We start from the raw sequence: 100,984 nt of genomic DNA on the forward strand, positions 1-100,984 counted from the left end.
TTAAGCCAGTACATGTCCAGGCCCGTCTGAAGTTTGCCAGAGAGCATATGGATGATCCAGAAGAGGATTGGGAGAATGTCAGGTGGTCAGATGAAACCAAAATAGAAGTTTTTGGTACAAACTCAACTTGTTTGAAAGAAGAAGAATGCTGAGTTGCATCCCAAGAACACCATACCTACTGTGAAGCATGGGGGTGGAAACATCATGCTTTGGGGCTGTTTTTCTGCAAAGGGGACAGGACAACTGATCCATGTTAGGGAAAGTGAGATTTTGAGCCAAAACCTCCTTCCATCAGGGAGAGCATTGAAGATGAAACGTGGCTGGGTCTTCCAGCATGACAATGACCCCAAACACACCGCCCGGGCAACGAAGGAGTGGCTCTGTCAGAAGCATTTCAAAGATCTGGAGTGGCCTAGCCAGTCTCCAGACCTCTACCCCATAGAAAATCTGTGGAGGGAGTTGAAAGTCTGTGTTGCCCGGCGACAGCCCCAAAACATCACTGCTCTAAAGGAGATCTGCATGGAGGAATGGGCCAAAATACCAGCTACAGTGTGTGCAAACCTGGTGAAGACCTACATTACATGTTTTTGACCTCATCATTTTAAGTGGGAGAACTTGCACAATCGGTGGCTGACTAAATCATTTTTTTCCCCACTGTATATGTATATATATATAAATAAATATACTGTGTATATATAATACATATATATTATATTAACTTTACCCAATACATTTAATACACACAGCAAAATGAAATGTGTATACAATGCTATATAGAGCTGTTTCTTTTGTCAAGTAGAGCCAAGTCAAAGTCAGATTTGAACTCGCTCTTTCGGTCATTTACTTGTCCTTCTTTTATACATTTTCATACTTTGATACATAAGATCATGAATAAAACATTTCACCATTATTTCAGTTTTCCAAATCCCATCCACCCGTCAACACTCTGCCCTCAAATAATGAACACATGCAAAGATGTGTTTCAGTTTATTTCAGACATTTTCTTTTAGTTTAATGCTGTAAAAGAATACATTACACATAGGTATGTTTTTATAAGTGTATAATCACTTCAAAATGAACATGGTTTGCTTTTTGTAGCATTAAAACATGTTTCTACAACAACCCAAACAGACAAAGCAGCTGGAGTGTGTATTTTGCATTTGGGAGTAAAAGCTTATTATGCAAACCAAGTCGAATGACATCCTTTCTGGTACTGATGCACTTTAAAGAGGGAGGGGGATGCAGAGGAGTCCTAAATTTATTCCAGTCCACAGTCTCACTTACAGATGTTACTACTTCTTACACACTGGAGCTTCAAAGTAAAAGTAATAATAACAAGAATGTGTGAATGTGATTGCATTTCAACATCATGAAGATCAACCAGGGACTTTAGTATTTTTTTCTCCTTGTTATTTTTGTTTGTTTTGGTTTCATTGTGTTTGTGGCTCTAACTTTTCCCTTTCCTCCACATCAGCTCCCCCTCCTCTGCAAACCATCACATGTCTTTCACTCTTTCAGCCATCGTCAGTATCTACGTGAGGAATATGTTTTGGTGTCAGACCTGCATGCTGATCTTCGCCATCCCTTACTTTTATGCCTCTACCTTGTATGTTGATCTTTTTCCCCACTGACTCTTTCAAAATAGTGATTTTTTTGTGCCAATCCTCCTTTGTGTCGCTTTGACTCATTTGTTCCATCCAAACATGGATGAAACATTTTTCTTTTTCTTTCTTTTTTTTTCATTTACTATTGACGCAACTGAAGACAATGGGAAATAACACAATGGAGGAAAACGCATATTGGCCACAGGAGTTAGTCTGCTGGCCATTTTTCTCCACTGGGAGAGAGATAAGTCAGAACTCAAAGGACCAAAACCTTAACCACAGTGCCTGAGCTTTTGTAGACTCTCCCCCCCGGCTGTGACTTTGAGCAACAAAGAGCCCAACACTAGTGTCACAGCATGCCCTACATTAAAGTCATGCAAGCATGCTGCTGTATCCTTTAAGCTAAAAAAAGAATCTATTATTCGTTGCTGTTGAGGAACCAGGGCTGTAACCCCCCAAACTGGGAGAGTGGCTCCAACAGCTTCCAGGAACACCATCTGAGTTCAGTCCTGGGAGCAGCCAAGGTGCTGCGCTGAACCTTCAGGCCACCATTAGATAAGATGTTTTAGCAATGCTATAATAACCATACAGTATAATCATTTATCAATCACTTTTTTGAAAAACAATATTTGCCATTAAAAAAGATCTATTCCACCAGGTTTATTCAAGACATGCGTGAGCATCGCATACATGTTGTATGAGTTAAAGTCATTGACAGCCTGCTGATATATAACACCGACTTTTAGTCGTATCATTCCAATCCAAATTCCAACGATCACAGTATCTGACAGACATAAAAACAACAAAGTTGGTGGTCCTTTTTATGAGCAACCTTTGGTACGTTTCGAAATGTTTGTAATGTATGAAACAAAACAACTTTATGCTGCACAAAACAGCAGTTTTAGGATAACGAGCCTAACCTTCAACCGTCATCATCCCGCTGCCTCTTCCCTTGTGTCATCCAGTTTTAAAAAGACTATAGGAAAAGTAGAGGTTGATTCGTGGCTTACACATGGTTGGGGTAATTATTACCAGTCCCTCGCTCAACGCAAAAAAAAAAGAGAAAGCCTTCAGGGGCAGAGTTGTTGCAAGAACAAAGCAAAATATATTCAATATTTGGAGACAGCTCTTGTATTAACAGCAGGAATTTGGGACCCAAGGCTCACATTTGTTCTTGCTTAAAGCTTTAAGACAGAAACAGCCACCTCACATAACACTAAGATGACAGTCAAACTGTTCCCAAGGAGGCCATGTTAGTAACAGTGAATAATAGCATCAGGCACTTTTAGTTTTTTTGTTTTCACATTTTATAATTGTATTCATCAGCAGTGGCCAAGCCTGTCAGGGCAGGCAGTAGAACAGACTTCATTATAGATACTTGAGCCTGCTGTGGTGTAATGTTGTTCACTCATTTAACCAGAGGCCCGGTTGAATCACAGAGTCTCACCACGGATATGAACTTCTAACTCACACAATTAAAATGAAAGTCATATTCACAAAAATAAATAACAGCTGTGGGTGGAGGGAGAGAATATAACATCTAATGAATCATAGTTATGAAGCTGTTTTTATTTCAGCTCGACTGTGTTTGCCAAAAGAAATGTGACTGCGACTCTACCAAGTATCACAAATAAGCCTGTATCTCAGCACTATTCTCTTTGTTTTCTTGTTTGATTTGGCCAAGTGGTCAGAGTTATCCTGGTGAACTGTTTCCACTGAAGCCGTGAATATGCAAAGACGCCGTTGCCAATCAGTTTGTTTCAGATAGAACAGAGATACTCTAAGAAGCCATTATTTCCACCGGAGCGTGCATGCAAAATTGAACAAAATTGGGGGCTCAGCTCAAACCTACAAAATAACCAAAGTGGAACCTGCAGCTTGATGTGAGATTCAAACATGTTTTGTAAAATGTAACCAATTCACATTGCTGCTGGAAGAGTATAACCTTCTCTAAATATAAAGCAAGCAAGGGAGCAAATGTTGCAAGCGCTCTGTGGAAAACGTAGCCATGAATGTGCTACTGTATGTTTGTAAAGCTGTTTAATAATACCAAAATTAGTGTTGAATGCAAGGTCTACGCAGCACTTGGGGGAAGAATATTACATTTTTAACATTTAGTACTTTCTAGTAGAGGAAAAGTAAAAGCAGATGTAATTGGAAGAATGTACAGGCTCAAGATAGACCCTGAAGCCAGAATAAAAGTGGCACCCGGCACAAACGCAGCTGAGGAAAATCAAGTGAAAGGCACATTTTTACTGTAACACTGTCTGCCAGTGGTAGAAGTCGCGTGGCAATTTGGATCATGCAAAGCCTTCTAAATCGAAAACAAACCTTGGAAAGGAGCCAGTGTTGTTCTTTAAAATCACAAAGTTGTAAAGTTCACTTATCAAAATGTCTCATCCAAGAAAGAAACTCATTCAGATGTGCATTAATGCAAATTGGATGAGGATGTTATTATTGACTGGTGCAAATGAGTTTGATGCTGTAAAATGTTATTGTCATTCTCTTTGCTGTTCTGAATTAGCAATGTCCTAATTTAGTTTCAGTGAAATATTCCATCTGGTCTGAACATTAAAATAAGCCTCACACTGTGTTCCCTATTGATGACGCGAGTGCAAGTTAAGTGCAATTAAAAATACTTTTTATTTCCTTGTCACGTCTCCAAACTTACAGGGCCAAATGTGCAACCACGACCAGCCATGATCAAAGTGTGTTCATTGGTGCACACGACAGAGTCAAAATAGAATGTTGATATTTATCAACAAAGATCTGGGTAGGGCAAGTAAGCTCTAAGTGTCAAGTTTGTGGAATCTATTAGCAGTGACATGCAGTCACGACCAAAAGTACCATGTAACCGATGCCCAGAAGGCTTCCCTGCCACACTTCACATGTGTGTGACCTTTTCATCAGTGTGTGTGCATGTGCATGTGCATGTGCATGTGCATGTGCATGTGCAGGTGCATGTGCAGGTGCGTGTGCATGTGCGTGTGTGTGTGTGACTCAGCACAGGACATGTGGGCTACCGAGCACAGCTCAGACATCAGTAGCACAAGTGCACACTAACACTATCGACGCTATCGCTTTATTGATGAACAATAAGCAAAAAGCTGTGGAAGGCTCCATCTGTTTCTCTCTCTTTCAGAACACCACCCACATGCATGCACACGCACACACACACACACACACAAGAACAATGAATCCCTCTGGTTTCAGTCTAAAAATACTCTCGAGTGCAGTCATAAATCAACGTGAGAGAGAAAATAAAACCTGCACATATGAGTGTGTGTGTGTGTGTGTGTGTGTGTGTGCATACACATATACTGTATATATAGTGTGATGGGACTGTGGTCATGTGACCAGGACGTCAGAATGTAGGACAAATGCATCACAGCTCGGAAGGTGTGAGCAGCAAAGGGATATAAATGCCTCCATGACTGTGACGTTTGAGTCATTTTATGGTGGGAGAACCAACCCTCCTGTGCATCTCCGCTGAGTGTCCGTCACACACATGTGACGCCTGTACTTCCCATCTTTTGCACTTGTCCCCATGTCCCACCCCCGTGAACCCACAAGACTGTCCGGCGCGCCACACACAATAAATCCAGGCATCTAATACAGAAGCATCTAAGACGACACACAAATGCCCAAGCGAAAGCTCACAACTGTAAGTTGGAGAAGTGCTTAAAAGCAGGAATAGTGTTAGATGATATTTCACCAGGGCAGAGTACAGTAAGAGATATTTCAGTTTGTCATTTTTGCCATTTTGCACTTATTTCCATGCACGTTAATTAACAGTGCAGCTCCAACGTGAGCTGACACAGGGATTTGCAGCTATCAAAAGGCATTACAGCTTTTGCAACCAAAGAGAGTATTGTATTAGCCAAGTCAAAATTGCAGCTTTACTGCGTGTAGGGGTGATAATGAAGGAATCCCACTCTTTATCTGCAGGCGAGCTCCTTGGTCAAGGGCAATGACAGGAGTATTCCCAATACCTTACATGTACAACAGTGACATGTCACATTCCATCATGCCGCATAAGCCTCAGGTCAACGATTCCAAGTCAAGTATTTGAAGAGGAAGACAAATGTGACGATGTGTATTACAGCTGGCAGCTGCCTGTGTTAATAATTAAATAGACAACTGGCCACTGGTCAGCGCTGAGTGTGCAGAGGAAATGTAGGGCAGGGTTTGTCTTGTGCATGCATGTGAGCATGGCTGACTACACGTATGACAGCACTCTGGCAGTCACACTATAGGGTAGTAGGGCACGGAGAGATATTTGGAGTGGATCTTGGGTTAGGGTAATCAGTGAGGCAGGAAAGGCCTAAACTACATGAGGAGAAGGTGCACATTAAATGATTTCCAGGAAGTGGCTGGCAAATCGAATGAGTTATTTCCTCATGTGGTCTGCATCCTATCCACCCCCCACCTCCATCCCCACCCCCACTCCTCACTGCACCACAACACCTGAAATAGTTCTGCATATGCTGGCAGTAAATTTCTCCTGCCCATGCAATAGTGTTTATTTCTGACACAGTCGTCCTAATGTTCTTTTGCAGTGGGGTTGCAACATTTCTTTACAGTGGCTGGACATTTCATTTTCTCATTACAGTCAAAGCAGTTTGTAGTATAAATGTCAGCTGCCGATAAGAGAGAGAGAGAGAGACATCACTTGGACACTTGATCTTTTAGCAACATTAACTATAAACAAAAATTATAGTGGGTGTATATGTGTGAGTTTGTGATGACCCTGTGTTTTGGGTTTGTTTGGCATTTTTATTTGCAGTTCTCTCCTCTGTTGAGTGTGTGTCTGTGTGAGTGTGGTGTGGGTGTGTCTTTGTGACTGTCAGTCTCTCAGGTGGCTCACTGTGAGTGGCTCATTTGAAGAAGATTGGCTCACCGTGAGTGGATGAAGTGATGGGGGCCTGGGCTATATAAACCCTCCTCAACCTGCACTCTGGGCTTCCTCTTCACTCTTTCCAAGTGAATCGTTTGTCTGAGTCATTGAAACTGTTGTTGATAGTAGTTAGTTATAGGTAGGTTTCATGTGTTAAGCTCAGTGAGTTGTTTTCGTGTGAGGTTTTAAAGGGAACTTTGAAGCATAAGTTGTTTTTGCTCTTGTGAGAGATGTTTTTTTTGTTCATTATTAGTCAAAGGTAAATAATACTTGCTGTTGTGTAACTACATTGTAAATGTTTGCATTTATTTTAAAGGTATCAGTAGCAGGAGTTTTCAAGTTAGGAGCTTATTTTGTCATTTATTTACTGGAGGTAAGATTAGCTTTATTAGAGAAGTTTGTGTTTGTTATGCTGGCATTGCTCTTCTCTGAAGTGAATAAAACTGCTTCACTTTGTCAAACAGACTTTTGGATTCCTTTGGAAAGAGGAGTTGGAAGTCACACACACATGCTTCCCACTGGTTTCCCAAGGCCAGGGACATAACAGTGTATAATAATAATAATAATAATAATAATAATACATCATGAAACGTCCTGTGCAAAAGGCAGAAAAAAAGAGGGGCAAAGTCACTGAAATACATGACTGAATAAAAACTATTTTTTTTATATCAACACAGCTTGCATGTCTATATTATAGCTGAACAAGGTGTCCAACAATTTTGGTGCATAGAAGCTAAAAGAGACTTTGGGCTAATTTGGGTGGAAAAAAAAAATACCCAGCATCTGCAGACCTGAGCAGTGCTGAGTTCTTGCTGAGTAATAAGGTATAAAAAGACCTGGGCTGTAAGAAGGTATAATAATGCAGGATTGTATTTAAAGCACAGTCGCTTCACAACATATACGCTGACTTGTTAGTGTGCATGTTCTCCCCATGTGCACGATGAACCCTGCCTCTCACCTTAACTCACCTGGGATTGACTCAAGCTCACAGACTGTTATGTAACCATGTCTGTTGTTCTCTTTCCTCAGATATTTTCAATCATCCCATAACACATTTAGCTTGTTATCTTGATACTGTACAGTAAGAGTGTGCAAAATGCATGAGTGCGAATGCAAGCGGGCTGTGGAAGGCACACATACTGAAATACTCAAAACAGGATGGACGCCTGGACAAGAACCAATACAATATACACTCTGTTGCACAATCGTGAGGGCCACAGCTGTACAGCAGATATTTACATGTATCCACTACAGAGGGGAACGACGTGGAGGAAGCTTGATCGGAATTATACAGAAAAGGGGAAACATATTTGAGAATTTAAAGCATTGTATGAACTGAACTGAGGACTGATCGTGAGTGTATATATAACTTTACGTCACCTGTGGGGAAGCTGTGAGCTTGAGCTCAGGGAGATGGGCCCAGGACCAAAGGTTTGCTGGTTCAAGTCCCAGGACTGGCTGGATGACCTGGCAAGAAGGAAGATGGGATTAAATTAACAGTTCTTTTCCCTCCCTCAACTTCCTCAGCACTGCAGCACAGCTGTCCACTGCTTCAGGTGTCTGGACTTGCTGATCCCACTGTGTGTATGTGTGCATAATATATTTAACACAATAAATGTGATGCAGAGGACATTCAATATGCAATATAAGACTTTCTTCCTCCTCATCTTCTCTTCTCATATCGTGGCCAAGCTCGCTGGATCTGTCACACTTTTCCTGCCACATGTAGCATTCAGCAATGCCTTGGCTGTGTTAGTCACTCCAGTGCTGGAAGCCACACTCTGTTGGATTAAAGATGATACCCCAAAGGAAAAGCAGTCATGCCAGACACATGGCTGGGGAGGACCATAAACAGCAAGCAGCAGCTGGACTGACACCACACTCGTGCACTTACTTTGTATGAAAAGCAAAGAATTAACCATTGTGTTCAGACTGACACCAAATCATGTCTTCCGTCAAGAATTATCACAATGTAGCCTACAATTAACAACAAACTGAAGGATACAAAACAGAATAGGGTGTGGGGAATGTCTCACTCAGATTTTTATTCCTTTCTTGTAATTATTTCCTGATTGGTTTGAGCAGTTTATATGAATATGGTAAGCGAAGCGAAGATATTCAGAATATTTGTTTCTGAAATATTAGTCTAAAGGCATATTGTAAAGAGGGTCACATGTTTCCTACTCTTTTCAGACACTAAGCAATGGAGTTCTTATGTTATTTGTTTCTGTTTAGTTGCGAGGCTGCAAATGCTTAACATTCCTTTACGCTTGTTTTTATTTATTCTTTATTTATACTGTTTCCATTGGTTTCATGTTCATGTGTCCAAATAAATGCATTCAGTCACTGATGAAGCTTATAAGGGTATCATTTAAATTCAAGAGTATAATTTACAACATGTACTCACACATTCTCGTATTTCTGTCCATAAGACTTGCACTGACTTCCATTCATTTGGACAGCCTACCCAAGGCCATATCCTTAACCTTAACCTTAACCATAACCAGTTAATGCCTAACCTTAACCTTTACTTAATCACAATTAAACCTCAGAAATGAGGTTCTGCAATATTAGGACCAGGTTTTGGTCTCCATTAGGACTACTGATCCTGATCCAGGTTCTCAGACCGAAGCTGTTTTATGGCACATCATGAATGTTGGGAGATCATAAAAGAAAAAAGGAAAGTTTATTGTGATTGTAAACAAAGACCACATGCATGTGCAGCTCGTGTGAAATCAAACCATAAAAATAATCAATGCAGGATTTATGCTATGAGGACAACTGTGTTATGCATCTGTATGTGGACATCTAAAAATGTATATCATATCTGTGGTATTAAACATATGAAGAGGTATTGTTTTATTCTTCTGTATAAATGTGTAGTATTGGCCAACTCCCCTGTTTACTCAGTATACTCAGTTTACTCAGTAGATTGTGTTGCCAGCTGTCATTCAACTTCAAAGTCATTTATTTTAAGCAATTCAAACAGGAATGAGGTGATCAGACAAGTTTACAGATGAATCAATGAATTTGAAACAAATGGACCGGACTACAACATGATCAAAGCACTTTTCCAAATGCACAGCTGTGTTTTCCAAGTGTTTGAAGTGACTGGCTCATTGTCAAGGTGCAGCGCGGGCTCTCACATAGCCACGAGGAACGGATGGAGGGCATATTACTGATACTATCTGGATCTTCCACTCATCCACGTGGCCTGGACGTGCACCAGCTTCCAGTTGAATACTTCCGAGTAGGCTGAAGGTGGACTGACTGGATGTGTGTGAAGCACATCCAAAGGCGCTGCTTCCCACCAGATGTGAGTCCAAACACTCGCTATGAATCCTGTAGTAAGCGAGTCTATCGCTCCCTTTATTATATTAGCACCGGGTCCAGCCAGTATTCTTTCTTTAATTTGAGTGTAACAGAGCTGGAGAGCAGCTTGTTTGTGAATGGAGACTGATCGAGGGAATGCAGAGTGAGTTTGGGTGAGTGAGCAAAGCCCTTACAGAGATAATAATAACTGTAATGGTTCATCAAAGGGTTATGAACGCACATCTCTATGCTGCTACACTGGAGAATGAAATATGCAAAAGCATTTATTTGTGATGTGACATTAACAGTAAGGTGATGTAATGTTTTCACAATACATTATCTTAATCCATCTGTATATTGCCAACTGTGAGGACTGTGATAAACCAACGACAATCAAATTAAATATGAGAGTGTAAGCTGTTGACATGAATGCACTGATGGTGTAACACAGAGATCTTATTTGGGACCAAAGAAGATTAGCTCAAGCTTTTTGAAGCAAGACAGCGATGGCACCTGGGTGAATGGCACCTTGTCTGCATGTCCACAAAAAGAGCAACAACATTCTATTTTACAGCGTACTGTAAGACAAGCTGTAAGACAAGCAGAACAATGGGAATATGTCTTGGACAAACTAAACTACATGTCTTTAGTCATTACAAGTTGGAAATAAGTTTGAAAATAAATATTTCCTATTGACTTGTCTTTTGTTGTCACCAAAACTGAACTGCTCCACTTACAATAAGAGTCTGGAGCTCTACAGATACTCAGCCGCACTGTGGTGAACACGTTTTAAAACTGCCTGAAACGCCTGAATCCCCTCCAAAATCTGCCATAAATAATCACTCAAAACTTCATCACTTTCTTTTCACTGGAAGGTTTTTACAACCAAAACCAGGTACAGTTATATCAGTTTTTGATTACACAGCCTGCAAACACTTTTCTCTGGTTTGACTTGTTCAACAGTGTTTTTTTGTTTTGTTTTTTTATTGTGGTGATTGTGCAAGACGGAAAACCATGAATGTCCAGCTGCAACAAGATGTTCTTTCACTAAAGACCTATCATTTGGACAGTTAATACAACTTTTGTGCTAAATACGAAATATGGGTGTTGGGAACCACACAGCTCATGAAGCTAGGCCCCGGATCAGGCAAGAGATAACCTAAGGCAAAGGCTGCACAGCACCAAAATGGATGTGTGTGTAGACACTGCACATGTCTATGTTAGAAAAGTTAGAAAGGAAATGATTTATAAAGCATACGGGAGATGGTTGGCAGAGTTCTTAGGAACAATAAGTCCCTGAAGGATGTGAGGATTTGGCAGATGGACTGAGATGTGAGGGAAAAAAACCTCTTTTAAGACAGAGCACAGAGCGAATTCAGTCACACGTAGAGAGAAAATTAAGAGAGAGGAAAAGAGCAGGATTGAGAAAAGAGAAAAAAGATAAAGGGCAGGAAGTTGAAGAGACAGACAAACAGAGAGATGGATTGAGGCAGGCTGGATACAGACAACATCCAAGAGAAACAAGCATAAAACCAAACACAACTGCAGTGAAGTGGAATTCAGGCCTATGTAAGAAAATGTAGGAGAGCGTGGGGTACAACGTGGCCCATCTGTGATCTAAGTGGTATAAATTAGAGCCGAAATGGGGGAGTTTGTAACATACATCAGAGGAAGGGAGTAGAAGATGGCTTGGATACTGATAAACAGGAGAATGGATGCACAAACAAGGTTGCTGCCTTGCACTCTACCTTATTTGGACATTGGTACATTTGTGAGATCAGCAAACAGAGAACACTGTGTCCGTGATAAAACTGATCCAGCTGAGAATGGAAAGCAAAAATGTCCCAAAAAAAAACTAAATACAGTACAGGTTGTCCTTTGATGTCAAATGAGAGTCTCTGAGTCTGTCATGGAGATTAGGCAAATGCTCCAGCAGCAGTTATTTTGTTTTAAAAAATCATCACTAATGTAGAATTGTATTAATGGGCTTCCCACATTTTATTGCTGTCCTTACTCATGTGTGCACCTGATTCAGGCCTCACTATAAAAAGAAAGGTGTCCATGCCACCTGCAGTTTCTCCTACTCGCACAATCTCTGCCACGACACACTGGTAGCACACTGGTCTGTGGTTCAAAATCATAGGCTTTTTTTTCCAAAACTGCAGTGGGAGAAAGAGGGAAACAGGAGAGGGAACTGGTTTACTTGACTTCATATGCAATCATATTAGATTTCAAAGTGCTTCACATCAACAGATAACAAGACAAGTCAAAAACAGGTTTAAAATATTTTTGGTGGTACTTAAAACAATATTACGTGTTCAAGGGTAGAGATGGAGAAGTGACAGTTCAGGGGAGGCTTTTTGATAAAAGAATGTCTTTAAAAAAGAAATCAAAAATGTAAAACTTTGGAAAGTGAAACTCTTCAACGAGTGATACATCTGTGCCTACAATCCATATACGTATCCAAACGTGACTAAATCACTTCTTCTCTATGAGTAATCTTGCCAAACATCTACTGTATAACCAGGAACATCTGTGAGGATTTTTATTGGATGGACTAACTAATGTGTAAGATGACTAAATACTCTGAAGCTCTGATCCCTACATCACCTTTATAAATGTGCTTGTACTGCAATGAGAATAAAATTACAGAGTGGATGTCCATTATTTTCCTCCATAATGTCTTTTTTTCCCCTTGCATTGTTTGTTTTCTCCACAGTTTGGGATGTTTTCATTCACAGCAGCAAACTCCACTGTTGCCAGTTGCAACAGAGGAACTCTTAATGTCCTCAAGATTTGTGCTGCATAATGTAGGTAACACATTAAAGTCAGCCTTAGGTGGAGAAGTCAACATATATATGATTTCATTATATCATTTATGTTTGATGTAGTATTTGTAAAGTAGCATCATCAATAAATAATGGATAGAACTCTCATCACAGGCTCCATCTGCCCTCTGTGGTCCAGTGGACCATGTCCAACTCAAAGAGAGAAATGTTTCACTTGGATGGATATACAAATATTATGAAGGCACATTAAATATGGGAAGATCAATGTGTTAGCATCGCTATGTGGAACAAATAACAGGAGGTCAAGCCAGACATTCACAAGCATCAACCGTTACCAACAGCACAGCCAAATAATTGATGCTACAGCCACGTCTAAGGTAGAGAAATTGGATTAGCCTCAAAATGTCCCAGCAACACAATGCAGCCATTCATGCTCTCCTTTCCCTGCATCAATAAAAATGAATGAGTCAAACACTCGGGTGCACAGCTAATGGTCCCAATTGTTATAATGCTCACATTTGACATGAGCACACCTCATTTACGCAACAAGTCTCTGTCTAACTCTGTTGGTCTAAATCACACTGCACTCAGTATACATGTGAACACTTAGACACACACACACACACCCATAGGTTGGTGCAGCTATTCTTCTTAAAACACTGCATTGTCTTCCATCAGCCTAAACAAAGCATTATTCATAAACTTAAACATAACCAATTAGGTCAGTTACCAGGCAAGGTCAGTGTTTATGCCAGAAAAGGAATTAAGAGGTAGAAAAATAGTGCACACACACACACATACACACTGTCTTTGGAGTAGAGGAATATTCACATCTGGATACAATTCCCTTTCTTTTCCCCACAAAGACCCCGAAACCTAGAGAAAGGGCTTGGAGCACTTTTCACCAACATGAAGAACAAAAAAAATGGTTGAAACTGGAGGAAGAATAATAAGAGCAACTGAAAGTTCAAGCCTGAATATTAAAAAAGAGAATCAGTCTCCCCTGTTCTCTAAGTGAAATGGAGAACATCCTCTTTCCCTTTCAAAGACAAGCCCCATAGAGTTGAAGGAAGCTGAACTGTGCTGACTGTAGAGGGCTGACCCAGCAAGGCCTTTGATACCTCAGACACCTGGACACCCAAGGGAAGACACACATGTGACCACGTACATGTCCAACAGTGTGAGAGAGCAAAGCCTAAAGTGTAGTCCCAAAAACCTGCGGGCAACATCAAACTATAGTGTGATTCATCAAGTGTAATAAAATGTGATATGCATGTAATCAGCCTAGACAAACTTTGTTGTGATTAATCACAACAAACAATAACAACACAGAGTTTATAGGACCAAACACCATGATGAAAGTAATGAAGTTAAAATTATAGTGTGGAACTTTTAATCCTAAACAAATGTCTGTTATATTCAAACCATCATCCAATGAGTTCACACGATGCTGATTCATTAATCAGCTCCACACAACTCAGTATTGCAGTATTTAAATTTCATGTCACACGGCCCGGCCAAGAGTCAACACATTGCATTAGTACAAGGGAGACGGCTGTAAACAAGGTGGAGTATGACTAAAAACATGTAGCACACCAGAAATGTTGTCACCAAAAGATATGCACTGCAGCTTTAAGGATTGAAAAGGTGAGGAAAAGGTAAGTGCGGTCAAGAATGTGTAGTGTACTGCATATACACAAACAACAACACTAGACACACAACAAATGCCAGCTCGTCGACATGCATGTCATCAACGTTAGCGTGAGTGAGTAATTGCTTCTACCTGTGGTGATCTGGCGTGAGTGTTTGATGAGGGCTGGAGTTTCATGCTTGGCAGCATATGAGAGAGCTAATGGCCGAGAGCTAATGGCCGCCGATTGTGCTTGCGTGGCTTTCTCTCTCATGCTCATGGAGTTTCGGGCTGGAGGGGTTCAGATGAAGTTGATAAAATGTCACATCAGGCTACTTGATGCCGTTTGGCATCGCAGTACAAGACGGAGTTCTCTTTGCTTTCAAGGATAACCATTTGCTGCTTCCTGTAACAAAAAAGCTCCAAACTGCAGAATCAATACCGGGTGCTGATTTTGCAGTACGATATCAAAAACAAATGAATATTGCTGCATTTAAAGCGTCATTATTTTGAGATGCGTGAGTCCTGTTATTACTAGTTTCTAGTTTTTAAATGATCCCTGCAATAATAAGAGCTGCTGAGATCAATAGTTCTGATCAGAGGGAGATTATCAGAAAGAGAAAGAGAAAGATCTTCTCTAAATGTATCAATGTCAAATGAAAGGACAGTCACATACAAGCTGTGTGGCTACAGTTACTGTACTGACCTACTAACCAGCTGCAGAAGGCATTAGCTCCAGCACACAGCAGCACACAGCCTCACCTTGGCTATATACAGTATGCGCTGTGTTGCACTGATAGATGGCACAAGTACAACCCTGCAATAACGCAGTTCCACTCCACACTTAACATCTAATATGACGTCACTAAAAAACAAACGGGAACTTAAGCAGCTCCTTTTCTTTTTTTTTTACCACTGCTCCATTCCCTAAGGTTGGACTGTTCAGCACATTTCTTGTGCCACAATCTGCTGGCCCAGCACCTTTTCTTTCACCATGGGCTATTTTTATCATGCTGCACATTTGCATCACAAAGGGAGGCAGGCCCTATAACTTAAAGAAGGGGGAGTGGCTTGGACAGAAGTTACACAAATACACTTCAAAGCTGGATTTAACAGTTCAAAGCTGCAATCGGCATGATGTTTGATATTTTGGCTGTATTAGCAGCTTTGGCATGAGTTCGCTGGGCAGTATGTGGCTCAGAGGGGGTGTAAGAAAGGGGCCTGAACTTGAATTTTTATTTTCGAGCCTTTGAAGATGAAGATATGATGGAGCTTCCCTGGATTTCTTTCTGACTCTCTACTAAGATCAACAGGATGCACTCACACCTGGATGCCACTACAGGAAGACACATATCCATACACTGTCTTCAAATCCTTGAAGAGCACACACGCACACACACACACACCGACACACTGCCCTCTGTCCTTCAACCCCACAGGATTATTTATTATCGCACGTGCTGCAGCTTCTCCAAACACACACGGTCAGATTGCTATTTGTCATTTGTGCAGCTGCATGAGTCCTGGTGTGGCACACAAGAAGGGGGTGTCCTGGGGGTACTATCCACCTGAATCCTCAGAAACACTTAAAAGACAAATCATCTGCTAATAATCATAGCATCATATGAGAGGGAGGATGGACACATGCAAGGAGGTTTGCCTGAGGAGATTTAGTCTAGTAGGAACACGGTGAAGGTGCTTGTATGTCATAAGTTCAAGTGTGCAGGTTTTATTTTTGGTTTGTTTCATGTGGTGACTTACCTGGTGGAAAGTATTATGTGACGAGAGAATTGCAATTACGCAGTAGGCTCACATAAGAAACCTTTCTATCCTCCTCGGGGGACATCTCGGTTGCCACCTGCACAGTAAACTTAAGTATTAATAGCTACAGGCACACACATGCACACAAAAATAGACACACATACAGCTATTCTTCTCCAAGCACTGCAGACTTCCTTTAATAAGAACAGCCTAAACCCCAGCATTATCCCTAACCTTGACCATCCATCCATCCACTTTCTACCACTTTATCCTCAGTGAGGGTCGCAGGGGGTGCTGTGCCAATCTCAGCTGACATAGGGCGACAGGCGGGGTACACCCTGGACAATTCGCCAGTCCGTCGCGGGGCCACATAGAGACAAACAACCATTCACTGTCACGTTTACACCTACGGTCTATTTAGGGTGTCCAATTTGCCTAAACCCCAGCATTATCCCTAACCTTAACCATAACCAGTCAATGCCTAACCTTGACCTTAACCAAGTCACACTTCAATTCCTAGCTATAAACCCAATCTAAGGACCAGGTGTTAGTCTCCATGAGGTCCTGACAAGGTCCGTATTTATGCCAGAAAAGGTCCTTAAGAGGTAGCAAATACGAATATGTATACATGTGTATATATACGTATATGTGTGTATATCACATATATGTACACACATACATATACAGTATGTATACACATACGTATACATAACTGTCTTCAAATACACACGTGCAAAATATGGGTACAGGGCCAAAAAACACATGAGCCTTTCTTGGAGATAAGTTCATTTTTGCATCTTCATGAAAAAAAAAAAAAATGAAAAAACTGCCTCCATGCACTTAAGAAGTGCACTTATAAAAACAATTTTAAAAACAGGACATTAGATTGTCCTAATCTCACTTCCCATGTCCCTACTACAACCCCCTGCAGGTCCATTAATGCATTAAACCTCCTTTATGTGGGTCATCTCGCCTTCTTCACAAAACAGCAATTTACAGTCCTAAGCACCCCCACCACTCATTGTCCGTACACACACATGCACACGGAGATGGGACACTAACCCCTTTCTGTCACTAGGATTTAATCAAAGCATACAGAGAAGAGGAATAGCAACAACATCTAAAGGCAACTCAACAGGGGAGTGCTGCGAGCTTCTTAATGTCTCTTTTGCTCACTTCAGCTTTGAAATACAAAACAAGTTCAACTTTTAACACAGAAAACAATCGAAATAAATCAGGAATAAAAGTTTTTGGCTGAATCTCACTTGTATCCCTGTAAGGTCAGTTAAAATCTGTTGCATGGTACACCAATGGACAAAACCACACTACAGTTGAGGAAGCAAATAATACATTAATGTTATTAATACTAATTTAAGACATCATATACTGTGTTCATATTTGTCTCAGGCATACGATGACATTCTGGTTCAACTCCAACACTTCTGTCGTGCAGCGTAACGTCATATTGTCCCTAGATCTACGTGACCTCAGAGAAGGACAAACTCTCTGGTTGAGAGATGCAGGGCATCACTGGGGTAGAATCTTTAATTAAGTGAAGCTTTTTCTCCCAGGCTGACAGACAGTACCGACAGCAAACACCCTCATCAACCATTCAAATAAAGGAGAGGGCAATGGGGCTAAGATGTAGTTTTGCATGGCGAAAAGCATTCAAAGGCCTATATACCACCTGGTCCATAAATGAAAAAAAGAAGAAGAAAGCATGCTGGTTACTGGATGCTGTTTACTAACATGACGAGCATATGCTGTTCATGAACATATACATCAATGAAGGGAGAATGTAACTAGGCTGTAAAGCACCATGAGCCCAGTCTAACTGCTCTGTCTCCCTCGGGCTCCAGCCTGCTCTGCTGCTTAAAGCTTCCCCATAAAAGCTTTACTGATCATGTAAACAGACTGGAAGAGCAGCAGTTTGACAACACAGAGCCGACCCATTTACATTTAGGATTTGTTTTTTAAAACTATGTCAACCATGTTTTATGCCAATCAGTTTGTATTAATGTAGGTTTTACAATCAATCAACAGATCTTTAATAGACAAACTTCACTCATGTCATTTTGATTGTACTGAGGAACTATGAAAATTTGTATTCAAATATATATATATATATATATATATACATATATATTTATTTATGTGAATACAAATATATATATATATATATATATATATATATACATATTAGTACAAACTCGTTTTTCCAAGGGATTTTCTGCAATTTTTGTATGACAATACACCTTTCAAATCGGGCAAGTGGCTATAAATGGTAATGATATTCAACATCACTATGTTCCAGTAAGGTTGGAAAATCACATGACCTCTCTCAGCCAATCAGAGAAGGTAAGGCTACATGACAAATAGCTGTCCGCCCAATCAGAAGTGGGGTAGAGGACTAAAAATAAATACATTTTCCTTTAAGTTTATATGTGTTTTTCTTAACTTCATTGATCTTGATATTCCATTTTACATGAAAATTTAATATTTTTTAAAAAAATCACAAAAGTAAATAAAAGTCTTGTAGTACCCTGCAAAGACACTCTGCAAATAGTATTTTATTGACTGCCCGATAAAGGGTTAAGCAACATAACATTTTAAATACTTGACATCAGTTATGGGGTACAAAACACTAACAGACAAAGTTCAAATTCAAATACCTCAAAAATACAGTTTTTTCAATTTTAAAATTCAATACATCATCTACTGTCCATATGAAATATTTAAAAAAAAAATCCTTACACAGTACGCTGCGTGTCTTCTATGAATTTTAACTGCAGCCTATAACAGCCATCCACACTTTGCCAATACAACCCTAATATGTTAAGCCCATATTAGGATCACAGAAAACAGATGGCATGAGCCTGATAGCTGATGTGTCACAAACAAACTAAAACAAGCAGCTGCTCTCTTGCCCAACAGAGAACGGAACACAGGGCAGAGCAGTAAGGATACTTACAATAACAAAGGGTACAAAACACTATGTGACCAACCTGGAAGCAGGAATTGTTGAGTAAACAGGAGCAAATTGAGGCTCATTTTCTCTCTGTCTAGTGTTCCCCCTCTGGACCTGAGGGGAATAACAACAAGATCTCATTCATCTGCTCTGTGATCTACTCAAAAATCATTTAGTCTCAAATGAAAGAGATAAGTATCTTTTTTGTCTCATGTTTTTCCTCTTACTCCAGCAGATTTCAATTGGCACTTGTGAGATTTTGAGAGGTGTGATCTTACTGCTGCAAGAAAACACCTGACATGTAATGTAATGATCATCACTGGTATCATCATGAGTAAAACTGCTATTTGGCCTTAGTGCTGCTCACTTATTAATGTCTATTAAACAACTATTAAAGTATCTCAAAAAGTACGTGCAACAGACAAACAATAGGCAATAAAAAGGTGGGAAAATGAACAATTGTGAGATGATACATTGTTTATGCTCTCATGCTGTTACGTTACACAGAAATAACTGAAATATCCAACATCATCAATATCTTATCACCACACAAAACAAGCCAACAACAAAGACACTTGAACTGTTATCCTTCAATTTAAATCACAAAAAGCCCCAATAAACTTACAAAAGAACATGACTATTATTGAAGCTTTTGTGTGTGTTACAGTAAATGACTGTAATGTGGGCAGGTTATGCTACATTTATTCTGAGGCCACAGATATTGTTGGCGCTCCACTTGGGTGATTACATCCACATTTCGCAGCTCGCAAATAAACACTGCCTGCCTGGAAGCACATTTAACGAGAATCAGAATACTTTGTAAGGTTCCACATGACTGGCTGCACACTTCAGGCAGCTCACAGTGTGCTGTCACAGGCGCGCACACACACACACACACACACACACACACATTCACATACAGTGTACAGCTATAATAATCACTGTCGTTATTGTACTGTGAAAAGTCTATTTTGTCTGAATGCTTGATTACTGCTATCCAGAAATGAACATGCTTACAGTTCCTTTTGACTGTGTTCCATCACTCTGTGCATTAATAATAATATGAAAAAAATAAAGAAGTAGCAGAAACATCAAATTGATATAAATAATAAAAACATAACAACTTAACATTAAATTAAGTGATTTTTTTATGCTTTTCTGTTACAGGAGTTAGATTTGTGTAGTCCTCTTAATTTAAAGCACAATAAATGTATGAATTTAGACGTCGACAACAATATAATCCATCCATATCTGCCTTCGTTCTCTTGTTCTCTGGTTCCTGTTTATTGCCACAGCAACGAGTAAACGCTTGGGTGACGTCTTTATGCTGCGACGCGTGATTGCCACGTCACCTTTGAGAGACTCGTGTGTTTGTTTTGTTGGAGGTGCTAGTCTGATGTTGACTTGTCTTTGACGTTTTCGTAGCATTTAAGCAAACGCCGCTCACTGACAACATGCTGACGACGGAGGACTTCACTCGCTTCCCGCTCCTAATGTGGGGAAAAGTGTTGTCTAAGGTAAAGAAAGCTGTTGTTTTTATGGATGACAGTTGCGCGGAAGCTCTGCACTGGAGCGGAGGAGCTGCTGCTTTACTGGAGGCAGGAGCGAGAAATATGAAGCAGTTCTCAAGCTTCGAAGCCTGTGGCGTGAATGAGCCCAAAGCTGTGTTCGTTGTGAGCACTTTGCTAAAGGGGAGAACAGTCGACATCATCAAGGACATCATTTCCCTCAGTCACTTCCAGTATTGTGTCGTCTTCACCACAGTTGCTCACTCTGTCCACCTGCTCGCCAATAGTGTCACAGCAGAAATGGACGGAAAGCCCGTGTTTGAGCAGTTTGAAGAAAAGCTCTGCGAGTGGATGGGGAACATGAACTACACGGCGGAAGTCATGCACGTCCCCGTGGTTTTCACCCAAGTGTCACAACAGTTACTTGTCACACCCACATTTGCTCACCTGTTTCCCCTTCTGCCCACTGACCTGGAGGCGATAAATGCAAAACGACCAGAGAAGAAGAGATTTGGAAGCCTGACAGATGTAGACATGCACTCTCTCCCTCTCGAACTGCAGCTTGAAATCAAATCCTTGACCTCAGCTTTGAATGCAATGTTTGAAGCCACAGGTACCAGGGAGGAGAGCTTTGCTGTAGGGCCCATGAGTCGAATCTTAGCAGGTGAACTGTCCAGCCACCCTCAGGCTAAAAACAGAAGAAAAACAGCCACTAATAAAGCATCGATCATCTTTGTGGACCGGACAATGGATCTTACAGGTAAAGTCTTCTCACATCATTCTGCATTATGCTGAAAACTTTTATAATTACACATTACAATCAAAACTCTGTCTGGGCTTTAAATCACAGACTGCACAAAAGTTGTTTATATTTATGTAGGCACAGAACCTGAATGAAGTGAGTGACGGGGAAAAGAAAAATGGATTAGCACATAAGAAGCCTTACTACATGTTTGGTTTATGTAGTGAGCGTTCCCTTCAAAACAAAAACAACTCCATAAAGCAGTTATATAAAGTTAATTATAAGCCTCCTAAAACTCAAATTGTTTTTATTTCAATGTAATTAAACACAATTACATGTGTATTATGTTCAGTGCAATGAACACAATATTTTCCATACTCGTCTTGCAGAAGATATACAAGTTCTTCCTCTTCCAATAATAATGTATGTCAGGCTGTTTACTGAGAGGTGTAATGCTGCCCTTCACAGCTCTAACTTCTTTATCACAGTTCTTCTCGTTCTCATTTTTTTCCTTGTGCAAAATAAATAAAGATTAAAAAAGGGGTGTGTTTGCTGATATCTAATAATACATTTGAATCAATCATGTCATGCATCCCTACAACTGAGGTCTGTATTTACTACTTTCAACACAGTTTATATGGTCTTTGAAATTCCCCTTCTTATCAGGAGCTGTTGGACACCATGGTGACAACCTGGCAGAGAAGATTCTGACTGTGCTCAAACCCTTACCTGGTCATGTGACAGATGTACAGGTGGACATGCTGGAGCTCACCAGTCTACAGCGCACCACTCACTCCCAGAACACCCTAGCTCCCGGCTGCCTTGCACAAAACCAGTGAGTGAATCTAATCCAACTACAGTTTCAGCATATTCAGTCACAGCAATAGCCACCATTATGATTTGAAATATGCACACACTGTAGCTAGATTGATGTATGTTATACATGTGCTATATGATTCAAAATGTTATTAAATTTATTGTCATCACAGCATGAAAAATTAAGTTTATGATCAGTGATTTTAATGTCAACTGCAACATTTGTCTCTCTTACAACCCGACTGATAATTACAATCATGACTACACATTTTAAGTCTCATCCGCTAGCTTATTAAAACTACTGCAGTCTCTGCTACAGATAAGTATATTGTAAGAAAGTCTGTCTTGCAAAAGCGGTTTGTATGTGTAGTAGACATTTTAGTGGGATAATGTGTGCAGCAGTTCCTTATTACCAAATAAGCAGATGGTTAAAGTCAAAAGGAAAAAAACAATTATCAAGAAGGTCCTAGGTTTAAATGTACCACCTTGTTTGTGTTATCACTGCATGTTCTCCCAAAAACTTCCTAGAAGATTGCCTGGCAGACAAGTTTAATAACTAGAGAATTCCCTTTAGGTGTGCAAGTCAGTTTATACTGTAGTAGGGAAGGGTATTTCAACAAAAATGCTAATCTGCAGTTGCTGGGTATGATCCAACGATTATTCGTAGTCAATTTGCCATGCATTATGAATCTGGTAAAAGAGCTGTGTCTGCAGCGCTGAAATGCTGCTGAATCACTGCACGTCCTGGTGTTTTAATGCAAATGTCACTTGGACCTGTCTGAGCCGTCACAGAGGAAATCCTAAGCAAAGCTACACTGTGTGACGAGGAGGATAAGGAGATAGTAAATGTTGTTACTAAATGTTTTTTTTTGTTTGTTTGTTTTTTTAAATACTTGTGGTCACGTTAACAAATTAGTGAATATATTTATGCCCAGTCCTATTGTTGTTTGTATGAGTTATGGTTAAAGCTATGCATAATGATGATAATTCTGGAATATTTATCCAATCCACATGGGGTTGATTATTTTTCATTGATTAGCAATGAGACCAAATATGACTCCAGTCTTGTTACATCCAAATCATTTCTTGTATTTACAATATTTCTCTTTAAAACATGTACTTTTATCTTTTTTCCCCACACAAGTCAATTTATGTTCAGGCCCATAATAAAACAGAACTTTTTAACCGATCACAACATAATATAATTTTTTTACTTTTGCCATACAGCCAAATAAATTCATGAGCAAGGACACACCAGCAGTAGGTGCCAGTGGTTGGGTAAAGCGCGCCTCTAGTCCTGTCTGTGCAGATGCAAGATGCACATGTTAAGCGCCTGTGGTGGGGCTGCTGTACAAGGCAGGGATTAGTTCTTCATCATATGTTTCATTGCTGCTCTGCTGCTACATGTGGTTGCAGGAGGAAGAGACTTTGACTGAGAAGTAGAGTTTTGTGGCTGGAGCTGTCATGCTGCATGTCTGACCACTGTGAGTGTAATTATCAGGCCTATACTGTACATGCAGTGAATGCAGAAGGGATGTGGAAGGTTTGTTTCTAATAAATCCAGGCTTAACTCTTTCTAGTCGGTGTGCGATTGCAGATGTGGGCACAGCAGGTGGTAGATTATACTGGCCTTGGGATACAGGGCTCAAGTATGGGGAACATCAACCAAATCTACTGTATATCTCAGCATAGGTGAATATCTTGGTTTGTCTCTTCATGGAGTATTTCAGCAGCCATGTTTGCAATCTCTGATCCAGAGCTTTTCACCAAATACAACATATAAACCACGTCAGCTAAAAAACATCAAGAATTTGACCGCTTTAGATATTGCACATAGGTTCTATCAGCAGCTAGGATACAAACACATAGATGGAGAAGTATAACAAATAATGCAGTGGGTGCTGCTTTTGTATGGAGTACATGTCTAATCAGGGCCAGCGGGATCAGTAGGAGTGTTATTGCCTGTGCTATCTCTGAGCAGATGGCCAAGCTGAGCCTTATCACAGATGTTTTGGAGATTGAAGTGCTGCTGAGGCACAGCAAGAAAGGAACCAAGGGTTCCCACTTCATTTAAATGCCTTCAGATGAGTTTATGTCAGTCACACCAATGTGTCCGAGACAGCGCTCTGTAAGTGCATATTGTAAGAGGTGTACTTTTCGAATGCATAAATCTCTCATTTATTCTACCAACTATACTGAAGCACATGTTTCCAAAAAGGACCGTTTTTCCTGCATGATGTGAACTGTACAAAACATCAGGCTCCATGTGGTTTGACTGTTCATGTAATAACTCCCCTCCTACTAAATGTTTATACACCTATGATTTGTTGAGCTATTTTTAGCGCAAACCCACACTGTGTTTTCATAGGTCTCGTTCTGTAGAGCAGCTCAAGCCTTTAAATATTACCTACAGACCTAATTTGGCCCTTTTGTATGATATTTCCTTAAGTAATTCCAGGATATTTTTATAGATTACTGTGTTACTTAAACATTCTGTGGGTGGTTGTTGATTCTAGCTCTCCCGGCAAGACCTCACACTTACTTTGCAATTACTGTCGTATTGTCTTTCATAACCTGGTGTGAATTTTCCTTATCCTACAACCTGAATGTGACTCTGTGGTTTTGGAAATTGTTCCAGACAGAAAGAATTTCTCCACACACACACACACACACACTTTGTCTTGTAGCATCTTTTTTACAATCAGCCAGAATGCACAGTACCTATATGTAGGATGTTGAGTGAAAGTGGCAGCGGCAGTGTTGTTTTGTGTGCCTATGTGTTTGTGGTCAGGTTCTTTCCCGCTCAGACTGGGTAATTTGCTGTGCTTGGCTGCACAGCCCTTTTGATCCCGAGTAGAACTTGTGGACCCCATTGGCAGATGCCATGAAGTTTCCCTCAGTCTCAGACTGACACCACCCTCCTGCCCCACCATCGTCTGGCTGCCTTGGATCGTGATCCTGTGGCCTGGAGTGTATGCATGTGGGCAGAACTGAGTACGGGTGGCCAAGGTGCCCTGGGTCTGCCTCAGGAGCTGCCGAGCTTGAGCCAGGCAGAGTAACTCACCGCACCCTGCCATGAGAAAACACTGCAAGGCTGCCATCTCCTCAGATCTGGCCAGCTGATCCTGCATATGTACCACCAGGGAGGGACAACGCCTATTTCGGTCCCAACTGGGAAACATGAGCCTGAATAAAAAGCAATGCACACTTGAATTTGAGTTCAGGCCTTAAAGCAACAAAGAAAGGCAGAGATAGCATAGTGTGGAAAGGAGAAAGAAAATGACAGACAGCTGTAAACCACTAACCCTGGGAATGAAAACTGTCTGTGGTGGTTCTTGATAGGGTAGAGATTGTTTTGCAGCTTTATGCTTGGTGAGAAGAAGAAGCATAAACAGTTGAATGAATACAGTATTTAAATGATTTATTGGCTAAAACAAAATTCAGCATTGCTATTGTTGTACTCGCGCTTCTGCGTCGTGTTAAGTGAATGACAAGTGTTTCCTTTGACGTCTCCACCGCATACGTGTGAGTCCAGTGAAACAGTATAGTATGATCTTCCATACAGGTCGATCTGTAATTCAGGAGTGGAGGGTTTGTTTGAACAGGGGCACACAGGATATTAGTTCTAGTCAAACACTGTGTTTCTGACATAATATGCTGCTAAAAATACATTCTTACTATAACTGAGGGTCATATTTCCCTATCACTACAGTTGAAGCTGCAGCTGATGATACATCAGTATGTGTTTCTGTCTGTCTTAGGCTTTGAGGACAAATTTCACAGTAAAGAAAACAAAAAGAAGAAAGATTGTGTCCCTAGTTGAGGGAAAAGGTTGGGTCAGGATAAGTGTGTGTGTGTGTGTGTGTGTGTAAATAAATTGTGGTTGTCATGCTTTTTCATTTTAAGAACAAAGCCCCGTCTTGCCTTTACTGAAGAATCAATGTGTTTTTTTTTATTGCAGTACAGAGTGAAGATACGAATGCCACAAAATGTTTCCAGTTAAGTGCGACTATTTCAGCCCAAACTTTCATCTTATAATTTGTCACAGTAATTTCTATCAGCCTCCCCTAAAAGGTCAGTGGAAGCTTAAGTTGTTTGCAAAGGGGTGGTTGTTATTATCAGTTAGTTTCTCAAAGAAAGTGCAGGACAGCCGGGGATTTAGCCACAAATGTTTTAGATTTCCCTTGAGTCCCCTGGTCCATCTCTGATATTCTCTCCCTTTCTTTCTCAGCCTAATTCTTTTTTCTCCTCAAACTTATCTCTTGAAGCCTCAAGTACATCAATCATTCAGACTATACACTCGCGCCTGTACTCCATGTCCCACTGGGACATTTGACCAGAATGCTGTCTTCTGATCTGATTTTTTACAACATGACTAGACAGACTTGCTCCCGAGTTTGTCAGTAGTTATATGCACTGATGAAACACCCCTAATGACTGCACTTTACACCTCAAAGCCGGACTCCTTTAAAAGAACCCCTGCTTGGAATTCATTTGAAATTGCAGATATTCCAGAAGGATGCATGGAGACATCACTAAATAAAGTTGGCCCAGGAAAGTTCCTGTTATATCTGTGTTGTGCGTTTGATTTCTCCCCTCTGCTCTTCACTTCCTGCAGAACTCCTCTCCCATTTTTTTCTCCATAAATCCATTGGGTCATTTGTCCCTCCTGCCAGGACATAACAGACACTCAAGGCCAGGTCTGGTTTTAGTCCACTCTTCTCCTTCCCTCTCCTGTCATGTCCTGTGCAAGATTGGGATGTTTACAGGAAACCAACTGTGTTTTTCCCCCCATTAAACACACTCCATAAATTAAGTTGCAGAGGAATGGGGCCGACCTAAAGTTGTCTTTATCTGTTGCATGTACTGTATGCCTGTTGGAAAAAGGCTCATGTGAATCATCTCCACTGGGAAGTAAATTACAGGCTGGATTTTCAATTAGCTGAATGTGACGCTTTGACACTCACAAACGTCCACTGGAGAGTTGTGTCGTTTGAGGATGTTCTACAGATGCTGACAAACCCCCAAGAAGTGGTGTCAAATAATAATGAGCTCTGATCTGTAGTAATTGTCTATAAGTATTTGGATATGTAAAGATGACAGCAACCAGATAAGATGGGTGTCGACTTGGTTTCAGATTGAAGACATAAATAAAATATAGATGTGAGATAAAAAGCCAAAGCCAATTAAACGTTGGAATTTTTAATGCACTAAACACTTAAATCATGTCCTGACTATTCTATTGTAGATCATGCTCTAAATATTTAATACAAAAAGAAATGTGAAGCTGTAAAAGTTAAGGGTACAATAATAAGATTGTTAAAAGTGTCTGTAAAGTGTGAATTTGGATGATACCGGCTAACCAGTGTTCCACTCTCTACTCTTTATTTTTGAAATTTCTTCATACAGTATAATAATACCCAGTTGCCACACCAGTGTTTTGCTCCTTCAGGAAAATTTATATTGAAGTTTTACAATATTAAGAATATACTATGATCTATGATCCACCATCTCATGGTAATGAATCCTTTGTGTTTAGCCTCAGTGCAGTTTCATATTTCATATTATTTGCTTTGAGTTCAAAGATTTCATATATCACTTTAAAAAATCTAAACGGCAACATACATCCTCTGTGTCATCTTAAAGTTTTATTGTAGCTACTTTCCTTCAGCAGACATATTCCCCAGGACAGCTGTTGACAGCGTGTTAAGTGGATTATATAGACAAACTGGGACACTTTCTGGATAGAGATGCTGTTGCTGCTGCTCTTGTTACAAAATTACAATACAATTCATCCCAAAACTTATATATATATATATATATATATATATATACACATATATATATATATACACATATATATATACACATATATATATATACATATATATATATATATATATATATATATACATATATATATATATATATCAAAATCTGTGCATAGGTAGACACAGGCAGAGGTAACTAAAAAGTGAGTTAAAAGATGTGAGCCCTTAAAGTCTTTTTCCACTCTTCTTGGGGGCTTCAACAGTCATACATATTTATCATGACTCCGATGTGAATCATGTCATGAATGGTGACTTTTGCAGTGGGAGTTGGGCTAAAAAAATAAATACTAAAATGTGTGTGTACGCGTGAAGGGAGTGAGGAAGGGGCCACAAAATACAGAGTAAATGTTCAAACTCCTGAGTCACAACAGTCTGTTTCATTCTTGTATGCTGCATCATACACTTCCAGGAACACTGCCCCCCTCCTCAAACCTTCATCCATTAATGACCCGGCCAGAGTTATTTCATTACTTAATCGGGCACATATGTGTGCATTCTTTCATGTAGTACTTTAAGTACATCTTTATGTGTAAGTCACATTATTTGATGCTGAGCTGTCTTTTAATGGTACAACACTCATTACATATCTTGTAAAGTTTAATTTGTCTACAAATGGCGGAAATGTCCAAACATCAGGCTGTCCAAGCGTGACAGAGAGGACGCTGACTTTGGTGCAACAGTGCCCCCTTCAGGCTGCAGTTGAGAAGCCTTTCCAACAGAGCGCCACACTGCACTTAACACTTGCAGATGGCTAAGTACATGTACCCCACAATCCTGGCCCCTCCCCCTGTCATAGCAGGAAAGTTACTCAGCAAGGTTCCTGACTGGTTATGGACCCTGTCTCACACCCTGCCAGTATAAACCTCAGCCCTCACCCCCCCAACCCCCACTTTTGTCTGACCAAATGGCCCGGGAAAGCATCAGGGGAATGGGCCGTCAGGGAGGCTGTGTGGGCAAAGAGCCAAATGAGATCCATATTTCATCTGCACTCTGCTGTGGGCCTCCGTCTTCCAAGAACACACACGGATGCCCAGGGTCGTGTGCAAACATAGTTATAAGTATATACACATCCTCAGTCACAAACACACGCACATGGCTGCTCTAATATGAGCTGATCAGCGCACGCCATTGGTATTTCAGCCATGACAACAATGTGGGGACTTTATAATTTTGCATAATTACCGAACCATTTCAAGTGCATGGGAGGTGATGTTATGAAGGATTTTCCAAAACTGACACCCATGTTTCAGCTCTTGAGCAATAGCTGCAGCACATGTTCATGTCCTAATCACAGTTAAAATAAACAGACAGATTGTCAAGTAACAGATTTATTTTCTTGTTTCTTCAAAAAAAAAATTAAAAAAAGAAAGAAAAAGGACTGTACCATTCTTTACATTAGACTCTTGTGTAGTGGTGTTTGTCGGTCTTTGTGTCTGGTTCTAGTGCAAAGATGGCGGGCGTCCCAGTGTGAGCCCCTCTCCTCCCCATCTAGCCCCAGACCAAGGTCTGGAACTGATTACATCTGATATTAAACACATGGCAGCAGTTAGAAAGCAGAAAAGGCGAGAGAAGAAAAAAGTTTAAACGAAAGAAAGAAAAACAAAGTGGATTTGTCAACGATCTCTTTCTTACCCTCCCTCTGTCCCTAACCCTTTTTCTCTCTTTGTGTCCTTCTCTTTTTAGTTTCTGGTCACTCCTGTGTGTGTGATTTAATATCATGCCCACTGGTCAGTGCAACTGTCAAAACCAGAGACACACATCTTGCCTGCTGATGCCCTTTTTATCCAAACCAATAAAGTGTCAATGTCTTCAACAGGACCAACATTTCAAGATTAGACCAAAAGGGACATAAATGTAATCCAATCATAGTTTGAATTCACACATTTTATAACAAAAAACCTCTGTTACATTAATGAGGGTGAAGAAAGGTCCTCAATGACACTTGATTCTATCATGAAAAGACTTGGAGGACTTGGCAATATTCTCACACACATGCCTTGTCTTCAGTCACCCTTTAGAGATGGGGATCACAAGTGTTTCATAACGTAGTGGATAATGAGACAAGGGACTGCGATGGTATCAGGAGGAGCCCTGGTCTGCAGACTGTCTTTACGTGTCACTGATGTAAGGACAGCTTTGAGCAGCCCAGAGGAATGTTGGCAGTGGCACACAAACGTTTAAGGTGGATTGAGAACATTCCTAATTTTCCCTCCACTAATTTCAGCTTTTTCCTGTTAGGGGTCCCATAGGGGAGTCGCCACTCCCTGGCCAGCACGCTCTCAATCACTGAGATGAGCGCTCGATCACGTCCGTGTTGTCCTTTTGTGTTAATTACATTTAGAGGCCTACATGCCTGAAGCAAAGACCAAGAATAGCAGTATTTATTTTGCTTGGCAGAGCTGAAAAATAAATCACAGAAGTTTTACTGATCATTTTTGCAGTTTTCCCTCATACTGACCATTTTTATTGTTCTACCTATCAGGTCACTAGTGGCACAGTCACTGTGGGAAGCCATGCTGACCAGTAAACATAAAGAGGGGGTGATGGAGGTCCGACGGCAGTTGGTGGAAGCTGCCAGTAAGGAGAAGCTGCCAATCAAGATGAGCATGGGTGAGATGCAGAAAAGTGCACATATGACTTCTCGAACAAGCTTCAAGTATTCACAACAAGTGAAAGTATCATGAGTGTTGTTTTTGGAGAGAAGTGTGTGAGATTGCTGAAGTGTTTTCGAGGATACCCATAGCGCCTCCTACTGAGATCCACAGGCTCTGCTGTGTATTTGCCCATGTGGCCACAGAGGAAATCTGAACCACATGTTGGCTCTTTGACACACTCCCATACACACGCACATATACACATGCTCCTCGTGCACACATGCTGCTTATGAAAACTTTTGTTGTCTGTTAATGAGGCAGGGGGCTGCAGCGAGGGATAAAGATATGTGTAGGCACGCAAAAATAAAGTCATTACATGCACGAGTATACAGTGCCCTCATGCACGCACCTCTGTGATACCCAATGACTCAGTAATGAAGTAATGAACGTATTACACTTGCATAAGTGCGCACACACTCATACACGCACGCACACACACGGCTAATGTGCAGGTTAGCGTCTGCCAGAAAGGCGATGTTATAAGGGAGGGGCCTTTTGGTCCCATAGCTCCTATAATCTAAAAGAGGTAAAGAAGGTCTTGCTTCTCTTAACAAGCAGGTTGTAATATGTTGGTGGTCACATACACACACCACACACTCTACCAAGCAGCTGTCTGAAATCTGGATGACATGGGACAAAATGCACAACCAGAGGTCACAGACACAGAGAAAAATGAAGAGACAGTCAAAGTGAAAAAGTATATACAAGGTGTTGCATTAAAGCTGCTCCCCACCTGAGGACTGACAGTCTGCTGAGAGAGAGAAAAAGAGAAAGGTGTGTGTGTGTGTGTGTGTTCTCACACTGAACCATTATACCCCCACTGGCAGTGGCCCAGACTCCACAAAGTCTTCTGAGTTTTCAATGCACCCCCCGCACACTCCCATCCTACCCACCAGTACCACCAGCCGAGTTGTCAATGCATCACGCCCTGCTCATTTGAAACTGAGCTAAACCCAGCAACACAAAACGCTTAGTAATAATAAGGCTTGCCTGATTTTGGTGCCCCTTCAGGGCACTCTTAGAGAGTAATATTTTCCACAGCGCACTCTCTCTGTGGTAAGTTTATTCAGATCGGAGGCCGTTGCATTTTCACATACACACTGATCCAACTTGGCTCCTTTTCATCTCAACAGGATAAAATCATCCAGGGAGAGACAGAAAAATAATCATTTTCTCAGAGCCTGAGAGTGACCTGTTAGGTTTCTATTAGCACAATGATGAAATCCCCTTTGCTGTGTGTGCATATACTGTATGAGTGTGTGTACTTATGTGAGAGAGTGTGCGATTACTAGTGTGACTTGACTTGACTTGACTTGACTTGAATGTGTTTGTCCATAAATATGCATTTATCTGTCCCAACTGTGCATGTGCATATTATGTACGTATACATATGTGTGTATCACAACGTTATATACGATATATGTATGTATATATATATATATATATATATATATATATATATATATATATATATACTTTTTTCCTGTGGTTTTCTTTAAACAGCAGTGAGACTCAAGCATAATTTTATTATTTCACAGTGACATTTAGAACAATAAAGTCATTTTACGATATGTTAAATTATGCATGCATACACGTGTATGTTGTGTATGTGAAAATGATGTTTTTGCAATTTATCGTCTACTTGATTTGTAATCTTTTTCCGTCAACATAAAAGAGTTTAAATGTGTCATTGATGGCACATTTTATCACATTTTTTATCTGAAACATTTAGTCATAGCCATCAGTCAGTAAAATATTATGAAATGTTTTGGTAGGAAATTTCATACTCTAAATTTGCTATACAAATCATATGAAGTATGAATAAACAAACAGCTCTCTGATTACTTCAGACATCATGTGGGATCCTCAAAGGATTTGCTGTTGTTTCATTATGAATTGTATCATTGTATCGTTAGAATATAGAATGGTAAAGTTGTTTTGTTCCAGACTGAAATACCAGGACAGCTATTAGACAGATTACCATAAATATGGTAGAAACATCCTTGTTTCACAGAGGATGTATCCTTGTGACTTTGGTGAGCCCATGACTTTTCCTCCAGCTTCACCATGAGATTTGCATTTGGGGATTTGACTAAAAGGTCTCAAGGACTTTTGGATATGTTACCATGAAATATGGCAACATGTTGTCCTTAGGGTGAAGTTAAATAAGTTTTGCTGAACTTCTGACTCTTCATTAAATGTCGTCATTATCAAGTTTCCAGCCTGTACTCTGCCTAAAATGCCATCATGAATATGTTAACTATTGTACATGTTTTGTTGTGAACATGTTAGCATGGTGGCATTGTCATTTACGTGTTGTACAAAACTGTATGTAGGACATTACTGACTGCATGGCTGTAGACACAGATGTAAACATTTAAATAGCATGAAAACAAGAACAGTTGTGATCATCAAAACTTCGTGTAGTGAGTGACTGAAGACAAAATCCTCAATAGTATAGTCATTGCAGGTCTTTTACATAACTTCAGAGGACCTGCAGGTAAAAATATTTCGACATGATCTAGAGTTTCTCCCAGCTCCACAGTTTACTCTTGAAAGAGGCCCCAACATGCGTCCACAAATAAAAAGTTCCAGGAGTTTCCTCCTTGGACTGCATAAATAAGTCTGTCAGCCTTCCTGTGTCCCCCATCCATGTAGATTTACTTATGAGGTTGTCCAGCTGCTGAGCCAGGCCACCACTCAGCTCTACTCTACTGACGGCAGACATCACTTAGCCTCTGAGTAACCCTGTGCACCTAGAATGCAAGACATCTTCCAGTAACAAGACTAAATCATTTTTGGCCCCTGCACTTTCTTGCATTGTTCAACACTTTGATCACGACCATACCCTCAATTGCCACTTATGCACATCAGGCTGAAATGGGCAGAAGGCTCTCACTGTTAATACGTATTATCACTGGTCTTGGCAGTAAACACACTCAGAAAAGCATTAACATGGCCGAATAGTTCATGTTTCTTCACCATTTCAGATGGCAAGAGAAGACAGACTCAAACTGTAGTTAGTACTAATGTATTCTTAGTAGTAGACAGTATACCTGGAACATTAAAATCAACCATTTTTGAGTCAAGTCACAATAAATTGACATGTAGAAATATATAGTTGAAGTGCAGGTTCCCATTACATGTGTTCTCATATTTATTAGAGTTTGAGAGTTACAGCCTTTCAGTCCTGCTTTTTTCCTCCAGTTTGAAACCAGAGCTCAGTCGACAGATCTTCTGTCTGAGATTCATTTTGCATCTGGCACCAAGATGCTTGAGGAATCACAGAGCGTTTTTGAGAGAAGTTTTGTGACATAGATAAGAGCTAAGGCTTGACCAGGGCTGTTTGATTGTGTAATGGAAAACAGGTTTTGTGTGGCTTTCTTGTCCTAAATGTTCCCCCTTTTTATCCTTGCTTTTTCTCGCTCACTGTTGTCCAGCCTGGCTGAACTATAAGGTCTGATTATAGTTGGCCTCTGCTCCACCATTCTCATTGCCTTTTCTCGGGCAAACTTATGCTTGGCCCTTGCTTTGGACGTATTTCCTTGTTCTGTGCTAAATTATGGTTGGCAAATCAAGCTCGGTGAACCATGGTTATACTGCCTGGAGCTTTTATGGCTGGATATGTTCGCAATAAAGCTGAAGCTTTTTCTTAAAAATACATTCATTTTAGTAAGAAACCTGATTCCCCTTTGTAGAAATCTTTCTTCTGTTTTGTCCAAAAATTCCACAAGACACACTGATTCTTTCAGTTCACTTTGGAAAGTATTTTTCCCAACAGGCGGGACTCGCAGGAATCAGTGTTGCTGTCAGGTTTACTTATCAGCGGCTGTGAGTGCTGTTACGAGTTTCCTTGGATGATTCCCTCGCAAAATATTTCACATATGTAGATTTTGTCAACCACTTAACAAAGTGTGTTGTTTTAACGTTTGAAGTGTCTCGCTTTCCTATTAATACTCTGAAGCTCTGCCTCATTTTTGTATCCTGCCCGTCTGTTTCTCTTGTAGTCATATGTTTGGCCTCACTAAAGAAAACACTGGCCATGTAGTCCAACAGGAAATACTCCCACATCTGGTGCTGGTTCAGAACATCAACATGAAGAAGTAGTCTTTATGAGGAGTTAATGTGCCCCCTCTCTATCCTAACCCCTGACACAGCCCCATGTACCCCCAGGCTGCCATGCACACACCCCCCAGGTCTTATGCTCTTGACTCTGCTTTTCCTGTGTCTCTGTGAATGTTCATGGAAGGGGCGGGGCCAGGTGGCGGGTTTCCTAATCGGTGGGAGTGGACCAGTATCTTTCTAATGCATCTATAAGTAATAAGTGTTTCTGATTTCCGCTCAGTCTTCATCACACTTCAGACTCTCATGAACAGTTATCCATGTTGCTGCATCTCTGTCACATGTTGTAGCCCTATAATAACACACACAAATGTATACATTTCACTGTTGACGGTAACTCTCCTCCTGATTGGGTCAACAGCACATGCATCGCATACACTGTCAACCTGTGGAGTTTTTGCCTGTTATGAAATAAACTATTTCTTTATTGGAATAAATTAATTTGCTGTAATGCTTGGAAAAGGTTGTTCATCATCCCCATCAGGAGAAATAATATGCATTGGGCCTGTGTGTGTGTGTGCAAAGTTGTAGCTAATGTATTATGTGCTTTGACTGATACTGATTAATGACTATTTGTTGAATTTCAAAATATCCAAAGTGTCTTATTCTCTCCTCATAGGCCGTGTGACTCCTGAGCAGCTGTGCTCCTACATGCAGTTGTTCCGGAGCAGTTGGGGGGCAATAGAGAGTCACTGTGGGGTGCTCCAGCTGGGACTGGCCACAGCCCAGACACTCCGCCATCCCAGCCTGCCCCACTGGGATTGCTGCCTGGCCTTTGAGCGGCTCCTGCTGCAGGTCTGTACACATTTCATGCAAACCTATTATCCATATAAAAAAATGTATACGTCTCCACGACTTGAAAGTGATGACTATTTTTGAACTAGAAAATAATATTTCACATGCATGCACATACCTATTCTACTTTTAAAATACATATAAAATGCTTGTTCTAAGGCTGGAGAAGCAAGTATTTTTCATTTTAAAGCAATTATACACTTATAAAAACATACTGAATCTCTGCTAATCAACCTTCCTAAATGTTGCACAGTGGACCTTGAAGGTATGAAGTTCAAATATTGAGAAGAAAGCACTGCTTCTTCAAACTATATCTCAAACAGTGACACACTGACAACCGTCAACCAGGTAAACAGTACAGTTACTGGCAACTTTCAGGTAACTTGAGTATTATTTCACATCTTTTCCTTCGGTAAATATTTTATTGCCAATGCTCTGCAGGTAATTGAGCTCTTGCGGTGGACTAAATGGTCGTCAGAATGTTGTGTTAAACTGACACAGACAGGAAAAAATGCAGATTCCTCTCCTTCAAAAACAAGGTCAGTTGTGTTTGTAAGGAAAACATTCAGATCCAGTAAACACTGCAGAACATGCCAAATTTCCATCCTGATATTTGGAGTAAGAAGGGGTCTAGGTTACGGGGGTAGATAGGCGGATGTACACGTGTGTTTGACTTTTGGGAGGTTAAAGACAGGACTGCTGGGAGAGTCAGAGAAGATAATCAAGAAGATTATTCAAGAAGATTATTTTGTGTTCTAAAAACCATACCACCACATTACCAAGCTATGAGCTATGCTATTCTCTATGAGCTAGCAAAAACACATTTTCTCTTGTCTCTTTCCTTTTGTTTTCATTAAGTATTTTCATACTCCCGAAGCTGTAAAGCAAGCAGTAGGACAGCAGAGTATTTAGGAGCTTATTAAGCTAAAACACAGAGAAACGAAACAAGCTTGCAGCAGTGCCCCGTGCTTAATTGGAATTTGAAAACAACTCCATAAACCTTGGACCTCAGCTGGGGCCATTGCTGGTTTATTAAATAAAGGAAGAAGACTTTGGGGCTTAAAGTTTCAGTGTGTCATTTCTTCATGACTAAACCTACATTCACTCTGCCTTGATTGTACACTATACTATATCTGGATAAATCAATGTAGAACTTGTTTTTTTTTAGTTTTAGTCTCAGAACGACATGGTGTTAAGCTTTTATCATCTTGCAAGGCGCTGCTGCACGGATCTCCACAGACAGCACAAAGTCAATAGGAGCAGCCACAGAGGTGTTTATGGTTGGCCCATGACTTTGGTCAATATGCTCCGGACAGCAAGGTGGCATACAAAGAAAGTAGTCTGGATAAACAGGAAGTCAACAAGAAAACATCTGCTGGTGTATATAGTGGTTAAAAACAAATTCTGCAGACTTACCTGAGGTGTGGGGTAACTCTGAGGGGGTAATGAGACTAGCAGTGTTCTAGTGACAGAAGTTACACACTGAGGCTTTAAAATACATTAAAGCAGTAAAAGTGGTAGACAAAAGAAGTCTCAGTGTTTTATGCAGCTTACATGCCTCCCTGTGTTGCTCTGTTAATTACGCCATAACAACTCCTCTCCACAACCATGTGATTGTCTCCCTTGCCTTAGAGCTGCTTATAAAGACAAATGTGCTTGTCCAGTTTTCCTTTGAAAGCCTCCACTGCATGTGCAGTGCATGCAGAGATTTAAGAATTCAGATGTGGGGACATTGTGCCGCAAAACTGTTTTGAACATGCTAGCAGTTATGCCGTAGATTCTGGTGTGAGCAGCCTCACACTGGATGCTCACACTGGATGTATAGTTGCAAGTGTAGGATCGCATATATTACACTTGGCCTGGATTCAAAGTGGCATTATTCAAGAATCAAATCTCATAATCAGGCCTTGAGCGCAATGTGAGAGCTGGTGTTTACAGTCATAACAGTCCTGAGTTTTATTGAGGTATCATAGGAAATGAGTTGTCTGTCCTCTGTACCCCCCTGTGTTTATTTAATCTCAATGTGAGGTTTGTTTTGGGTTTATTTTTTTTGCTTAAGGACAACATGGACAGAGAGAAGTTAATTACATTACAAAATGGTGGGGTAAAATTCCTTTCAGCTTTGCCTGGTGGTCAAGGCTGTGTTTGCTCTGCCTGAGTGTGTGAGGGCTGCTGTGGGTATGACTGGCCAGAGCTGGACACTCCATCATTGGGTTCACATTGGGCAGAGGCTCTACTGAGGCAAAGGGCCATTTAGTTCAGGGGCCGGCCTAGTCTGTGACATTTCCAGTGCTTTGTCTGTATAAAATAGTGCCTATTAGCATTGTGACCTACAACAACTTTTCACTGAGCTGTAATGTAGTGTCTTACTCATGAGGTAATGCTTTATTATGCTGCAACCCTTGAAAACTGTCAGTAAATGTGCTGTGCTTTTGCAGAATTGTAACCCTTGGCATTCAGGCGATATACCTGGGAGGTTAGTAAGGGATCAGAGCACAGATGTGGTAAATGCAGATTGACATATTAATTTGATTATGATATAAGTGTGTATAGTGGGAAACTGCAGTTAGATTTATTGCTACTTCAGTATACTACTTGCACTTGTCTGAAATGGCTACATATCTTCTTGGCTGGCGCTACCACCCTGACTGGCATGTAATAGGGTCTTGGTCTGAAAGGGACAGATTGAGTAGTTTGGTCCAGCTCCAGCCCGCAGTTACAGAGTGTTTGTGCTAGACATGGTCAGTGTGGCCGAGGCAATACTCAACAGACTCTCTCTTTCACCACTTCCCAGAACATCACAGGCACACTGCACTACCCTCTCATCAATGGCCCAGCCAGAGTCTCTACCTCACCAAAGCAAGCATGTGCACTACTACTAAACATCCCTGACGGGACAAGTCGCAGCTTCATTTTTACAAATGAGACTGATGTAAAAAAAAAAAAGACCAGTATTCTCTTTTTCATGTCACATCACTAAATAGGGAAGTGATGACAGCCGTGCAGTAGAGAGGAGCTAACCTCTCTCACCCCGGCATGTTGCTTTTCTCCACTGGGATTACCAGGGCATGCCTCTGCAAACATTCTAGCTTCAAGTTATTACTGGTCACAGCACAACTCAGACAAGAAATTGCACTATAGTCTGTTCGTCACTGCCTCCTATATGGGTCTCACTGATCACGTTTCTTTAAGCCTGAATAACTCTACACTACTGTATATTAGTAGAATTCTCTGTATAGTTTATAAGTTAAAATACAGCATACTGTATACTATACGTGTGTATACACATACGTATAGTATACAGCATATATATCTGGGTTGGCTTCATATCTATACATATATATGTATGTATAGATATGTGTGTATATATATATATATATATATGTATATGTATGGGTTTATCAGACCTTTATTTAGTGTTTGGTTTGTTGACCCCTTGGATAATGACTCATGACCTTTCACCTCTGTCCTTCACCCCCCTCCTTGACATAAACTGACCTGTAAAGGTTCAAACATGCTGATCTGTAGTATGTCAGGATCTTGATGATAAAACCCATGTCATGGCGACAGAGAGGGAAATGTTGATATTCATCCCATGTAGCCTCATCTTATCTGAGCTGCATGCCACAGACAGACAGGGGGCTTTAAGCCTGTAATTGGTCTTTCCCCAGGGTATTTGGTCTGTCCCCACTTCCCATACATTCCCCCTTATTCTTCATCTCTACTGTGTCCCTGTTGCTCCCACAGGGGGGGATTGTGCTGTGTTTTGCCAATTGTAACAAAGGGGTGTGAATGACTCTGGGGCACTGCCCTTAGATGTCCAGCACTGACCTCCTACACTTCCCCACTGTTTAACAGCCTCACATCTGGACTGACCTGGACTGACTGTCTCCTCATCCATCCGCTTTCTGAGCCCCACTCTCTCTCATGCTGCCACTGTGATTCCTCTCTGTAGTCTCCTTAAGCCTGGGGCGACACAGATACACTCATAGAATGAACTGGTTCAGGATCAACTTCTGTCTATCTCTTGACAAAGCAGCCTCTCAGTCTCGCTCTCATCTTTTATCTGTATTGTACTTCCTTTTTAAATATGCCACGTTTGACTATATCGCTGTTTAGCATTCTCTGTTCAACATATGCCTTGTTATAATGTACTGTATATGTGCATTCTGTACAACATAAACTCAACATGAATTCCATGTCTTTGTACTTGGAAGCATAACAAGCCTTCTAAAACTAAAGGAATATGCAAAGTTAGAAAACAGATGGGTTTATCAGAGAAGCGAGTTATTTACCTATCTTTTCCTTCCTGTGTTTAGTTGAAGAAGGATTACAGTGGGAGGGAAGAGCAGTGATGGAGTTCACTCCCAGGACGACACAGGAATAGAACCCCCCCCCCCATCCTTTCTCTGTGTCTGAGATGGCTGTGTTTATATTGTTCTACGCAGCTGAGGCCTAATGTACTATCTGTTTAATAGGCAGAGAGAGGCTTGTTTATTGAGAGGGACCTTTTTAACAGAGGTGATGGGTTAGTGGGCCAGAGGGCAACGCCAACTCATTTTACTTCCTGTTATCATTACCTCTCTTCTCTCAGACAGATAGGCACTTGACTCGCTCTGTTTTCTGCAGTACTTTACCTTAATCACCTCACCCTCCTGTCGGCAATGATTGTTCTCGACCTGTTTCCTTTGCAAAACCAAGGAATACAAGAAGGCTCTATCAAATTGACTCATATTAACATATTGACTTCACTTCTGAGCTCAATAGTAATTTGCATGTGCTGCATTTCAAATGTTCTATTAAGCATTTTTCTACTACCTCTATGTCTCAGTCCACTGAGCTGAGACTTTAATGGAATTGCTTTGGTGTTAATAGCTGTGGAGTTATATAGCTGCAGCTCTTTGAATCCTAAGGCCAAATGAGTAGGGTATGTATATAAATGTGTGATACACAAAGTGTTTTCTGTTTTATTTAATGCCTTTTTTATTTTGTTATGTCAAAGTTGCATTTGTCACATATGTGCATCTGCAGATTTTTTTTTTCTTCTGGTCTCTATTGTTTTCTGTGGCTGTTTAACTGCGGAGTTATAACCCCTCACATCAAGAGATGTTTTCATGTGGCCTGGAGATTTTTTTTCTGATGAATGTGTGCTTTTGAGGGTTTTGCGGGATATAAAGTGAATGTTTTTCTCAGCTCCAGCCAAATGTCTTTCTCACACTTTCTCAGGCTAAAGTTGCAGAATGCATTGGCTGATCTATCTTGGAGATCATCCACACTGCTCTGTCCACTTGAGCACACGTTTGGCACATCAGATGTCTGTTGTAATGAGCTGCATTGTCATCCTGCCACATTTGTTGAGGTGATCAGGGGGGCTATGGAGCTTCCATTGACACTGGTGAGTCAGGTCAGTGTGGTCTGCTGACTTGGCCTTGTGGCGTCAGACTTCATTTGAGCATACTCCAGTAAGACACCACAGACTGGGGAAAATCCCACAATGCCCAGCATTCACTTTTGGGACTGTTAACAAGGAAAGACCGTAGAAAAAGCTGACCATTTGGAAAGATGGCGGGGGTTTGCAAGAGACGCAACAATGACCCAGTGTCCCTACACAGATTTGGCCAACAAACTACTTCATACCTTAATATTCCTCTGACTGGCACATGAGTTTGACATGTCACTGCTCACTGTATATTTTCCATTTTTCCAAGATGGTGTCCTTCTGAAACCATGGCCAGATGTTCTTGCTAATGAGTGTGTCCAATCATGTGTGCATGCATTCATGCATGTGCATCCTGTCATTCTAGTCACAGTGTCTCAACTTTCTGTTGTCACAAACAGGCCCTCTGTTCCCCCGTAGAAAAGCTCCACTTCACTATAGATTAACTATCAGGTCATTTGTTACTACCTGCTGAACACAGGCCAGAGAAGGTCACTGCCCACAGGACATGAGGCTTTGTGTCTATGTGTCTGATCTTAAATAGAGAAGGACATATTCCTTGGCCTTTAAGTATCCAATTGAATAATGACGGTCCCTTTAGAGCAAGATTAAATACTTTTCATCATCATCTAACAATTAAGTGATGACAACTGCTCAAGCAAGCAGTAATGTGAGAGCAAATCTGCTCTGTTGTAGATTTAGTATGTTTATTATGAGTATTGATGAGCTTATATGATATTCAGTATCGGTCTGATACTAGTCAAAATCACTGGATAGGATATCAGGGAAAAGAAGACAAAATCTGTTACAATCCGAATCCCAGTTTCACAAAAATGTTGATATCAGTATTAGTATATATACTCAGGTTGGTGATATCGCTGTCAGTATCGGACAAGGAAAAGCGCTATCGAGCCATCCCTTTTCTTGCTGGCCTTTACAATTAGGGACCGAGTAGACTGGTAGTGCCCCCTACAGCCAAGGATAAGAATGGATTTATTCTGTAGAGATGAATGGGATTAGGTGGGGGGGGAAGTAGGAGTGACCCCCTTAGGTCGTGAACATGAAGCAAAGGTAAGACAAGGACTTCTCTTTGCTGTAATTGTACCCATCTGAAATCCCCAGTCTGCAGCTCCTTCTCCACCCCCTGTTCACTCATGCCCACCCTTCAGACCACCTCGTTGCCTGAGGGATTCAACCAGTCATCCATAGGGAACAAGACTGACCAATCACTATGGCAACTAAGCAGCGAGGGGTCAAACTGGGTCAATCTGAGACAGACGTTTGCCACCCTTGCTCTGTCATTAATTACCCATACTTCCCTGGGGCACTGCTCCATGTGCAACTGCATAGCTCAACAACCCGGATCCAGACGAATAGATTGTATGATCAGGTGAAACACACCAACTGTCGCATATGTGTATCTGTGACAGGGTCAGTGTTGTCTCTATTGCCAGATAAGTGAGTGTGCCACCTCTGAAACTGGTGTGTCAAATGGATATGTCATGTTTGCAATAATAACTCAAAGCTGTCCTCTGACCTGTATGGTGTTGTAAAGACCTTTGACTCTAAAAGGGCAGCTTCATTTGATTAAATCAAAGGTTCATGGCAGAGCAGCCGTTACCATCTCGGTTTTAGATGTGTGCAACCAGAGCACCCACCGTTTTTATCAATGTTTCTATGTTGTGACAGCATTCGTCGTATCTGGTTTTGAGCTCAGCTTTCAATTTGAGTTTGGATTTGCATTTGTTTGGAGCAACATGGATGAAAGAAAATAGTTACAGCTTTCCTTCTCCTTTGTGTTTGGCAGGGTTTTTAACTTTTGTTGTTCTTGGAATCATCTTGTATGGGCTACAAATGAAAATCATCTGTGGTGTTTTTTGGGGGGTGGAGTTGGATTACCCTGCCCCTATATGACTTGACTGACACCAGGCTGTAAAGAATATGGAAAGAGAGATTGACCCCCACCACTACTCCATTATTCCTGCATCCTCTCTGCTTGGGTCTGGAGGTATTTAGATATAATTCTCCCTCTAGCTCTATAATTTTAGTTTGCTCTCAATCCTTTTCCACATAACTTTTCCCTATCTAAGTGTTAAATGAGTTACCTCATTATATCTGTATTGTTTTTATTTGGTACTGAAGGGTGTATCTGGTACAGCAGCGTGAAGGGGTACGACCCACATGCAGAAACATGGGAGAGGCTGAAACCGGAGCAGCTGATGTGAATATGTACACATTGATTAAATAATTTGTAAATGGATTCGTTACAATGCCTCAGAACAGTTGCCAAAATACTGGATTGGTTTAGTGCAGTTATGACAAATAGCGATCCATTGCCCACATGTTTGATAGATTCAGCACACAGAGAATTGTTTTTTAGTGAGCTCAGTGGAAATGCATAGAATGTGTCAATGTCACTAGAACATACTAGATTATTAGACAACAGTGTATTTTCTTACGTATTATAGGTTTTTTTTGTTGAAAAGTTTCCACTGCCTGTCATAGTTAATACTAGTATAAGCCAGAATTGAGCCGTTCCAGCCCTCAATGTTACACTATAAACATCGGAACGCTTGATTTTTCAGACATGTTAGGGAAAACTTCACCAATTTCTGTATTTTTTCTCGCTCTAGCTTTTGTCTGGAGTGAACTCATATGCCCCACTTCTCTTCTATTGTTCTAAGCATGGCATGTGAGGAGACACATGTGGGTCTGTTTGTCCCGCTGCTGTTTTCATGGAAATGGGAAAAGGAATGAAAGTAACCCAAAACAAGCACCAAAACTGAACCGCTAATTATGAGCTAGGGGAGGTATGGGGGTGTGTGGGGGGGGGGTCTTCTCTAACCCTCTTTTAAAGGTTATTTAAGATGCTGTGTGTTCTTTCTTTCATGTTTGCAGCTCTGTATTCAGAGTGCCATGTGTCTAAACATCACACCATCTCAAAACTCCAGACACTATTAACGATGATAAGGTTTACGGCCCCTCACATGTTGTGTATTGTGTCTTTGAGAGGCTTAATAAATCATGCCGCAGTTATGGCTTCATGAGTATATGTTCATTTTGGGTGGCCATAGTTGTGTTGAAGTTGTCATAATCTTTCAACAAATTGTCAGTCGCTCATTGTGATTATTGAGAGCTTATAGAAATGTATTATACAAAAAATGAACCAGTGACTCAAACAATGCAATACAAACATATGGTGTGTGCACATCTGGGTGAGAGGATCAAAAGTTCAGATGTCCTCATTCACACTGCACCAGCCACTGCTCCACATCCTGTCGAAAAACATAACAAATTCAGAGGTTAAACTGCAGGATCACATTTTTTTTTTTTGCAAGTTTGCCTTTTAGTCTGCAGTTGGCTGACTCTGCTCAGAACGCTTCTCTTTTTATTTCTTAGACAAAACCTCTTCTAGAAGCATTTCATTAAATGTGTAATGCATATCACTCAACCCCCTCATTTACAGTGGGTACGGAAAGTATTCAGACCCCTTTAAATTTTTCACTCATTGTTTCGTTGCAGCCATTTGCTAAAATCAAAAAAGTTCATTTTATTTCTCATTAATGTGCACTCAGCACCGCGTCTTGACAGGAAAAAAAATAGAAATTTAGAAATTTTTGCAAATTTATTAAAAAAGAAAAACTGAAATATCACATGGTCATAAGTATTCAGACCCTTTGCTCAGTATTGAGTAGAAGCACCCTTTTCAGCTAGTACAGCCATGAGTCTTCTTGGGAATGATGCAACAAGTTTCAAGGGATCCTCTTCTTCCTTGCGGATCCTCTCCAGTTCTGTCAGGTTGGATGGTGAACGTTGGTGGACAGCCATTTTCAGGTCTCTCCAGAGATGCTCAATTGGTTTAGGTCAGGGCTCTGGCTGGGCCAGTCAAGAATGGTCACAGAGTTGTTCCGAAGCCACTCCTTCGTTATTTTAGCTGTGTGCTTAGGGTCATTGTCTTGTTGGAAGGTGAACCTTCGGCACAGTCTGAGGTCCTGAGCACTCTGGAAGAGGTTTTCTACCAGGATATCTCTGTACTTGGCCGCATTCATCTTTCCTTCAATTGTAACCAGTCGTCCTGTCCCTGCAGCTGAAAAACACCCCCATAGCATGATGCTGCCACCACCATGTTTCACTGTTGGGATTGTATTGGGCAGGTGATGAGCAGTGCCTGGTTTTCTCCACACATACCGCTTAGAATTAACGCCAAAAAGTTCAATCTTGGTCTCATCAGACCAGAGAATCTTATTTCTCATATTCTGGGAGTCCTTATGTGTTTTTTGGCAAACTCTATGCGGACTTTCATATGTCTTGCACTGAGGAGAGGCTTCCGTCTAGTTGACTTTGTGGAACTTTCTCCCATCTCCCTACTGCATCTCTGGAGCTCAGCCACAGTGATATTTGGGTTCTTCTTTACCTCTCTCACCAAGGCTCTTCTCCCTCGATTGCTCAGTTTAGCTGGACGGCCAGTTCTAGGAAGAGTTCTGGTCGTCCCAAACGTCTTCCATTTAAGGATTATGGAGGCCACTGTGCTCTCAGGAACCTTGAGTGCTGCAGAAATTCTTTTGTAACCTTGGCCAGATCTGTGCCTTGCCACAATTCTGTCTCTGAGCTCCTTGGGCAGTTTCCTCGACCTTATGATTCTTATTTGCTCTGACATGCACTGTGAGCTTTAAGGTCTCATAAAGACAGGTGTGTGCCTTTCCTAATCAAGTCCAATCAGTTTAATTAAACACAGCTGGACTCCAATGAAGGAGCAGAACCATCTCAAGGAGAATCAGAAGAAATGGACAGCATGTGAGTTAAATATGAGTGTCACAGCAAAGGGTCTGAATACTTATGACCATGTGATATTTCAGTTTTTCTTTTTTAATACATTTGTAAAAATGTCTACATTTCTGTTTTTTTTCTGTCAAGATGGGGTGCTGAGTGTACATTAATGAGAAATAAAATGAACTTTTTTGATTTTAGCAAATGGCTGCAATGAAACAAAGAGTGAAAAATGAATACATTCCGTACCCACTGTATAAAGCGCATCATATTCAGTTTGTGTTGAGACAGGTCATGCCAGTTTTACTGTTTTTACTCTTACATGTATAATTTCACATTGAAAACTTTAAGCCACTCAGCCAATATTAACCATCTCTAACATATCTACCAAACCAGGGGCCACACAGTTGGTGTAGTGGTTAGCACTGTTGCCTTTGCAACAAAAAGACCCCGTGTTCACAACCTGTTCGGAACAACTTTCTGCATGGAGTTTGCATGTTCTTCCCAGGTTCTCTGGCTTCCTCCCACAGTCCAAAAACTCTAAATGAACCGTAGGTATGAGTGTGAGAGTGAATGGGATTGGCACCAGTGGCCACGCGACCCTCATGTGGAGGATAAAGCGGTAGACGATGGAATGAAACCACTGTTATGCCAGACCACTCTGGACTTATGTTTACAACAGCTGCATGCAAGTTACATCTTAAACAATAACAACAATAATAATAAAAAAAAAATGAATTATATTAGCTAAGTGGTGTACTTTGGACACAAGTGAAGTGCCATTGTAATTCTCACAGTCTCACGCAGTTGTGTTTGAAAAGCGTGGGACCCCTCTGCCACTGTGATGTGTTTAGTCCTTGTGTAGCAGTGAGGCTCTGCGCTGCATCACAGGATAGACAAACAGACAGACAAGGCATTAGCGATGTGTTTACCATATGTTCAGGAAGGAGAGACATGTTGGGAGACGATGAGGAAAAGAGACATTTTCATGGTGTACAAAGAGACGAGTGGGGGTGCGTCTGGAGATTTACTACCCGACATGAACCATCACAAAACGGACAGACCAGTCAAACATTGCTTTACCCTGTGGCACATTGTCACCCTTACATTTGAATAATGGTGAGGACGTGTCAGTGATGTTGTCTTCTTTATAATATAAGACCCACCTGGGTGAGAGGGAAATAATTACATTGGTAACAGCTGCCAAACTTTAAGAGACTCCCTGCAGACTGAAAGTATCACATTAGGTGCCCTTGTATAGAAATGATCCATGCAAATAGTCACATAGTGAGAGAAACCTTGTCAAGCTGTTGCTGTCAGTGTTGAGGAGGAGGCTTAATGTTCAAGGATTCACAGTTTATGACCCAGGAATTCTGGGAAGTGCAGGTGATCCATGAGACCCCAAAGAGATGAAGTTAGGATTGAAATTGGATTGGTGAAGCAATCCATCAGTCCCTTCACTTCGTCCATCACTATTTCACTATTTCTTTGATGCTGTCATTTTTTTACTTGATTTGTTTTTTTTATTTCATTCCCTGCTATTTAAAGCAGTTTTATTTGATTTATGTCCGATGTAAATTCGGATTTTTCTAAGTTGTGATACTCTCATTAAGGAATTGTCTCATCAAAAACGCTGAACTGTGATTTGGCTAGAGGGATGGGAATAAGAGAGATAAATAAACAGAGGAATAGGTTAAAAAGTTTAAGGAAAATGGTAACAGTAATACAATGAATGCTACATTGTGTCCAAGAAAAAAAAAATACACATATACATATATATGTATGTACACATATATAGTAATGGTTTGAGTTAATCTAATCACCCCACTTGGTAGTGTTTTTAGCTGAGCTGTGGGCTTTAGGCTCTGGGAATGTTTGTGCAGTAGAAACCCTGGGTGATGTTGTTTGTATTGTTCTGTTTCAGCCTGTGTGTTGAACCAGTGTCAGCAGAACATAGCTGTGTTTTCTTTTCTCTCTCTCTCTCTCACACACACACACACACACACACACACACAAAAACATTCACCCTGTCTGTCTCCATCCTGACCCCCTAACTCTGTTACTGCATGTTTTGGTCTTTGACCCTATCATCAAATGTGGGTCAATGCCCATATAAATTGCCAAAAAGAGATCCTGTTAAAATCCTCTGATATTCAGAGTGTTATAACAGATGGATCTACACAGGGCAATGGGTGTTAGTGTGTGCAGACATGTAGACTACAAAAGGATCACTGCATTTCTGTGCTCACTTTCTCTCTAGGCTGCATGTTGTCTGCTATGACATTTCAGTAAACACAAGTATAACACATATACCTTATGTTACCTGAGAGAGTGTGTGTGTGTGTGTGTGTCTGAGTGCATTGACTGTGTTAGCAGCAGCACGGGAGTATAACTGTGTGACAGAGGAGCGCTGTGTGTGCAGAATGCCACGCTGTCTCAGGTCTTGGATTGCTCACATAAATAGTGTTCTCTTCACAGTTGAACGCTCCTGATACATTAAGCAAAGTGGAAGTCACCACGTTGAAATAAAACCATTAACCAATGTAACCAACATCACTGTATTTATGAGACTAGACTCAGCAAGTTTTTTTCAGGTCTAATCTGCAATAATGCAATTTATGAAATAGTGGAAGAGTTGCAAATAAACTTATTTTTTTTTCCAATCTTAACCTTTATTTTGAAGGTTCAATCCCCTTGCCATCCTGCTCCTGTATGTCTGAACCATGGTCATCTCGTAAAAGACGCAGGACAAATATGCTAATAAATGTTTATTATATTGGTTTTACCCAGTAATGGCTTTATTTTTCTGTGTGTGTGTGTGTGTGTGTGCGTGCGTGCAAGCATGATGGATGTGTCAGTGTTACAGATCTTTTATGATTGTTATTGACCTATAGCTGTTTTGTATATTCGCCTCCTTGCTCAGACAACAAACATGGGTGTTGATCAACTGGTGAAGTGAGTTATGTTCTGAGTCACATCATAAGTGCGGTCATCAGAGGGCATCGTGGGAATTATGTAGCACTGTCCTACCACTATCACTTCACTGACAAGATCTCTTCATGGAGGTCTAACTACATTCTCTTCCGAAATGTATTCCCATGTTTCCTCCTCTCTCGTTTTTGTATTGTTTGTCTTTTGGGATGTTTTCCAGTCATTAACATGTTCCAGAACATTCTTATTTTCCCCATAATTCATCTCTACAACCTCGCAGGTGTGTGTACACGGGGAACTGAAGGGAGATTAGTTGTTTTCCATTTCTCAAATCTGTAATGAGTGCTTTTATAAATGTTTGGGGATGAGCAGCCGTGTGTGGGTGTGTTTGTCTGTGTCTCAGATAGAGAAGTACGTTATCGTGACAGGGAAAAACACACGCAACATGCTGCTTTCCCATCCACGTTAATGCATGACTAACCCCTTTGCTTTCAAATAGATGTATACTTAACTCTTTTTTCATTTACTCATAAATGCAGTGTTAAGTCAGTCTGTGACCTCTGTGCTAATGTAGGGTTCATCAAAGAAGCCTCTTTCCATATGTGGCTCAAGAGGTCTAACACACACACAGGTTTGCACAGCTATTCTTCTTAGGACACTGCATTGACTTCCATTCCACCTTAACCATAACCAGTTAATACCTAACCCTAACCTTAATCTAACCACAATTCTTAACTTAGCCCTAAACTTAACCCATTTCTCCAAAATTAGGTTTTGCCTCATTTGGTCTTTGTTATGGTCTCCATGAAGTACACACACTATATACACATGTACATGTATGTGTGTGTGTGTATATATATGTATATATACATATGTATATATATATATATATATATATATATAAATATATATATATATATACACATATGTAGGTGTATGTGTACATATATATATATATAGCAGCTGTACCCGGGAGTGATGACTCAGAGTACACTCATCAGTGATACATGCCGTTCTCAGTATATTCATGAGGAATTTGCCTGTTTTATTAAAAATAGATGACAGAAACACTCTCCTAGCTCTGCATCCACTACAGCTGTCTGTGATGACACCTCATCAGGTTAAAAACTACGTCATGGGCAGTTCAAAAAATATCCAAGATTTCAACATCATCCCAATATCCTGTCTATTGTGGCTTTCTCCAGAATGGAGGGATAGAGTTTTGGAGGGAAAGAGACTGAAGCGGTTAGGTCTGGTACATGCACAGATGAAGTGGTCCTCGGTAGTGCAACAGTGCCCCCTAATGATCAAAAGACATCACAGGCCTTGGAACTGAATACAAAATTTTAATCTCCCTCTTAAGAAAATATGGTGTTGTAAACTTATAATATAAAAGTATGAATGTGTTTTCTCTCAAATAAATCTAACTCAAAAAGGGAACAGGGTCTTTATAGCACTGGTAAACTTGTGTGCAGGTTTCTCCAGTCCACCGTTCAAGTCAAACTCTTATTTTGAAATCTCCTACTTTGTGATGGTTAAACTTAATCACCCCCTACCCCACCTCTGCGCCCTCTCCTCCATGTGTAAGACAGAAACTAGAATCAGATGGGCTGCTTGACTCCTTCACGTTACAAGTTTCTTCATTAACAACAACAAAAAAGGAACAAGAAAAGAAAAGTGATCTGTGTAATCGAGTTCATGCCACATGACTTCAGTGAAAAACTAAACTGTAAAGTGTCGCAGACTGTTGTTTTGCTTTGACTGCCAGCAGAGAACTTGCGGTTGTTGCATTCTGCTTTGTCTAGAGACCGTCTGTTTACCTCAGGATGTTTTCTCCCTGCTGGAGCCTCCTGAGTCAATTAGTCGTGGATGTAATGTACTGTCCTTGGCAGTATTAGAGGGGTGTGTGTGTGTGTATATGTGTGTGTGTGTGTGTGTGTGTGTGTGTTCCAGTGTGCAAACGTGTCTCCTCATGAATGCGTATGATTCAGTTTCTCTCGGTGTGAGAAAAGTGCAGGAGATTTTACATGGCCCTGGGGTTTGTGGCTGCACAGAAACTCTCATCTGGTGAATTAAACCATAATCTGTTGCAGCCTATGTGGCAAAAATAAAGGCTCATTAATTCCCTTATGTTTCTAAACACTTGGCGTGTACTGCATCAATGCAGTGTTTTACATTAAAACTTCAGTTTCTATCAGCAGCTGCAGCATCTTAGGCCGAGTGTGATAAGGAGGCAGGTTGTCGTGTGCCGAGCAGACACAGTCCAGCCACAGTGACCAGCATGTGGCTGACTGGCGGTGACAGGGAGGAGTGCACGGACCGTATGTTTGTGTCTGTGATTGGGTCCCACGTCTCCTCTAAATTATAGCCCTCAAGGTCTGTGCCAGGCCAACCTTTGACACACAGTGCAGTAGAGAAAAAACGCAGATAAGTCGGAGAGATTCATGTTGAGACAGTTGCCGACAGAGGAAAAAAAAGGAAAAAGAAGTGAAGTGATTTGATGTGAAAGCAATTGAGAGCTTTTGCATGTACCGACAGAGCAGCAGCTGCCTGTTCATCTGTCCTCCAGTCAAACTGACCTTCAGCTACACCTCCTTGTGCAGGAAACCATAGATTTGACTCCCTGCAATCCAGCATGCAGATCTATGACCATGGCGGCACTGCTGGGCAGAAACAAAACAGACCCACCTCAGACTCAGACTGTGTGGTAATTCAGGCCTCATTTGAAACTAAAGATTTATGTCTTGGTGTTTCCACATATAATATCAGGATCAGGCTGGTGGAGCAACACCAGGAGGTCTTTTTTAACTTAAAGAGCTTTTCTATCTATATACAAGTTAGCAGACTGGTGAGTTATGTCAATTCATGACATCATATTGAGTATTAATAGATTTGTTGTAACGAAAACTCAGTGTTTTGCTGAGTCATCAGGTCACCTGAAAATGACCAGTGATTGACATTACAGATGCAAACAAAGCTTTTGATGTAAAAATGGGACATAGGTCAGGGCACAGATGAATGTTTTGCTGTAATGTGATGTCTCTAGTTTAATTCTGCTCAAAGTTTCTCAATTTGTATTTCAGCCTTTGTCAAGAACCAGTCAAGAATTGTATTTCATCAAATCCAAATGTGATTCTTCTTCCAAAATCATCAACTTTTCTGGTTTTCAAAATGGGGGAAGAAAAAGTAATAGACACAGAGAGAAAGGTGCTGATATATGAGAATAAACATAGTGATTTGATTAACTGGTCTTCTCCCACCATATGACACCCTGTGCAGACTTGCTCTTTTTTGTGTTTAAAGTCACATTTCCGCTCTCCTTGTTAAAAACCTGAAGCATTGTCCACACCTTTCATACAAGACAGAATAATTATAGTACAAAGAGTGCCAGAGATAAACTTTATTTTTCCATTCCTGCTCATGTTAGGTAGATTTCCGTCTTTTAATAAACAGAAGTTTTCCGGTGAACCTGTTCTAGGATTCGTCAGTGTCAGCACCACAACTTACGAAGAGCATGTGTCCCTGCTGAGATACTGCACTTGCACAAGTGCACTGGCGGGCTCAGATAAGTCATTTATCAAATGTTTGTGTTTGTAGTATTTGTGAGTTTGCGCTGACTCTCCGTGTTGTTTATATGTTCGAGATTTTGCCAGCCTCTCTGAGACTAAAGACATTCCTACTTGTTTTCCAGCTGTTCCTCGACAAATCATGACTAAGCTTGCTGTACATAATTTAGAGTCAAAGCTTAGTTGCCGCCTTATAAATAGAAGATTTATGTATTTTTCAGAAAGTTTGCTTGTAACCCTTCCAGTGTTTCATGTTATTTGTGAACACAAATTGGATGTGATTACATATTTTCAAATTAAGCTCATGTGTGCAGTTTTGTTTTTGACTATGGTAATGATGACGTGTCTGTCATCCATGTAACGTGACTCCTGGCCAGTTTGTCTTTGGTCAGCTAGAACAACTAACCTATGGCTGCTATGTTCATGCAGCCACAAGGACCCCTACCTACCCCTCCCCCACCCAGGGGCCCAGAAAAAGGTTCATTGTGCAGGCAGAGAGTGAAGCAAACAAGGCCTGGTTCTGGTTAGCTGTGCTACATCTGAAACAGTCACCTTCCTCCAGGGGTAGCATCTGGAGCTGGTTTCCTGTTCAGGCTATGCTGGGCAGAGGCGGAGTTTGGCCCGACTCTGTTATTGGGTGAGATTGAGCCTTTGTGGACCCTGGGATTGGTTGAGATTGCCAGACAGTAATCTGTCAATCACTGGCATATGGATTCAAGGCAGAGCAAAGCAAAGCAAGAGAGATTTTATGATTGGTGCAAAGTCCCCAGCTATAAGTCAGCATTGCATCAATGTTATACCAATAATCCAGCTGCAGGTTAAGCATAGGCCAACCAGCCGTCTTTAGTCGGGGGAACAAAGGAGGTTCATGTTCTATACATTTTTCCACATGGCAGTTTTCCGTCAAAATTAAGTATGCAATGATAAGAAACACAAAGTCATTTTAAGTAATGGCTTTATATCGAGAAATTGCGACTTTTAAAATTGGCATTGTTTTGACAGAGTAATGCAGTTGTGATTCTATAATTGTGTGTAATAGTCACATTAGAGCATGGCGGCAGGAATAGTGCCTTCAGTAATGGCGTGCAATAATAACTTTAGCTTCCTGTTATTACAGCAGTAATGCTCTAGTTCAGGCCACTTGCACTGCTCCTAAAAATGCACTGTTTGTAGAACCTTCCCTGAAAGCCACTTGAATTGAGTAGCCTTTTTTTGCCAGAGAATTTTTTTTACTGGAGACAGTAAATTGTTTTTGTTTTGTGCTTTACTATGCTTAACTAATTGCCCTAGTGGCACTTAATTTATTTAATTTAATTGAACTGAATTGGGGGTCACACATTGTTGCAGAGGGTAGCTAGGAATGTTGCCGTGCAGCAAGAAGGTTGCTGGTTCGGATCCCTTTTTCGACCATCGGCCTTTCTCTGTGGAGCTTGCATGTTCTCTCCATCTGCCTGTGGGTCCTTCCACAATCTCTATATGATTGGCCTGTGATGGAGTGGGGATCTGTCCGGGGTGAACCCCGCCTTTCTCCCTATGTCAGCTGGGATTGGCCGGGGACACATGTGTAAATGAATGACAACTTGAGAGGTTGAGGTTGTCCTTGTAAATCCTTTTTGATATGTCATTAGTAAAATCCCATTAAAATATTAAATAATGGATTATTGTGTCATTTTGTATATTTAATGAGGGTGAGTTGTAAACTAATTTTTAATAAAAAAAAATTGTGTTGTTTATTACCAAAATGCATTATTGCTATTTCTCATTCTAATATCATTTAAATACAGATTACAGGTTTACATGTTAATGTGTCAACACGGAAAAGAACCATTGGAAAAACATCTGATTGGTCCGCCATACATAATATTGGATAGTTAAAACGGCAAAGTCTTTTATCTCAGTCTCAGATCTCAGTCTCAATTCCCTAGTGTAATACCCTGATTGTGTTATCCAGAGTGCCTCTGGAAAGCATGCTCTATTCTGCTCCTTGCCATTCCCAGAGGTGTACAGTCCACTACCTTTCCAGTGCCAGTGCCAACAGCTTCAGCCAATTTTCCCACTCAGCTTCGCTCAGTTCAGTCGCAGGTCTGTACCATAGATCTCCATTTCCTCCTCTGTTGCCATCATGGCATGCAGCTGACAGCAGCAAATGACACACTTCACAGTTAACAGTACAGAAGAGATACTGTAGCGCACTTGTACATGGATGAAAGAATTAAATAAAACTTGAGAAAGCTGTAAAAAAAAAAGCTATTCGTCATAGCGGGTATTGTACTTGAGTTCGTTCACAGAAATTTTTCAGCAGCTGAATAAACAAAAGTACATACCATTTCTATCCCCCACACATAGAAAAAAACACAAAATAAATAAATCAGTAAAATAGTGATGAATAATAAAACAAACTGAACAGCCATTTTGGCTTAAAGCTTTGAGCGACCAATCAATAAATAGCTATGAAATCCTTTGTTTTCCCTCCCTGGGATCTGAACTTGTCTACTAAGGGGTCCCCAGATAAACCTGTGGGGTCATGATATCAAAACATGTACTGTAATGCTGCAACAAAATATGTTTGCTTGTTTTTCTGACTCTTTTGTGTTGTTCTTTCTTTTTTGTGAAATGTTGGACAGCAAACAGCTCGGCTGAATGTTTTTCAGTCATTTGTCTTTTGCGTGTCCGACAGATCACGTACATTCCTCTTTTAATCAGTCATGCTCTCTGCAGGCTTGCGTTTTTTCCTCATATGGTACATCTGTAAACCTTCTGTACGATTATTGTGTGTATTTTGCTTGAAATACTCACAACTCATGACCTTAATCACAGATGGACATTGCTTTGCAACTAAGTTTGAAATAAGGGATTCTCTTAAATGATAACTAAAGTCTTTCATCTGACATTTAAATGGTAATACTTCAAAACCTACAACCTTTTTACTATCCAGCAGCCATATTGGCCAACCTTTTACCAATTAAAGAACGGCAGTCAAAAAGCCTTCGGTTAGAAGCACGTAGCATTGATGTGCTCATAGATGGGAACATTTCATCAGGTTTGCACAAAGTATCTCTGGATAAATGATGTGGAGGCCATTGGCTTCTCTGTCAGCTCCTCCTATTTGAACTGAAAGCTTGTGATCCCAAACTCATGATGCAGCAGCAATGAAATGAAAATGTCATTTGTTGACATGTACAAACTCCTTTAAGAATGTGTTGGATCATGTGAACATCCTCTTGGATTTTATATACAGACGGAAGTGTAGTAGATTAATAGTAAACAAGGAACGCGTAATTGTCTTTGTCGTACTCTCCTCATTGTTGTCCATGACTGACGTGAGCAAGAGAGTGGTCCCAAACATTGTTTGGCAGTGTGAATGAGTGCAGCTTGGAGAGGTATTTGATTTCACAATGTTAAAGAAGAAAAATGTGTGGCGAGATTGTGTGTGAATGTCCCCCGGGGGGATGAGTGTTTGGCTGGGGTCTGAGGCAGGGAGGAGACCATGTTTAAGTGAACAGCGCAGCTAAATAGTGTGTTCATTTGATACCTAACACATTAGGAGGTTTGATTAATGCCTTCAACAATTTCTGTTCATGTCACACTTCATATTGGCAGAGTCACTGAGCGCAATCAACGGGGGAAAGTCAGACCCCTACTTTGCCGCTATATGAGAGACAAAGAGATAATTCTGTGGCTTTGGCTCACCATCATTGGGTATGATTGTATTGGCTCACTCAAGAGATCTTCTAGGTCAGACACAGGATCCCCCCAGTGGGCCCACCACAAGGTCCAAAGCCCCTTATTCTCAGAGCCTGTTTGTCTTGGTGGGAGGAACACAAAGCTCTTTCCAGAAGAGTCCCTCGTTAAAATGAAATATATCCATGGGGCATTTGTAGCTCCATCTGACACAAACATACCGTCCATTGTCAACAGCCAACCCCTCAACCTAATTCTCTCTGCAATATCTTTGTGTCTTTTTCGCCCTGCATTATTTTTCCCTCTCACTCCCCTCCATGACCCCGTTGCCTCCATTTCAGCTGTATTTTTCATTTGATTTCCATGCTGTTCATCAGACAGATCAGCTCCACACCCTTGTTTTATTGGCCTATGAGCTCACCCTTCTTGTCAGAGTGACCAGTGTTCTGTAAATGGCCCTGTCATCCACAGCATGTTGGATGAGATTGTGTGTGATTGTGAGAAAGTAGGACAGAAACAGTTAAGTACCCGTACGAAAGCCAACAAAAGAATGGAGCAAAATTAAGCTTTAGCTCAGCGTCTTCCAAAGCTGTAAAATTGGCGAATGGAAAGATGAACTCACCCATACTGTGCTTGTAATTTAAGCTCATGCACTATTTTTACAAGAGAATACAAGAGGAAACCAGCTAATAAGCATGTAAACTAGTGATTAGGTGACATCAAATGATGTTAATATGCTTTGCATCATGATGCAGCATACACCTCATTTTTCCTTTTGTGGTTTTCACTTGTGCACTGTGATGGCACATGACGATTTACCAATATTGACACGTTAACGAAGTTTGTTGTACGACTTTCTTTGAGAATCTTCCTTCCTTTGCAGCATAGGCAGTTGTTGCCAGTGTTTGACTAGCTCATTGCCATTTTTGAGAGTCTTATTTTGGAAAATATCTTCCCAAAGATAGATCAGTCGATTGAAAATCACCAAAGCGGAAGAAGACAAATTAAAGACTAATTATGATTAAATACAAATGGAGAGTGCCAGCAACTGCCATGAAACACCAGAGAAGAGGAAGATCACAGTGACTGGAAACAGGAGTAAAAAGATGGCCTGACTTTGCTTAACTTTGCGCTAATCTTACCCACTAACATCCATCCATCCATCATTCATCTTCATCATCGCTTTATCCTCCACATGAGGGTTGCTGGTGCCAATCCCAGCTGACATAATGCGAAAGGCGGGGTACACCCTGGTGTCAGTCCATCACAGGGCCACATAGAGACGAACACTCTCAGAGTGTCCAATTTGCCTAATCCCCTGCATGTTTTTGGACTGTGGGAGGAAACCGGAGAACCAGAGAAAAAAACCTACACACACACACACACACACACACAGGGAGAACATGCAAACTCCATGGAGAAAGGCCCTTATTCCAACTGGGTCACAAACCCAGGTCTTCTTGCTGCAAAGGCAAGATTAACATGTTATATTCTGTTTGCCATCATCAGGTAAACTTATTTTAGTGTTTATGCCAAGCTAACTGGCTACTGTGCACTGTACAGACATGACGAGAGTATCAGTATTATTACTCCTGTGTATGTAGCTCTCTGCAAGGTATAAATGTGCTGTCTTCCAATGAACCACCCGTTTTATTCTGTGTCTGTGTCACAGGCTCTTGGAGATTCTGATTTCCCCACGGTGCTGAGGCAGCTGCTGCCCTTGATGAAGCCCCATGGAGGTGACGACAGCTCATCCTCAGGGTCAAGGTCCAGGAAAGATGAGTGTGGGCCTGACGAGCTGATCCTCCTCTTGGTTTACCTGTACTCTCTGGCTGATGAGGCACTGTCTGCAGACCGGAGCACAGAGGAGGAGGAGCTAGAGAAGCTGGAAAGGGACCTAATAGGAGCACTTACCCTGGTCATCACACGAGAGACAGAGCTCAGCCCCTTGCTTCAGAAACTCACCGGTGAGAGAATCAGTGCAATCACTTCATGGTTATTTCTAGGAGCATCCGCACTTTGCCAAATCTTCTGGTGGTCTTGAAAGATTAGAGTACAACAGTGGGAACAGGAGATTGTTTAATTCCTGTTAATGGGAGGATTTTTATCAAAGTCTTCACACCCCATCTTTTCTCTGCTCTCTTTGTATCACACTTTTCATCCACATCCTCCTACACACACATTTTCTGGTCAGTTTTGCAAACTGCTACTCAAACTGTCAAGTGTGGGAATGTCTGAGCTGGATGAGTGCAAGAGAAAAATAGTGTGTGAGAGACGTGACCCTTTACTTTAATTTCTACAGTTATATCTGAAATCCATAGAGATGAAAAACATTTACTGTTTGTATTGCGTTGCTACCAGTGCGGGCGCGCGCTGGTGTGTGTGTGTGTGTGTGTGTGTGTGCGCGCATGTGTGTGTTTCCTGGTTTTTTTGGTTCCTCTGGTCTAGCTGAGCTGGTAACTGTGTGGTAGAGCAGATCAAGGCCAACTCCTAAGATAAATTAACCGTCTACCTCCACACCACAGCTGTCTTTACCTCCAGGAGTAATGGCGTCTTTAACCTTGAGCCTTTACACACACACAGTCTCCTCCCCTGCCACATAGTTCATAATTAGAGCTACTTTTAGTTTTTGCCCGCTCCATACTGAAGCACACACCCTGAAATAATAGACTTGTGCTTATCATGCGCAGGGTCATTTCAGTAGTATACTGTATATGAGGTTGGTAAATCCATGTAAAGCACTATTAGAGGTTGTTGATCCCTCCTGTTTTTTTTTTACTCCCTTTTCTCTCTCTTCCAGCTCATACTCTGTCTCACTCTCTTCCTGCTCTACTTGGCTAAGTGCAGTTTGAATATGAGGGGCCTCTTGGCAGGCACTGGTCGAGAGATGTGGATCATGTTAAAAACCCGACTCTCTGTTATAAACACATCATTGGAAATTACCCTGTCATTGTGTGCCAGGTGTGTTTTAGACAGCAAAAACAGTGTGTCTATGTGTGTGCACTGTATGTAAGCGCGAGTGTGTGCGCGAGTGTGTGTTTTACCCAGTCAGCAGTGTGTGCACCTTTCTTTTCAATTGAAATGTGTGTATGTTCACACTCGACTGCCTGTGTGAGGGTTTTTATGGCAGCCAGCGAAGTACTCGACTGGAGTAACGTGACGCGTCACGTAGTCTCTCTCTCTCTCTCTGTCTCTCACACACACACTGTACGCTTTCAGAGCACAACATCGATTGTGACATTCTCGCCAGTTAAAGGACTCAAATTGAAACCAGACGTTAAATGAAACCTGGCCGCCATGAGAACAGCGTTTTTACAAATTTACAAAAACAATAACACACACACAAGATCATCATGCCGGAAAAAAAGAAGAAATGAGGACAAATGAGTTAAGTGCTGGATGCCGCACAGGTCTGTGAAACAAAAGTATCTTTTTATGGGAACTTGATTAAAGAGCGCCTTCAGGAAATCGTGTTCCTCAGACTTAACATGGTGAATTTATTTGTTATTCCATATTTCCTGTCTAGTGAACCATAGTTTTCTTTAGTGTAACACTCCCATAAATGAACTCAGACAAGTGCTTTGTTCAAACAACAAAGCAGACTGTAATATGTAGCAAATACTGGTGCGTATTACGTTTTTGTTGCATCGCCGCGGCACATGGTTATGTTGGAAAAAAGTAACATGGGAGCCAGAACAACCATGTGACTTATCATATTTATGAGTAGAGTTTTACAGCACAGAGAACTCTATCAGACTTTTAATCCACAGACAATATTTTTTAGTAGCGTTGATGCATTGCCAGTGAAGGCCACATCGAAACAGTAATAGGATATGTCCAAGTCTTCATCTTTTACCTTCACACCAGGGAGAAGAACAGCAGAGCAGTTTAAAAACTCACAATATAAAGTGTTCAACGGTTGTTCATTGTCGAGTCAAGAAAAGTTACTATTTCATTTTTAATCATTGTGTCTCTGCTTGTGAAATATATATTCGTACATGTGTTTGCATTGTTTTCGGGGTATGGCTTTGATTAAAGGCCCGTACAGTATTTATCCAAGAAAATGGCTCTGCTTATTGTAGACTGTGAAATGAGCTCTTAAACCAAATGCTCCACAGCCAACACCACATGTGGAAAGAACCGTATTGGTTGAGAGCAACACGGCGGGTGGAAAACATATAATGGGATTGGGTAAGAAACCAGCTTATCTCCTGAAACCTGGAGTCTGATTGGCAGCTGCCAGTTAGCGGTGTAAAAGGGTGGTTTGTGTTATGTGTGCAGGTTGTAAATAGCTCAAAGCAGTTACTGTTAATTCCTAATTCAGTTGTGGGAAAATCTACTTTGTTTTTGGTCAGAAAGCAAAAATGAAAGTGTCTCAGACTCCTTCATGGATTCTTTTCTTTTTTTCTGCTGCTGCAGAGTCAAACTTTCTTCCCCTTTCCAAATTTTTTTCACCTCTTCTACCATGATTGGGGTACGGAAACATGAAAAAGAAAGCCGGCCAGCCAGAATATTCCTAATTCTTCACCCTAGGACGTCTAGCTTGCTCAGTATGATGGATCATAGTTTGTCTGTACTTGTCAGTGAGTGGGCGTACGGCTCCAGTAGTAAGATTGTGAATTCCCCAGTGATGGAAATTGTGATTTACCAGCATCTATGACACAGGATTGTGTCAGAAGTCCGTAGAATATTTAGCAAAATAAGATTTTAACTGGAATTGAAGTGGTTTCATTCATATCATGTCCTTCTCTCCTTTTCTGCCTCAGACACACATTGGCTTTGTTATTCATCCTGTCAGTGGGGTGTGCACGGGGCAAGGAGGGGGAAGCAGAGGGAGGGTTGGACCTCCCCAATGTCATTGTTTGGGTTGGCACAGCATTACGGGCCAGATGAGGGACATGAAAGGGATCACACATAACTCGAGCCACCAGCTCTCCCTCTGCCTACTTCTCCAACTTTTTCTACTCTTTGTTTTTTTTAAATGTTCTTTTCCATTTCTCTCTCTTTCCCATTTTCTGGCCTTGCCTTTTCTGTATTTCTTCCTCTTCTTCTCTCTCTGTGGCCCTTAAGCACGGAGCTGGTTGCACGGGGGAAGTGGAGCATATGTTAGTCTAATGATTATGCCTGATTAAATATATTTCCCCTGTTGCTCTGTGTTGATGAAATTAGTCCCAATTATTTTTAATTGGTGCTCTTTCTTTACTTCCTCCTATGTTACACAAATACACTTGGACACATACACATGCATCCATGAGGTGAACACCATAGACCCTTGGGTGGACAACGCAGCCAGTGGCATTGCACTCTCCAGTTCACTACATCAGATAAGCTGATGACATGCAGCTCAGGCTTTAATTAACAGGGGCTCATCAGATTCTCACTGCCAGGCCAGACAGCCCTGGTTAACAGCCACGGCCACACACAGAGTTGCGATCAGACCTCCCGATTCACTGCCTGCAGATTGTTGGGTCTTGAAATGTTGCCAATATTTGCTTGTATCTATGCCATGATCTACTTTCTTACGGGCTGTGATTATGTGTATGCAATGAACTGTGTTATAGCAGGTAACACAGAGGCAGTATTAACACACTCGCTTTAGTAGAACACCTAATCAAGGGTGCATTCACACCAGCCCTTCTTAATTGAACCCTATTTCGTTTGCTCGGAAAGTCTGGTTCGTTTGGGGAGGTGTGCATGCGCAACGGAAGTCTGATGCCCACCAAAGAAGCAGTTCGCTTCAAGTGAACCAAACGCAGGAAGCGGTCTACAACGCAGGGCATTGTGGGTACAACACAACCAAAACATACATGCATGCAGCGTGTTTGCATAAAACAAAATAAGAAATCCAAGACCGATAGGATTTGATGCAGCACCATGTTTTGCGCTTATGTGACGGAAACAGAAGTTGCCCCTGCGCCAACAGATGAGCGAGTTTTCTTGTTCATTGTTTGTCTTGTCTTCTCCTGCCTCAGGCGAGGAGGGGAATGTGTTATTCAAAAGGTTCAGTTTGTTTCACTAAAGTGAAGTGTGAAAGCAAACTCGGAACGTTGCAACCCCCAAAGAGACTACCGTACTCCCCCCAAAGTGGCCGGGGTGACAATGGGTGTCTTCTTTCTCAGCATGTATGAGCCAGACAATTCTCTTATATCTTCTTTTTTCAGATTCTCTAAACCCTAGAAAGGTTGTGTTTAAAACTTGTCAGTGATCAGCAGTTCCTGAAATTCTCAGACAACAATCGCCATGTTCACTTAAATCACTTTGCTTCCTTAATCTGATGCTCGGTTTCAGCAGGTTGTCTTGACCATGTCTTCATGCCTAAATGCTTTGAGTTGCTGCCATGTGATTGGCTGATTAGATATTTGTGTTAACAAGCAGTTGGTGTGCATGGCTGCTGAGTGTAGACACAAATAGAATAGCAACATAGCAACATAGCAACAGCCCTGATAGGAATGACAAGTGAGGGGGAGCTGTACAGGTAGAAACCTTCTTGCCTTCAAGTCTCCATGCCGCGATAAATACTTTAACTGAAGCATTCTTTTTTATGTTTATGAATTTTAGTTTGAGTGTAACATGGGGCTTGGAGGATCACATCAATGATGATATAGATGTGATCCTCTATTCAGACAGAATACAAACTTTCATCTTCCATCTTTTTTTTTCCACACACATTTGACATTTTATTTTATTAGCCCCAAACAGCCAATGTACTTTTGTTGTAAGCTGGTTAGTGACAGATGGTGGGGTCAAAGTGATCTCAGGCCCCACTCACTGTCAACACTACGCCTGGCGAGGATAATGTTGGTCTATTTTTCTGCTCAACATCTGCCTGAACTCGTTTCCCCTCTGTTTTTGTCCCTTTTGTTCTCATCTCTGTGCATTTATGAAGTAGATTTATGCAGTTCTATCCAAAATAATTTCTATCTTTAGAAATTATGCCAGAAATTGGGACATGATTTCACTTTGCACCACACATGCATTTTAGTTGAACGTAGACATTTTTGTAAAACAAGATTTTTACCGTGCATCCCAAATCTAACCCTTACTATTTTTTCTACTTAATGCACTTGATAGTTTAATACTTTATCGTTTTGCTACGTTGTAAATGTAGTGTAAATTCTTGACTCTTGAAAATTAAAACATTTGATGATATATGTATCTATAAATTTGGGATCATTCCCTGCTAAGAAGAATTCTCTTTTCATTTCATACTAATAGAGAACTCGTGTATCATTTTCAAGTCTTTTTAAATGAGCTTTGGTTCAGTTTTGTTAAGTACGCTGAAATACTGTATGTAGTAACACATTTAAGGTACCTGTTGTATTGTCATTCAGAAGCAGAGCAGTGCAGTCACCGGTAGCAGCGGTTCGTCGGGTAGATTTCATTTGGTCCAGGGTGTAGTTTACACCTCTGCTTGCTTTATGGAGTGTGTTAGCGCTCAGCAGAGAATTCCTCTGCTTCTTATTTATGACAGGAAATGCACATCATAAAAGGCTTGTAAGCACTTATATCTCCATTGGGAATTGAGCTTGTATAATGAAAAGAACACTATCATGATTCCACACAGACTTGCAAGTACTTACACATACACACTCAACAAAGCTAAAAGCAGAAATATATACCAGACGCACACACGGGCTGGCTCCAGAGGGACTCTGACTGAGACCGTGGCCCCTGGCCCTTGCACACGCGTCAATGCAGGCAAGGGTCAGCCTGGGACCCTTTTGACAGAAGGTCAGCAGAGGAGTCCAGTCAGCACACACTTCCTGCTCGCCTCTCCCTTCTTCTGCCCTGGAAACTCCTCTGGCTTCTTTTGGGAAAACATTCCTTTATTGGCATAGATAGTTTCTACATTATAGTCTGTGCTTGACTTAGACCAGTGTTTCCCAAACCTTTTAAAGATGACAAAATATTGTGACCCAATTCACAATAAAAAAATTGTCTCATGCAAAGCTGTGCATATGTTTCTGACTATTTTGACTGTAACATCTGATATTATTTAGACTAGAGAAAATTGCCCTTTCAAATAGATAGCACTTTTGTTAATGAATCCAAACTTCATTTTGTGCCTGTGTCATTTAATAAATCTTTTATTTTGGTGACCCAAAAAAGATTTCCTGTCACCCATGTGAGAATAATTTAACAGCGGGTTTTTGCCAGCGATTCTTGTTGTAGATGTTTGCCTCAGGGTCTGCTTTTCTACAGTCTGATGACTGTAGTAACAAATGACCTGAAGCATAAAAAAAATCATAAATAAGTGTGTATATAAAGTGTGCTTTGCGTGAGTCTGTTTTTTACCAGACCCGCTTGGTTTTTACAGTATATCTGTGTTTTATCTTTTGGTGCGGAAGACCTTGTTTACACTTAGGATTCCAGTGAGCAGTGAAAAATGACCTGTCCTAATGTACCCGCTTTCCTCCCCAAACTGTCCCCTCACGCTCTCCACCCCCCATCCTCAGCTTGATACATTTCCTAAAGTCTGAGTACCTCGCTTCACACTCCTTACTGAATGCCCATTGCAAACCTTGCGCTTACATCAGCCATCAGTAAAAGTCTGTGATGTGGTTGTGATTTTCAAGGCCCGGAGTGAAAATGCTGCATCTCATCACTGCTTTTGGCCTCATTCATAACAGAATGATGGCATGAGTCCTGATAAACCACTGGGACTAATCCTTGAGTCCTGAAAATGGAGTGTTCATTCAGTTCTAAGTTCTCATTTTTGGTTCCCAGTTCTCCTGGGTGGAGAATTTCTCCATGGCCTCGACACCAGATGGAAGCTCTCCTGGCGCTATGAGCTGGCCGGGTCATTTCCTGTCAGGAGGCCTGGTGTTAATCAAGCCCTGAGCCAGCAGGAACGCCCCCTTACTCCCCGGCCTCCTCCTTCATTTCTTTTTTTTAATAGTCTCTCTCCTCTTACATCCCCTCATAGCAGTGAATCTCAGAAATACACATTTTTTCTCTGCTCCCCCCTTTCTGTTCTTTTGTGCTACACACTATGCATGTCATACTCCACTCTGAATGTCTTTAGGTGGTCCTAAATCACAAGAAAGTAACAGTCTGTGTTATCAAAGTGTCCCTATGGAGAGCTGCAGGTTCAGCCTGTAGATGGAATGGAGATACCAAGAAATGAGGAGAAAGGACTCTTTCTTTACATGTGAGCTGGTGTCTGGTCACTTTCTGTTGTCTCTGTGGGTAGATAGGCTTATCTCCTTGTTCCCCCTACTCAGCTGACCTCCACACTGACCAGACACAGGCCTTCAAACTGGTGGGGCTGTCAGGGAGAATGTTTGGACTCAACCCTCCTGCTGAGACAGGCTGCGTGCCTCCTCTCCAGCGCTCAATGGTGAAACATTGACTAAGCAGTGTTTTTTTCCGCAGATTCATTTACCGTACATGCATGATGGTTCTTGACTCGCGTGTGCAGCTCATGTATCCTAGTTTTAGTGAGATGCTTACGTAGAAACCGAATTCACTTACAGAAAAGTCACTTAAGCTAGTATGAAAAAGAAAAAAGTATGTTTTGGCCTGAAAACATAATATTATTTTATTTATTTTTTTTGCAATATATTTGCATTTTCTTCTTCCAAATATCTTTTTAGACTGCAGTTAGGTTTGTCATATAATCAGATGTCCTTGTTAAGTCTCTCTTATATTGGTGTATTATTAACATGAGACAAAACAGTTCTTCTTCAGCACGAAACTTGGAGAAATATGAATGTGCCTTTTTATTACAAAACCATCTCTTATGTATAACAGAGGAAGTTTGTCAAAACAAGCCGCCTGGACTCTTCAGAGTTTGAGTTTTTCTTAACACAAAGCAGCTGTACAAGGATTTGCCTAAACATAAAAGAAACTATGATTAAATCTCTAAATAGCTGATCAAAGCACAAATAAACATGGATCCAGTGCAGACTTTTAATACTTCTGACACGCTGTTTTGTCCCATCAGCCAAACCTTCTTCTTAATACTCACTGCTATGGCTAATTGTTGTAGCAGAATAAGAATCGGGTTATTGTCACTTTCAAATACACAATTAGCAGAGGTGAAGTTGAAATGTGGGGCCCTTAGACATAGAAAAACACAAAAAACCTAGAATGCATACTTGATAAACTGAACTGTAACGAGACAGTTGTCTTTGCCAGGTCTCCCTCGTACAAGAGATTTCTATCTCAAGCCACTTCCTGCTTAAATAAAAAAGTATGCATGGAAACATTTCATAAAGGACATGCAAATGAACATGCAAATATGTAATATATGAGGCCACCCCCTCCTCCTTTGCAGCTCTTTTTTGGCACATCGTTGGCTGTGGTGTCCATGGTAGTGATTACCAGATGACTCAATGATGATGTACTGTACTCAGTCTGACTCAGAGTGCCGTACGTTGATGGAAGCTATTCCTCCATCCCTTTTTCTGATGTCTGCCTCTGCATCACCTTATCTTCTCTATAGGTTCTGTCTGTTTCTTCATGGCGTCTCAGGCGGCCTCTCATACAGTACTTGCATTCATCCACACTCTGCCCTGTTCTGTGATGCAAACGGCTGCTTGCTTTCTGCACAGTGTCTCTGAGCTCAGCACTATCACCTTCAACGTTACTTCTTGTCTCTTGCATCTCTGATGGCCCAGGCATGAATGGAAAGATGGAAGGATGAATGGACTGGTTCACATTTTCTCTGCGGCCTCTCACAAGAGACACATTTTGGAGAAGAGGACCGTCAGTGCGGTTATCACCACCATCCACACAGTGTGGGCGGTGATAATGACTGTCTCTTGCGAGAATTGCTGCAGTGAAACCGGGGTAAACTCAGCCCCTCCTGAAAACAAACACACACACATATACACAAATCCCTTGTAACTGTTGCCCCATGCCTAGAGGCCAAAACAACACCCCCACCCCTTTATTGTATGCTCTCCTCTATACACCGGCTCCTTCTCTAAGTCCCTGACCCAACACAGAACTCAGTTCTCCACACTGAAAGCACTCTCTATTTTTGGCCGCACTTTAATTTCCCTCTCCCGTTTGTAGCGATAGCAAATCCTAAGAAAATCTACTGAAAGCAATGTGTTATTTCCAGTATGGGATATTAATATTCTCCTTTTCCTGTTCTCTCTTGCCATGTCTCCACTTTCTCCATGCATATTGCTGAACATAGATATGTACATACAGCAATGTAATACTCACTTATTAACAGTAAATAGTTAACAACATGTATAATATGTCTGATTCAAGCAGCTTTAAATTAGGGTAGCACACGCTTAGACAGATCGAGATAGAGAGATAGAGGTAATATCTCTTATTAAAGGCCATGAGAATTAAGGTTAAAGTAGGTAACTTGGTTATATTATAATAATCGTAAAAATCAAATTGGCTTATAGAGACGTATTCCTGTATTTGATCCACTGATGTGTATTTTATACTATTGCTGTGTCAGGTTTGGCCGTCTCATTTCGGATTGGACTGAATAATGGACTCACACACACATAAATGCAAACATCTGTCTCTCAGTTTGGAGCAGCCATCCTGGGGCTACACACACACACACACACACACACACACATTTAAACATTTTTTTCCAACATTTTAAACTTGATGTGTTTTCAGTTGTGAGACACGGTTCTCAATCCATCCAATGACAGCTCTGGGAGAGGATTAGCCCATTGTGTATGTAGAATGACAGGATTATGAAGTTTGTGTGTTTGCATAGGGCTGGCGTGTATGAAGAGTGTGTGTTATTAGGGGTGCACGGTGTTATTAGTGTTTTGCTAACCTACTTTTGTGAGCGGTACGTCTCTTCAGCAGAGGTTAATGCGGGTACACTGTCCACCCTCAGGCCATGAATATGATACACACACACACACACACGCATTATTCAGTTATAAGCTACTCGGAAGCCAAGCGGACTGTTGTGATTGGACGCCGGACAGGTTACATATTTGTGTGCGCGTGAAAGTGAAAGAGAAAAGCAGACAAATACTTGTGAGATGTTGTTCCCATAATCCATGGGTGGTGTCAACATGTCGAGGTCAGAAATAATAAGTGGTATGTCTGCTGGCAGTCACCATAGCACTGGCCTCATCCACCCTATAATCCTCTTTGATGTGAGCCTCAGCCCCACCAGGATGTGATGTTTGTGTAGGATGGCCGCCTGGATGGTTAAGTATATGTATGATCGCGATTGGTTTTGAGTAACATTTGGAGTGCTAGTGTGATGTAGTCCAGTTCTGAGGGACTGAAACAGGAAGAACGGCAGCGATTAGGAGGATCTGACATTTTGGAGAAGGAGCTTCCTGTGATAGGAGGCTTCCTCTGTGTCTGTGGGACTCGCCACCTTATCTTTACCCCCGTTCTCTATCTGGCAATGACAACTTTGCCTTGTACATCACTCCCCTCTAACTCACTACTGCCAGAGCATGATAGCTGTATTCCATTCATTCTGACCACGGCTAAAGGGTTAGTTCACAAAATACACAATGTCATAGGCCACCATTAGATTTGTGGTTTAGCAATGTTATAATGGCCGTTTATAATCATTTTCATATAATATAATGATTTCTCTTTATTAGAATACAGCCACAACATGCACACAATATCTATGCATTATTAGAATAACAGTATTTAGTGTGACCTCCTCTTACACTCGAACAAAAGCAGGACTCTGGAGTGAAATTTAAAACACATGTATGTATGCTCCTATTTCATGTCTAAAATGGCTGCAGTAAAAAAAACGCTAGTTCAAGACATTCTTAGGCATTACATACACATGGAGTAAAATGGAGTTAAACTCATTGGAAGCTTGTTAATGTATAAGATTTCAGTCACATCATTCCATTCAAAATGCTAAAGATCACAGAATGTGGCCTGTGTTTTACACCACATGACCCTGACAATATTATTGTTAGTTTTGAACACATCTATATCTTCTCCTGCTTTTATTAGTGTGAAATCCTTAATATGTATTTTGATGAAACCTGAGAATAAACTAAAACGTTTATAATTGTGTGGGAGAAATTGGCAGAAATCAAGATTGAAAGAATGCCACACTACAAGCAAGAAAATACATTCTGCTGCTGCTGCTATTCGAAGCTGATTATAAGTTAGTATTCATTCACCTGCTCAAGCAGGTCTACAATGTACGCCTGTATATGTTACACATGCAGATGGTAAATTGCACAGCTTCTCTCTTACTACCTGATAAATCCACCCTTAATGTGCAAGTGCACCTACTGTAGCTGTTCATGGAACTCTGATCGGTTTATTGCATTATATTTTACACTCACTTGTGATTCATTTAAAAGCCCAATTACAGCATTTTTTTCCTTCTATTTAACTTGGAAGAGTAGATTTGGTTCCACCCTAATCTACTTCCACCAGCATAATCTTAGATTAACATGAAATTATAACTTCATCAGTGCTTCGTTAGTGTTCCAGGTTAACTGTGTGGAGCGTTGTACAAATCATCAGTTCCATGGCACTATTGTCATGTTAATGATCTGATTTCATCTTTATAGCTTGTAGTTGTAATCGCCTGAATACATTTTACAAATGGTTGACATGATGAGGCTCATTACCTGTAGCAGCTCAGTGACTGTGGGCAGGTCGAGAGTCTCTCAGACCCTGGAGCTACTTTTAGCTTCTAAAATGCTTTGTAAGGAAAGCGCAGGCCAAAAACATTTAATAAAATAGCATGATTTCTAAGATAACACCGATGTCCTTTATTTTTAGGTTTTTCCGTCTGTCTTGGACATTTACGAGCCACTGTTAGCCTCAGGATGTTTTGCGATACAGCTCACATGCAGTGCACCGAGCTGAGTGTAAACACATGTAAACTGAGTGTCCACATTACTGGAAAAAAAAAACAGTTTTATTGGAACTACATTCTTCTAAAGAAATGACAACTTTTCAGTCTTCTGCAGCAGTTTCTTTTTTACCAGCACTGCCCTTTATTTTTAGTTCCCATGTTGCCCTTTGCAGCCTGTGACAAGGTGAAGTAAAAGTCCCTCAACAATTTTTATTTCTCTACCTGAGAAATGAAAACATTTCATCTTTTTACAAGTGTGCTCAGGTTTTGTAGTCCTCAAATTTGTAGTTCCCATGAGTCCCCTCACCACCCAAGAGATCTGTTTAGGAAACTCTTCTTCAGCCTCCTCTTCTCCATCACTGTGGAACTTCACAATTATACAACACAACTGCCCTGCTGTGTGCTACTGTCCCTTTACTGCAGCATCAGAAAATTGCTCCCCTCTGAAAGCAGTTGTCATTTGGGGAAATCATGCAGCTTTTTGTGTTGGTGCCACAGTGTGCCCTTGTAGAACTGGGACTCGGAGACAAAGACGTGTTCTCTTTGTTCTCCTGAGCTTCAGTTTGGGAGCAAAGCCCCTCTCAACACCTCATCACTCTCCTGTGTGGAGAAGATGTGAGTCATCCCACAGCACAATGGTGTGTGTCTGAATTCTGGAGTCACGTTGAGTGTTAGAGTGAAAGAAATGAAACTTTTAAAAGTGCTATACAGTATGTCATGTGCTCTGGCTTTACTGCATAGTTTTGTGTTTTCGAACATTCCAGATGAATCAATCACTGTGTGTGTGTGTGTGTGTGTGTGTGTTGTGTGTGTGTGCACATGCGTGAGTGAGTGAGTGAGGGAGTTAGTATGTGTGTGTGTGTGTGTGTGTGTGTGTGAGATGTGCGCTGCGCTCAACATGTGGCTTCAATCTCTTCTCTGTGTTGTGTCCCACCCCTCCTTTATCCTTCATAAAGACTTGTGACCATCTAAGACATCTTCTTGATTGAAAACAAGTCGTGTCATACTGGAATTCAAATGTGTCCTCGCCTTTTACACCATAGCAAGTCTGAAAAACACTCTTTTTTAGACACTATAATAGTCTGAAGTCGTGCGACATTATCAGAGCGAAAAGGTTATTGTGAGAGCGGCCATGTTGAGATGTCAAAGTGTGGGTACGTGTATGTCTTTGTGGTGTGTTGACTGATGAGCCTGTAAACAGACCGAGCATCTCAGATAACAGTGGGGTTTATTACTCTGGCTTCAGATCGAGCAGGTTTGAGTTGTTTATTTGGCTTCAGGTATCAAGTGAAACCCGCAACTCTCTCTCACAATCACGTGTGTGTTTTCCTCGCTCTGCTCTGCAGAGTCAATAAGCAGTCGAGCGTGAACAAATACACAACTCATTGTCCAGCATGTATGGAAACCATAATCTCTCTTTTCTGCTTTCCCACAATGGATTTCCTCTCTTGTTTACCTTCATCGCTCACATGCATTTTGACATACTTACGTCAGGCACGGGGGCGATATATGATCATTCTGCAATGCGTTAAGAAGATAGATAGATAAATGGGATGAATTAACATTTTTGGGGATTGAAAAATATGTTAATATTTAACACGTGATTTGGAAATGCTGTCTGACTTACCAACATACAGAGGGACCCTGCATCATTCCAGTCAGTGCAGGGTTTCATATACAAGGCTGATACATCACCATGCTTTGTACCAGATCAGCTTGGTTTCGGAGGTCAAACATCATCCGCAGCGTGCAACTCAGACCAGGACCTCAACTAACGCGGGCCAACAAATGCACACACACTCGCCCAGCAAAACATGACCAACCAACATCATCTTCTTCCTCTTCTTCCTCCCGCTCCATCCCTGCAGCTGCTATCAGAGATTCTTAGCTGCATCGACATTATCTGTCTATCTCCTGTGGGAGCAGCAGAGCACATAGCTCAGTTATCATTCAACAAACAAACACACACACACACTCTCCCTCTCTACTTCTCATCACACACACTTGCTCAGACACACACACACACACACACACACTACAGATACAGAGTAAAGTAATCAAAGGTTAATCATGTCTTTTCATCACTTGCACCACCCTCTTCTCTATCGGTCCTTGTCTTCTGTCCAATAGTTGTGTTTTTGTGTGCACGCGCATGTGTGTGTGTGCACGTTGTATCCTCACAATACTTTGTATAAACTTTTTTTTTATACTCACACACAGTGAATATGAATATACAGCCCTGTCCTCCTTTCCACATTGTTTTCTTTTTCTTTCTCCATCTCCGGAGTGTTTTTCTTTCTATGAATCTAAAATCCTTTGTTTACACTAGTTGATTTACTAGTAACCCAGTCTTTTTGTTGTAGTAGTAAAAAAGGCTGTTCATTTGACACATACTCCAATAAAGTCCGTAATATAGAGTCTTTCTATAATTTGATAAATATGTGCCATATTTGCCGCATGTGTCAGAGATCAAGTGAATATCCCGCAGAAAGAAAGAATGGGACTTACCCCCCTGCGTGAACCCCAACTCTGACTCAAACAGGAAGTGCTTACTCACTGAGGTGTACGTTTACAGAAAACCTTCTCCTGCAACTTAAAATGAAGAAATGGGGCACAAAATGGCTGTGGAAATACTGCACAGTTCAAATCACGTGTATTATCTTTGTGGTTTTAAGGATGGAGAAGAAATGTTATTTTAAAATGATCTGATCTGAGCAGTGACCCCTTGGAAGCTCCTCCTGTTCTGAAAGAACTGTGTGAATATCTTGGTTTGTGTGTTTGTGTTCCCCACTTCTCCCACGATAATCATTTTCAAACATCATGAGTTGGTATTTGGAAATATTCCTTCTGGAGATTTGTATTAGAACAGCACTCGAGGCTGCGTGCATGTAAAACAAATAGAAAATTAATTATGCATTATCTGTGGAGAAGTGTTAAGAATATGAAACCAAGTAGCTTAACAATCCCCTTCTAGCAATTGATGAATCAAACAAGTGCATTGCAGTTATTATTTTTATCCATTTTCTTCTTTTTTAGTAATAATATGCTTCTGTGCTGACTATACTATAGACGATGCACATTTCACAAACTCCAAGGAGTTACATCCACTATCCTCTCCTTTTTCCTTAATCTGTCCCAATCTGACTGGGTGATGGAGTTGCCTTGGCAGAGGAAATCATCCTCTGCCAGGATTTACAGCACCCTCGTGTCACAGTTCATTAATGATGAGCCCAGCAGTGAGGCTGGCCAGGAGCCGTGCCATTCCACCAACGCTTCATCCATAATGCTGTCGAGTCAGAGCATCCAGGGCTACACTGAGGGCTGCCATCAGTGCTGACATGCGTATTATCACATTATCATGCTTCCCTAGTTGGCGTTAGTGTGAATCTACTCTCATGTAAATTACTTTCTGACACACTGATCTGACACTTTTTATGCCGTTGGACGTTACATGGTTTGCAGTGTTTCATAAATCAAGTTTCTCTTGGTGTGGTAGTTATGTTATAGTGTGTCTGTCTGGTTGTTCTAACATTGTTCTTCAGTTCATTGGAATATTTATTGTGTTGGCAGATTTAATATGTCAACCAAACTGCTTAAACACCGACCTGACTTTTTATTACATGGGGACAAAATAAATCTTTAAAAATGACGCCATGCAGACATTAATAGGTTCCTATTTAACACGAGTATCATCAGACATAAACTATATAAAGCCCCTAATAATTCTGGTTTCCTCCAGGGGATGGCATCAGTCCTTTTCTCCTGTGAATGACTGCAACCCTCTGCTCAACCTTATGTTGAGTTATAGATTTTGCAGCAATATTTCAATCACATCTCTAGGATTATGATGATGCAGAGTTAGATAAGAGAAGTGAGTGAAAAGCCAGATGCATTTTTGACTCTTCCCAAAGGTAATAAAAGAACATTATGTCTGGTTTGTTGTTTGTATAAAAACCAAAAAGAAATAAATGCTTCAAGGTCACGTACACCAACACTTACAGCTCAATCTTTATCTCATAATGTTATAGATAAAGACAACAAACATCTAGCCCTCAGTTATATCAACTCCCACATTTAATGGGTTCTTCCTTGGGTCATGCCCACCGCACCACAAAATATCCTGGAGAAAGATGTTTTGACAGACAAAAAGTAGAACCTCAGCAGTGGAGGTATTAGGTCAAAAAGAAAATACACACTTTCATAAGAGACTCTGAATTACTTCTTTGAGCCTTAGCTGCCTGCGTAGAAACTACCAGGAGCCTGTTTAACATGCTAAATGCATTTCATTCCTCACAGGAAAACATTTTCAAAGCAAATATTTAAAATATCGTACAGTATTTACATTAATGTTTGCTGGCAGTCTTCCTCCATGTTGCATTCGTTTCTTTGCATAACACCACCTGCTACTGGGCACAATACATTTTCCATCTTTTTCCTTTATTTGTTCATACGTGCCACACGAGCACTTGCATACATTCTCTCAGTGATCCCCGCATTTCCCTGCTCTACTGCAGAGGGTGAAATGTGTATTCACTATGACAGATATATGCAGTTTATTTGTCCCTGGAGGGAAAGTAGTTTGCAACAACAGTCACAAGACATTGTCCACAGCAACATAACAAAAAACATTACAAACCAACCAGACATTACCATGGTAGATGGGTTCATTCAGGCTTTATTGTTAACATAAAAACATCTTCACATCACATGCTTACACTCTACATGACTTTATGATTCTGATACTGACAACTAGACCCCCTTCTGTTTCATTTGATTTGATGCCCATTGGATCTTTATTTTCATGCTTGTGTTGTTAATGGAAGCACTGCTGTAAATGCCCAAAAATTGAAATATTTAGATATGCTTAACATGCATCTGGATCAAAAGCATGAGGCATGAAGCCTCTCTTTATTATTGCTTTCTTCAAAGAATCCTTTTGCCTTGTCTTTATTTTAGAGGGCCGTGTTTGTGGTGGAGTCCCAGTGTCGCCTGTGTCCAGTATACTAGTCTGTTAGTGCTGCTCATGCTATTCCAGAGCAGGTCAGACCTCTGTTTTCAACCATTATTACCAGCCTCAAGGTCACAATTACTGTGCGAGGTAAAGTGCCTCCCTGCTGTGACTTGGGAAAAGGTTGTGTATCTTATCCATCTTACATGTCACACCTAAGTATTTGACCAATGTAAGTTGAAAGAAAAGTCCAGAGTAATAAAGGACAAGAAGCAGGAGACTGTGCCACTGCACTCTACACTTAGGCTGAAATGTTTTTGGGCAGCTCAAGAACAGAACAAAGTTAAACACTAGCTGTGATGAATTGAAATGACTGGTCTGAGCCAGAAATCCTCTCCTGTTCTTTTTCCACATTTCCTCTATTCCGACTTTTCTTCTTCTAATGATAATAATAATTTCCGGCAGGCTGTACACTGTCAGGAAAATGTTAAACATGTGAAATTTAAATACATACAGTATCTTTACTTTGCTCCACAGAAAGTTGAATTTTTGTTTTTGTGGTTCTTGCAATACTTGTGATTATTTTCAAAAGATGGCAAAGGAGCACCACCAAAAAGAGAGGGGTAGTAGTAGTCGAGGTTAAAATGGTCAGGAAAACACACACTGACATCAGAGAGGAGGGAAAGTGACTGTGTTTTTAGCAGGTTTAGCTTTAGTGCCTCACATCTGGACCACAAGCCCTCTGTATTATCTGAGATGGAAAAGCTGGATGCAGTAAAAGAAAAAAAAAAAAAAGTGACGCTGATCTCCCTCAGGAGAGCAAGAGAAAACAGCTCAGTCGTGGCAGCAGTGTTTTGTAGAGTGGGGGCTGATGTATGTGTGTGTTTATGTCTGTAAGAGTGTGTGTGGTAGACTTCAGGAGTCGGAGAGCAGTGTAACAGTGCACCCTTGTGGCCATGTTGAAAACAACATCAGTATAAATGGTGTGCAGCTGAATAGGCTGCACAAATCTTCCTCTCTATGATATAAAGAAATACAGTATACATTACAACACATTTCCCACTGCTGTTGTTTCAGCAGCGTTTCCCAGAGCAATAATTGGTTTCCGCCTTTGTCAAAGATCAGGTCTTGTTGCCAAGTGAAATATTTTAGCACTTACACAATAGAGAGTTGTTTTTTGGGGCTAGGATTATGAAGTTCGGTAATACAGCGCGCACAGTTCTTCGCATTCAGAAGACAGTGGAGTTAGACTTCAAGAGCAGACTCACAGTCGCTGTCGTGTCCCAACAGCCTGACTTTAGGCGACATTCCACAAGCTGCCTTTGAAGTTTTTGTGGAATTTTCATTTTCCAGCTGAATATAAAACATGTGCATTTTACATTATTACCTCCGACTTATACTAAATGTGTGATGCAATGGAAAAATGCATCATCTTCAGACTTAAGTTATCCTTACATTCATGTTTCTTTCCTGCCTTGAGTGTGTGTCTGTGCGTGTGTTTGTGCATCTTTGACGCTGCACATGTGTTTATGCGTTCCTGTGCTCCGCTGCAGCTTGTAACTCGAACCCAGCATGTTGCTGGGTTAAGAACACCACAGATGTGCAGATGTTTCTGCTCGTAAAAAAACAAACACAACAGAGGGCATTTTCCTGCAGGACATTGGGACCTGTCAAAATAAGACCTACTCCCCCCCCCCTCCCCTCCCCCATCGAACTTTACTCCAACAGTGACTCTTATTCATACACAACTTATTACACTTTCTGTCTAATTCATGTTTGGCATGGCGTTGTGTTCTTATGAATGCTTGTACATGTGTCTAGAGTACCATTCTTATTGAGAACAAGGGGCATTGAGGGTTAGACTGTGAGAGATTTAAAATCTTGAACAGGAAAGGGAGGTGTGAGAGAAATCTTGGTGGACACACCTGCCACCCTCATCTCCTCCTGCCCTCTTCTCCTTCTAGTCCACCTTTGATTAATGTCTCGCTTCCAACAGTGTAGGGCAGAGCTACATTGGTCTTGCTGGGCCCCAGGTGAAGACCTGAGGGGCACTGAAATGGAGGAGACCTAGAGAAACGCATGCAGAAAGAGTGCGATCCCATTTGTCTTGTGGCTTTATAATGGTCATAGCATAGGTCGTTTGAAATGAAAGCATATACTGCCACACAAAAGGCAACTCATTTATATCTGTGCTGATAGCAGGAGATGAACGTGACAGTCGGCGTAAAGGAGAAGTGAAACGTAAGAGGATCAAAGTGTTAGTGAGTCATAGATAAATCCTGGTCCCTCCCTGTGAGGAGATGGAGCCCTTGTGATATCACACTGATTCACTGCATTGGGATCACACCAAACAACCATCAGTCTGTGTGTGTAAACGTGAGCAGCTGTGTGCAGACTTTTTTTTTTTTTTCCCAACACCTAACACAGAAGGTAATCCAACAATGGATGCTCATGAAAACTGGAGTGGTGGTCCATTGAATCCTTATTAGCCATTACTTTGTTCCCAGAACATGAGTGCGTGTGTGTGTGTGTGTGTGTGTTTGCTTCAGTGCTGTGAGTTTGTTTCCTCTGGGCCACATGTGCTGTTTGGTGCTGAGCAGACTCGGAGCAGAGCAGTAATGAGAAGTCCAGGTGCAGATCTCACCCTCAGGGAGAAAGTCTTTGTTTACTCATATTTAACCTTGTTTCTAACCTCCCTTTTCTCTAGGTTATATGTTGGCTTGCTTAACTCACACTGGTCCAGGAACAGAGGTTTGATATAACGGCAACACTGATATAGACTGATAATCGTTTGTAATGAGTGACTGTATATTCTGACCGTAGGTCAGACTAATTCTTCAAACACAGCCCTATGACATCAGTGCAAGTGCAGTAATGTGTGTTGCCAGGGATACACAGCTGTATATCTACATAAAGAACTTAAACAGTTATGCTTAAACTCTCACATAAGTACGTTCTATACAACATAATATCACTGTAATATTGCAGCATTGAATATTGCTATTTGTTTAGGTAGTAACTAGCCACATGGTGATGTTTTCTCCAGTAGTGACAGGTAATTTGCAGCTTTCGCTTTATATCCTACATCTAGACCCCATCTATAGAATTGGTGACCAATAAACCTTTGAAAGCATAAATACTACAGTTAAAATGTACTGTTATGTCAATGTTTTTTAACATATACTTCTTAACAAGTGTAAACATGAACTCCAGAATTGGGAATCAATGTAATACCTTAAAAAAAAAAAAAAGATCAGTAAATAATTCTAGGAACAAGAACACCATGCAGTTTTATACCATAGTATTTTAAGATTGTCTAGTCAGGCCACACGGTTGATGTAGGGGTTAGCATTCTTTGCAGCAAGAAGACCCGGGTTCAAGCCTCGGTTGGAATAAGGACCTTTCTGCATGGAGTTTGCATGTTGATAATGGATGAATGGAAGATTGTCTAGTCAAGTTGGAGTATGTTCATTTTAATAGCAGACTCCAAATTGTGATAGCTGCTTCATCACCTTAAAAACAAGCTACTCTTTCCACACTGTTGTTGAGTCCAGTGGATGCATTAGTACACAATTGATTTAAGCTCTTATTCATGTAAGAAACCCCTAAAAGGGCATTATTACACCAGCAGTGGACTTTATTTATTACTTTCCCATGTCCGTATGAGTAATGGACCCTGCACACATTTAAGTCTGCATTTTACTCAGGTAATCATAGAACCGTGCTGTTCTGCCTATGACCAACAGAGGGCTCTCTGTGAGTGGAAAACACCTTTACTAGCCTCAAAGGAATACCCTCTACTCTAATAAAGGTTTCCCTATAACATATATACTCTCGTGAAGTTTGAAGGAGCTGCATTCCTGCAGCAAAAGTAGACACCGTTCTTTCAGCCATATCCTGTCAATAAACAAGCTGCCATTATGTCACACTCAGTGTGCTGCTGTGTGAGTAACTCACTCGCTGCACTGTCACTGTAGCCCTCTAGAGGGCAGAATAGTCCCACTTTTGCTCATATTAGACCGTCTCCACTTGTGTTTGCCAAAAGCACCTTCAGGCCCACATGTAAAGAAGAGGCATGATTATCTGAAGGCACACTTGCAACCCAGTAAATTGTTTAAATCACTCATCACAGGGCTACAGTGGAGGTCTTTGTCAGCAGCTAGAGGAGCTCAGGTGTTGCCAGCTCCTGCTGCGAGTTCAGAAAAAGGGAAGCACTGTGAGCACTTGTTTTCTGTGGAATGGCCTGATGTCTGCAGCCACTGACGCTCGGACTCAGGAATGGCCTTGAATTGAGGAGTGATGAAAAGTTTTCTCTAGCAGCTCGGTTACTCGCATACGCACACGTTCACTTTTGTGTTGCGAGTGTGCACACCAATTAATCATGCGCATGTGTGCGTGCGAAAACAGCATTTTTCAACAAATTAAAAAATCTCTCCCTCTGTCCTGGCTCAGAAAGTATGCACACTCAGTCATCATAGTGCTAATGACATTCCCTCACATACATGCAGGTACTAAATATGTAGCAACGCTCTGCGGGTTCAGCTGAGTCCATTGACTGACCCACTGGAAATGGAAGTTTTATGTCTTCTGAATATGTTGTCGTTTTGTGTGTGTTTGGATTTTTACATTGTTTAAAAATAGTCAATGATAGATAACAATGCTGCACTGAAGAAACAGGTCTGCCCTGCCAGAGCTGTTTCTCTCACAATGGCAATGTCCTTGCTCTGGCAACAGACGTTTTTCGACTTCTTCAAACATTTCTCAGACAGAAAATGCCTGTTGAATTATAAATTTTCACTTCATGTTCAAATGCATTACATAATCATTTCGTCCTTGCATAAGAGTTTTATATTTGCTTCTTTTTACGTAACATCTACATGACCGTGATTTCTTTGAAATCTAAAATGTAATCGTCATTGCGGACTCACAGGAGGTCCATAGAAAATATACAAAAGTACAACCACGGCAAAGAATTTAGACAACATTCGTACATACTTCTGAGCCTGGATGAGTATCGATACCTAGGGCTGGTTAAAGCCTCTATGATGCAGTTTTCTGAGTCATCTAAGCAACACATAGAGTTGTACATCAGATGTCTTTGGAGGGCTTTACATGTAGGAACACCCAGGGACACAAACAGTTGACTGGCACTATGCCATCTGGGAACCTGAAGCAGCAACCTCATTGTATCATCGTAGGCTACGATGAGTCTCCGCATACATGTGTGTACACGTGGTACCACACATGGTACTATACTGTGCACATTCGGCACTAGCAGCCTTTTCAGCCTGCAGTGTAAAAGGTATTGAGTTGCCAAGTCAACCACGCTCTCACCCACAGCAGCATAAACCCCCACAGACTTGATCAGATAAGCACCTTGTGACACGCTTTACGAACTCAGACACCCTAAGTCTGCAGGAGAGAATTCTCTTTTCAGAGATTTACTAGTGTGATTTCAAGTCTAAGTCCCTTAAGTAGGAAACATGTTTTAACAGTTTATGATTTTTAGCTGGCTATTTCCTGATTATGACATAGTAAATAGGCTAAAACATTACAAACAAATACAGGATTTTTTTTGAGCTGTGTATGATACATTTTCATATGCATTTTTCATGTACTTCACAACTTACCAACAAGACATAGCTCCTCCCCTCTGTCTGCTGAGTATTGCAAACATTGCAGTCAGACACAGTACATTCTGTTAGACAAAGTATGTGATACCATCTTTAATTTTCTACATTATGTTCTGTAGAAAAGTTAACACAGGAAATTGCCTTTTGAGTTTGTAAATAAAGAGCAAGAGTACTCCCATCAGTGGCACACAACGTCTGGCACAGTGTGTTTTTCGAATGGGCATAGGTTTAATTACTAGTACGAACAGTGGGTAAAATATTCATATAAAATACAAATTAAAAGTTGCATCTAGTGAAATACGCTTAGAGAATTGGCCAACACTGCCATTTCATTTCTACTGTACTTCTCAGAGTTTATATAACACCTTTCAGCTAGATTTGTCTTACTCCCCATGCTCTCATCAGCCTCATTCAGCTAAGGGGTCAAACTTTTCCCTTAAGAGTTATTGCAGATAAAATACAGAGCTTAAAGACAGTCATAATAGAACATACTGTACATTCCAGGGGATACATTCAGGGATAGCTTGTGAGCAACATGTGATTTTGCAAGTTGGGGAATTGGCACATATGGTTTTGCAATGGAACCTAGAAATAGCATGACCCAGATTTTGTTCACTTCTGACCGTGAAGTGTCTTCCATTGCAGATTATTTGCTTCTACATACATTACATGCGTGACCTAACAACAACAACAGAAATGAATGCACACTTGATGTTCAGGGTGCTGATTACTCAACTCATGTTTCAAGAGTTACTTATTAGATTTTCATAGTGTCCAAAAATATAAAGGACGAGATTTGAAGAAAGATGCAATTTAGGGCTAGGCCGATATGCTCTTTTCACGATTCGATTGTATCACAATACTTTTCGTACGATTTGTATCGCAATACTGATTTATTGAGATTCTACAAGTATTGTATTTCAAGAGGATCGGTAGACTACTGGAAATATCACGATTCTGGAGGAGGAAATATAGAACACACCACTGTTGAATAAATCAGTGAACCAGCATACATGTACTTAAATGTAGGGTTGGAGAACAGATAGAGCAGGCTACATGTTGACAGATTCACACAGATTCACGAGCACTGCACAGTATCAGTAGCTTTCGGTACGTTTTGGTGACGCTAACTTTTTTGGACACTTGGACAACGTGATGCCAAAAAACAACAAATACTCTCAAAAGATCACAAAGACATAAAGTGAACCTATCAGCCCGGTAGAAACAGAGCCACCATGGTATCAGCCTTTTCCTTGGCAGTAGCTTTCCCAAAAAACGTCTTTGGTTTGCGACCAACACCTGTTGTTGGCACCTTATGTTGCTGCAACTGTCTTGTTGGATTTAGCAAGCTAGTACAAGCTCTGGTGTTGTCTTCTGCAGTGCCGAAGAGTATGTGCCTGTTTGATTGATGCATCACGATCCAATTAATTAATTTGGGCCGTTCATTATGATTGGATGGTGTTTTTACAGGCCTGTCCACTCCACAGGTGACTGAATTATTTTTAATTCACTGAAGGAGAGCAGCAACCACTGGGTGTGATTGCAACATTTGATTTGTTTTTGTATACAACCAATCTTTTTCTATAGACACGTGAAAGTGCACCACTCTGTGTTCCCTGGGGATGTTGTTATGTAACCACTGAGACATTTTAGAGGTGGGAGGCCTAACATATTCTACATCCAGGCAGCCAGACAACCTCAGTTAATGTGATGTGGAGACGTGGGTTTGTTAATATCACACCATACTACACACTGTTCTTCAGACACATGCTCTTTCTCACACACACACACACACACACTAAGAAGGAAGGGACTCATGTTGCATTGCGTGCAGAGTTGCAATTTTGTTTTTGTCTTTAGTCTGTGGCATTTTCTGCTCTTTGCCACATTTCACCGGTCTGCTGCGAAACCAGGCTTAAATCACTGTAACCACACTGGTCATGACACACACAGACACACAGCACTGTAATTACAAAGGATCAAAGTTAAAAGTTCAGCAAGTCTGATTGTCTAGTTAATATCAGGCGACAGCTACGTGAACACAAATCATGAGGAACAGTATCAAAGAGTGAACCTCGAGTCAGGATCGAGACGCATGAGCTACTTTTACTCTGATGACAGTTTTCCGTTGTGCAGTTAATAAGGGATTGTGAATCAGATATTGTCTGGGTCAAAAAAAGGGGACAAATGTGACTTTTTAATGAGCACTTGCTTTTTTACTAGGAAAACCCATTCATTTGAATCAGGTGTGTTGGAGCAGGGAAAGTTATAACACATCCAGGGCAGTGGGTCCCCAGGACCAGGACTGAGAATCACTGTTTTAGATGTAACTTACAATAAACTCATCACTCATTCCCATCAAAAGCCAGGGAGCCTTGCAGAGGTTTATGAGTCGCAGAGGAAACAGATCTGTGAATTGTGAAAGCGTGCAAGCAGAGCATTTTGTGTGTAATAGTGTACGTACACTATTATCTCCATCTTGATAACTTTCCCAAAACTGACTTCAGACCTGTATTTTGTTGTTCAATCATGCACTCGCTTTCCACTTCCTAAAGATAGCAAGGCACCAGTAATGTTCCTGCACGCACCTCATTTCAAATCCAACACATCAAATGGGCACTCAGTAGAGACTGAGCAGAGACGATGGCATCACATTTTGTAAGATCGGGCTTGTGTTTTACAATTCAGTGGCACTCATTGTTTGTGACTTTCTTTGTGCACGTTTCTCACACATTATTAAGCATGAATGCGTGTGTGTGCCTAATCTGCTTTGAAAGCCCCTAAGTCAGATGGGTAAATTAGTGGCTGCCACACTTTAATTGAGCAGATCAGTACCCTGTGATTTAAGCCGCTGTCCCCACATTTATCACACGCACATGTAGGGTCTCTGATTCTTTTCATGGCAAAACATGTGTTTACTCTCGTTCTTGCCATTTATTATACCCACACACACACACAGGCAGAAACCTCTGGTAGTGACAAGGTGTTTCCCTCTCAGTGGGTGAGTCCTACATACCTTCTGTTTGATCTCCCGTCTGTTTGCAGACAGTACACATGAAATCTGACAATTTGGTTGCTAGGCCGCCGAGTGGCCCATATGCTCTTCCATCTGACATCAAAGCGGTCAGGAGAAACTCTCTGTTCTCCACAGTTATGCTGCCAGTGGCCTCCAGTAACCAGTGGCAGAGCTGAGACGCACCCTCTTCAGTGTGTCATTAATCACAGTCGGTGGAGGACTGATGCTTTGGATGCTGGCATGCTGTGGCGTGTGTGCAAGTAAAGGCCTTTTAAGTGAACGTGTTCTCGTAATTCACTGGAGAGCCACACACATCTACTTGCGCCCACATTGAGTGCACTTCTGAGGCTCAGTGAGGTCTCATAACACTGAGGAAAGAGAGTGTGCGTGCACGTGTGTGTGTGTGTGTGCGTAATTCGGCATTAGCAAGATTGTTCAGCACTTCCTAAACAGACTATGAAGCAGCCCAGATTACCAGGTCTTGTGTTTTCACTCAACTGGGCCTCACTGAAGAGGATTAAGCTTACCACCGCAATCCAGACTACTTCTAGCGCGCTGACACAGCAAGGCGACCACTGACCACTGCCTGTCGTTGAGTATTTGCGGTCGACCATTGCCCTACGCTTTTCCTACGTCCTTCACCTAGTTAACCCTTGTTATACTGTAGTGAATCATTACCATCATGTCTCCCACATGGGTTTCCATCATTTGGGGTTAGACTGAATCTCTTATGTGACGTCCTGCAACAGCTTAAGGCAGCTGTTAAGTTTCCTGTGCCCAACTAAAGGTCCAGTGTGTAAGAATTAGAATTAGTTATATATTTGCACACACACCAATCAGGGTCTTTGAAAGCAATTCTACACTTTTACAAGCGTACTTATGTGTAGGACATTCAATTTCTGCCGATGTTATGCACTGGACCTTTAACACATTATTGTAAAATAAATAGAATGTTCTTTGACAGATTTTATTTTCGGAGTACAGATACAATTCATACTTGGAAACTTGACTCTAATTTCAGTCTGTAGTTATATTAGATTACAATGTAATGAGATTCACTGTAGCACTGTAGTGGTCTTTGTGGTTCTTTGAAAAATAATAACAAACGACTGGCTAATCATTTCTTCTCAGGAGGGCGGGGCATACATGAATGCTGAACCAACAAATCGCAAAATGGTTTTGTTACCAAAACTGTAACAGTGAATCCTGCTCTGACGCATTTAATCTAAAATGAAACGTCTTAACACTGCATTCATTTTGTTGTTTAGTTGTTATTTGTTTTGGGCTCTGCAGGCTCAACATAAGAGCTGAAGCTAAATCATTATAACTTCCTCAGTACAGCTGTACAGTACAGCACACTTCCTCCCCACCTAGAGATCATATGGTCACCATGGGGACGGATACAGGCATTTAGCTCGGGACACCCACCACTTCTGCGTGTCTTGGTTCATCTTGAAGTAGCAAAGATGGTTTCCTCCCTGGCATTCCTCAGAGGATTAAAGCATCTGATGCTGCGCGCCTCTCTCCGTGTCCCACCGTCTGCCCGCCTTCTCCCTCTCAAAATCACGTACTCTCATTCTTTTCTCAGACCAGAATAGCATTTTGATCAGGTTTCAAAATAAGCAGGATATTTATACATAGTCTTGTTGTCTACATTCCACTGATAAGTACAAAGCGATTAGTTTTGATTGCGGGGTCAGGCATGGCTGGTGAGTTGTTGCAGTGTTGTGAGGGTTGTTGAGGGAACAGACACTATTTCACTGTGTTCTTTAGATGAGACAATGTTTGGGGTTTTTTAACTTTACAAAGAGCAGTGATTGTGTAAATGAACACTACTTTGACTGCATGATTGTGTGTGGGCATGTAGTATTACATTCTCAACAGATATTATTGTGTTTTGTTTGTTTTGAATGTTAATACATCATCAGTTATCATTTAAGCAACATAATGAACAGTAATAGTGTGTTTAGCCACAGCATGATATGAGTCATATCCCTCTTCCATTAAAGACACATTTCTTCTCCATGTGACCGTGGACTTTTTTGAGTCGTTGTCACAAACAGATCGTTCCCTTTCATCTCTGCCATGCTGCCTTAACTTCTACAGTATTTACCATACAGTAGTCCCCACCAGATGCCCCAATTACTCTTGTTTGAGAGATATTGGAAAATGAAAATGATAACGTCCACCAGTGAGATTTATGCTTTTTCAATCTTTTTTTTCATTTTAAATCTTTTCATTCTCTCGTGATAGATTGAGTTTGTCACCTGATTAAGGTTGGGACAGTAGTTCATGCAGCATAATAACCAGTGAATTACAATACTGCTTTGCTTACTTTGTGATGATTTACTTGCGTGCTGGTTGGAAGACTCATAATCTCTGCATCATGCCGTCTCAAAATCAGTGACAATTCAGTTCAACAATTCTTTTTCATAAACGTCACAGGTTTCTTCGTTGGTCTTTGATTGTTTCCTTTTCCCAGCTCCATTTATTAGTAATGCATTACTCTGTGCCTCTGGTTGGTTGGCTCCACTTTTTCGCGTCACAGTTTGGCGTCACGCGTAATTATTGCTCACCTCCGGCTTTGTTAGATCTAATTAAGAAAACCTACAATCAGCCGTTTCCTGTTCAAACTACCTTCCCTCTCTTCTGTGTGTTTACGCTCTCCTTTTTCACTCACTTAGCAACGCAGCACTGAGTCACTCTCGGCAAGTTGGTGGCTGTTGAAGAGATTGTTTCAGGGAAGTAAATGTGTTTTTTATGGCATTTGCTCTCAGTATACAGAGCTGTTTAAATCCTCAGCGTTTTATGAAAGGTGTAATAATCATATGGACAACAAAGTGGTTGTGACTTGAGCGTTTTTGTATGCATTTGATTAGAAGATACCTGAAGTCACCATTCATTTTCTCTTATCAGATGGGGTTATAAATGTGGTGCAGTGCCAATACGGTGGCGAGGCAGCGTTTCGCGAGATGAAATCAGACACAGGTGTTCATCCTCGCAGCCAAGGTAGATACAGATACTCCCAGATCAGCATCATCCACCCGGTGCTGCTCCTGCTCACAATCTGTAGTACTACCATCAACATCTAAACCACACGTTGTCTGGGAGGGAGGGCGGGGGCCCACATCCGTCAGCCTGCCACGGCAGAACCAGACCCGGGGACTTTTCACTGTATGCTTTGGCTCTCACATGGCAGACAGATCTTTCTGTACCTTACTCCTGCCATTCTCCGCAGAAGGATGTGACCAAAAGCTACTATCAGTTCCTTTGACTGAATTTACTGCTCATATACATGTTGTATTTTATATTTATTTGTCCCATAGATTCCATAGAAAAAAGACCCAGAGACAAGCATCAGCAGCAGTTTGTTTTATAGAACGCCTTTCTCCTCTGCAGCTGCCGAGAAAGATAACACCCGCATCTTCCCGAGTCTTCATGCTCACCCTGTTGGGTTTTTGTTTTTTTTAGAGAGAGAAAGCGTTTATCTCTCAGCCAAGGCAGCACAGGAGAGAAAACCACTGAGCCAAACACTTTACATTCCTTCAGACAGGAACTCAAAACAAAGCTATGCTGGGCTGGATTTGATATCATCTATAGGTGAAGGAAAAAGAGCTAGATTTGAACCAATAAAAGAGACCCAGACCTGGGTCACAGTTGTTCAGTGTATGTTAACTCACTCTGCTGCCATTCAAATATACCTTGGCTTCTACAATTTGCCTGATAAACTAAAACGGTCGGTTTTCAATCCTACCCTGTCATTACAGTCCTGAGGGGACGGTGTTTTGTGTGACATAACTGCCCACTGAGAGTCCATCATTTTACAGTAGGTTGGTTACAAGCACAGTGTGTGTAAAGGATAGTTTTTACCACATGTCGTGAGAATGTTAGATCTTATCTTTTAAAAACTCACATATTCATGTGAGCTCATATGTTGTTATGTAATCTTGAAGATTGTACTGGGACTTAGTTTTGGGTTTTTACTTCTTTAATGGTCACATGTGTAAAATCTAGGTGAAATGATTTTCATTTGGCAGAACTAGAAGATAAAATAAGTGCACCTTTTGCATGAATTGTTGTTTTTCATTACCCAAGAATTAGAATTAGCCATTATGGACCACCATGTTTTTACTTCACATGAAGAGGGATCCTGGTTCAGATCCTGGTTTAGATCCTGCTGTGGCCAGGAGCCTTAAGCCCACAGGCCAAAGACATGTAGATTTGATGTTTATTATTTATCATGTTAATGTGAGACTCTAAATTGCCTCTAAGCCTTTGTATGTTGGTTATGCAACCTGTCCTTGGTGTACAATGCCATTCACTCAAGGTCTGCAGCTCTTCCCATGACACTCAAAAGCATACGCCTTACATAATGGATAGATTGTTACATTGTTACACATTTCTTGTTGTAGTTTGTTTTTCTATTTTTCATGTTAATATGGAAGTTCAGCTCAGTTTTATTTAGAATTTGGGTGAAGAATTGTAATCATGATCATCCTTTCATTGATGCAGTCCAGTCCGACATACCCTGAGAAGGAGAAAAGTGCAGGAAGTTGCTCCTGCAGCTTAATCTTCTTAAACTTAAGCATCCAGTTCACAGTCTCTGACTGAGAGAGGAAGTGGGAGCTTAAAGTTCCAGTCAATGTAAGTAGGTCATGACGGATGTTTGTACCTCATCAATGTTCTCCTTCCCTGCTGGACTGATGCTGTTCTTCAGTTTATAGCTGCTTTAATGTGGCTGACCTTCTTGTTAACAGAAGAGAGACACATAGGGAAAAGGTGCTGGTACCAGATGACCTACTTTGCCAACAGCACTGTAAACTGCCTGTTGGCAACTGTTTGACTTTCATCTTCAATAATTCTCCTTATTTTCATATTCATGCTTTTCTTCCTGCAGCCCCCACCTTCTGTCAAGGTTCTCTGTCCTTTTATCTAATGTCATTTCACATGTATTTCACAACAAATCCTAACTCGCTTCTTTAGATTGGAGGGAACATTAGCTTTTCATTAGACAGCAGTGTTTCTGCTCGAATAATGGCACTCTTGTTCTCTCGCCCCTGTGTGTTTGCCTGGATAATTGGCTTCAGTGAATACCCAGCTGAGAAAATTACCTGCAAAATGCAACATGGTGCAATTTACAGCAAGAATAGCCTTCCTCAGGCAGGATTTTTATGTGAATGTATTGTGCAAACTGTGGTCATAATAACTGCTTCAAGATTTTCGTCTCTTATGACTTTACATGCATGCGATTTTATGAATGTTTATTCCATTCACTCAGGGTCCATGTATATGTGTGTTGTCAGGTTGTGCAAATCCAGAGGAGCTGACCATAGAGCGAGCCCACTCTGCAATGGAGGACATGTTCAAGACCCTCCAAGGTTTAAGCCACACCAGAGATCACCTCAAGCAGCTGCGCTCCGTCTATACGGCCAGCGATGGAGTTCACCAGGTGAGACCAGGCTACATCCATACTACTCCGCTTTTTTTAAAACATGTAAATGTTGCTCCTCATACGCCCGTCGTTCATGTTGCTCCAGCATTTCAGAGCCCCAAAAATTGAGAAGTTTAAAAACGCTGCTGACTTCAGGCTGTATTTTTTGAACGGGTAAAAACAGAGACCTTTGGAAACAATAACTGCAACGAAACTGTCGGCTGTGGAAGTAAAAACTCCTTGACCCCTGCTTTCCTCATCTGCGGTTCGATAAATGAAATCCTTGTCCTTTCTTTGCGCCATTGTTGTTTCTCATTCTCTGTGGAACTAAGCAAACGACTGCGGAGGAAAGAATCAACTTCCTGTTTGCTTCAGCATGTGCAAGTTACTGTGTGTACCATTCATTTTGTTTACATGCAAACATATACACATAAATCTTAATTAATAGGTTGGGAAAATTCTGCACATTTGTTTGGGGACCCAAAAAATATCTCCCACAATCTGTGGGTCCCGATCCAGACTTTGGGAACCATCACTCTGCATAAACTCTCTGTATGTGCTGTATATTGGAGCTTATGTAACCAAGAAAGGCCTCTCTTTGTGAAATGTCCTTATGAAAAGGCTTCTCAACAGAAGCAGCTACATGGCCACTGTCCTTCACATAGACTGAGTCCCCTTCATCAGAGAATAAGAACCCGGAAACACAAAGGTTAGCCGATGGCAAGGCAATTGCTATTGATGATTTTCTTTGCCATATAAATGGTGTAAATAAAATGTTTTTGGCAGTACAGATGGTTTTGAAGAAAAGCTATAGCACAGAAGGATCTTCTATGTCTGTCTTCTTCTTTTGTCTTTTTAAACATTATGTCTTACATAATATCTTTCAGTAAAGCCATGAGGTTTAAATGTAGAAATCACTTTCAGTCATATTTTAGCCAACTACTTACATTTACTATTCAGTATGATACAGAAATCATTGAAAAGGGTCATATTACCATGCCATACTTGAGAGGATCAACCACTCTTATAACAGGATGTGGAAAGAAATACTAAGTTTGGATCTCGAACCTGATTTGATTTCTCGGAAACTGGTCCCAACCATTAAATAGTCTGGGACATTAAGGGTCATATGTTGCTCTTGCACTTTGTTTTCTTCTGGTAAGCAAAGCTAACCACTCGCTGACTGGAAGTTCCTGCAGACATGCGGGTGATATCAGTCTTCTTATCTAACTCTTGGGAGGAAAGGCATAAATATTTTCCCTAAATGTCACATGATTGCTTTCATGTTGTGCAGTTATGGAGATCATACATGCAGCCTGAGCAAAAATAAAGTTTGTTCAACGTCAAAAAGCAAAATCAGGAGTTTTACAGAGTTTACACTGAGATGTTTACGTCATTTTTTACACATGTACAAATTCCCCATGCAATTCTTCAATATTTTACAGGTTTGCAAACACAAAACTTGGACATTATTAACATTTCTTAACAAAATCATATCAAAACCCTCGGTTTGAGCTTATGCATGTGTATAAAGGCTTTTTATAATCATAACATAGTTGTAATCCTAAGAATGGCCTTTTATTAACCCCACAACATGATGTCATCTTTGCCAAAACGTGTCAATAGACTTTTTGGCGCGTGCATGAGAGCATCATTGTGATTTTCTGTTAGGACAGAACTGAATGTCCCTGTTCCTGATGAATTATGAAAATGACGCAGGGAATGATCCTGATGATAAACAGCAGGATAGCTGTCAACTATTGGCTGTTCTTGGGGAATATTAGAAATCTATCAGCCCATCAACACGTCTCCGCTCCACCGCAGAAGCCGATATGTGTCGGTCAAGATGTCTTGAGGAGATCTTGATTCACTTTTGTTCGCACAAATTCTGGAATAATCAGCAGTGCAGTGGGTCAATGGGACCACATGTTATTACCCCAGCATGCTGTCATGCTGGGGTAATAACATGTAAGTGTGTGTGAGTTGAGTGTGTGTTTTTTGTGTACATTTCACAGTTGTCTTTTCTGAACGGTCTCATGCTGCCATCAGTTTTCACATTTCCTGCGCACGTCATGCTGTGAGCAACTGAAGACTGAAAGATTTCCTTGGAAAAACAACCATCAATGAAGTCTGAGTGATGAAGCATGTAACAGTTGCAGTGTACTGACCTAAGTGAAGCGTAGGAGCTTGTATGAGAACCACTTGATGATGGCAGTTGTCCAAGCATCTTTCATTCATCGTTCATTCACCAAGGTGAAAACTGCATCAATAGGAAGTTTTTCCATCAGCCTGTTTTCAGAAAACCTGAATGGAAAGACAGAAAATTCAAGAAGGTATTCAAATTACTAAGATAAATCTGACATTTGCACTACTTACTTCTTATCTCTTGGAAACTAACTGAATAATATGTGCTTAACAGCAGTGGATGAAAGCGCACATTAATGTGCATTTTTTACAGAATTTTGAAAATTCTGTTAATTATATCATATATTTTAATGAAACTAAACAATAGCTCAGAATTTGGCACCAAAGAATGGTGCTGTCTTCTGTTCCCATCATGGACCCTTGTTCTACACATTATTATTGCCAGTCATTACCACTGCTATTAAACTGTGAATAGTGAAATATAGTGTAGTGTTGTTGAAGCACAAATGACATGTGTGTATGTATGTATGTATGTATGAATATACACAAATAATTCAGTTATGGCTTATTTTTAAGTTTGTGTAAGCCTTGTTCCTATGGTTGCAGGTTTATAAACATACGTTATATCACTGACCCAGTGGTGGTTGCAGGTCTTTTTGCACTGTCATGTTTCTACAGTATTTTTAAGCAGAGAGAACTGATATTCTCTCTGATATGCAAATGACCACTGTAGTTCCCTTACGTGCTTACAGTGTTCCTAATTCTTACTTGACTGTCTGTTAACAGGTGTTTCACATTTTTGGGGGTCACCTTAGAACGCTTGTGACTATAGATCTAGTTTACCTCTTGGTTGTGACTGTTTTTTTTTGTCACTGCCACTCGACTGTTTGCTCAAGTCATATAACCATTAGGAGGTTGAATTTTATTTTTAGTGTATTACCATATGACTAATTCTAGCACTGTTTGTATCGTGCGGGCGTTTGGAAAGCTTCCTGACAAGCAGATGAAAATGGAATGTGTGCGTGACCGTGGGCTGTGTTTGTCGTTTATGCCTGCAATGCTGCGTGTTGTTTGTGTGCATGCATGAGCATGTTATTTACAAGTGAATCATTAATGGGTTTACTGCTAGCGCTGACCCATATAGCAGAGTCATGTTGGTGGAGGAAAAAGGTTAGTTTATATAATTAGCTATTTATAAAACTGTAAAGCAGATTTTCCCCCTAATTTGCGCACTCCTCGTGGACTAGAGTGGGAGGAATGGGAGTCTGTGAGTTTTCTGTGCCACAGTAATGCTGACATTCCATCATGGAGTGAGAGGACGTATGTGGGCAGAGACACCTGGATGCATTAGTATTTAGGTAACACTGAATGTGTAGGTGTACATTTAATGCTCAAATCAAGAGTTTTGTAGTAGTAGAGTTTTCAGATGTTCTTTGTATATGACTTCAGTAACCTATGCCAGCAATCTAATTATTAAATCTGTGTCTGCTGTAAAATGAGGAAAGATATGCATTGCTCCAGTATGGGAAGATATTGCCTGTCTATTTTAGGACCTTTGTTATTCAGAGAAGTTAAATAAATCTCTGTCAAGACTTATCTGGGACAGAAGAATTCACTCCCTTAAAAAAAAATCTGTCTTGAACCCTTGACCTGCTGACTTTGAAGGCTATAAATGGCACACTATGTTCTGGGTAGAAGGAGAGAAAGAGCTGGATTACTCTTTCATAAATTAACAACATTAAAATACATTTGTGAGGCTTTGTTGGAGATTTCACAGCTCACCTCACACAAGGATGTTAAACATGCACTGACTTTTCTGCTTAAACTGAGCAGATAGAAATCACAGATTGCTGTGATTGTGAAAGCCTGTCAGCTCATGATTCTTGAGGCATAAGCAAGACGCAGGGAACGGTCATATGATGATATCAGTGTGTTTGTTTTGAAGAGAAATTTGAGCACAATGTTTTTCATCAGCACACAAAAACACTTATGGATAAGGAAAGCTATACAAATAAATGGCATGTTTTTAATGAATATAAATATAGCATGAGGCTAGTGTGGATGATATTTTTAGCAGCAGTGGAACAACACTTTCAAAGACTAGAGGGGTGTTGAGTCTGAATTAGGTTTTTTGTACCTGATCGTAATTGACCATGTACTAAATTTAGCCACATTCATCGTTGCATATTTTGTTCTGATTGCTGTAGTGTTGTAACTCCTCATCCTGAAATGACTCATTCATCAGTAGTGTGTTTTGGTCTCTTTATGCATCCAATGTATCTGCAGAGGCTACAAGAACAGAACACTCAACTGGAAAACACTCTCTGAACAATCTTTTTGCATTCATTATTCTGTAGCAGCTCCATATCTAAAAACAGATCAGCTCCCTGATGTGTCCTGATGTGTCCTGCAGATATTTTGAGCACTAACTAAACATTACATTCAAGTTTGTTTTGTGCTTTTTGTGTTTCGCAGGCAACTTATCGTCCTTTCCTGCGCCAAATCCTGGAGGAAGTCTTTCACCCCGACAGAATTGAATGCCCTGACATCGAGCATATGTCCGGAGGTCTTACAGACCTGTTAAAGACCGGCTTCAGTATGTTCATGAAGGTAAGAAATTACTTAAAATACACAGACTAAGGCTGACATGTTAAGTGGTTTCAAATCAAAACCCCAATTTGAAACGATGCACTTGCACAGAAAGCTATTTCATTTTTGTTCTATATTCTATGCAAATAATTAAAATGTAACTCATATACTGTGCGAGAAAGTAAATCATATTTATAAGGTTTCATCACACCCACACCCGAGTTGTGTGGTAGTGCTCCTTCTCACTCTAAATCCATTACACATGCAGTGAATATTGAACTAAAGCTGACAAATCACACAAATCAAATCACAATATCAGTATTTTTCAGAAAAATCTTCCCGAATCCTTTAGCCCTAACACACACACACACAAACTTGTTTCATTGTCCTAATCTTAAGTATGACAACAAAACATCTCACCCTAATAAAAGTATTTACACTTAAAAGGGAAGGTCAACAAGATTGTAGTGAGACCTGCAATGATATATGGTTTTAAGACAGGAGGCGGAGCTGGAGGTGGCAGAGCTGAAGATGCAGAGATTTTTGTTGTGAGTGACCAGAATGGACAGTATTAGAAATGATCAAGTTTGAGGGACAGTGCATGGGTTTTCTCCGGGTTCACCGGCTTCCTCCCACAGTCCAAAAACATGCAATATGGGGATTAGGTAAATTGGACACCCTACGGCCAATTTTTGGACATCCTAAATTGGCCGTAGGTGTGAGAGTGAATGGTTGTTTGTCTCTGTTTGTGGCCCTATGAGGGACTGGCAAACTGGCCAGAGTTTACCCCGCCTATCGCCCTATGTCAGCTGAGATTGGCACAGCTCCCCCAGTGACTAGAAAATGGATGGTTAACAGGATGGATGGATGGATGGATGGATGGATGGAGTCGGGGTTGCAAATTTGCTAATTTGCAAAACTAAATGACTAATCTTACAGAATGTTAGTTCTTCTGTAACTATGACGCAGCATTAGCCTAGTTTGATTCTGGATCTGAAGATTAAGCCCAGGTTCAACAGGAGCAGAAACACTGGATGTGAACCTTTTGTTATTAACAAGTTTCTTTCTTTCAATCATTTAACGTATTCTTTCATGCAAAGTTGTGAATGTATCATGGGGGAATGAAACGGTCAGAATTCCTGGTTTGTACTAATATTTTAGTCAAATAGAAGAAAAAATTACTCTGGACGTGTCCTGGGTTTACACAAATTAAGAGACTTGGCTCTAGAATCACAAAGTCAGACAAACCTATAAACCAAAAGTTGAAGCATTTTATAGCAGCACACACCCTTTTGCCCCCCCCCCCCACACACACACACACAGTAAAAATTGTATTTCTAACCACAGAACGAGCGTATACTTTAGTGTTTATGTTCATATATACAGTATGTATACATCACTACTCACTGGGCTCAAGCACTGTAGCTTTACATTTCGTCTTTATCTGTCTGTGTTCAAATGTAATGCGTGTCTGCTGTGCTAAGTTTAGTAGCAGAAGGTCCAGGCCCTAGCTCCTTCAAAAGTCAATCACATCTTCTCTATTTAACAAACACCAGCAAGTATGTGTTTAAAGTCCCAGCATATCTCATTTTGCAGTGTTGCATATTACTTTACAAATAACCTCTGCTGTTTGAGCAACCATGGAAAAAAGAATCTGTTCTAAAAGTCCATCTGACAATCCTCTATAAGACTTGATGAATACTTGAGTGCAGTGGCTTCCACTGGTGGGTTACAGGCCCACTTAGTTATGCTCTGAGTGGGTCATGACCATCTGGGTCATCTTCAACCATGAAAAACTATTTTGGTATGCAATTAATATTCGGAGCAGTGCCTTCTTCTTCCTGTGGCACTAGAACAGAATACATACAACTACACAGAACAAGTAGCTGTTCAATGGAAGGCTCTGTTATACCCTTTTCACAGTGGTTAACAGGTCAGTTGAAAGATTGATTGGGACTTAATGAAAGGATACAAACTAGTAACAAACGTAACATGTTGTTTTCTTCTTCTTCTGACTCCTGTGTACATACATCTACTGATGCTTCTGGACACATCTTCAGTGATGTTCCTGAAATCATCGGGCGTTTCGGGTCTTTCAGCATCATACACCCTCCCCAGCTTGTGTCCAGATGGCTTAACAAACATGCCTCCATGGCTCTCCTCTTTTAAGCCACAGCCATCTTGAGGCCCTCTCTGCCGCTTTGGTGGTACTGCGGATGGCTTTCCTCTTCCTCGCTCCCTCGATGCCTAAAATACTGAAGGCTCTGGTCCGAGAACTGGCTGCAACGCCTCTGCATCCGACCTCCACTGGGAGGCATCTTGCACTCATTCCAGCCTGCTGGCAAAGTTGCATCTCCTTACGTTTATATACGCGAAATAAATGAGCTGTTACAACCCCATTCAGACCTGGTGTTAACATCCGCCCTCAGTGATCCGATCACGGGCAGATCGCATCAACTACATGTCTGAAGTGAACGCTTCCAATCCGTTGTGAATGCGGCCTCAGATTTGCTGTAGTTTCAGGTTTTTTTTGTCACACCAATCAGTGCTCAATTGTTGCAATTCTTTTAATCTCAAAAATGTTTGTAGTAAGCCTTTACTTACCATTTCTAGCGACAAAGCTTTTTTTTCAATGATCTTCAGGCACTCGGGAATAAAAAAAGCAGAATAAAAAGGCACAATAAAAGTGGTCTGATGTCTTGCATTGACAACAGTGGGTGTAGTGTGTGTCCAAAACACAAACACATTTCAGTGAGGAACATTTTTCCTCTCCTCCTCATGAATATAGAATAATGTTCAACGTTTACTCCTCCCCCTCCCACTTGAAGGCACATTTCAGCTCACACTTGCCCATGCAGACACACTTCCATAAGCTCCTCCCTCCCTGTACAACGCATGGCAGTACACATGGTGCAGACACTTCTTTGGATACAAGCAAAACACAGATGGTGGCTCATATATCTGTGATGTCACGTGCCAGAGAATCTTCTTTAAAATATGCCAATCGAATCTAAAGAAGAGTAAATACACTAGAAAGCATTTGTTCACACATTTTTATCATGGAACACATGTTGAACTGCCGCAGGCTTTACCCCCTGCCGTCTGGTGATTCACGTGTACAGTCACGCTCACCTCAGGGCTGCCTCCCTATAGCTTTCCTTGCTTGCTTAGCATGGACAGGTTTTGTCTGCAGCTCGCAACAAATGGCACTAAGCCATTAACCCTGCTGTTAAAATTCATCTCCAATAGACAGCTGAGAATTGTTTGTGTTGCACAAGGAAATTTCCGAGTCTGTGTGAAGGTACCGACGCAGGCGTTGTTCTGCCAGTCTGCATGTGTCGTACGAGGGGTGTGTGGCTGCTTACATGTCCACGTGTCAGCCATCCTAACACTAGTGTGGGAAGGCATTGTCTGCTGAGTTGACCTATGTCCTGGCAATATCACAGGAGTCCAGCTGTGCAGTGACTCAACAACAAAACACAGAGATGACCACAGGTAGTAATAATGAGAAGAAATGGTAAAGTGCTCCCTGGACAAAAAAAAAGGTTTTCTACTGTGTGAGCCTTATGGTTGTTATTTTCAACACCTAAAAAAAAGTACTGACCAACCACGATGTCCCGTTTTAACTCCAGGTGAGTCGTCCACATCCCAGCGACAACTCTGTGCTCCTGCTCCTTGTGGTTGGAGGCGTCACACCCTCTGAGCTTCGTCTCATCAAAGAGACTGTTTCCGCACTCAAGCCTGGGACTCAGGTGAGCAGGAACCACTTTACACAGAGCATTTCCATGACTATGTTTAAACGTACAGTATATACAGAGGGTATAAGAATGTGCAATATAGAGTTTCTTATATCCTTTTTTTCAGCACAACCTAGGCAATCTGATGGGGGGAAAAATCATCTTCACCGACTATATAAACACACCTGAGCAATAAGTACTAAACATGTTTAAACTGAATTTGTGAAATTTGGAAGTATGTGACAGTTCAGAGTTCACTTGGCTCTTTTTTATGGACAAAAAACAAAGAAAAATGCTTCTGCACAACTATTGCTACTTTATATCACTACTAAAAATGTGATATCAAATTAATCAGAACTTTGACTCAACAACACATAAGAAGATGAAAAAAACAGCATTTTTAAAGCCTGAATATGTGACCTATAAATTAAATTAAATGCACAACACTCAAGTAGTACCTGTTCTGTATGTGCCTGTGTTTTTTGGTATATTTGTGGTGTATTTGAATTGTCCCTGTTGCTATTAAACTTCTGTTTATTTCGTCTAATGTTTACATCATAAATACAGAAATTTAAATAATTACATAATAATAACAATGACAAATAGCCTTTAAATCATTCAGTCTCTCATCATTTAGAGATAAATATCTGCATTCGTACTGATATCTTCTGCTGAGTTTGTGGCACATTGAGGTGACAAGAGGACCCATTTATTACCTGGCAAAGAATGAACACGCACAGTGACCTACTTTCACTGATCAGACATCAGTCAGACCAGGTGTAGATCTCATTTCTACACTTATATTAATTACATACATGAGTTGTTGTGTTTGCCTGATCGTGTTTTGGGCAGTTTAAGTGCCGATTACATATGCAGTCCACTGTGGCACCTAAACACATGCAGATGAATGCATTTTCTCTGTGTCAGTGGAGTGAGAAGAGATCAGGCTGTATAATGTGGGTTTGTCCTAACAACAGGCTTTGAGGGAAAAAGGCAGGAGGCAATGAAAGGCTTTGTAAGGATCAAAGCCTTCCATCTGTAATCAGCAAAACTAGATACACATGAGATTATATAATAACCTACTCATCTTAAGATACACACTCTCACCTGACCACATACACAACATACTGTGTACAAGAGATATCTAGGTATCTAGTTCTGTGTCGTCTTCTTAATGCGACCCTCTACTGCAAACACAGCAAAGTTTTTCTTCTTTCATTTTTTGGACAAAATTCCTCAGAAACAGACTCTACAGACAGGCCTGGTGCCAAGTTTAGGTACTGACCTGGAGTTAAAGCAACACTGCAGCAGAGGAACAGAGCTGCTCTGTTATACAAAAACAAGAGAGCCGTCGTTCCAGTTCTGATGAGAAAGCACGGCAAAAGTGTGCAAGTCAGCTCAGTCTGCTGCTAACAATCCTCATAAAACCACAGAAACTGCAGCTGAACCTGCATCTGCATCCACATACTGTGTGTGTGTGTGTGTGTGTGTGTGTGTGTGTGTGTTCAAAAATCTGTGTATCAACACATAAGAAAAATTGAAGCTTCAGTCTTCACCCACTTCGGATTTGTTTTTCTTCTTTGCACAACTTGACTTCCCAGTGGTTACAATGAATCCCTCACATGTAACTGTAGTGTTATATTTACGCGACTTAATAAGCATCTGTAGGTCGTTCTTTACAGAAGCCAGACATTTTAGGTGGGCCAGTCTCTGGACAGAGTCTCTGGAGTTTCTCCTGCTACGTTTTTCACATGAAGTCACGCAGACATTAACTGTTATACTAGAGACAATCTCCATAGAGAACACTTGCATTCACACATGCAGCCTGAAAAATCTCACCAGAGTTTAGGGCATGACTTAAAACACACTAAACGCACTGCTGAAGTATTGATGTATGACGTATTAAAGACTAAAATAAAAACTGTCAAATCATCTGTTATTAAGCAATTAATAAGATCCTTATCACATGCACTCTGTGTACACAATTTATTCAGCTGCATTTACCCACAGACCGGTACGACCAACAGACAGTGCCACTGCCAGAAACAACTTTGGTAAACAGAGATCAGGCTACACATTGAAAAGAGTCTAGGCTTATAAACGGGCTATAAAACCAAGCAGCTTACCTGATGCGTCTTCGGAATACAATCTGTCCGGTGATTAGGTCGTTATATGCCTCCTGAACAGTCTTCTAATCGCAGGTGTCCGGATGCAGCAGCCGTGCGTCTTCTTATCATCATCATCATCGTCATGAGATATAAGGCATTGTTTTCTCTGCGTAGCCTAGTTGCTCTCTCAAATTGTTCATGTACTGAACACTGGTATATCACCATCCAGAGAACGCCAAATTTCCCACAACATTCTGACCAATCACAGCACTAATTACAACAATGTAGTGTTGAGAGGCTAGACTGCAGTGTGAAAAGGAATCTAACTCAGGTTAAGTACAACATTGTAACATACAACTCCCTGAATTGGAACAAAATACAGGTTTGAAAGACAACGAAGACAACATGTCCTCTGACATGACCAAATCCTCTATGAGAGCTTCATCCTCACAATATCTGTTTGAATATCACCAGCAAAAACTTATTACACCTAGAAAATGAGAACAGGGCAACGGCCTGTCCTCATGCACCAGTCTGCATATTGCTTCATTACTTCATTGTAATTGTGCGAGTTTCACACTTAAAAGAGTTGCTGCTCCTCCACACCAGCTAATGAGAATGCTAAACCAACCTTAATTTGAACCTAAATGCCGGTGTTGTTTCTCACTCCAGGTGCTGGTTGTGTCGACCAGATTGCTGAGGCCGACAGATATTCCCGAGTTGCTCTTCACCACCAAAAGACTTACGCCTGATATTGGTGTATAAAGGACAATCATCAGTGAAATGGCTCCTGCACTGCAAACAAAGGCTGTAAATGGAAAAAAAAATCAAGGAACACAAGCTGCATTCCTGCTTTGTTTGTTAAGATAGTAAAAGATCCGGTGTGTAACATTTAGGAAGGTTTTTTTTTTGTCGGAATTTTAATATACTGCCCAACAGTATGTTTCTATAATCACTTAAAAATGTAAAAATCATTTAGCATTTGAAGCCTTTTCCACGTCCTTGTTAATTACCATTTGATGTCACTAATTCTTTACACTCTGGTCCTTTTGAATTCAAGACAGAACTGTGAGAGAACTTGTTCATGTTTTAAATGTTGCCCGGCGCCAACACACCTGATTCAAATGAAGGGCTCGTTATCAGGCTCCTGATAACGAGCCCTTCATTTGAATCAGGTGTGTTGGCGCCGGGCAACATTTAAAACATGCAGCACAGGAGGACTGGGAGACACTGGGTTGGCTTTATCTTTCTTGGAAATGGTAAATAAATGATATGTTCATGTAGGTGACAGAACAATGTCACATCTTTCGAAGCACCCGGTGTAAAATGACAAGATTATGATTTAGATACATTAATAATAAATAATATAACTCAACAATGACTAATACACCTGGGTTTTCTTTCTTTTTTATTGACACTATGTCAGTATCTGTTGTTTGTCATTAAAAGCAGACGTGTGTGTGTGTGTGTGTGTGTGAACTCATTACAGGTGGAAGTGTGAACAGAGAATACACACTCTCTCTGTCAGTGTCCGCTCTCACCGACGTGGTGACGTGAGTAATTGACGAGTCGTTTCACACAGTCTGCTGTGAGCCTGATCATTTGCTCAGCGTTGTCTTAACACTTCTCGTGTTCTCCAACACTCTGTGAAACGCAGAAACGTTGTTTTCTGTGGTGCACTATAGCTTTGGTGATACTCGGGACTCACTTATTAAATTGTCAACTGTAAATAAACAGACCTCTAACGTACTCAAATACAGATTTAATTGAG

At 41.0% G+C, this 100,984-nt stretch overlaps 1 protein-coding gene across 1 annotated transcript; it reads left to right on the forward strand.

Annotated features, from left to right (window-relative positions):
- Window positions 1-20,314: 20,314 nt before the first annotated feature.
- scfd2 (sec1 family domain containing 2) lies at window positions 20,315-100,600 on the forward strand. The gene is made up of 9 exons (XM_058639382.1): window positions 20,315-21,229; window positions 21,878-22,046; window positions 30,341-30,468; window positions 35,254-35,429; window positions 57,484-57,778; window positions 88,507-88,652; window positions 93,255-93,389; window positions 97,001-97,120; window positions 99,886-100,600. Exons 1-9 carry the CDS (start codon window positions 20,416-20,418, stop codon window positions 99,976-99,978), a joined length of 2,076 nt encoding a protein of 691 aa, XP_058495365.1. The 5' UTR covers window positions 20,315-20,415; the 3' UTR covers window positions 99,979-100,600.
- Window positions 100,601-100,984: the final 384 nt, after the last annotated feature.

This window comes from Solea solea, chromosome 9 (assembly GCF_958295425.1).
Source record: "Solea solea chromosome 9, fSolSol10.1, whole genome shotgun sequence".
NCBI classification, from domain to species: domain Eukaryota; kingdom Metazoa; phylum Chordata; class Actinopteri; order Pleuronectiformes; family Soleidae; genus Solea; species Solea solea.

What these genes read in the sequence shown, in the direction of transcription:
- scfd2 (XM_058639382.1), top strand. Translation starts at nt 20,416, where the DNA reads ATGCTGACGACGGAGGACTTCACTCGCTTCCCGCTCCTAATGTGGGGA. An exon ending in GGCTGCCTTGCACAAAACCA is followed by an intron (nt 22,047 to 30,340) that starts GTGAGTGAATCT and finishes TCTACCTATCAG; the next exon opens with GTCACTAGTGGCACAGTCAC. An exon ending in TTGAGCGGCTCCTGCTGCAG is followed by an intron (nt 35,430 to 57,483) that starts GTCTGTACACAT and finishes TCTGTGTCACAG; the next exon opens with GCTCTTGGAGATTCTGATTT.